This window comes from Mastigoproctus giganteus, chromosome 1 (genome assembly GCF_048544385.1).
Source record: "Mastigoproctus giganteus isolate SK-2022 chromosome 1, ASM4854438v1, whole genome shotgun sequence".
In the NCBI taxonomy this organism is placed as follows: Eukaryota; Metazoa; Arthropoda; class Arachnida; order Uropygi; family Thelyphonidae; genus Mastigoproctus; species Mastigoproctus giganteus.
In genome coordinates, this window is record NC_143575.1 from 21,670,223 (window position 1) to 21,782,232 (window position 112,010).

At 35.6% G+C, this 112,010-nt stretch overlaps 2 protein-coding genes across 2 annotated transcripts; one reads left to right on the forward strand and one right to left on the reverse strand.

Annotated features, from left to right (window-relative positions):
* The first annotated feature begins 17,670 nt into the window (after nucleotides 1-17,670).
* Nucleotides 17,671-49,797, forward strand: LOC150090624 (vesicle transport protein SFT2A). The gene is made up of 7 exons (XM_090379145.1): nucleotides 17,671-17,801; nucleotides 21,085-21,171; nucleotides 27,105-27,187; nucleotides 29,722-29,803; nucleotides 38,660-38,695; nucleotides 45,145-45,233; nucleotides 49,677-49,797. Exons 1-7 carry the CDS (start codon nucleotides 17,730-17,732, stop codon nucleotides 49,714-49,716), a joined length of 489 nt encoding a protein of 162 aa, XP_090235271.1. The 5' UTR covers nucleotides 17,671-17,729; the 3' UTR covers nucleotides 49,717-49,797.
* Nucleotides 49,798-57,054: 7,257 nt separating this feature from the next.
* On the reverse strand, nucleotides 57,055-103,478 carry OSCP1 (Organic solute carrier partner 1). Its single transcript, XM_090379158.1, has 10 exons — nucleotides 103,332-103,478; nucleotides 92,084-92,238; nucleotides 86,076-86,243; nucleotides 85,877-85,957; nucleotides 81,148-81,251; nucleotides 72,935-73,063; nucleotides 66,412-66,505; nucleotides 63,568-63,695; nucleotides 61,927-61,987; nucleotides 57,055-57,351 (listed from the first exon to the last, which is right to left on the reverse strand). Exons 1-10 carry the CDS (start codon nucleotides 103,441-103,443, stop codon nucleotides 57,247-57,249), a joined length of 1,137 nt encoding a protein of 378 aa, XP_090235284.1. The 5' UTR covers nucleotides 103,444-103,478; the 3' UTR covers nucleotides 57,055-57,246.
* Between the last annotated feature and the right edge of the window lie 8,532 nt (nucleotides 103,479-112,010).

Below are 112,010 nucleotides of genomic sequence, written 5' to 3' on the forward strand. Positions count from 1 at the left end.
AATTTAAGCAATGGTTTTCCATTTAGATGTATGGTCATCATAATCTGCAACGTGTTTAATTGTCAACATTATTCATTCATTCACTCAATATTATTCATTACACCAATTCTCGAACCCAAGCACGGTTCGAATACCTCTCGTGTTTGGGGTTTTCATAAAAAAAAAAAAAAAAAACGCTGCAGTTCGCTCAGCTTCAGCACTGGTTTCAAATCGCAATAGTTTCAAAGATATTTCTGGCTTTCTTAATTGAAAAGGAAATTTCACTCCTAAAATCGTTAATTTTTATTTCATATTTTTTTATCAGAAAACTCAAATTTCTCATTCAGTTTTCACCGTCTTGCCACCTAGACGAAAGTTCTTTCATATTCCACGATTTCGGGTAGCATACGTTTAAAATTCTTTCAGTTCCTTGTCGTCAATAGTATCATTATTTTCTTAATTTAATTTAAAACTATTCTGTTGCATCAATAACTTGTCAAGAGGTAATTTTTTAATTGTGTTCTTACTTTAGATTTTGATTCCTTCAAATTCTTTCCACTTCAACATGCCCTCAATTTTACCTTCATAATTTCCTTCAAAATTTTTCAAATTAGCAATAGCACTGACAGTTCCAATAATTAATTTATCTGCTTTATAGTGATTCTGTAAAGCTTCTGAAAGGTAAGAGAGCTCCTGCAGGATGTCGATCATTGGTGCTAAATCATTAAGAAATTCCAGATATAAAAGTCGATTTAATAATCCGTAATATTTCACAAAGCGGAATAATTCCTCCGACCGGCAATTTTTTTTTTTTTTTTTTTTTTTCCTTCTTAGTTGTTGGCGCATCAGCTTCTATGGCCATAATGCACCTCCCAAAGTTTTTTTGCATTTTACTGTGATCCAAGCCCAAGGCGGGAATCGAACCCGCGACCTTTGGGTTGCCAAGCAAGCACTTTACCTACCTGGCTAGCCCGGTCGGCCAACCCGCAATTGCGGTCCGCAAACTACAGGCTGCCCATCGTGGCCCGAACAATCTTTATAGTTTACACATCAAGTTCTTTAGCAATCATCCTTATTTCACACTAGATTTTTTGGAGATTGGTGATAGTTTTTTGTTTTTTTTTTAATTATTGCCTGTATGCCATTATATTTTAAAACATTTTGTGCACAGTGAAAGCCTCGACGAAGTTTCAAAATCTGCCAACATCTTCGTAAAGTATATGTAATATCTTGGTTGCCTCAATGCGCCCCCCCCCCCCCTACGTTGCTACTGTCACTAGTTCTTTGAATTCTGTGCAAAATGTCGGAATCACACGGAAATTCAGCTACTGTGACCATGTAAACTTAGACAGGATAAATTTACTGGAAGGCGTGGATCACTCACTTCTCCGAAAAACATATCTTGTTTGTCGGGGTAAAGAGGAACCAAAAAGCAGGTTGACCAGAGGCTATTACTCGTGTCGGGAATCTTCTTAATCCTCTGACTGGATGCGGAAAGCATATTGACTAGCGCGACTTCTTGATATGTGACTGCATATGTTTTAAGGACACCACAAACATTGTGAAACGGTAATCCTTTCACCCTTAATTCGAACTTTCCAATTGCCTAAAGGCCAGAGGTGAGAACAATGCATACAAAATTGTCTCTCCTAATCTGTTCGTAACATGGAAATTTTCTTTGTTCAACGGAAACTATTTAAATTAATTACTAAGAGGAATTTAAAAAAAAATGCTATAAAGAAGTTGGTTAAACAGAGAGTCCGACTGTAATAAAATCAAAAATGAAGCAATTTTAAAATACAACTGGTTGATTTCGCCATTAAAATGATGGGGATGGGGCCCAGCTCGCCCCATCCCCATCATTTTAATGGCGCTCTCGCGAGCCCACTATAGCTAACCACTGGATAAAGGTCGAACGTCATCCAGGAGTATCAGAATTTTGTATCAGATCTACTGCACCCTGCAATGTTACACTTTTATCCTGTAGGTGATAGCCACTTTATGGATGACAATGCAACAGCACATTGTGAAAACATGACAAAGAGTTCCGCCATCTTCCTCACCCCCTCCATTCATCTGATCTCAGTCCTGTCGAGAATGTGTGGGATAAGCTGGAGAGAGTTATTCGGTAATGAAGTCTTCCTTCACCTTTGTCGCAGCTGTGCGATATTTTGCTGGAATAATGGTTACAATTAGACCAAAATGCACTGAAACACCTTATACAATCCATGCGCGCTGCAAACTTGCTATTCGCAACAAAGGCGGCCCGTTTCGATATTGAGTAAAAGTTCGTATTTTTTTGGGCGATGTGCGTATACGGCATTTTTGTAGAATTGCTTGTTAAAAATACCTCCAGCCCAACACAACTTCCTGCGATTATCATATGATCAACTTACCGTCGAGTAGCCAGTAGCTTTCCGTGTTCGGGAATCCCCAATTTCGCCATCGGAGAGTGCGTGCTTGCTGTTTCGGTATTTGCGCCCAGGCAGTTAAGGCCTTGAGGCGTCGGTGTATTGTGCCCGCAAACTGCATGTATCCTATCGTCGGTTTGCTTGTTTATAAGTTGCAAACCCCGAGTTACTGAGAGAAAAAACTACGCAACCCTTGACCCGAACCGAATAACTCAACCATGAAGTAAAAATTCCTCTCATGCCAACCAGATTTTCACCCATCCCTGTACCACGCACACAAGGTGGGAAAACAGCGATCGTAATTGCTGTTAGCCATGGGAAGGGGGAGAGAAATGCACTTACTGTTATTTTGTATATTATGTCTGTACAAGTGTTATGTTTACGCACAGATTTGTACGTTGTGCGGTCTCAAAAACTCGGAATGGCTCACTGGAAAACTCCTTAGTCCTGAGGTCGCTTCTTCAATCGGCTAACTACAGTCCAATTGGAGAAGTCTTTAGAAATTCCTCCAGTCTATACAAGTGATAGTGTAACGCGTACACATAATTAGTGAACTAGAGTTAATAGAATAAAATTGGAAATGACGTCCCACGGATAATATTAAAATGTTAGTATAAGTATTTCTTTTTATGGAGATCGGGCGTAGTTTTTTTTTTTAAATTTCTCCTCCACAAACTCGCATTTCCGAACTCGGTTAGGTCTATTTCAATATTTTAATTTCTGATGATTTAAAATATTCAGTTGAAGAACGTTTTCAGTGCTTTGTTATGGATGGAAGCATGCTAACAAGCTTTTATTTTCAGGTTTTCGTGGACTACGACGCGTGTTTACTTTTGTAAACATGGACCATAACCTTAGTACCTTCATCAGCAAGCGGAGTTTAAAGTAATCGCATGTTTTCCTCTTTGAAAGCTCTTTGATGATTGTTTAACATTAGCCTCCAATGTACTAATTTCTATGATATCTATAATTTCCGATATCCGATACCCCATAATTTGCTCCAAAGGTTTCTAAGTTGAAAACCTGAAGTCCAACAAATTTTGACATATTCCTTCGTTTCAACAGATAATTAAAGTTTTAAAATAGTAGCGCTTATAAAAACAAAATCTATTATAATGGTATATAATATAAATATAATAGTATTATAATTATGATATTACAGTATATTATAAATTGTTATAATATGTAAACCCTGTATATTCGGTATTAATTACCGCACTAATCGAAGTATCTAAACTCGTTAAATATATATCCATGTGTCTCGAACCCATGTAAGTCGGGGACTTACTGTATTTAGAATATACAAATATTTTAAGTTAATTTTTTTCAGTATTTAATTAGCGAATCAGCCAAATTGCGATGACCAGACGACTCTATTCTGTTATGATCAAACAACTCAATGCAGTTGTGACCAAACGATCCTACGTTGCGATGACCAAATTGTGATAATCTGTTGACCCTGTGGGTCACAGGTTAAAGGCTACGTTTTGAACATAAGCACACATAAAGGTAGTGTTAAAATTCGTGTGCTTTGAAAATTGAATTAATTTAGCTGTCGATGATACAGCTGTAGTAATATTACAGTAAGTATTATTAAAGTATTTTAGCAATATCATTGCTAAAAGTAATATTACTTACAGTAATTACCTATAAATATTACTTACAGTAATTACCTATAAATATTACTTACAGTAATTACCTATAAATATTACTTACAGTAATTACCTATAAATATTACTTAGAGTAATTAATGTAAAGAAATTTCTTATAAATATTACTAACAGTAATATAGCTAATCCTTAAAAAATTAGAAATTTAAAGCAAAGATCTTTGCTTTTAATATATATCCCGACATTTATATTTTGTATGAGCTGTGGTTTCTTCCCTAAGAATCGCATGCCCTTTTAATATTCAGTTTACGCCCTGTGTGGGATGTGGCTAAAAAAAGTAATGTCTGAATCTAAGGAAGAGTGAGTTGCTACTTCCTTTCTGACGCCCATGGCGATTTATAGAATCTATCAAATAATTTCTGCTAAAGTTAGTATAACTAAAACAAGAAATATGTATAAGTGATAACGTTGAATGTTTCTCGCAGTTAAAATAAATAGGGAAATATAGAACACCTGTCGTTTATAATTTTACAGATAAATTTTTTATTTTTCTTTCATCAAGAATCTGCTCCTTTCTTCCCTGTATTTTTGCTGTCTTATGTGTTATCGTCCTCTGTAAAACGCTCCCCGAACAGAACCTCCCGGTGCCTCTTATATAACAAAAACAAGTCGCTGAGCAGGGTAATCAATTTATCGAGATTCACCAGTCATTGTGTATCAAATTTTGAAGCCAGAAGCAGCGTAAGAGGCCTTTTCACTCCTTAAGTGAACACAAGAGTTTTTTTCCTTCTTTAGCAAGACTACCTAGCAGTAGTTTTGTCAATACAGTGTAAAAGATATATTGTGGTAAAATATGAAAATATAGGTACGTATTTAAATAAGAAAGTTTAAAGTAAGAAAAAAGTAACAATTTTTTTGTGCTGAGTTTAAATGCTAGGTACCAAAATACCGACACCTTTGCGATTTATTTTTTAGACCAAATTATTGAATATGTACCATTGATTAAATGGTACATATTCAATAATTATATTCAGTAAATTGAATAATTATATTCAATAAAAAACTCCTTACATTTAAATTTTTATTAAAATTCCAGTAGAAAATGAGTAAACTATTACAAATGTTGAGTGAATACTACATTAGCATTAGTGGAGGCATATGATGCAAGAAAGCAAACTCATGCAGTATCAGCCAAAAAAAAAAAAAAAAAGAAAAAAAGAAAAAAAAACATTTTGTGTACAGCAAACAATTACTTATATATATTATTAGTTAATTAGTTCCACGATATACAGTATATTACTAATTAATTACTAATTCGGGAATTACTTTGTGGGAATTGAAATAGTATGAATATTCTGTTTTGTTTTAATTTTTTTTTTTTTTTTCTAATGTACAAAAAGTTCGCTTCCTTGCGTCATTCGACCTTACTATTTACTTTTCACTTCTATTAATCACAGAAAAATAGGAAAACATAATCACTTTAAGAAGGGTTCTTAATTTTTTTTTTTTTTTTTTTTTTGCCTTTTTATTTTTTCGAACGTGTATATGTATAGCTCCCGAGCTAACTAGAATAGCTCTGCAGCGCCGCTGAAGAAATTATAGGGGTGGAGAGGCACCCCTCACATAACACAAAGTGGTGTCTGCAGCTCCCTTTTTAGAATTTTAATTGAATGGAGCTTTTATTTTATTTGTACAACTAATTTTAAAGTTTTTTTAAGTGTGCAGTATTTATATTTAATTTAATTTTATTTATATTTTTGCATTTTATAGAACTTACGTGAATAATGTCCTACGGACATTAAAACCACTTTGAATACAGTGTGATCGGTGTATGATAAAACTGATATGTACCCTGTTCCGTCGTTAGAGGGTTCTTCAATTATGTCATAGTCCTCTGTTCCGAAATTCCGGGACTTAGAGCTGTGTGATCACTTCCTGTATTGTCAGTCCAATGATACCATCTGTTTCTACGATATGATCAAGTGTAGAATATTTTCACACTTATTATTTTCTATAACATGGTGATGCAAATTATAACCATCCGGTTAATTTAAACATTTCAAACCCGCTAATGAGTTTCCCTCCCACTTACTTCAATCAATAACGGGCAAATTGAAGTCACCCATATCCAAACATTCACGCTTGTTCCACCATTCCTTTCGCAGATGATGGCTCTCGTCACACTCTTCAAAATCTTCTGGCTTTTAACATATCCCACTCTCATTTTATCTTTGTTCCCACCACCTCACACCACACAGATTCGATGCATTTATAAGTTCTGAATTTAGTAAAGCATTTGTTGTAATCATGCTGCTTTTAATCAGAAGAATGACCCCATCCTCCGCTTTTATCCCACACCTATCCTTCCTAAATACATTAAATAAAAAAAAAAAAAAAAAACAGTAGTTGAAGCATATGATGCAAGAAAGCAATGCAAGAATACAGCATCAGTCAAAAAAAAAAAAAAAAAAACCCTTTCCATTTCTCCCATCCAGTCACTCCAAATAAAAAAAAAAAAAATACATAAATTTTCTGTTTATACTCCGGGACGACAAAACGGCCAGAGGAGTTCACAAGATAGCAACTTCCACAACAACACATGGAAGTCTGTTTGAGCAATCAACAGACCCGCTGGGCCGCCTCCGTAGCCAGGTGGGCAGGAGCAGCAGTGCGTAGCACACGCTTCTTGATTACACCGGGGTTCGAGCCCGTTCCCACCAAATACGCAGGATGCGGAAAGGTCATGTATGTATGTATGTTCCCTGTTTATGGTGGTCCCTAGGCATATGCCTATCTCCACCTATTGTCTCTGTGAGGAAATAATCCCTGTTCAATGGGCCTGACATAGTATTAACACACACTACAATCTTCACCCCTACTCTAACTAAATATGCATTTTATTCTATTTTATTTTTATTTATTTATTTTTTTATTGATTTTTTATTATTATTATTTTTTTTATTTATTTTTTATTTTTTTATTTTTTTTATTTATTTTATTTTTTTTTATTTATTTTTATTTTTTTATTTTATATATATATATATATATATTTATTTATTTATTTATTTATTTATTTTTTTATTATTTTTTATTTTATTTATTTATTATTATTTTTTTTATTTATTTATTTATTTTTTTTATTTTATTATTTTTTTTTAGGCCCTTGCCACTGAAATCTTAGGAAATTAGGTGGCAGGGCCTGCCAGAGTAATTACTTCTAATGCGATCCCTCTATGCCTGACCTGCCTCCTCGGGGTTAAGTGTGGGCAACGGGGGGGTCCCACTAGGGGCCCAACGGCTAAAAGGTCAGAGGAACAACACAACATGACACTACACAACATAAACATGTACCTTACACTTTTTAAAATCTCTGGCCTTCACAGTGTTCTGTGTTTCACAAACAGAGTACACAACACGGAGATGGGGGAAACCCCTTGGGCCGTTAGACAATGAACACTTTACACTTTACTTTACACTACAATACTGCAGTATGTGTTATCCATGTCAGGCCGTTTTGCCACCAGGAAGCAGCTGTCCCTGGACCTCCTGGACAGCCAATTCCCGGTGCACGTTCGACGTCATGTAAAGCCGGGCCTGTTCCAATAGTCTGTGCTATAGCACAAAGTCCCGCATCCACCGGCGGGTGTGCCATACCAGCGGAAAGGTAAAAAAAAAATCAAATTACTATATTAGGGTTACCCGTAAATGATTACATTAACCCGTATTCATGTCTGTAAATTGCGTGTGTTCTCTAGTCGATTTGTCTGTTTTGCTGGACGAAAAAACCCCAGTTTCTGAGGGAAAAAACCTTGCTATCTACGCCTGAGACCGACTAACTCAGCCACAGAGTGAAAAAAGCCCACTAAAGTTCCTCGCGTCATCGACGGGATTCGAACCCGGGCCTTTTCCACCCGGTGTGGGGACAGCGGAAAGGTCAAGGAATGACCACCGCATATCCCCCGAGCAATATGGCGTTAGTTGCTAATGCTCCTAAAAACCAAATAACAAACAACAACAAACCCGCTGGCTAAAGGCAAACTTCCACACATCTGTTCTACAACTGTCTTTCCTCAATTTGAAACTATGCCCCTTTAGGTTATTAATCTGAGCAAGCGGAAAAATCCCGTTAGTATTGAACCTGCTCAAACCATCCAAACCCCTCTTCAGATGGGTTTGGATGGTTTGAGAGGCAGAAATTAAGCCTCTCTTCGTAAGATCATCCCTTTGTTCACCTCACGAATTTTGCTACCATTCTCTGTACATGCTCAAGCAACTCTACATCCTTCCTAAAATGAGGCCTCCAGATCTGTCCGCAGTCCTTAAGGTGTGGCCTAGCCATTGCCTTATACAAAGGGATAATCGCCTCCTTATCTCTGCTAGCAAGATTCCAATATATCACTTACAAAACTCCATGACCTGCTCTGGCAGCCAGTCTGCACTGCTCACAGAACTTCATATCTGACTGCACAATTACCCTTAGGTCTTTTTAATTCTCAACCTCCCTGAGTGTAGTACCACACAGTTGGTACGTTTCTCTTGGGTTACTGCTACCCATATGCAGTACTTTGCATTTGTCAATGTTAAGCTTCAGTTTTCACTTCTCAGCCCATCTGCCTTACTTTTCTAGATCCTGTTGCAGTAGCATACTGTCTTTACTATCATTAACAACCCTGCCAACCGTTGTATCATCTGCAAACTTCGACACTAAGCCTGATATACCTTCATCGATGTCACTGATAATTACATAAAACAATTGGTCCAGCACTGAACCCTGAGGGACTTCACTAATAACATGAGTACACTTACAGCAGGTCCAGTTATTACCACTATCTGCCGTCTTCCGCCTTTATCCATTGCAAATTGCCTTTAATGCCACACTGCTCCAATCTGTACAGTAGTCTTCCGTGTGCAACAGTATCAAAAGCTTTGCTGAAATCCAAGTATATTTTTTTATATCCAGTTCCTTTGTGACCATCGTATTATCCAATCAAATTGATCAGATAAGACTTCCCCTTAACCAACCCATGAGTCGGAACTATTACTGCAATTATGTCTAGGTGATCCTGCATCACTTCTTTAACTAGTGACTCCATTATTTTTAGCATTAGCATTAGTAAAGGCACATATGTAAGAAAGCAAGCTTATATAGCATCAGCCAAAAAAAAACAAAAAAAAACAAAAAAAAAAAGCCTTCTCATTTCACACATCCACTCGCCCCAAATTGTTTATCTGGTTCTGCCTTGAATCTATTTAAACTATCAACTTCTACAACGACAGACGGAAGTTGGTTCCAGCAATCAACCACCCGCTGGCTAAAGGCAAACTTCCGCACATCTGTCCTACAACTGTCTTTCCTTAATTTGAATGTATGCTCTCTCAAGCGATTATTCTGAGCAAGAGGAAAAATCCCATCAGTATTGAGCATGCTCAAACCATTCAAGGCTTTATACACCTCAATCAGATCACCTCGCAGGTGCCTAGTCTCCAGACACTGTAATTTGCAAAAGTTAAGCTTTTCTTCGTAAGAGCAACAGTTTGTTACCTTCACTAATCTTGTTGCCCTTTTCTGTACTCGTTCCAGCAGCTCTACATCCTTCTTAAAGTGAGACCTCCAGACCTGTATACAGTACTCAAGGTGTGGCCTGACCATTGCCTTATACAAGGGGATAATCAAGTCTTTATCCCTGCTGGAAAAATTCCTGTACATCATTGACAAGATACCATGAGCTCCTCTCAGACCGTCTGCACTGCTTAGAAAACTTCATATCTGTCTGCACAATTACTCCCAGGTCCTTTTCAATCTCTACCACTGTCAGTGCAGTACCACACAGTTGATACGTTACTCTGGGGTTACTGCTTTCCATATGCAGTACTTTACATTTATTAATGTTAAACTTCAGTTGCCACCTTTCAGCCCATCTGCTCAATTTTTTTAGATTTTGCAACAGCATACTGTCATTAATGTCATTGCCTAAATTATGATAAGTTATATGCATTCCCTGCCGAACTTCGTGTCGGCTGCAAACTTGGACATTAAGCCTGATATACCATTATTAATTAATACAGAAAACAACAATGGGCCCAACCCTGAACCCTGGGGGAGTCCACTAATAACATTAGTCCACGAAGAGCAGTGTCCATTGATTACTAGTCTCTGTTTTCTTCCACTCAACCATCCCTTTATCCATAGCAGCAATTTGCCTCCAATGCCTCACTGCTCCAATTTGTGCAAGTTTTCCATGTGCAACAGTACCAAAAGCCTTTCTAAGATCCGAATATATGATATTAAAATTATTCTTTGCATCCAGTTCCTTTCTGACAACATCATAGTATCCAATCAAATTGGTCAGGCAAGACTTCCCCTTAACAAATCCATGCTGTGTCCGAGCTATAACTGAAGTCTTGTCTAGATAATCCTGCAGTGCTTCTTTAACCAGTGCTTCCATTAATTTCCCTGAAACATAAGTTAAACTAACAGGTTTGTAATTACTTGTATCGCCCTTTGATCCTCCTTTCTGAATTGGGGTCACATTTGCACATCTGCAGTCCATGTGTACCTCCCCTGAATCCAAGGAATCTCTCATAATTATGGCTAAGGGTTTGCTTACTTCCTTTGCTTTCTCCTTCTTTATAACTGGATGGATTCCATTTGCCCCAAGTGCCCTTTTCATATGTAACTTCAACAATTTCTCGCCCACTTTTCTCTCCGGTATTACAAAATCAGTTAGATCCCTGTTAGAGTTTAGTAAACTTCTGTCCTCCCCTTCCTTATAAAATCTCTCGTGTGTGAATGTAGATGGTAAATACTCATTCAGTTTGTCAGCTATCTGAGCATGATCATAAACAGTCGAATCATAAAAACAACATTAAGTGGATCAATCTGATTCATCCTTTTCCTTCTAGAGTTTACATAAGTAAAATTCTATTCTGTTATTTTTCTTTGCATCATTTGCCAAGTATTTCCCATAATTAGCCTTCTCTTGCCTAAATTCATTTGTGACTTGATTACAGACTAGCTTATATCTGCCGTAGGCTTCTGTGTCACCTGATAAGTTATATGCATTCCACGCATTTTTTTTCTCTATGTCACGAGCTTCATTAGTTCATCTGACATCCATTTAGGTCTTTTTTTTCATTCATTCATTTATTAATTACACACAATATAGTCTCAACATTATGTACATAAAAGTATATACATGATTTATATACAAGATATATTTACATATAATTATATGCTCTGACAAACATTAAACTCTCATGTGTGTGTGCAAGTGTGTTCTTATTCAGGGTAGCTCCCAGGCATAAGCCCAAATCTACCTTGAGAACTTTGGAATATATAGTCTTTACAAAGCAGTCCTTAAAAAGTATGTTAAATTACTTGAGTCTGATTTTACTGTAGCGCTATTCGCACTTGAAATCCCGCACCCACTGGAGGTAGTGCAATACCAGTGAGTGCCAGCAATCCCGCGCCCCGGGTTGGCCATACCAGGGAGCCAGCAGGGAAAAAAAAATAATAATAAAAAAAAAATATATATATATAATAAAACAACAATAATATTCAATAGTCTGGATGGCACAACTATAAACTTCAAAAATCACAGTTCGATTGAATATTTCCTCAGCTGCTGTTTCACATGCACTGGAACCTCCAAAACCAATAACGGTACTATCCAGCAATCTCCAACTGTACGCCATGGATAATAGACGCTTTAGACCACCAGACCCGACGCAATGAATCTGATCCAGCACGGCAGAATCCAGATTGGAGTATTCATGATTGCAGCACAAAAGACAACCAACCAGAGCACCAGACCCAACACCATGAATCAGGTCCAGCACCCCAGCCGCCAGCCAGATGCAGAAACCAATAGTGAAACTCCATGAAGACAATTAAGACACTAGGTTTGCCTCTGAAGAAAGGCTCTGAGAACAGTTCTTCTTGCAAAAACAGCAGCTGAAAACTCCTGAAATAAATTAAAACAGTCACGATTTGCAATAAGCAAATGCACTGTATCAAATGATAAGTCAGGAATATGCGCCATCAAAATCCGCCTTTGGTCTTTATACTCCCGACATAAAAAAATTACATGCATCCAAGTCTCCTGCTCGCCACATGTACAGAAAGGATCTGTCTCCAACCCTCTCTCATATAATTTGGCCCTAAGTGAGCCGTGTCCTGTTAACAAATAAGAAGTGTACATAGAAGGCGTAAACCAAGATGCCACGGTTTTTGCCAATGCATAGTTCACCTGGGGAATATATTTCCTCGTCACAGCTCCAACATCACCACTTTCCCATCTGGTCTGCCATAAATCCATTAATTTGTTCCATATTCGTTGTTTTTCTTCTTTAATATTATTCTCCAAATCAATTGTAATATCCAAAAACGTTACTGATGTACCCTTTTTCAATTTGTACAAAAACCCTCTGTAGACAATAAATAAATCCAATGGCATGGTACCAGCAATTACCTGTAGGGCGTTTGTAGACGCTGTTCTAGGTACTTTCAATAAAGTTAATAACATAGAGCGCTGAAGCGATAAAAGTTTCGATCGAATCCTAGTTTTAGTTACCACAGAAAACCAAACAACAGCCGCATATGCCACTATCTGGAGAAAAATAGTCTTATAATACAATGACAACACTCTCTTATTCAATCCCCACTCCTTACGAGAAATCCTAGCAATGGAGCTTGTAAAGTGTCTTACTTTTACATTTAGGTGTGAAACATGTGGGAAAAAGGAAAGTTTGTCATCTATGATTAATCCCAAATACTTAGTTTTAGCAACATAAGGAATTTGAACACCACCTAAAAGAACTCTTGGAGGCCTGCCGTAATCAAATTGTTTCTTAAAAACCATAAAACAGGTCTTACTTGCAGAGATCTTCAATTTGTTCAAATTGGCCCACTCCATTAAATCATCTAAAACTGACTGTATTTTTCTTTCCAATATAAGTCTGGAGCGCCCAGAAACTCCAATCACAAGGTCATCAGCATAAGCTATCTTAGCAACCTCTGTACTCTCCTTAACAAGCCACTGATCTAAAACTGCATTCCAAAAGAGAGGTCCCAAAACCGAACCTTGGTTTGAGGACAGCCTCTCGAGACACTGGCACTATATGACAGATGACGTGCACGCACAGTAATAAATCTGTCCTGAAAGTATGACCTTATAGTGTTAAATATGTAACTATTACACTCTGCAAGCACTAGAGATCGAAGGGCACTTTCCCACCATACCGAATCAAATGCTCCTTCGAAGTCTATAAAGACCATAAGAACATATTTCTCAGAAGAATCCTTAATGTACTTTAAAAGAGATGTTATGGCTTCCTCTGTAGAGTGCCCCTTCTTAAATCCATGCTGATCAGCAGAATACAGATGCTTATCCTCTAACATCGCAGAAATTCTGGGAGCAAGTAACCTTTCATAAACCTTACCCATGTTCGCCAAGAGAGAAATTGGTCTGTATGCTCTCGGATCAGTCCTGGGCTTACCAGGCTTATGCAATATCTTTAGCAGTGCCATCTTCCACGGTCTTGGAAAAGTACCTTCAGTGAAACATTTATTAAACAAATTTAACATAATTTGAGGAAAGTAATCATAAAACTTAATGATTACTTGATTTTCAATTAAGTCTAAACCTGGACATTTCTTAACGTTCAATTTAGCTACTGCTGCACCCAACTCCACCAAACTGAAGAGTTCAGCTTCAGCGTCACCTGCTCCTGTAAACTCAGAGTTCATCCGGCGTATCTCCGTTTGTTCAGGTGAATCATCTTGAGGAAGATCCTGAGGAAATAGTCTTCTAACAATCGTTTCCACAGTAGAAAACCAATCCAATGTCTCATCATTATTGTTCAATACAGTGTTGTATATTTCTCCACAAAGCAACTTATTACGAGAGATTTTATACACGAGACCCCAGGGATCTCTGTTACCAACTTCATTAACCAAATTTTGGCAACAAGTTCTCTTGCTCTCAGCAATAGCCGTATGAAAGGCCTTTCTTCTCTCTTTATAGGCATTTTTAAATGATTCCACATCAACACTAGAGAGATGTCTATTTCTTTGGTATACTTTCCTAGCCTGGCATACCTGAGACCTCAGAGAAGACAAAGCAGGAGTCCACCACGGCACAGACAACTTTTTAGTCCTTTTTCTCCTCGTAGAGTGCACACAAGCCTGGAAAATATGATACTGTACATAGTTTACATATTCATAAGCTGTCATACCATTTAAACTCTCTCCAGGTATCGCACAATTATCACTATCGAAAACTGTAGTCAAATAATTTTTAAAATTGTTCCAGTTAACACGGTCCATAGAAAATCTAGACAGATCACTCGTAGCGAAGCTCTTTTCCCTTACTTCGAAACAGAGATCAAATGAAATTGCACGGTGATCACTATTTACTAAACCAGAATTGACTTCCCAATTCAAAATAGAATCGCACATACGAAGAGATGTCACAGTTACGTCATTTAGGTCTTTATCCATTATCCATTTAGGTCTAAATCTTGAACAGTATTTCTTAGTTGGTATGAAAAGCCTAATAGCTTTCAAGATTAATTCCTTGAAGGCTTCCCATTTAGAAATCGCTGTTTTTAACATCATCAGTTAATCCCGGTTAATCCACTGTATAGAATTTAAAAACTGTCTGAGACCAGTGTAGCCACCTTTACGAAAACAAAAACGCTTCCCTTAACCCTCGATGGTAATTACATGTTTAAGTAAATGCCACATCAGTACTCTGTGATTACTGTCACCTAGTGGTTCCTTTATCTGTACATTTTAATCATGAATAATCACTGCTGATAATCAGATCAAGAGTATTACTTCCTCTGATTTTCAATCGAATGTTGCTGTAGGAAACAATCCTCCACAAAGTCTTGCTAGCGTGTAAGTGACCAACCGACAAGTTCCAGTTAATATCTGGCAAATTAAAATTCCCCATTATATGACATTCTGATTTACTGGCCCACTCTATTTCTTTGCATAATTGTTCGTGCAGAGAAATAGTTCCTGCATAACAAGACATTCACGCTTATTGAACCGTTCCATCTGTACATGAAGGCTCTCATTACACTCTTCAAAATATTCTGGCTTTTAGCATATCCCACTTTCATTTTATCTTTGCATTCAACTACCTCACACCGCACAGATTCGGTTCATCTATAAGTTCTGAATTTAGTAAAGCATTTGTTGCATTCATGCTGCTTTTCATCAGAAGAATGAAACCAACCGCCCCGCCTATACTTTCTAAATACATTATACATATCACACTTAGATTCATAATTCCCTATTTTTCTGGATAATACCACGTTTCAGTTAGCCTTATTAGGTCTATTGCTCTAATGAGGAGTTAAGATTCACTCGTTTTATTGACAACTCGTGACATTGCTGTAAATACAATGAAAACTGAGTGTTCTTGTATATTTTATTTCCTTACACACCATTTGACGTTATATAAGCTTATTTCCCTAGCATTAGCTGTCCTTTCTTTTGAAATATCACTATCCTCACCTTGATAATATCGGCTTTTGTGGTGCCAAAGAAATTTTGAGATGTGTGCAGACGTTGCCTTTGCCAATGGCATAAGTTAAACACCAGTCTATAATACCCCTCTTCACTGAACCCTTAAGACTCCACTGCGATATCAGCAAATGCGCTTGTACCACATTTGTTCAAATGGAATCTGGATGAAGATGGTGGTCTATAAAATAGATTCCTTCTGCCTACTATGGGAGATCACACTGATAAAGATTTCCCCTGAAATACCTTACAGGTTCCAAGCCTTCAGTTAATCCACAAGGCTTTTAGCATACTAAGAACCCTTAATTTCATCCTGTTATTGTTCCCGGACCGAACTGAAATAGCGCATCCATTTTAATATAACTGTCCTGTATCTATCCAACAAATCATCAGTTCGTGTACTCTCCAGATGAATAATTATCCTCTCTCTCTCTCTCTCTCTCTCTCTCTCTCTCTCTCTCTCTCTCTCTCTCTCTCTCTCTCTTATAGTAAGAGGTCGGGGCTCGAATACCGCCATTGACACAAGGAATTATTATGGACCTTTTTCAGCTAGTCCGTCAGGAGAGGAACAGCCATCGTTTCACTCGACTGTCTCGGGAGATTTCATCCGACAAAACAGATCACTGACCAGAAAAATGGCACAATTTACGGACATAATACGCATGTAAGGATGAGTTTGTTCTCTCGGGTAACTTTGATATTAAATATATATTTTTTTTTATGGTAGACTGCAGCGCTTACTATGCTCTGGAATCAGCTGAGGGCCACTAGAAAGCATCTCCAAAGAACCCGCGGAAGGGGCCTACTGGAACTTGCTGCAGCTCTCCAAGAGCAATTTAAAATGCACAGACCAGAAATATGTCAATGCTATTTACCATCAAAAAGATCTTGGAGGCTGCTGGTACAGAATGAAGGCAATAATCCTTGAGGACCTACCCACAAACTGGTTAGGCAAAGATTGAGCATCTTAACTCAATTGTTGAAGATGGATGATTGGAAACCACCAACTGGCAAGACACAGTAGAGCAAATACTGGACCAACTTATCATTATATTATATTAGGGTTACCCGTAATTTAATACATTAACCCGTATTTGTGTCTAAATTGCGTGTGTTCTCTGTCGATTTGCCTGTTTTGCTGTACGAAAAAATCCCAGTTTCTGGGGAAGAAAACCTTGCTATCTACGCCTGAGACCGACTAACTCAGCCACGGAGTGAAAAAAACCCACTAAAGTTCCTGGCGTCATCGACGGGATTCGAACCCGGGTCTTTTCCACCCGGTGTGGGGAAGACGGTGACGTTACCACTGTGCTACCCATGCAGACAATGACCAACTTATCATTGAGGACAATCCTGAGCAGAATACAATCAGCGATACCTCCCATTGGACATTGAGGATGGCTTCTCTCTGAAAGCAACTTATAGCGCCATACAAAAAATAAAGTATGGTAAAGCCCCCAGGGCTGGACTTGATTGAAGGAGAAGCCATGAAATGAATGTGGACTATTCCACATTCATTTCATGGATGTGGACTGTTGCACCCGGATATATTGAAAGATTAGTTTAACTCATGTCTCCGTGAAGGAGTCTTTCCGACATGGTGTTGGACAAGTGGCTACTTATCGAACACCATGTCGTTTTGACCCGTGCCGGGAACACAGAGTGGTCCTGTTGGTGAGTTTAGTTTTTAAAACGAAGCCTTGAAAACTTCTTAAACTTAAAAAAAAAAAAAAAAACAGTTAAAAAGTTTTCTAAACTATCCACATGATCAGAGGCCGATTATACGTTAAAAAAAAACATTTAAAAAGTTTTTTAAAATATCCACATGGGCGGAGGACGATTATAAGTTCGAGCATATTCATTAGCAATCATGACATCCGATTAGCGGAGCCAATGAGAAGTAGTATTTAATTTTTGCATGCGCATGATTAATTTTTTGCAAAAAATATATTTAATTTAGTTTTTATTACCAAATATTACTGCTACGATTGTTAATATTTTCCAGCTTGAGCACTGTGCTGCAAGTTTAAAGTGCATTCTGTGTTATCGATATATGACTGCGGACCTGCTTTGGGCTATTTTCTTCATTTATTTGATTTTGCGGTAGTACCAGGCACATCACATCTTAGGCGTCAAGACCAGTGGAGTACTGTAGTTTGTTTTCTTAATTTTGTTTTAATTTAATTTTATTTAATGAGTATGGACAAATTAAAACGAGCTTTAAGAGGACAAGACGAAGATGAAGAACAAGGAATAGTGACTCAGGTTGTGTTTTTATCACGAAGAGTTGCTTTATACTCTTATTATTTTTTTTTTTTAGTTCAGTAATTTGAAATTAAAACTCAGAAAACACGCTGTACTTACTCCAAAATTTATGTATACTACACATAAAAAGAAATGGTTAATCGAAAGATGCGATAAAATCATATAACTTGTAGAATAGCATTTCAAATGTCAGTAATGGATTTGGTTAAAGCCATTACTTGACGCCCCACGTGTCGTCGGTTGACAGAATTTTGTCTTTTTGCCATACGCGCATGACGATTAAAAGTTTCTAATATGTTTTCCTTTTTTCTTTTCTTTTTGTTTTTTTTTTTAGATACAAGAGAAATTCAGACACATATATAAGACTCTTCATCTGATTTTCCTTAAGTTACATAATCATTAGACATTTAGCTAAAGTATCCCATGATATTAATACACTCAGTATAGAAGATGAAATTACTTTATCTTATAAACCATATTGTCTTTTTCTAAGTTTTTCTGCTTTATTTTGAAATTTAATACGTATTAAAAATTAAGAATCATATGGACTCCTAATATTAATAAATCTATATAATTTTTTTCTTCATTTAGTTAACATAACTAATTAAATTTACAGGATTGTTTAATGTTCATCCCCCCATTTTTTTTATAACATGTTTGTGTTACACTTTGATACTTGCTTGTCAAAGACAAATTTAGGAAGCATGGAGCACCCAGTGCACATATATTTTATAGGCTTCAAAATAAGGTTATGAGGTGCTCTCTGACCAACTGCATTGTTCTTGGGATCCTGGAGCAACTATGTCACTGTACCTCAGTAAATCCAGTGTTGCTGTTTGTCTTGGACAGCCATGAAGGATCACTGGTAGTTTTACTAGAGGAATTTGTTCAGTTCTTAAACAACGTATTTCGGATGGCATTATAGGTTGTTCAGTGTTACATATTTTTTTTTGAGAAATTTGATATGTTGACAAGATATAATTGTAGCCAGATGTTTCTTCTTCACTACAACATTTGGTATTATCTCTTCATTATTTGTACTGTCTGCTCTGTTTAGTACTATTTATATATTACACTTGGATATATTTCTGAAGGAGTCCATATCCTCTCCAGTTTCCTTGATGTTTTTAAAAAGAATTTTTATGTGTGCAGTACTGCATATACACCCAATTAGTTTTCTGTTGCAGATAAAAAAAGGAAAACAGTCAATCAGAATTTGTTTATTGCCTAGTGTTTATTGAGTGATGGATGAAATACAACAAAACAGAGAATTTTCAGAAATAAAATTTGATTAAGGTAGCTGGGAGAAAAATTTACAGTATGAATACTTTATTTTATCGAAGTACTATACAGTATATTACCCAAGGTACATTAAAGTATGTGGATTAGATATACAGGGTGTTTCATTTAAAAGGTACCAGGGTCTATCTCACTTATTTTTAGGTTTAGGCTAAATGTTATCTGGACCTGCTTTATCATATATGGATGCAATTTTTGAATTTTATGTAAAATCTAAACATTATATTCAGTTCAATTTTAATGGCAAATTCAAAAATTTCAACTCAAAAATAATAAAAAAATAAATAAAGAAGGATAACAAATAGCATAAACCTAAAAATAAGTGACATAGAGCCCAGTGACTTTTAATTGAGACACCATATGAAATGTATAAAATAAGTGTCATGGAATCTGAAATAGCTGCTTACAAATGGAGTTTTTTTTTTTTTTTTTCCTGTATATCTAATCCGTTTTTTTTTTTTTTTTTTCTTCAAAACAATTTCTTGTAGAATATTATGGTATATCAGTTTTTTTTTTTAATGAAACTTATCATGTTAATCGGTAGATGAACTCACATATGCTCTTTCTCTGATGTAGTTAATGAGTTTTTATTTTCTCATAAAAGTTAAAGGATATGAGTGTGCATATCTGCTACAAATTGATGTGGTTGGATATTATTAAAGAATTTTCTTCTGAAGATGGATATGCTCAACTTATAGGGTATTTGTGAAAGTAAGGAGCCAGTGCTAAGGTATTTCTAGCAAGAAAATATCATAGCTAGGTATTTGCATTTTGTTGATCTAACTTAAGATAGCCTGTGCTAACTTCTGCATGAGAAAAGGTTACCATAAGTTACTTAACAGTTAAAGTAATGATTTCCTAATTATTTCCCTATTAACCAAGTAAACCAATTCAAGGTAAACAAATAAATATTAAGATTACAACAGATTACCATATGCTACTACTCAAAGTTCAAATGATATGAAAATAGACAACACAGACCTATTCCCAATAACTTATATATGAAATAATATTTTGCTAATTAGTAAGCCATGCTAGAGATTGCAACATACATATATTCTTCCAGATGGCAGAGTACATGTATGTTGTTGCCTACTGGCACACATGCAAGTGATACTATATAATGCAAATTGCCAAAAGGAATCATTCCATTATCATAAAAAAGCTTAACAAGATAAATTTATTTACAGATAATAAACTCATTGTAAGGTTTTAACATGATAATTTCAAACCGAAGTACAGGATGGCCCGTAATTCTTATTTGGTTTTAGTTAAGGTTATACAGACATTTGTAATTACAAAATGTATTATAAAAAGTTTTAACTGCCTCAAAAATATTTTTTCATTAGTAATTGATTGTCATTGTGAGTTCCAGTGAAGACCTGTGTGTTTATTATTATTAGAGAACACACAGATGCAAAATTGAGACTTATGGGAACTGCAAATTATAATTTTTACACTCTTGCATTACACATATTGATTACAACTTTTCATTTTATGAACAATATAATTTTATTATTTCCATATATATTTTACCTGATATTGTTCTGCCCCTTGTGGGTAGTGTAATAATGTCACTGCTTTTTCGTGTTGTTTAGTTCTATTCCTATTGCCAGCTGAAGTTGAGAAATACTTTCCATCAGGATTTTTAAGGGCTCTATATATACCACAGCTGAGTAGTCAGTACCTTGGGCAAGGGTTGTATGGTGTTGGTATTTTTTCTTCCTGTGACTGGATTTTTATCCATCAGAACAGGTAAACCTTCCATAGGATAAATATAGTTTACATACACAGTATATTGATGCTTCATGGCCTTAGTGACAAGATAATTTTTGAAATTCTGTAATCTGTTGAGGAATTTAATTCATCAATAGAATGAGAATGTTGCAGTGAATGCACCATGTATTTTGCTATCATAATCATCTGAACTTTAATTAGTATTTATTTTATTTTATCTTAAGTTAATGTTTTATGATTTGCATAGGTTTTAGATGCTTCTTCTCTCAGTTGGTCAACTCGTATTAAAGGTTTTGTGATCTGTTTTGTTCTAGGCTTTGCATTTTCCATTTTGGTAAGCTACTGCATACTTTTTTTTAAGTTTTTTTTTTATTTATTATTTGATAATTTATTTTTTTTTTTGTTATTTGATAATTTCTTAAAATAAAATTGTTTTAACTACTTATTTTTTTTCCCTCTGTACCTTGGAAAGTTGTCTGAATAGCCATATCAAGTTCTGATAATTAGTGTGGCTATCTAAAATAATGTCTATAGAAAAAAATATATATGCATTTTCTATTTACAATACAGGTAACATTTTATAGGAACCTAACTACTGTGTTATACTAGGGTTACCTGTATTGTAAATTCTACACAATACTATTGTGTTTCATCATTATATTAATGACAAATGTTTGTAGTTGGCTTTATATAAAAATAGTAGCAGTTTTCACCCTGTTAATTAGATATTTATAAAATAAAAAAAACAGACCCGAAAACAAGTACAGGCAGCTCCTGTATAACATGGTGCTTCTACAACACTGTTTCACTCTAACACAATTAAGTGTAACAATCCTCGCACAACATGGCATTTTTGAGCTTTTGTGCTAGGAAAAACTCTGCCATTATGTTGGATGTAATTTTTCAACATTTCCATTCTTTCTTGTGAATCCCCGCTTTTGGCTTGCTAATCGTTATGCAGAAGAAAACTATTGGGAAATTCCCATATTTTACTTTGTTGGGAAATCATCGTGTTAAGTTCTGTGGCATTGAACTTGTGGAAAAATCTAGATTTCAAGTTTTATCACTATTGGATAACGTGCCAAACATGGAAAAGATTTAAGTCATCCAAACATTGAAGTAATGTTCCTACCACCTAGTAAAACTTCTTTAATTAGATTGCGGCATTATATCTACCTTTGAAACTCATTACATCAGAAAATTGTTAAAATAGATTTTGGAGAAAATTGATTCCAAATTGAATTGATGGAAAACTGAAGTAATGGAGGCATGGAAACATTTTTCAATTGTGAACTGTATCAGAATCATAGCTTTATTGCTCAAAGAAGTAAAACAGTCAACATTAAATGCATGTTGGAAAAATGTATGGCCAGAGTCAGTTCATGGTTGAACCGGCAGAAAACAGAATCGATGCAATAGTAGAACCTGCTAAGTTGGTAGAATTGGAAGGTTTTGATGTTATGACTACTGAAGCCCTTGTGGGTAGCACAGTTAGTAGAATCGCCCTCCTCCCCACACTGGGGAGGAGGGCGATTCTGGGTGGAAAAGACCTGAGTTCGAATCCTGCCGATGATGGGAGGAATTTTTATGGGTATTTTTCACAACATGGCTGAATTAGTCGGTCTCAGGTAAGGGTAGCATAGCTTTTTCTCCCGGAAAATCGGGTTTTTTGTCCAGAAAAACAGAAAATTGACCTCAGAACACACAGAGCAGCATGGTCTTAGTCATTGATGCTCCTAAAAAAAAAAAAAAAAAAATATGATTACCAAAGACATTCAAGAATTACTGGTAGAAAAAGAGGCTGGCAAAGTGCATTTGTTTAAAATGGCATATTACAGTCTTATTTTTTTGAATTCATATTCTTCGACTGAAAGGATCCCAAAGTTCAAAAGGGAGCTTCAAAAATGCTTGGTTCCATACGATGAAATTTACAAAGATCTATCAAGCAAAAGCAAACAAACCCAGATTACTGATTTTTTAAAGAGAGCCGAAGATACATGAAATCTAGAATGGTGTATTTTTATTAGTTTTGTTAACATTTTGTTAACGAAATGGTGTATTTTTGTTAGCTCTTTGAACATAACCTCCCCTTTTTGTACTGGTTCTTAAGTCCCGTATAACACAGTTTCGCACTACACGAGATTTTATAGGAACCTAACTACTGTGTTATACGAGGGTTACCTGTATTGTAAATTCTACACAATACTATTGTTTCATCATTATATTAATGACAAATGTTTGTAGTTGGCTTTATATAAAAATAGTAGCAGTTTTCACCCTGTTAATTAGATATTTATAAATACATTGAACAGACTACCGTTTAATCCAACATCAGATATTTTACAGAATTGATCATTTGCTATCAGTGTAATCACTTGAATTGCAGTTTTTTTTTTTTTGTTAATACATAAAAACATAGTGAGTATGCTTAACCCATAACTGACATCCTTGGATCTGATTTTATTTTTTGATATACAAAGGGTACTAGGAAAGTTTTGCAATACAGCTTTGTTTATTTAATTTTTTCAAAGTAATTTCCTCTACATTCAATACACCTCTCCATCCTCCGAAACCAATCTTTAAACCAGTTCTGCCAAGTTTCACTAGGGAGTAAAGCACACTCCTTGTCCCAAGCCCGTAGAAGGTCCTCATCACTGGAAAACCGCCTCCCTTTTAGCTTCATTTTCACATGCGGGAACAGTGCAAAGTCGCAGGAAGCAAGGTCTGGACTGTAGGGAGGGTGCTCGAGAAGTTTCAGTCCTGTCGTGGTCAAATATTCGGTGCAGGCTTTGGCGCGGTGAGCTGAGCATTATCGTGATGGAGGTACCAGGTGTCCATTCTTGACTTTGGCCGCAGGTTCTTCATAGATCCAATGACTTTAGGCAGGCATTGTTCAGTATACCACTTAGCTGTGACTGTCTTCTGCGTGTCCAAACGACACGTTCCCCAATTCCACTCGATTTGAAAAATACAGCTATCATTTTCTTCTTTACAGATCGGGATTTTCTGACAATTACGGGTGTGTCGTCATCATCAAAGACCCAAACTTTGTTTTGAGCCTTGGTCGGCAGATCGTAATAGTACAGCCAAGTCTCGTCACCTGTCACGATGTTATTCACATACCGAGATTGTCCCTTATCAAACTTTTTTAACATCTCCCGGCACCAAGTCACACGTCGTGTCATCTGCTCTTCAGTCAGTTGATGCGGCACCCAGAGAGAACAAAGTTTCTTCACGTGCAAATGATCTTGCAGAATCGAACGAATTGCTGGTGCATTTAGGCCCAAAGTATCCTCTATCTGTTGGTAGGTCACTCGCCTGTTTTCGTCAAGCATTTTCCTCACAGCAGTAACGTTTTCCTCCGTAACTGACGTTCGTAGCCTTCCCGGCCTCTCCGAATCCTCCAGAGTGAAATTTCCCCTTTGGAATTCTCTATACCACCTGAATATCGTTGTACGATGTGGACAATCATCGTCTAGTGCAAGAGTCATTTCTTCTAAGCACTGGTCTATGGTTAAACCACGCACGAAATTATACCGCAAAACTGTCCTTATCTCATTTCGTGACCACGATGCCATCGCAAGCACCTTACACTCTCACTACTAATGAATACCTGAGCCCATCGACTTGGCGCGGCGGCTACTATGCACGTATGAACATGTCTCAACATGCAGCAACAAACAGCTTCCTGTGATTCATTGTTGCGTCATATTGCAAAACTTTCCTAGTACCCTTTGTATGTGTGTGTGTGTTGGGGAGGGACTTAGTGCTAGAAATTTTACAATTTTTTCCTATAGCTCTACGAAACAGTATTGGGCTGATAGTGGTCTGCCCAGTATACTGTTTCATGTAGCGTATCTGTTGGATTATTGTCCATTATAATACATCAGTATTAAACAGTGTTGAAATCCATTTCTGAAGTGTTTTATGTTATATTAAAAAAGAAAATTTAATATAATTTTCTTTTTTAATATAATCTGAAATACTATTATTATCTACATAAATTCTAAAATCGAGCAAAAATTCTAAAATTGATCATGTTTTGATATGTACACTAACAAGACTGCCCTGTGAGTAGCCTAAGTAATGTGGCTCATGTAACTGTATATCAAAGCAGCATAATCTAAGTACTGTGCACAAATGCATTTATTGTCTAGAGCTACAGGGGATAGACAAAATAATGGGAACATCTGAAAAGAAAGTAGTAGTTTTTGTAAATGGCTGTACAGCCATTACAAAAAAACTAATGACATTTATGAACATGCAGTGATTTTTTTTTTTTTTTTTTTTTTGTTGCAGGGTAGTACTGTGAAAGAAATATGATAAAAGCTGATTTCGAGGTGATATAAAAAAAGGTACATGAAAAACAATGACTGAACTGTCTGAATTCCAAAGAGGTCAAATTGTTGTTACTTGTTTAGCAGGGGCATTGGTGACTAAAACTTTGGATTTGTTTAATATATCCAGAGCAACTATATTGGAAGTTATGTCTGTCTTCATCAAGTATGGAAAAACAAATCTGATAAGGATGAATTGTGGCGGAAAATTGAAGCTGACTGAAAGAGAATGCCGGATGCTGAAAAGGATTGTAGCCCAAAAACATGAGGCTGCTGCTTCAAAAATAACTGTAGAACTTTGTGTCTCAGCAATCCAATTTTTAGCAAAACAGTTTGGCAAAATTTCATAAAGCTGAAATGATCCTACTAGAAAGAGAATGCAGTAGTGTAAGGAACACAAAAACTGGTCACTTTTTGAAAATATGACTGTCTGAAAATATGACATATTTCCAGACGAATTATCATTCACACTTTTCCAACATCAGGGAGTGTTTTACATTTGGCAAATGTCAAAGAAACCATATCATCCTGACTGTCTTCTAACCATCAAACATGGAGGAGGTCAATACCTTGTTATACTGTAGGTTCTATCATCACCTTGCATGGGCAAATTAACTGCCCCTGATGCTTACATGTGTCCATTCTTGTTTTGAGGAGCATAAAACTGAGACTAAGCACAATTGCCAGGTATATTTGGAGAGGAGAGTGAAAAGTAGATTTCCTCCACCTTCATCACTCATGGAACTTGAAATGTTCCTCCATGAAGAATGGTCTAGTGTTCATCTTATGACAGTTCAAGATTTATTTGAATCTAGCCCATATAAAATACAAACTATTTTAAAAGCAAGGGGTGGCTTAACTCCATATTAGTGCATACTTGTAACTCTTATCACAGTTGTTTCCATTATTTTGTCCACCCCTGGTGTATATGTGTTTATATAGATTAAGCAGTAGGTTTAACACATTGTGATATACAAATAGTGTGATTTGTTACGTTGATACTAATGTGAATTGGAATTACAATTTCTACATGGTGGTTGTGTACCATATGACAAATATATGTTTACCATTCACCCATTTTCATAACTTTATGCTGTGCTTTGTTGGTTCACCAAAAATAGTCCATGGTCCACCTTAAAACTACTATCTGTGTAGTTTGCTTACTCTTTCTTTGTGAATGTTCAGTTACCACGTGAACAAAAACTGAAATATCCAATGAAATGTGACTTATTTTATTCACATGTTCATTTCTATTTTTTAATACTTTTTAAAATTTTTGTTGTATAAGTATAAATTCTCAAAAAAAAAATTATGTATCTGTTATTTAGTTATTATGAATTTTAATAATACTAAATATAATAGTAGTCAAAGTTGAGTGTTTGATATCTTTATTCTCAGTTTCATTGAAATACATTTGGTAGACATGAAGTTATTGATGAATGAAAGTAGGCTCTTTTTTTCAAAACAAACAAAATGGGTTATCTTATTTTTTATTATGTTGCACTTTGGCTTTACCTAAAAGCTATACATCAGAATAATAAAGATATCTTTAAGAACTTATCATAATTATTATATAAATAATTTTAAATTTATAGATAGCTTCTATAAAAAGCTAAAAGCTATATAGTTACGTATGTCCCCTCTTCAGTAAATAAATAAATATATATGGATCCATGCACCCAGCTGTTTCTTGAATGTGACTACCTTAAGACATGTCAGTTATGGGTTAACAAAATAATAAAAACTGTAAAGAATGCTAAGGAATTAAAACATGAATAGGCTTAATAATCAACAATCTGGCTTGCAAGCAGTAAGTTGGTTTTATTTATTGATGATTTAATAGTTAAGCATATAAAGTGCTGGAAACTTGTAAAAATTAAAGTTTTTATGATTTTATATTAGCTTTCTTAACTTAGAGTTATATTTTTAGGGGTCAGCATGCTTATTTCTCCCTAGAGGTATGGTATTATTTGGTGTGTTTTATACCCTTGGAAATGTCACAGCATTAGCTAGGTAAGTATCAGGCAAATATGCAAAATTTGAAATATAGTGTCATTAAAAATTGCATATGTATTGTAAATTGCATTGCATTAAATTAAATTGCAAGTGAATTGCATATGTAGTGCATCATGCTTTTACATAAAAAAAAACAACAACTTATGTATGTATATACTCTTATGTATGTATGTATATACACACAGTGATTGAAAAATGAACTCAATATTTCATGAGGATTTCCTACTCAAAAATACAGACAAAACATTCTAAAAATTTCTATAGAATGGTTTGCCTATATTTTTGAGTAGAATATAATTCTACAACCTTGAACTTTTGATGTCATTTATGCTGAGGCATATGGATGCACTGTTACTAAAGTAGTTGATCTAAGAATCATCAAAACAGTCAACCAACCAGTGTGCACATCATTGCCCAATAATGTCACAACACATTCATTTTCATTTGGCCTGTGCATAAATATGTAAAATTAAGTACTGTATTTTGAAATGGTTGGTATACCCAACCATTGTCATCTTTCAAAGTTCTAAGTCAAATAACTCCATAAGGCACCTTAATTCCAAAATTAACTTTCAGTGGACTTTTGTATTTCTATTTTTATTGGAAACATCTTGATCTCCATTATTGGATCAATCTGTATACACATATTTCCATTCATTATAATTCCCTGAATACAAAAACTCTTCTAAAGCATAAATACAATTGCTTTTGATGGTATTTTTGTTGAATATTTGTTCACCTTCCAGATTTTTTATGGTCATTTATAAAGAATTATATTGTAATGAGAGTGTTCTCCCCAGGACATATTAAATGGGCACACTGCCCGGCTAAAATTTAAGCAATTCTCGCAGTACCGTATGGTACTGCTCACTGATCTCGATCAATATTAATTTGAACATACTATGTGATCGAGATCAATGTGACAGGAGCATATAATGTTAAATTATGCAACTAATTTTTGCTCTGGATCATTTGATATGCTGACAGAATAATAATTTTTTCACCTTTTGTTATGAAATAAAAACAAACGAAAGTCACATTTATAAATAACAGAAAATTTTATAATATTGCGAAGTATTACACTTCCCCATCCAGCTACTTCATGCCGACCGGGCTAGCCGAGTGGGTAAAGTACCTACCCGGCAACCCAAAGGTCGCGGGTTCGATTCCCGCCTCGGGCTTGGATCAAAGTACTGCAAAAACCTTGGGAGGTGCAATATGGCCACAGAAGCCGATGCGCCAACAACTACCAAATCAAAAAAAAAAAAAAAAAAAAAAAAAAAAAAGCTACTTCATAATGCCACCCGGCTGGCAAAATTTTCTGGGAAGAACATGGAATGATGTATTGACTCAGAAGCTTACTTATTCAAAAATTTTAAAAGTGAACTGAGTGGGTAGATATCCGTGTTATTGAGAGTTCTTGTATGATGATCATGAGAAGTAGTTCTTTTGTAATAGTGTCATTTAGAAGGAGAATTCATCACATGCTGATAGAAGTGAGGTTAGTTGCTTGAACTCGGTTAAATTTCTGAAAGTAGATCTAACATTTATAAGATCTATTTGTAATGTTTAGAAGTTTATGAAAGGTGGCTGTTGGTCTGGCCATAAATATGAGTGTAAGAAAAGTATTTTGATATATTAGAGACTAGTAGATACTTGTCTAAAATTTCAAAATATGCTGAAGAAGTGGAAGTCCAGAGACTAAATTGAGCCCAAGAAATGTGGACTTCAAATACTAGCTGACCAAAACGAATGTGCCTTGGGATGGTTTTGATCTCATCTTGCCATTAGATCCTAGAGAACATGAGGGCGAGCTGCAGTCCACCAGCTTTTGATGAAAAAAATCAATATATACCATTGATTGGCATATTTCAAGAGCTCTTGAACCCGAATTCTGATTCAATGAAAATCAGGCTGAAAGCACAGATAATTCTTGTTATCTGTGCTTTCAGCCTGATGAATATGTTTTAATATGGAGGATGATGGAAAACTCTTACTGCCTGAGTATATTGTCCTGGTTGTAATGAAGGTGTGGGGAGGCATAGCCTGGAAGTGTTTCTCATGGTTTGGAGTAGGTACACTGGTCACGTTTTGTGGATGAATGTGATCCTTACACCTTCAAACACGACAGTGCTCCATGTTGTGAAGCAAGAATTGCGAACACACAGTTGAGAATAAAATTGGAATATTGAAACAATAAGTGTAGAGCCCAACTCAGTTGAATATCTTTGGAACTGTAAATGAAGAATTAAGGCAAATGCAGAATAGAGCATAATAGCACCAGTTTTTTTTTTTTTTTTTTTTAATCAGAAGTTAGTAGAAAGGCTTCCATGATGGAATCAATTATAATTAAATGTGTGCTAACACTATTAATTTCTTTAATTAAGTGCATTATGTACATAACTACAAGTGCCCTATGATTTTTTTGTAGGATAGTATATAAGTAGAATTCTATGTATATGTAATTTTTCATTTGTGTGTGTGGAATTTTAAATTAAATATATATATTTATTTTTATTATATTTTTTAAGTACATGTTTCTTAATGGGACCTATAAGTCAACTGAAGAAAATGTTTGCTCCCACCCGAATAATTGCTACTGTTGCTGTTCTGGTAAGTTATCCTATCATTGCAGGCATGAAATTCTGAAAGAAACATAAGTGGGTATGGTATATATGTGGTGTGGCAATAAATTTCCCGGAATGGTGCAATAAAAAGAACACAAAGTTGAAGGAGCTCAAAAATGGTTTTATTTTTATTCAAAATAATTACCACTGATTGAATGCACTTATTACACTGTTCAAAATGTTTCTGAAAAGAGTGAGCAAAGGCCTCCAAAGAGATGACGTTCAGTTTGCAGTTACGTTTTTCTTTATGTCCTCAACATCCTGAAATCTCTTTCCTTTGAGGGCACTTTTCACCTTGGAAAAGAGGAAGAAGTTCGCTGGTGCTAGATTGGGAGAGTTGTTGTTGTTGTTATTTGGTTTTTAGGAGCATTAGCAACTAAGGCCATATTGCTCCGTGAATATGCAGTGGTCATTCCTGACCTTTCCGCATCCTCCGTATTTGGTGGTGACGGGTTCGAACCCCGGTCTAATCAAGAAGAGGGAGAGTAAGATGGATGAATGATCTGTAGAATGCCATGTTTCATCTGAAATGTTTTCATAATAAGTGTGTTATGGGCAGGGACATTTTCTTGCAACAAGAACCAGCTGCCTTTCTCAAAATTGTGGTCTCACCCAGGAAATGTCTTGCATTTGTATTTGTATGTCTTGCATTTGTATTTGAAAAGCATTTGTATGTAGTATTAAATTTGCAACATTGAATCTCTCCCCTTCAGGTATAAATTCCTTGTGAATTGCATACTTTTTGTTTGAAAAACACTATCATCATTGTCTTGATCCTGGACTTCTGGGCCTTGGAGATGATTTCGAAGTCAACTGCACGCTCTGATACTTTATCTCTGGGTCATTCTGAAACATGTAATACTCATCCCCAGTGAAAATGCAGTTGAGGAAATTAGGATTGTTTTGACAAATCTGAATGAAGTCTTTGCATGATTGACACTCTTTGTTGTAAAGCAGTGCAGCACAAATTTTGCAGAGACCCTCCTTTTCTCTAAATTTTTGTGCAGAATTTGACGAATCATCTCATTCATAACTCACTCATCAGCCATAGTTTAGAGGGTCAAACAACATTCACTTGCCACAATTTCCCAAATTTTTGCAACTCTGTCCTCATTTCAAGATGTTGGCAGATACCCACTTTTTGGGTCATTGCGAACATCCTTACATCTGTCTTTGAACCACCTGTACCATTCAAAAACACTGCTCTGATTAAATGTTTCATCACTATAAACAGTTGTTAACATTTCATACATTTGTGTTGCAGAATTTTGCAGCTAAAAGCAAAATTTGATATTCTTTGGTGTCCTATGGCAAAATCATTATAGAGAATATTAATATGACTAATGAAATTGGTTGTTATTTCCAACCTGTCAGCCTGCTGTACAGTCTCTGTACCACCATCTGCTGGAGGAGGTTTGAACTACAACATACCACTTCCATTTATTTTCAAACCCACCGTACACGACCACAGCAGCACCAGCCTGGGAACTTTATTGCCATACCCTGTATATGTATATTGTCTTCATGAATTTTAAAATGCTTTAACATAGACAGTGTTTGAATTTTATCATTGAAAAAATTTTTTTTTTGTTAATGCTTTGTTATATTAAAATAACTGATTTTGCTCTGTAACATAGCATTAAAATATTTCATCATAACAGCAGGAGTTCCCCCCCCCCCTCAACCTTATGTTCTAATTTTCAGTCACATATGGCAATTTATTCTATTTAAGTTCTTGATAATGCTGTGTCATTTTACATTCTTATTACTTTCAAATAAAATGAGCAGAACATATAAACAACATTTTCTATCAGAAATTGATTGTGGCAATTTATTCTATTTAAGTCCTTGAGAATGCTGTGTCATTTTACATTCTGATTACTTTCAAATAAAATGAGCAGAACATATAAACAACATTTTCTATCAAAAATTAAAAGGAAAATTAAATTCTGATAGTATCCAACTTTAGTGTTTCACTTCTGTTTGAATTCAAATTCCATATGGTTTTATCGGTTTTATCTTTTTTAATCCCTGTAAGTTTTTTTTTTTTTTTTTTTTTTTATGAAACCCCCAAACACGAAAGGTATTAGAACCTATAGTACAAGAGGTATTAGAACCTATAATACTTAGTACCGTGCATGGGTTGGAGGTTGAGAAGACAAAAGAAGATATTTGTTGACATTAGACTTCAACTTCTGTAGATTGTAATTTTCAGGAAATACGTATGAAGGAAGGTTTTTCCAGAAAACAGCAGTCAAATGAATAAACGAGGAAGATGAAAAGTTGGTTCTGTGAGTTTGAAGTTGGACAGTAAATGCATGTTGGCTGGTGGCGGCACGTGTTTGGACTGTTTTGAAAGAGAGAGAGCGGGAATTATAGAAGCCAATTCAGAAGAACAGTGCCCATGGAAGTATCTGTAGAAAAGGCATGCAGCAGAAACAGTACATCTATGAGACAGAGAGCGGAGAGACTGTGTTAGAGATGAGTCAATAATTAACCTAACTGCTCTCTTCTGAATGGAATCTAGAAGCCTGAGAGAGGTTTTGGGGGCACCGCCCAGGATGTGGGAACAATATTCCATGGTAGGGCAGATTTGCGATTTGTACACAGTGAACAGCTGTTTGGAAGAAAAGTAGTGCTGAGAACGAAAGGGAAAGCCAAGTTTTTTTTAGATCCAGAGGAAACAATATTTGTAATGTGCTTGTGCCAAGAGAGATTAGAAGTCAGGATAATCTGCAAAAGAGAAATATCATCTTGCCTAGAAATTGGAGTGTCACCAAAGATAAGCATAGGAGCAGAAGAATCCTTTTTGTGAGATATAAGGCAGGACTGAGTTTTAGAAGGATTGAAATTAACTAAGTTGTCTTTGCCCCACTGGAGAATTACCTGGAGATTGGCATTTAAGAAATTGGCAGTGGATATTCGAGAAGTTGAAGCTGATTGAGCAGGGCAAGCTTTCTCAAAATGGAAAGTAGAATGCAATGCCCTATCATCGGCAACAAAACTATGGATAGGATTTCTGGTCAATGGAAAAAGGTCATTAATATACAAGAGGAAAAGAGTGGGGGAAAGAACTGAAACTTGGGAGACACTGGCATTAGTGGAGAAGTTAGAAGACAGAGAGCCATCTACCATCACCCTCAGTGAGCGATCAGAGAGAAAACTAGATAACTAATTACTAAAAAAAGCTGGCAAACCAATAAGATGGAGGCTTGTTTAGAAGACCTTTATGCCAAACATGGCGAAACACAAGCAGTTGCTCTTCAGATGTCAAGAGCAACTGCTTGTGTTTCACCAAAATTTTCCATTGAATTTGTCCATAAATGGGTTACATAAACCAGAATATCACTAGTGGATTGACACTGACGGAATCCATACTGGCAATCGTTGATCAGATGGAAGGTTTCTAGGTAGTTTAAAAGTTGGCGGTTAATTGATTTCTCCATTATTTTGGAAAGAGTAGAAGTAATTGCAATGGACGATAATTGGATGGAAGGGATTTGTCATCCTTTTTAGGAACTGGCTGTATATGAACAAATTTCCAAGCAGAAGGAAAAACACCTTTGGATTAAGAAAGTGAAAAAAGGCAGCAAAGAACAGGAGTAAGGTCAAGAGCACAGGTTTTGAGAACAAGTGGAGAAATATCATCAGGATCTGGAGCTTTCTTAGAATCAAGATTTGTCAAAGTCCTTCTGATATCCTTTTGACCGAAGACCACAGGAGGCATTGAATGGAGTGTGTTAGAAATGGTGGCAGCTGCTTTGTTTGTTTTAGTTAGTTGTTGGTGCATCGGCTTCTGTGGCCATAATGCACCTCCCAAGGTTTTTGCAGTACTCTGATTGGAAGAAAAAAAGTTGGAAGAAAAATGGGATGCTAGCAGGTCAGCTTTATCCTTGGCTGAAGTGACGGTAGAACCATCTGATTTTGACAGAGGTGGGGAGCAGAGATGGGCAAAAGTTGGGGCCAATAGGTTTGGCAAGAGAACAGAATGCTCGGCTACCATTAGGGCAAGAAGCTAGTTTTGTACTCTCTTAGTCTGTTCAAAATCTAGTTTGGACTGATTAATAACTGCTTTACAATTGTTGCGAGCTTTGGTGTAGGCAGAAAATGAAACTGAAGAATTGGAAACAAGCCAATTACGATATGCAACATTCTTCTCTTAAGTGCCTCCGTAGCCAGGTGGGCAGGAGCGGCAATGCGTAGCACATGCTTCTTGATTAGACTGGGGTTCGAGCCCGTGACCACCAAATACGGAGGATGCGGAAAGGTCAGGGAATGACCACCTCATATCCCCGGAGCAATATGGCCTTAGTTGCTAATGCTCCTAAAAACCAAATAACAACAACAACATTCTTCTCTTGAACAGTCTTAGCACATTTATGGGAAAACCAAGGTTTAGATAAAGGACAAGATTTTCAAGTAGATTGTTGAATAAAGGATTCCATTCCTACAAGAATAATTTCACTGACACGATCTGAGCAAACGTTGACATCAGAAGTTTTGAAACAGTAATCCGACCAAGGAAAAGAAGAAGAGAAATATCGCAGGTCATCCCATTTTGCATTCTTGTAATGCCAAACAACACGAAGTTAGGAATAGCCATGAGATAAAGTTACCATTGGAGAAGAGACAATCACCAAGTTGTGATCTGAGGTGCCTAAAGGACCACCACTTCGACCGTGTACTTAGAAGGGTTTTTTTGTGAGAAAAATATCAAGAGTGTTGGCTGTATGGTTAGGATTGTCTGGTATTCTTGTAGGTAAATGAACAATCTGTGCAATATTATTAGTAATTGCAAAAGCCTCAGCACCTTGACCAGCTGGGTCTGTGTGACTGGAAAACGGAAGCCAGTTAGAGTTGTGAACATTAAAATCACCAAGGAAAATTACTCACTGTTAGGAAAGTTGGACTGGAGAAAGTCAAGTTACAAAGAGAGGAAGTCAAAGAGTTCCAAGTGATTAGTGGAGTTGGGAGAACGTAGAGACCACATATGAATTTTACAGAATGAGGTAGAGAGATTTAAAGCAGAGAAGATCGAAAAGAGATTTCAAGTTACCAAGTCTCTGACAGGAAATATCGAAATGGACATATGCACGAGTACCACCTTTGAGGCAAAAGGAATCATACAGCGAATAATTTGGGCAACTGAGATGAGCAGTGGTTGAATCAACCGATAACTGATATTCTGTCAGAAAAAGTACAGTAATTAGTCTTCTGTCCTGTAAGTAAACCAATGAAGATAATACATATGGGGTTTGGCAGACTGTAAGTGGAAATGGACATCATGAGATTAGAACTGAGGCCACATATATTTGTGAAATAACCTAGGAAGATTTTGGGAGGTTTAGATCTTTTCACAGATAAGTTTGCTCTATTTGTTTGACAGCTCATGGTGTAAATAGTAAGAAAAAGTGGGGGGGGGATACATGCTGTATGAAGTAATGAAATTTTTGGATATGGCGTACACGTGGTAATATACCCAGATTCTTAACATAACATGACCTCGACAATGCCCCCCCCCTGCATACACACTACTTGGACTCCCCCGGTCACTATCTGGCAGAGTAGAGGTATCAAGATTATATATACTTGCTGATCTGGAAGTCTCCTAGAGAGTTACCAATTGGTTCAGTCCAGTGTACTAACTAATGACCGGCTTGCGAACACCATTTTAGAGCTGTACCCTCGAAATGTAAGGAGGTTTGAATCTCGCCATGGTGTTCATCATAACTTCAAAATACATCAATCATACTGCATGATGGAAGAGATGGGGAAGGGTTGACCGGAACTTTGCTCTGGAGACTAAACATGGATTCCACCACTTCAAGCCTCCAATAAGCAAAATGGTGGTATTGCACCGGTTGATGAGTTGTCTACCACATAGTATTGCCTGGTAACACAGAGGGGGCAGCATTCCTCCATGTGGTGTGGGTACCACACCTCAACCCCTGCTTACGTTGGTCGCCCACAGTGTGCTTTGCACATGGAGGTTAGACCTGATCGAAGAAAGTAGGGAGCATAACTACCACAAATGATCCTCTGTATCAGGAAGCATAACTAAGACCATTCACAAAAAGTTCCACAAGTGAAAGCGAGTGTAATTTATGCAATGCATTACATTTCAGGAACATTCAATTTATAATTGTTCTTTTTCTGTGATTTTTAACCTTGTTACCAATTAATTACTAATTATTTAACTAATAATTTGTAATTATTTGTATAGTAATTAGTATTTTACTATCTCACTCCCATATTTCACAATATAATACTCACACAACATTTTGTGATACTTAACTATAAAGAAAAGATGAAGATGGTAGGCAGCCAGGATAGCCCACCTACGTTGTTGAGAGAGCTTCAGGTTAAATCAAAATGCTACTCCATAGTCCTTTTTGTTCTCTGCTGTCTTCATTTTACCACTGCCTGGTCAATAAGTTATACTAGGATTGCTGTATCCTTTTATTGCAAGTAAACCTTTGCATTTACTGGTGTTAAATTGTAGTTGCCAGTTTTCTGATTAAATCAATAATTAACCTGTCTCTCTTAAGGCAACATGCCTGAGATAATGTTGTTGATCAGTACCCACCATAATATCATCGACATATTTAGATATTAGCCTATTACCACAAAGAAGCTTTGTGGTTGAACTAGAATTACACAGCATTAATGACTTACTTATTATTTTGAAATTTTTTACCCCTAAAGACTTAATATCTCCAAACAATGATAAGCAGAAGGTGCTAAGTCTGGGATGAACATTTGTGGTGGTGGTGGTGGTGGGAGGACAGGACAGGACAGGACGAGGAAGAATCTCTCATTTCAGATCCCTCAGGGTATTCAATGCCATTGCAGCTCTGTGAGGTCTGATATTGGCTTGGTGGGAATAAATTCCTTTGAACTGTTAATATGTACAGTAATTTGTCTTCTGTCCTGTAAGTAAACCAATGAAGATAATACATATGGCATCCCTGCAAACACTAGCCATTAACTAGCCTGCAGAGGTCTTTAAGTCTGGTAAAATTTCATGTAGTTTTATGTTTTCATATGATAAGAACATTATAACAGAGTGCTGTTATACTCCACAGTACTTGGCACTTCCTTTCAAATGATACTATTCTGATTAAACTACACTTTACTATATTGCCAGTAAAGATATAGTCCATTGTCCTTTGACTTTTATGAGAAAAAGTATTGAAGTGATTAGCAGTGCCTTGGCAGTGGTCCAGTTCACTGCACTAATGATCATTTAAGTTCTGATGATGCATTAATTTTCTGATGAAAACTCTTAACTTCCTGATGATAAATATTTAGCTGTGTGTTTTCTTTTAGTGGCTATCAGTATTTTTAATCTTTTGCTTTTGTATAGATTGTTTATTGCAAATTTACAATTTTCACCACTTCATCTTCTTCAAAGAAGATCACACACACACACACACACACACACACACACACACACACACACACACACACACACACACACACACACACACACACACACACACACCTGCTAGTAGAATCAGCCAGTCAATTTCCAAGACATCACTTATAATGTGAAGGATCTGTTCTAGTATACCTCACTTAATAACGGGGTTAGTTTCCTTTAAAATGAGGTATTGAGGGAAGAACAAATTTTCCATATACTCGCATATTATGATAGAACCATTCCTTGAAAAAAAAAAATAAAAAAACAAAGTTTTAAACATAACAAAATATTTTAATTAGTATGACTAGAGTAGCTGGCTTGCCAAAAAATGTCCAAAACAGCAAATAAATTTCCGTCTTGATTACAGGACTTTTCTGTAATTTTTTAAATTTCAGGAATGAAATCATATCTCGCCATAAACCTTTTCCTGCCAATTTGATTTAGGCGATGATGCGGTATTTTCTGCCTTGATCTGCTTTTGTTTTGGCTTACAAGAGGTTTATTGTTTGTATGGCGTCTTAATAGTTACCATGTGAATTATTGCATATTATTGTTTTTGGATTAGCTGGGCAGTATAAACACCCCAGCAACTGTAATTTGTTGAATTATAGATATCTGCAAGAACAGCATTCTTTAATTTGACTTAATTATACCTGTAGTCGTTCGATATTTTATCCTTAAAATAGCCATTTTTCCCTCCCAGGGGAGTAGTAGCTGGACGAAAATTAGTGGTGGGGTTCCTAAAGTGTTCTAGATTATTGATCACAGATTATTGAACAGAGATGCTACAGTCATCAATAATGACTGTAGCATCTCTGTTATTATCACAATCATATAATATACATTCCAACAGATGTCTGTTTTGCCTCGCCTACTCTAACATGTTTCTGATAATTCTGATTTATTTCTTCGGTTCATGTAAACTTTGGTTGGTAAATGTAGCTGCATATGAATATTTTTCATAGTTATTTATATTTTCATGCAGATACTCTGAAAGGTTTCAGAGTGTCACCATTATGGTCTTCCAATGAAATGAAATGATACTTTTTCGAACAGTGAAACTTATGTTAGAAGCTATAAAAATATCATTGTGATCTTTGATCCAACCTCTCTACACTTGAATTCCACACCATTCAAAAGTTAGGAAAAAATTTAGTACATTTGAATACTGCTGCTGTGGGAAAGGTTAAAAGAAAGAAACTCAAAGTATTTTTTCACTAGTTGTGTCTGTGGAATGGGTAAATGCCAACATTCAGCAGATATTAACTGGGTTCTGTGGCTTAAACATTACCTTTGTTTGTTTTCTTATTTATCACAACAGTTAATTTTGACCTTTAATGGAGAATTTTGATTATTTAATTTATGTATGGCATACTTTTAATAATTTCTTATAGATTTATATTTGATTTCATCTTACAGGCTTTCATTGTTTTGGCACTGCTTGCTGCTTTTTGGGTAAGTGATATTTAAGGTAATCACATTCTGATTACCTTATTTTTATTATTCTTTTTGCCATATCATCTTTATTATAAAACAGAATAGGATACCTGCTAGAATAATTGCATTTGAATTGCAATTGATTTTACACATCATAGACATATTATGCCATGGTTCTTATTAATGAACAGAAATATGAAATGTAATTCCATTAGTTAATATGATGGGGTGATTATCAAACTCATTGGAGTTATATTATCTTAGACTTGCAGAAGTTTAATATAAATAATTCTGTTAAATCCTTCAAATGCTTATTATTTATTGTTAGTAAACTTTTAAATTTTATTCTCTTAAAAAATTTTTTAGCTTGTTGCTTTGTAGACCCTTTGGTCTACACAAAAGTTCTAATATGAAAATTGAAGGGCATAACTGAATTGTACAAGTACACTAAATAAAATAAGAGGAGATATTGCACTGCATGTAATTAACATGAATGTTATAAATTTTGAAATGTAAACTCACAAATGCATATTTTAAACAAAAACCATATTTTTTAATCTCTTCAAGATCAAAGAGATTGAAACGTATGATTTTGTTTAAAGTATCTACAGTAGACTCTCGATTTTCCGGGATAGATGGTAAAATAAAAATCCAGATAATCGATTTCCCAGTTAATCCAAAAATACAGTGTCCCCAACATACGTTCCAAGACTTAAGTAAGTTGAGTTTTACGTAACTTGGGCATGACTAATAAAATATTGCTCCTACATCCATGATATACCAAAATTACAAAAACCACACAATATCCTCAGAAGAATGAAGAAAAATAGTTATATATTTTTCAATTAGTTCAATTAAAAACTTTATCTGGGGACAGCAGTGAAGTTACTGGAGTGGCACATAAGAAAACATTAAAGGAAGAAATTGACAGTAAAAACTGATATATATTTCGTAGCCCTGGTTATCATAGTTGACTTTGTTGGTGCCGATCACTTCACTGCTTTCTGTCTTTCTCCTCTATTGCATTCACTGTTACCACTGACAAATCTGAATTCCGTGCGATATTTGTTAATGTTTGGCCATTTTCATACATCGTTATTATTTTAATTTTCTGATCCAACTCGATCGCTTTCCTTTTCTTGATAGATTTACTAGTACCACTGTCACTTATTCTCTTAGTTGGCACCGTGATAAGTCAAAATGAAAATTTCTGTAAAGAACTTCACAGGGTTAAGGTGAAAACTCACTATTATCACTCCACGGGAGCTCACATTTTACTAAAGCACATTTCTGGAGGTCACTGCCATAAAACAAAAACAATTTGCACATTCCGGGTTATTGGGCTTTTCTGTTGGTGCAATTAATTATAAACGGGTAGTTATGTTGTTATTTGGTTTTTAGGAGCATTAGCAACCAAGGCCATATTGCTCTGGGGATAAGCGGAGGTAATTCCTTGACTTTTCCGCATCCTCCGTATTTGGTGGTCACACGCTCGAACCCTGGTCTAATCAAGAAGTGTGTGCTTTGCACTGCTGCTCCTGCCCAGCTGGCTACAGAAGCGCTGATAAACTGGTAGTAAACTCGATCTTATTGCATTTGTGATAATACAGATAGCTGGAATTCTGTGGGTTTTTTATGTTATTGTAGTGAAATGTGTGTCTCCTTCACTGAAATCTTCAGTCATATAACAAAAAACCTAAATAAATTTTAAGAATCTTCTCTTCATTCCTATTTTTAAGCTTGTTACTCCATATCTCGCTTGTGCAATTTGTGCATGCCGTGATCGTCAGTATCGATTGGTTATTATTATTATTCTGTTTTAAATTTTACAGTTGTAAAAAAAATAAACGAAGTTAAAGTCGGGGACTTACTACGGTATATCCAAAAATGTTCAGCAACCTACGTAAAAAATATGGCGATAGATTAAAAACTATCACGCAATACTCGCATGTCCAATACGATGCTTCCCTTTATTTTTTTCGATGTCGATTTTAAATCTAATAGCCTCCCTTTATTTTGGTTTGGTCACCAACATTATAATGGTTCATTAAAGATTTAATGGATGCACCGTTTTCAAACTTTTAAATAATTTCAAGTTTTTGTTTAATTGAAAGCGCAATAAAAATTTTTCTCTTTCCAGTGTGATGGAACACAATCGAAACAACGCACTAAAACAAACTAAACATTTGTTCTCTCTGGTTTTTTTTTTTTTTTTGAGCATCAGGTGTGAAGACAGTGGGGGTCGCAAGATAATAATCTCCCAATGGCGACTTTATAACGCCCTGCTTTTCGCTTATTTACGACTTATTATTATTAGCCATATGGTGCAAGGAAGCCTGAGGCTAATGCTGTACCAGTCAAAAAAAAAAAATAGAATATATAAAACATCTGTTTATATATTCTAGTAATTACTTGAATTTTATGATTTCTGGTTGGGATTTTTTTTTATTTGGAGTCTTGAAGTGTCCCGGTTAATCTGCTTCCTGATAAATTGAAAGTCTGCTGTATTTTTGATTATGTAGGTTTCATAATTTAATAAATTTGAGTGAAGTGTTTCTCTTAAAAGTTGCTTATTTCTGAATTAAAAAGCATGAAGAAAATGTTTTTGAGGTTTCGGAGCTGACATTTCTCCAGAAAATTATTCTGCTTGGAGTGCATACTGATTTATCTGGTGTAAGTGAACTTAGGTCCTGGGAATAGGCCAGGTAATCAAAATGAAAATGCTCGTTAATCCAAAGTTACGTTTTCATATTAGAGAAACAATGAATAAAAAATATATTCATAAAGTGAGAAGCCATGAAATTGGGTCTTTCATTAATCATAAAGAATGATAATTTCATCTAACATGACCTGCAGAGCATCTTATATGGGTGTGACATTATTGGAAATAGTTAAAATACTATCCTGATCTCAGTGTTTAAAAAAAAAAAAAGAATTTTAATCATGAGAATATCAAAAAATAATTTATAAGTATGATAGCTCAGAAATTACTTGTTTCAAAACTTTCAACTTTTGAACTTGTTATCTATGAATAATAACCAAAAATATTTTTGACATACTGAGATTAAAAGTTCTCTCGTGTGGAGATTATAGTGTAGTGTTTCATTTCTTTTCATTAACAATAATAGATCAGCTATAGATACAATTCTAACCTACACATAAATCAACATTAGCATTAGTAGTCGTATATGATGCAAGAAAGCAAGCTTATACAGCATCAGCCAAAAAAAAAAAAGGTCTTTCAGTGCTTTTTTCTTTTTTCATAGTTAGTCCCATTCTTTTCTCAATCACACTCAGAAAATGATGATCTTCAGTACTAAAGAAACTTAAGTAGTGTTGACTGCAAAAATCACAATATATTAAAACTGTTTAATGTACAACACTTAATCCTACTGGGAGAAATGGAATAAAGTGTTGTACTTGTATTAGTGAGAAACAAGACAATATTTCTTATGCAAAAATATTCCTTTCATTTAACTTGTATGAAAACATTATGAACATCAACTACAGAGACTGTAAATGCATTGAAAATTGCAGTGGCTGTGATGAAATGTTAAAATAATAAGCCACTGGCTTAACACCTTTTCAGTAAAAGTAAACAGTTTCATGATAGTCTTATAACTAGATAGCACCTTGAAGTAGGATAATTATTTTATGGCAGCAAGTAAATTACATAATACAGGGTTCCCAGAAAGAGGGTGAGTAAGCTGTCCTGTCCTGTCTGTTCAGTAAGTGGCAGTTAAGAGCACCCACTGTATTTTTACTCTAATTTTTATTTTTTTTTTAAATAAATCACTTACTACTTATTGAAGTCAGGGGTATATATAGATTAGGTCCACCAATAATGTTTCTATGCTATATAAAAACAAATGTGTTTTTATATAAAAAATAGTTGCTGTTTCACAATGACCTACTTGCACATGAATTACCATAATAGATATTGTAGCCCATGTTGACTTTTTTTGAATTTCATAGTAGCTATTCGGTTTTTATCAGATTATAAGAAATGTTTGTGGTATATCTTAAAATGAGGAATTTTAAGAATTACTATTTCTACTTAATTGATATACTGCCACATTTAAATGTAAAATACATTAAATATTAATTTCAATTATTTATATATTGAAATAATTCTCCAGTTTTGTTCATATAACAGTGGTACAGTGTGGTCTCAGTCTGTGATGTACCCAATATCCTACAACAACATTTGCTTTGTATTTCCAATTAGCTTTATCATCCCAGTAATATAAATTTCAAACATAAAAAATACTCTGAATTATGCTGATAGGAATAATTTTATTATTTATTAATAATTTTATTATTATTTTATTAATATGTTTCTAAGTACAAAATATTATAAGATATATTCTGAGGTCCAAAATAAGGAGAGAGAAAAAAAAAGTCATATAAAGATGTGCCCAGTTCTAATTGTTTGCAGTGCTATGGCTGCTTAAATTTTAAAAATGGCTAGGAGTTTTGAATGGTTAAAAATAATTAGACTAATAAAAACATAAATAAGAATAAGCAGACATGTACCGAGTATGAGTTAACACATCTGCTTATTCTTATTATTTTATTATATTTTACCATTCAAACACCATAGCCATTTTATTTTAAATTTAAGCAGCCATAGTTCTGTAACCATTCATTGGACAAAAGTTTATATATATATATATATATATATTTATACACACACACACACTGGTTTTCAGAGAAAGTGCATCACCTAGGCATTTCACATTTCTAACCCTTTTTCGAAATGATATGTTACATTAATGACTAGCATCACAAATAGAAATATAAACAAAAGATATTTATTAATAGTTAAGGCAAAGCTAAGTAATATTTGACAGATGCTTTCAAAATATTCCAAAATGAGCATTTGCAACCTTTATACAACAGTTTTGGTAAACACAACAATTATGGCTGAAATGTTATCAGAAGCCCTCAATTTGCTTCAGTTTATCATTTTAAATGGAAAACAAAATTCAAAGTTCACCAGGTGCAGACTAATATTTAGTTGAATTGCCTCTGGCCCTGATGACAGCAGCACACCGTCAAGGCATCAACAAGATCAATTTCTGAAGATAATCAATTGATAATTCATGGTTCCAAACACGAATTATGGTTTCCTAAAGTTCACGAAGGGTCTTTGGTTTCTTTCTCACAACTTTAGATTCCACACGATGCCAACGGTTCTCTATAGGATTCATGTCCGGGCTGTTTCCTGGCCAGCTAAGAGTTGTAATGGACCATTCTTCCAACCATTTTTTCACCTGTAACAAATGTAAACACATTACTGTCAGACCTCTAATGCAGAAATGAAGCTAAAGTAACTACAGAAGTGCCTACTTACACTTTTCACCCGATGACAAGGAGCAGAGTCATCCTGAAAGATGCACTTACTTAATGGTTGGCAGCAATTTGCCTTCCAATATAGCCAGGTAATCCGTTGGCATTTACAGAACATTTTATGAACTGCAGGTGACCTACTCCGCGATACGAAATGCACCCCTATATCATATGGCTGGTAGGGAATTTCACTGTAGACACTATACAGTCTGGATGGTATTCTTCTCCATGTCTACGCTGACTCGTTTGTCTCCCATCAGAGCCATGCAGGTTGAATTTCTTCTCATCTGAGAAAATAACTTGACTTCCACTGCTCGGGAGGTCCATTTGACATGCGCCTTACACCAAATTAATCGGGCCTTTTTCATTTTTTGTATGAGGAGGGGCTTCTTCTTAGGATGATGGGCTACAAGTCCATTTTTGAAGAGGCGTCTTCTGACTGTTACTACACTTGCTACCACTCCTATATGTTCTTCCCATTCTCTTTTCAGCTCAGACGAAGAAGCTTTATAAGCCTAAGCTCTTCAAAGTGTGGTCCTGTTTTGGCGTAGAGACTAATTTGCATCCGGTTCCTTTTTTCCCATCAGCAGAACCAGTATTCTTCTTGAGTTTGGAACGAAATCTACTCACTGTCCACTGAATACAAGACACACTATAAGCAATATGTTGGGAAGAACATCCTTTCTCATGTAAAGCAACAATAGCACTCTTTCTTCTTGGCGTCAACTGCACGTAACTCGCCGTCCTGACACAAGCAAGAAATGATGCAACTCCTTGCAGAGTGTGCTTATACAGCTGAAAGTAACAGCTGATGCAATATTACATTATCATCTATGCGTGTCAGTCTTATCTGTAAGAAATATTGCCATATACTTATGTTATTCAGACGGCAATTACAATTTTAAGGGGTGATGCACTTTCTTTGAACACCAGTGTGTGTGTGTGTGTGTGTGTGTCTATATATATATATATATTTTTTTTTTTTTTTTTTTTCCATATTTTGGATCCTAGAATATATCACTGAATTTTTTTGTGATGCTGAATCTGCAGTTTATATATTAGTTTCAGATTTCTTAAACTACATTTTAAAAAAGAGTAATACTCTTTCATTACAGTGGAAAATCAAAGGTTTGGTTATCCTGTTTTGTATACTTCAGTTCATTGCAATGACTTGGTATTCGCTATCTTACATTCCATATGCAAGGTAAGCAATATTTATAATTCTGTTAGTTGTTCTTTGAATATAGATATACAAATTCAAGGGAGAAATTCTTTTACTGTGATTGAAGTAAATTTAGTGCTCAAATATCAGTAACACATATAGCTGATAAATATATTTATTGGGGAAAGAAGAAAGGATGGGATGAAAATAAAATAAAGAATTACATTAATATAAAGTTGATGTAAGCTTCTGGTCTAACAAAAAACAAGCTTGTTTCTAGGACAAATACATTATTCTTGAAGCTTTGGGACTGAAACAACCTCAACCTATTCTCAAACTTTAAATGGGTAAGAAGTCCGGCTTGCTTGACTTGAATCCTTGACAAAAGGATGCGAGTGTCCAGTGGGCCACTTTTGGCAAGCAGAACTGGCACTCTGGGATGAACCAAAAGCCAGGTTGTGTGGCCGGTGCGAGTTTTCAATTTTTGGAAAAAATTGAAAGTTGCCACTACTATGTATTCACCATAATGAACAAGTGTGCGAGGCGCCTCCGTAGCCAGGTGGGAAGGAGCAGCAGTGCATAGCACACGCTTCTTGATTAAACCGGGGTTCGAACCTGTCACCACCAAATACGGAGGATGTGGAAAGGTCAGGGAATGACCACCGCATATCCCGGAGCAATATGGCCTTGGTTGCTAATGCTCCTAAATAACAAAAACAAACAAACAAACAAGTGTGCAAAGTAAAAGTGACATTACAGTGGAATTGGAAATTAGCGTGAAGGTTTCAAAATATTTATTGTTATGCAAATGTTTTTTAAAATTTAAGGCATTCTGTGTGCCTTGATGAGACCTTTTCACAATATGAAGTTACTTTAAACTATGATAAATCTCACCAATAGTCACTTAATAAAATGACTATCATAACTGCAATATTTGAGGAGTTTTACAAACTGAGCATTTCTAAAAATATACAATCACAAGTACACAATTGCCAACTGTGGGTTTATGTCAGAGAATTGGCTATTTTGACTCAATTTGACTGTCTCATCAGTGTAACATAGTTTCTCTGTATTTTTGCAATAATAGTTTTACTCTGTCTTTTTCTTTTCACAGAAAAATAGTAAAGCTATGTTAAAATCATAATTTTTTAAAATTTCTGTGAATTTATTTTCATTAACAAATATGGCTGTGATAAACATAACCTTCTCTCAATTTAAAAAGCAATAAATATTAATAAAAGAATAAAGTTTATAAAAACTAATATCATTAAAGACTTATTTACAAAGAAAATAAATGCACTGAGTAGTAACTTCCCTAACTCACTTGCCAGTAGAGTCCAGGAATAGGAGCCTAAAGCTATCCTCACTGTCAATAAATTAGTAAAGGGCACCTTCCTTGCCAATCACAATTATAAGACTAATGAGAAATGAGATCAGAAACAGTATGTTGTACAGGATACGGATACAAAATCATTAAATTTTCTAAATTTCACGCTTACTCGGGACTCTAATAAAATCCAATTTAACATCTTTCGAAAACCTACAAACACCGGTATGCTTCTACATTATAACAGCTATCACCCGTTCGCCTACAAAAGATCGATTATCCTACAAATATTCAATGACTGAATCTACTTTGGGCTCAGAAATACAAATATTAACCAGCAGATTCTTAAACAGGGGTTATCCCCTTGCTACAATAAACCGAATTAGGGTACAAGCTAAGGATAGGATAAAAAATACTACACCAACCAACAATAGTAATATCAAAAAATACTTATTTCTGTCCCATATGTTGAACAGTGGCACAAACAGCTTAACAGATTCTTTAAGATACCGAATTTAAAATTGTGGCCAGGCCAATACGGAAATTACACACTATACTGAACAATCGCTCAGTCCTTTCCTCATTCGCAACACAAATTAATGACCTGGTATACAACATTTCTTGCGGTGATTGCGACTTGTCTTATCAGGGTTCGGTGTGTTTTCCTTTGAATATTCGTGTTAATCAACATGCAGCCCCAGGTCGGGCTTCTCGTTCAGCAGCATCAGAATTAGCCTTTCACAGCGTTAACGAAAAACATACTTTTTTAATTAATGAGGCCAAAATACTTAGTGTCCGACGTAATTATATGCGACTATTAATTGCAGAAACCATAGAAATTAAATTTACACGAAAATTCTGTTAATGTTCGTCGGCCATATCTCATCTCCGATTAATGGGCTTTTACGTGCATGTGCAAAGACAAATAATCCCTGTTTAAGTTTCATATTCGCCCCTATTCGGTAATTTTCATTCCTGTGATCACGACATACGGTAGAAAAGCGTTGTCAGCTTCAGGAAGGAAAATCGTTTTGCAATTTTTTTTTCATTCTTTCAATTAATTTTCTTATTTTTAATTGTGTTAAATTGATTTTTAATTATTTTTTTAAAACTATTTGCTACTCTACTGTAAATTTTTCATTTTAATTTCTGGAGAGTATCATATGGAAGTGTTCTATGTATTATATTGAGGTAAACTTCTCTTATTATTTTACAAATATGGTAAAATAAAAAAAGGTGTTAATGTCGTTCTATCATGTCATGCCATTAAAGTGATCTGTGTGCTGATATGATCCAATGAGTTGTTACAACTTCATTTATTTAATGCATTCATCAGAAGCTGTGTAACTTTGATTAAATTTGATAAACTGTGAACTCAGTTTGGCAGCACCAATAATTCTATCACAAATTCCTAAGACAAATGTGTGTTTCCTGACAACAGTTCAGAGTCCTGCTGGATCCATACAGAATTCATAGATTGCAAGTTGCCAGCAGAGTTTTTGGATGTGTTAAGTTAAATGTTACATAACACTTTCTTTTTTCATTTCAGTATACTATAATCTGTGGGAAATTTTTTGTTTGGTGCCTAATAGTAGTAGTGGTGGTATGTGATGCAAGAAAGCAAGTGTATGAGCTTATGCAGCATCAGCCAAAAAAAAAATCACACCATTCCCTCCAAATGCCTGTCCAGTTCATCCTTAAATTTATTTACCCTATCAACTTCCACAACGACAGATGGAAGTTTGTTCCAGCAATTAACCACCAGCTGGCTAAAGGCAAATTTCCACACATCTATTCTACATCTGTCTTTTCTTAATTTGAATTTATGCCCCCTTAGGCTCGTAATCTGAACAAGTGGAAGGATCCCATCAGAATTCAGTGTGCTCAACCCATTCAAGGCCTTATACACCTCAATCAGATCACCGTGCAGGTGCCTAGCCACTGCAATTTGCAGAACTTAAGCTTCTCTTGGTAAGAGGATCCCTTCATTCCCCTCACCAATCTTGTTGCCCTTCTCTGTACACGCTCAAGCAAATCTACATCCTCCCTAAAATGAGGCCTCCAGACCTGTACGTAGTACTTAAGGCATAGCCTGACCATTGCCTTATACAGAGGGACAATCACCTTTTCCCTGCTAGCAAAATTCCTATATATCATTGACAAAACCCCATGACCTGCCCTGGCAGCCTGTCTGCATTGCTCAGAAACTTCATATCTGACTGCACAATTACTCCCAGGTCTTTTTCATTTTCTACCACCTTAAGTGTAGTACCACACAGCTGGTACGTTTCTCTGGGGTTACTTCTACCCATATGCAGTACTTTGCATTTGTCAAGGTTAAACTTCAGTTGCCACTTCTTAGCCCATAGATCTGTTGCAGTAGCACACTGCCATTACTGTCATTAACAACCCTGCCAACCTTTGTATCATCTGAAAACTTTGACACTAAGCCATCATACCTCCATCAATATCATTGATAAATATACAAAACAACAGAGGATTCAACACCGAACCCTGTGGGACTCCACTAACAAACTGTTCTAAAACTCCATTCCACTTCTCACATGGTATCTGTGAGATGCCATTGAAATGGGTAATTTTACATGGTGCTTTGGTTTTGCAGAAATGAAATGCAAACAGCTATGCCATCTGTGTTGTATTAATTTGGAGGATGAGCAACCTTTAAAATTCTAAGGACATTTAAACATTATTATTGGTTTCTTTCATTTAGTTTTGTTTGATATTTTCTAATTGTGTTATAAATCACAATAAATAAAAAAATGATTTTTATAATAAAAAAACAATATCTGACAGATGCTACACTAGTGTATTTGTTGCATTAAAGGATATAAGTGATGGAGGGTTAAAAATCAGCTAAGATTCTTCCTAAAGTTAGCTTGTAAATGCACCATCACTTTAACTCAGATTGTAGGCTAATTAAATTGAACATTTTTATCAGTCTTTTTAAATATCATCCCAACTGTGCTTGAAAAATGTAGATGCAAATTTATATGTAAATTGTCCTAATTCAACTTCATAAAAATAGTAATTTTGTAACAGTAATTAAAGCATTAAGAATAATGGATAAAAATAGAGTAAATATAAAAACATTAATGCAAAAACTTGGAGTTTTCTTTCACCTTGTTTTTCATTTACAGGGATGCAGTTTTGAAGTTCTTTCAGTCTTGTTTAGGATGAAGTTCTGTTTAAGACTCCATTTAGAAAACTATTTCATGTTCCAAGAACTTATTCTGAAAATACATAAATTGAAGTATTTTTATGAATGTTGCCCTTGTGAAAAGATATTTTTGTAAAGGATTTGGATGTTATTAAGGACATTATTTTATACATATATATAAATTCAATTTTTGAATACTTGCAGATAAAATCATGCCTAATGTGAAGTTTCTACTGAATCCAAATACATTCTTTAGTTGTTTACAAGTTTTACTGTTAAAATATACCTACAAAGTAGTACCTGTGCCTTAAAATAATAACACTGTGATATTTGTAATTCTCTCCATATGAATAGAAATCGTCACATAACAACAGGTTTGAAAAATAAATACAAGAGCAAAACTTAGCAGTAAATATCTTTAATTTAGCCGTACATTCTGAATATTATACAATGGCTCCACTTGTAAATGGTGTGTGTGTGTCATCTAGTGATATTTGCATTTTCAGCAGCTATTCTGTCTGGAAAAAAAAAAATGATATTTTTCTAAAATTGCTTATCACATTATCAATGAATTGTTCCTATACAACAAGTTCACACTTATATTTGGCCTTAGTTTTTCAAAATATTAGATTTAGTGAAGATTTTGTACTGGTGAAAAAAAAGGCAATTTCCTTACATTGAATATACTGTACACAGCATCTACTAAGTCCTCAGTCAGAAATGGTGAATTTTATTTTATACCTTCTGTATCTCAAAAAATTGCAGGGCTTAACTGCTAAAGATATTTTTTAACATTACAGTATTTATTTAATTTAGCTTTCAGTTATAATCCAATAATTTAAAATTTTCACTATTCTAGTGGTTAAAAAAATGTGCAATAATTCCTTTTTCTTCTTCCCATCCCCACTTCATGTTAACAGAATTTGCATCATTTTTGAAGATATTTCTTATGCATGGTGGATGTGCAGTTTTGTCTTGTTTTTTTTTCTTTCTTTCCTATTTGTACTTCTGTTTGCTTTGCATGTAATTATCCAATCTGTGTAATAAACATTAGTTCAGGACCAGTTTAAGGTCATTATCAGGTACATATATTATCTGGTTTTATTTAATGTAATTATAAAAAGATGCATTGGTTTTTGTTTTTGGTGAAAAGAATGTCATCTTGAATGCTAGATTATACTTCATTTTGAAAAATATTTAAAAAATAACTGTAGATCACAAAACCCTGTTTATATATTAAAACTTTGATAATGTTGTACTTACTGTATATACTAATGGCACAATGATGTATCTTGTAGTTTTAAAATTGTGTTGCCTAAGAAATTGGTTTCTGTGAAGTTTTAAACTTGGAATGGGTAATTGGATGAATCTGTTAACTTTTTCTGTACATGTATATATATATATCATCCATGTTAATTAAAATTTTCAAACAAGGTTGTTTGATCGTAATTTTGGAGACTTGGTCTGTGATGTGTAATATCAAATCAACACTAATAAACCTGAGAATTCATATATTTCAGTATGATTTCAATAGATCGTTGCACTAGTTTAGAAATAAGAAACAAGCATTAAAAAAATTTATAAATTTTATATAATCAATTCCAGTTCGTGAGATCTCTTTGACTCCTGGTAAAGCCTTTTTTTTACTGACTTTTACTATTAAAAATGATAATTAACATAGTCTTGCTTGTTTCATGTTTACTCTAGTTTCCCATTGGGCATAATTTCATTGGTTATTGCAATTATACTACTTTTTCACTGATTGGTAGGGAATATATGAATTCAAGTGGATAAATTTACATCCACAGTGATAAAGTTAGTGTCTTTTTTTTTTTTTTTTTTTTTTCTTGCTGGTTCAGTTATTGGGGCTATGCAGGAGGCTATGGTTCATAGAAATTTGTACATTGGAGGGTTATTTGACTGTGATCAAAGCGGACTCAGAAGACATGTCACTTAGCACAGGATACCTCCATTGATTTGTTATTTATTTTTTTTTTTTAGGAGCATTAGCAACTAAGGCCATATTGCTCCGGGGATATGCGGTTGTCATTCCCTGACCTTTCTGCATCCTCCGTATTTGATGGTCACGGGCTCGAACCCCGGTCTAATCAAGAAGCATGTGCTACGCACTGCCCACAGAGGTGCCACTTCCATTGATGAAACTAATTACAGAGAACCTACTGTACTTTGCATTCAATTGGAATTGACATCCCTTCAGTGCCTATTTTTAGAGGCTCAAAAATATGGGAACTGTTGGGGGAAGAAAGCGGGCTGTAATGGGGGGATAAATACATCAACACCTTGTGATTTGAGTTAGTTTTGCTGCATATAGATGACCACTGACACAAAGCAGGATCATTACATTTGTGGGCTTGCATATTTGTCCTTAATGTTATGTAGATGTCTCAGCATTTCACCATAGTTGCCCAGACATCCTTAGTAATTGAAGGAGAAAGCACCCATTGTGTGTGAAATGCAGTGGAATATGTAAGACGCTATTACTAATTTCAAGTTTATTGATCAATTCTTATGTGATATCATTAAGAACTTATATCACATCTGATATATCACTCTGCTCAAAGATATAATACATTACGCCAGTAGTGGCAAACATTTTCCTACAGAATGCCACATATTATTTTGAAAATACCTCACATGCCATCAAAGGCAAATCCAGAAGCTACTACACACAATCAACTCTTTCCTGATCTACAGTGGCATGAAATTTTATTCTAAGCCTTGTTAAAAAAACAGTTTTAAGCTTGCAGAATTTAATACAGATGAACAAATCAATTCAATGGTTGTTCATACAGAAAACTGATGACATGAAGACTCACATAGCTCCCCTTCTTACCTAAACACACAGTAAATATGAACCAAATGTTCCAGTCATGTTGAAACCTGGGGTCATAATTTCTGGCAATAAAAGTGGAATTTAAACTATATGTTTATCTTCATTTCTGATTTTTAAAATCAGTTTTTTTTTTTTTTTTTTTTTCTGAAATCGATCAGCAGGCCCCTTGTGGCATGTATGACACAGTTGATCACCCCTGCATTATGCTATGTAATAAATTACCAAAACAAGTTTTATTTGCATTTGTTATTTATGAATTTGGGTATACAGATTCCAAATAAGATCTTGGCTTTTGCATAGTATCAGTGGTTTTCCCAAATGAAAGAAATATGCAATAATACTAAATGGGCTGCTCAATAAAGAATGATCATAATTTTTTTTTTCATAACATGCCTTTTATTAATCATCAATATTTTTAGTTCTTTTTAAAGTATTCCCCATTTGATGAAATGCATTTACTCCAATGTTTCTGCCATTCTTCAAAGGCCGACCGGGCTAGCCGAGTGGGTAAAGTACCTGCCCGGCAACCCAAAGGTCGCGGGTTCGATTCCCGCCTCGGGCTTGGATCAAAGTACTGTAAAAACCTTGGGAGGTGCAATATGGCCACAGAAGCCGATGTGCCAAAAACTACCAAATCTAAAAAAAAAAAAAAAAAAACCATTCTTCAAAAACGTGGTGGAAGCAATTTTTTGACATGTTTGACGATTGCCTCTGATGTCTTTGCAACTTCTGATGACTAGAAGTGTTTTTCCTTGCAGCTCTAACTTGGGGGGGGAGAAATGCAGGGACAAGGTCAAAGCTATAGGGCAGATGAGGAACACATTAGACATTAATGCTGGCTAAGTACTTGACAGTATGAGCAATGTTGTCTCATTGTTGTGATGCAGCGTCCACCCATCTGCATACAGTTGTGATGAACATGATACCACAAAGTGTGCAGTACAGTTCTGTAGTAAAGTCCCATAACAGTCATGATATGGTACAACATTCTGGTAAACCATTCCTTGAATGTCGAAAAAAGATGACCATAACGTTTCCTACAGAAGCCACAACTTTTGCTTTTTTTGGTGTTGGCAATGACAGACTTCCAAACAGAGTTTAGTTACTTAATCTCTGGGTCAAAATGAAGCCATGTCTTGTCCACCATTATCACCTTGTGAAGAACCTCACCATCTTCAGTAGCCATCTGTTGCAACCCTTGACAAACCTTTGTGTGAACTTGCTGTTGTGAGTAATCTTGGGATCTGGTGTGCACAAACACGTCATATGCAAATGGTCATGGAGAATACCACGTGTGCTTCCTACTGATATTCTCAGTATCTCTGTTATACAACAATCTTCTCATGATTACAGAAGCAGTTTTATGGTTTCTGTGGTGACAGCAGTGGTTGGAATTCCAAGACCACTGATTTTTGTAATTGAATCACATCCATCTTTACACATTCTAAACCACCTGTGAGTTGTCCTATATGAAAGCATGGATTCACCATAAGCCTCTTTTAACGTTTCACATGCTTCAGCTGTTTTTAGATGGAAACAAAATTTGAGAGCAACATACTGTTCCTTGCATGTCATGTCCATTGTTGCATAAGCAAAATTGACAGGCATAAACTTTACTGACTCCAAGGTCACACTGAGTGCACAAGTCAACTGTTTGCATTTTCTATGTTCTTAAATTCTGCAGTGCAGCTAGAAATAGCAAATAGTACAGTTAATGAAAAATTATGATCATTCTTTATTGAACAGCCCTTGTATGTTAGATTTATTAACAATGTTTAAATTCTGTATAAAAGAGTATTAATCTTTTTTGAGTAAAAATGCTAAAAAAAAAAAAAAAATGCAAATTGAAAAGGAGAGCATCCATAGGATTAATAAAAACACTTCCTTAAAAGTTTACATTTGAATGTTTTGCCTGCTGTGGTCAGTGTGATCATCATGAACTAAAAACCAGATAAGGCACCCATCAGTTTCGTCAAACCTTCCTCAGAACCTCTTTATCAATGCCTGTATGTCCTGGCAGAATCCCTCCTTATGCTCTCTTCATTAATATCACGGAGCAATATGGCCTTAGTTGCTAATGCTCCTAAAAACCAAAATAACAATAACAACTAATATCACATAATTTTGGTCTGAAAAGATCCAGGCGAGAGTGCAAGTAATGGAGCTCAACAGACATTCTGCATCCCATTTTCAGCAATATTCAATCAACTTAACTAGTCCTTTATAATTTTCACCTCTCATATTAAACAAGAAATTCATACAATGGTCTTTATGCTCTAATACCAGAAGCATACAATGATATAATTGGGAGCTAAATGATTTTATGATAACTGAGAAGAAAAACTTTGCCTTCACAACAAGTTGCCAATTGGTATTGCACTACTTTCAAATATTATAATACAGACAGTGGTACTGCACCAGGCAGGTTCTTGCATTTAGTAACTCTGGGAAAATTAAAAATTTCAAAAACTATGCCAAATAAAAATTTGCATATACAGTATTTAAAAGTACAAAAAACTGCAGATTTTTATCTTCAACAGCTCATGGAGGTTTGTTATTTTTAATAGTTCATGGAAGTTTATTATTTTTGAGATGAACCTCATAGGTGCAGCACCAACACTACAGGATTTTGTTTTGCTGATGTATAGCATATGTTGATGGGTATGTTTCAACTGTTGGTAATAGAAAGCACATGAAAGCAGCAACCAGTATTAACCTTGAAGATACAGTTTATAAGTGGTTTGAATGAAGGCATTTAACTGGTGTAGGTGGTGCTAAAGTGAGTTTAGCTAAGATGTACTGGGATTACCATTCCAGACTCTGTAGGTTCACCAGTATCTTAACTTCAACTTATTCACTCTGAATCTAAATACAGTTTTACCAGGCACCACTATATGACCACCTTCTACTGACAATGTATCAACCAATAAAGTCAAGGTAAATAAGCTTGTCTTTTATTGTTTAACTTTATTTCAGTGTTTCTAATACATACATGTATAAAAGTAACTATTCAAATTTTCACGTGAGGTACAAATGGTATTGGAAAAAACACTTTCAGAGTGCAACTTCACTTTAATGGATTTTAAATCTTTTGGTTAACATCAATTAAATCAAAAATATGCAATAATGGAAAACCCCCTTCCCCCATTAGTCTATAAAATTAAGAGTTTACTCTATTTTCACATTGCTGACTCAAATTGAAACTAAAAAGTTTAAGTATAAGAAAAGCAAGGATGGAGTACAATTATTTACAGACAACAAAAGTTTTTTGCAGTGCATCAATTTATTAACTATACATATATACATTAAGATAAAAAGGAAAAAATGTACACATTTCAGTAATCAGTACACTCATGTTTATTTGGGGTTTCAGTACATATTCTAGTTGTTAACAATCGTGATCACTGACCTTGTATATTATGATCTTGCTGTATTATTGTCCTTCGAAACTAACAGTGTAAAATATTAACCTAGTGATCCGTTAATATCCTATTCTCTAAGGAAGTATCAGCATTGTTTTTCTTGTATAAAAGGCTACTACAATTTTGCTCTTGCTCTTGTATTCAAATAGCAAGGAAGACCTAGACCAAATTAAAAGATTGATAGACAGGAAGAACTCGAACAAGTAAGGCAAGAGGAAAAACTGTTAAATATTCCTGAAAACTGCTCTGAAGATACATATGTAATTTTCTAAGTATCAAAGTAATGGACGGATACACACGAGCAACTATCACAATTTTCTGTATAGTCATTTGACTATATATTTGCATAGTTCAAACTTGCTCTGTGTTGGCCTGGACTGTTAATAATGCTATTGAGAAAATACATTTTTTTTTTTTTTTTTTTTTAGGAGCACCTTTTGTTTCCTTAAGTAGAAAAAAATAATTGCCTCCTGAGTCATTCTTTGTTTCCTTAATAACACAACTACTTGCATGACATTGATATTCGTTCTTAGAAACAACAAATATTAATAAAGCATTAATAAAACTTAAAAATAAAATCACACCATGTGCACATGATATCTGATAAAGTATATCTAATAAGGCATCAAGATATTTTCGGAAGATCTAATCCCAAAGTGTTTTTCAAGTGGAACAGGCCAACTCTGGTGCTTTTGACAAAACTGTGCATAACACACAGGATCTCACTAGATATCCTTAAGTTAGCAACTCTGAAATTTATTCTATTTAACATTGCATTACCAAGTTGTAAGGCCATAATAAAATTTTGGCAGGTATGAATTTTTCACTGTACTGCCTGATGTGAGAGCAGAGTGCTGCTGAGGCTCATAGTAATTGGCTCTAGCATTTGAAGACACTTACAGGTCTGAAATGCCATTTTTGAAAGGATGAGCTGAAGGAACCATGAAATTAATGTTTTATAATTCCTTACTCACATTTAACCATTAACTTGTACATAAAGGTTGTGGGAAGAAACTGCTACTACATCAAGGTTTTTTTTTTTTTATGAATTCTTAATCTATGAATTTGAATTATATAATTCTGCACAGGACTTGTTCAGTATGAAATGATTAATAAGAACCAGTAATTATTTTAAACTCAAATTCTCCATAATTGTTTTGTGTGGGTGATTTTAGCTATCAACAGGAGTTTATTTTTAGTATTGAAACAAAGTATTTTCAGTCATCCTTGTGTACGAATCAGATTACCATATTCAAATGCAATTCGTAAGCAGTTTATGCTGAAGCTGCATCCAACAAGTCTAGAAGGTCATCTGTTTGGTTCTCATTTTCCTCGATTGACAGATCTGAAATAACTTTACTTAGTTCCTGTTGGGATACCTAAATTAGAAAAATAACTTGACTATTCAGCACACTAAATTAAGAATACAACTTTGGTAATGAATACATTAATATTAACTTGGAGCTCTACAAAAGCATTACAGATGGTAGAAAATATAAAACTAAATTTTATACATACCCAAGATGATATAATGAAAGTTGGATAGAAATATAGTATGCCAAACTTCCAAAATCTGGTAATCTCAGGACCTGATCCTTGCATTCTTTGAATTTTACAGATTTCAGATGGTCATATTGTAGTCATAAGAAATGCCAAAAAAAAAAATATTTTGGTACTGCAACTTTTGCAGATAGCATTGTATACATGTGCCTTTTTAAAAAAAAAAATAGTGTACAGTAAATAAATATACAGTTCAGTAAAAATAATACTTTTCCCTTTCAAAAGAGGAAAAGTTTCACTTCACCAAAGTCCTGTGTCAAGTGTCCTTACAAATACAACCTTTTCTACCTCAGATATGGGCCTATTTTTGCATTTTGCAAGGTCTCAATCCTCTTAAAACTTGCCTAAAAGAAAAAATTTTCTTTTAGGCAGGTTTTGGGAAAGTACAAGTGGATGAAAAGTTGCTACATGAGTGTTTAAAAGCAACAATATAAAAGTTCTAAAAACATTCACTAAATAGTAAATTTAGTAAATCCTTACTTCAGTCTAATGCTTCATGTGTGAATTATGAAACTCATAATCCACACACATTGCTTATTATGGGTGTGAATTACAAAACTCATAATTCATAGATTACCCAAATAATTCTCACTCATAGTGATGGATTACTCAGTTTCTGAGTAATCCATTGCTCCACCAAATTTATCAATTTTGGAGCACAGTAAAAACTTATCTGAGCTGAAATTCCAAATCTGTACAAACAGCTCTAACGTTTCTTTGGTGAATATCCACTCCAAGAAACTTGCCAATTTTTAGATAGTTTGTTGGATTTGCCCATTTTCACAATCATGTTTGATAAATGAGTGATGCTAGATTTGGAAAGTTTGCTTGTAACAAATTTACCTAACCAGATGAACATTTAGGGCACTAATCAATCACAAGTTGAACTTTGATAACTTTGGATGGATAAAAAAATAACCTGCATATAAGTTGAAAAATAAGTTTTTGCTGCACAATTAAAAAAATAAATAAATAAAATTGTGTGTGTGATTCCTTCCTCATGTAACTATCCAGCTGATCTTTGAATTTCTTCAAGCTGTCAGCTTCAAACACTCACAAAGGCAACTTATTCTAATAACAATTGACTAAAAGGAAACTTCTTGCAATCCAGTCTAAATATCTTACTGTAATTTGAATTTATGGACCCTAGGTTTGGTATCATTAATAACTATGAAAAGTTTCACTCTTTCAGAGACTCGCAGACCACAAGAACCGTCTTAGGTGCTTAGTTATCGAGCTCTGTAACCTAGGTATTCAAAGACTTTCCTCATAATGTGTTTTCTTCATTTTACCAGTAAATTGATCTGCCTTTGGACACTTTTGAGAAGCTTAATTTTTATTTTTTTTAAGGTGCAGCCTCCATACTTGAACACGGTATTTCAAGTGAGGTCTTACAATTGTCTTGTAGAGTGAGATTATGGCATCCCTAATATCATCCCTACAAGCAGATGTTCAATAAATCATCAACAGAACATGGGTGGGCCTCCTTGCCATCTAATCTACATTGAACAGAGAGCCTCATGTCTGCCCATATTGTAACCTTCAAATCCCTTTTTTCGTGGTTTTTTTTTTTTTTTTTTTTTTTTTTTTATTCAACCATACCAATTTTGCTGTATTAAAACAGCTGCCACTTCTCTGATGCCTATCTAAGTCATCCTGAAGATGTGCTGCTTGGTGCTGATCAATAACTACTCTTACAATCTTTACATCACCTGAAAATGTTAATGCCCTTTTCTCACTTTGTTAATGTCATTTATGAAAATCAGAACCATCAGTGGTGCCAGTACCAATCCATAGGTAACACCACTTCTAAAATTGCAGGTAAGGTTCTTAGATGGATTGCCACCTGGAAATCCATCTAAGGTTTGATTGATTGATTGATTGAGTTTTTATTGGCGCATCAGCAACTATGGCTATAATGCGCCAAACCCTTTCCATCTAAGGACCTTACCTGCAATCTCAATATGTTCCAATTTATACAGTAATTTTTTGTGCAGGACAGGAAAATGTTTTGATAACATCCAAATAAACAACGTCAAAATTATTTCCTACTTCCAGCTCTTAAGTGACTCTGTAAAAATAGCTAACTAGGGTGGTTAAACATGGTTTTTTTTCTCTTTACAAAATCACATGAATTTGTAAAGAGGAAACAATTTTAATACAATAAAAATGATTATATTAAGAAATAAAGAGTAACTCCTTAAGTGGAAGAGGAGGAATTTTACAATAGAAAAAATCCAGAAGGATTAAGAAGTTCACATGCTGGTATAACCCATAAATTTTAAAAAAAATTCATAAAAAATTTTAATTTTGTGTTTCCATCCTATGTAATGATGAAGGGCTGAACCTTTTCAATAGTGTCTTGGAGAGTTGGGGGGGGGGGGGTCCACCATTGCAGAGCTTGGTTATTGTCCATCCAAATTATGGAAGTATAAGCTAATATGAATAATTCAAATCTATCAGTCTGCTATTAAAGTATTGGTAGCAGAAACCTCTACAGGTAAAACTAAATGTGCCAGAGGAAAACATAATATGAGTTAAGGAAAAAAAAAAAACCTCAGATGAACATCACAGCTCAATTTGGTATCAAAAATCCACAATACCCAGACAAAATAATACAAAAAAGATGTCACTATGAATAGGTTGATGGGTATAAACCAAAATAAACTTGTAGACATTGGATTTCATTTCCGCAGTTATAATTTTTAAAATTCTGAAAGTATGGGTGCATTTATGGCCCAAGAAATGTACTTTTTGAAACTTTTTAAAGAGAGATAAAACAATAATGTCCTTTGGAAACTCGGAATAACTTTATCTAGAAGGATGCAGAAGTCATGGAAGCACTCGTGTAAATAAAAGCGTAAAAAAGGAATGTAATCAAAATTTCAAGCTGTCCAAATATTTTGATTTTTCTCTAACAAATACATGTACCTTATTTAAATTTCATGAGAAATATTAAGATTAAATGAAATTTAGATTTCCTTGATTATATTTTTATGTCTGTCTTTGTATTCGTGGCTTTTGCTTCTTTGCTTCTAGATAAAACTACCTTCACTGCACTTTTAAAAAGATTTAAAATTTATCCTGTATTCAATTTTACTCCTAAATTTCGTGGACTACACACTCCTTCAGTCATGAATGGCAACAGCAAATAGGTCTTCAAAATTCTTAGTGATATTTTGAGGTCTCCACAAGCATTTTTTATATATTAAAAGTATTATTTTTAATTATTAAAAGAAAAGTATTATTCTTGCACAGCAGTGTAGCATACCGCATAACCTGCAAAGATTGTAACAGCTGCTACATAGGGGAGACCTCGAAACACCTTCAAGACCGCCTTTCAGAGCACAACAGATCGATTGGCCATGCTGAGACTGACCAATCCGCAGTCGCAGAACACTTCTGGTCAACCCACCATGACCTTAATCCCAAGCGTGACTATGAAGTGATTGACCAATCCCGACACTTTTGCCACAGACTCTGGCTAGAGTCACTTAATATATCATTAATTCAAGAACTATGAACCGCAGCAAGGGAATGAGACTACACCCTACCTTGGAGGCAACTGTTTTGAGACTAGATAAGCACTGGAAGCATAACCACACATGTTCATGCAGCAACAATGAACACCAATCTAGTAGTTGAATGGTCAACGTCGTGCTCATGCACGCCTCATTGCGTGCACAACTGTATCCTTTAAAATTTTGTCTCTAACGTCTCCATTTTGTTAGTATTTGCTGATGAAGAGGCCCGTCTAGCCTCAAAAGCTACAAACTGTAATTAAATGTGTATTAAAATTTTTTTACTGGATATATGTATTTATTTAAAGCAATGGATCCCAGTACTACAGGCCCATTTACTCTCATTATATTTTTATTTTCATACACATTACCTTCTAGTTTCTATGATAACCTAACAATTTGCTCAAGGGTGCTTTTAGCAGTATGAAACTCACATAAAACCACACACACACACAAAAAAACTTTAATGCAAGTTTACTTCAAAAATTACAATGAAAGAAATATAGAAAAAATAATGAATACAAATTAAATTTAATGTTCTGAGAAAGGAAAAAATGCTAAAATTCTCTTCTGACACTCTTTCAAGTTGTCTTTAACACAAAATAGCTATCATCAAGAACTGTGCTACTGGTAGTTGTTTGCTATATTATTATGCATTTTAATTTGTCCTACCTATAATGAGCAACACATTGAAGATATATAATTATGTTAGACAGCATAATGCTCAAGTTCTTATCATCTCCTAAACAAACCTGAGGAATAAGAGAATGACTGAACACGTGATTTTAGAAAGTTTCTTTTCTACTGTGAATAGAAGACTGTAACCATCTTGTATAATGCAAATTGATATTTATATAAAAATAAAATAAATACCTTTTGAACGTCTATAGTTACAATTTCTCCTTCTTCTTCTTCAAAATTTTTGTCACCGTCACTAGAAACAATTTAAAGACTGTATTAAGATTTTCAATAAAACTGTAGTTTAATTATAACACTAGGCAACAGTTTAAATAAGAATGATAAAATACTCTTGAGTTTGATACTATTTTCACTTGACTCATTGTTCTTAAAATCCTTTTAATGTATTGCCTCACCAATTAAAAAAAATTTATTTGGTGTCTCTAAATAGAAAATATTACTGGAACAGAGTACTATGAATAGGTTGATGGGTACAAAGCCAAAATAAATTTGTAGACATTGGACTTCATTTCTGCAGTTATAATTTTTTTCAGAAAATACACAGAAAGGAAGGCTAATCCAGAGAACAGAAGTAAAGAGAATAAATGAAGAAGCAGAATACAATAGAATCCCAGTTATCTGAAACAACTGGGACTGATTGTATTTTAGACTGCTGATTTTAAATGCACTGTCAACAGTATAAAAGGAAAGCAGGAAAAAAATTAATGAAAGAGAATTGCATTAATTTGCATTTATTATTCGAAATATGGCAGTCTTTATTTACTTATTTATTTTTTCTGCTGCAAGATTCTATTTTTTTTCACATGTAATTAGCTGGCACATAATCAGTTCTTGCAGTCCATCTGGTAACTGCTGGTTTTTGTGGTATATTCACTTTAATGTCCCTCTTCATTTCTGTCTGATATGGATTAGTGATGAAACTATGATTGTCAGAAAGTGATAACCTGGATCATTATGAAAATAGCCTACAGCAAATGCATAGTTTGTCTTATTTATAATGTTTTATATAACTGGAATTGTGATTTTATTATATTTATAGGATAGTTTTGTTTCTTACACAAAAATGTTAAGTGTCAATTACTTTGAGTGAAATTAGATAAAAATAAAGTGAAACATTTTTGAAAAAGAGAATTCTGGATAACTAGAATTCCACCAAACTCACCAGTTATTTTGCTGAGTTAGGAGCTGAATTGTGGGTGGATACTAATTACCTGATGTAAATATTTGGACTAGTTTAGAATAAAGTTGGATTTACAAATGCCAATTCAAAACAGTCCTATGGAAATATCTGTAAGGAAATAAAATGCAACAGAAATGGAACTGATTTTATCAATTACTTTTTTTCCCCAGTTTACAAGTAACTGGAAGTAATGACAGCAATTAAACAGAAGAGAAAAATTCAAAATTTTTTAAAAATTTGAAATGTATTGAGTAAAGAAATTAATTCAATAATAATTAATTATTTTACTAATAATGATAACTGGATTTGAATCAAACCTATCAAGTCAGTTTTCCTATAAACAGAGCTTTTCTTCTTCACAGTGTGTGGAGAAGAAAAACTGGGATATATATATATATATATATATATATATATATATATATATATATATATATATATATATATATATATATAGGACAACCAAATAACCAGGAGCTAGGAATTTGCAATACATATCTAGTTGGAATATGGAATTATAAAATATTACATTATATTAGGTTTTTTTAATACAAATTTTCATTTACCTTGTATATATTATGTATACACATGTATATTCTTAATGGGTTGATAAGGCAAATTCTCACTTAGATACTTACTCTTCTTTAGTGTAGGAGAACATGCTAAGTGAAAATTCCTGATGTTGAGGGCGTTCTTTTCTGCCAATCAAATGGGCTAACAATGACAATTCCTCTTTGGCATGGCTTCCTTGTTTTTCTTTTGGTTGCTTAAAAAATCAAGGACTCATTATGAAGTGTCTGAAGTTTCAATGAGGCATAAAAGCATTGTATAATGGAGAAAATATGAACATTATATTTTGTTCTTAAGATCAAAATAATTTTAAGTAATCATATAGTGCCTTGCTTTCTTCAACACATTGATGGAATAATCCAATATGAATTATTCTATCAATATAGATAATAAATAAGAAATAACTGGATAATAAATAAATAAATTTTCATTTATTTCTGTTAAAACCAAGGCCAGAAGAATTTACAAATTCAATGTGAATTAAGCATGACCAGATTTTCAGCATAACAGTTCACAATGTGTTGTGCATTTTTTGCTGTGCAGTATATAGATTCAAATCCACACCCTCCTTATTCATGGGCACACATGCTAACCATTGGACCCCAGCCGGCTGGGCAGGTCCAGTGGTTAGCACCTGTGCCAACTGCTTGTATCAACTAAACAGCTGAAACAGTCAGCCAAATTTATAAAACTTCCTATATAAAACTTAACAATAAAAGAAAATTTAATTACAGAATCACTGAACAACATAATATGTGAAATTATATGCGATATGAATATACAGGTACTTACTATAATATAGCTGATAATAAAGATTCACACAATATAATTTTTTATATAATTAATAAATGTCATGACATAAGTAAATGGCATATCAAGATGTGAAAATGGAGTAACAAACTGTATGTGAAAATAAAATGAAATTTAAGTGATGGTATATGTAAGATTAACAGTTTAACTTTAACAGAAAAATAAATTGGCAACAGCTACTAGTTGTAGCACTAACAGATGAAATGGCAAAATGAATACAGGGTAGTTGTCTCTCCAGAAGTATAATATTCATGTGTATCACTATAATTTAAACTAGTGGCAAGTATGCATACCCGTAAAGCATAGTAACAATTATATAATTTTACTATGTTTTACAGGTATGCATACTTGTAAGCAGCAGTTACTGCTATTAGTTTTTCTCCTTTTATGTGGGCTTTTGCTGTCCTTTCAGTGAAGAAAGAGAAAGGAGATTCTCTGGAAAGGTATACTTTTTTTTTTTAGCAGTTTCAGGTAATAAATTTCATTAACTTGATCCTTAACATTCTAGTCCTCGGGTTCATCACTGGTAAATTTAGCCTTCTTCTTCTTTGGAAATATGCAACCTCTGTTCATCTTGGCAATTCTACTGTTAATCCTACCACTGATAACTACTATCAATTAAATTTTATTTTATATTCATGTATAGTTTGTGTCATCCTTTTTTTAAATGTCATTATTCCTACTTGCATAAATACAAAAATAAAAATAAAAATTTGTTTCTTAAGTAAATAGTATATACATGTCAATGATATTTATCCACATATACAAATAAAGAATTTCTGCTTATTAAACAATTATTATTACTTTAAAGGATTTAAATATGAAGTCTATTCAAAAAGAATCTCAATTATGTTCATTATTTAAGGTTGAGATAACAATGCACTGTGACTAAGCATATAAGGCAATGGTCAGGCCACGCCTTGAGTACTGCGTACAGGTCTGGAGGCCTCATTTTAGGAAGGATGTAGATTTACTTGAGCGTGTACAGAGAAGGGCAACAAGATTGGTGAGGGGAATGAAGGGATCCTCTTACCAAGAGAGGCTTAAGTTCTGCAAATTACAGTGGCTGGAGACTAGGCACCTGCGCGGTGATCTGATTGAAGTGTATAAAGCCTTGAATGGGTTGAGCACGCTGAATTCTAATGGGATCCTTCCACTTGTTCAGATTACGAACTAAGGGGGCATAAATTCAAATTAAGAAAAGACAGATGTAGAATAGATGTACAGAAATTTGCCTTTAGCCAGCGGGTGGTTAATTGCTGGAACAAACTTCCATCTGTCGTTGTGGAAGTTGATAGGTTGAATAAATTTAAGGAGGAACTGGACAGGCATTTGGAGGGAATGGTGTAATTTTTTTTTTTTTTTTGGCTGATGCTGCATAAGCTCATACACTTGCTTTCTTGCATCACATGCCACTACTACTACTACTACTACTATAACACATTTAGACATGCTCATCCTTACTTCCATGCAGAGCAACATAAACACTGCTAGCAGTGTTTATGTTGCTCTGCATGGAGGTAAGGAAAGTAAGGTAAGGTTAATGAAACATATCATACTTACAGGTGAAATATGGCTTTACAGGTATAATTCACAAACAAAACAGCAGTCATTCCAGTAGACGATTCCTCCTTCTTCTCAACCCCAAAAAAAAGTGTCACAAGTGTGCAAAAAAATGAGAGCCACATCACTAGCGTACTTGATTGTTTTGCCACAATTCATAACAACCATTGTAAGGAGTGTTTTGGGTAAACATGGAATCACTCAAGTCCAGCAATTCCTGATTTACCAGATATGGCTCTCTGATTTTTTTGGATTCCTAGACTGAAAAAATTTGTAAAAAGATGTTGATTTAAATGGCATACAAACAATAAAGAGTAATACAATGGCTCAGCTTTCAGCAATTTCAAAATTGGCTTTTCAGAAGAGCTTCCAAGAGTGGCAAAATCAATGGGTAGGTGCATCACCTCAAAAGGACACTACTTGGAAGAGGATTAAGTCACCGACCCAGCACGTACGCTTATTGTCACTATATGTAGCACTTCAGATACTTTTGAGCAGACCTCATATTCTTGCTCTTCTATTTAAATATAACTACTTACAAAATGTTCCTGCTGATCACGAAAAGTACGTGGCATGAAAGGTGAAGCTGCAATTTCTTCATGTGTTGTTAAATCATTTTTACTAGACAGGTATCTGAAATATAGTTTTTAATTAGTAAGCAGCAGTTAATAAAATAACAGCAGAAATTCAAACAAATTAAGACAGTTCCAAATTTCATCCAAAATCTTCAATAACATTCACGTGATGATCAGTAGCAAATTATTCTTGTGATAATTTATATTACAACTGATATCATAAATATATGATGAGCATAATGCATAACCATGAGTATGCACACACACACATAGTATAAAATATTCATTAATTGTATTAAGATACCATTTAGAACAAACACATTTAATGAATAACAATGAAAATAGCAAAATACAAACCAAATCTTAAGTATACTTTACATAAGATTTACTTGTTTGAAAGATAAAAAATAAATTGATTGAAAATTAAAATCAGAGATTAAATTTTATTTATTATATACTTACTTTAGAATAATGTCATGTAGAGACTAAAATTTTCCCAATGGCATAGATTCAAGAGAAAAACTTTGTTTTTTATATATCCTCATGAAAAATATTCATTGATTGAGAATGGAGGAATTCTATAGTCATCCTAACCCACCACTATGGATTCAGCAAAAGCATTCTGTTAAATAATGATAGGAAAGTTCTCATGCAAAAGAGACAACATAATCATGACTGTGTGTGACCTCCCTCCATATTAAGACTGCAATTTCACATCAGGACTTGATATTCTGAATTCTGAGAGCAGTCAAAAGATAACACATATTTCATGTTTCTGCTGTGATTATAATAATAGCAATTCATAATTTATGTATCCAGTAAACTGATAACAAAAAATGAAATAATAAAAAAGCAACTACTTTATTTGCATGAACCAAGAATTCTTCTTTTCTGCACATTTGCCACATTGACGATTTATTTCTCCAATCAGTGCATGGAAATAAACAATATGCAGTGCTTCAGGTTCCAATATATGATATGTGGATAACCTATGTGATATGTACAAAAAATACAATAATTGTTGGAGTAACAGTTATCAAATTTCAGTGAAATTTGGGATGGCTTGACAAATCTTTATAAAAAAGCCAAATATAAAATTTTATGAAAATCTGTCCACTGGTTGTTGAGTTTATTACACACAAATGGACAGAGAGACAGATGGACATAGTGCAATAGATTCTATATGTATATTTATATGTTGAACAGAATAACAAGGAAGTGGAAACAAGAAGGCAGAAAAATGGAAAAAAAGTGGAAGTGGTCTAGTGCAGTCAATGGCAGAAAATGCTAAACCTATGCAGAGAATGGACAATAAAGTGAGAAAAAAAAAAAAATGAGGGAGATAGAGAGTGATAGAAGGTAACAAAATAATTACAAATTTGATAAAATAATTATAAAATTGACAAAATAAGGATGTTGCCACACAACTTACAAAACTGGTGTCAACAGCCAGGATTGCAAGCAAAATAGCAAGATGTATCTTCATTCCTGATGTAAACAAAAAAAAAATCCCTTTTGATCCTTGTAAAAATTTTTTTATTTTGTTCAGAAAATTTTATTTTCATTTATTTCATTAAAATAATTTTATTCTCATTTTTATTTACATTTATACTTTTATCCTTTGGCTTGTGGTTTCAGAAATGAAGCCACATGTTGCTATTCTGTTTGCAATCCTGGTCGTTGACACCTGACAAGAAGCCAATTTTGTAAGTTGTGTGGCAATATCCTTATTTTGTCAATTTTGTAATTATTTTATGAAATTTTATAATTATTTATCTCTTATTACACATATTTTTGTCTTTTTTGTTATCTTCTATCCCCCTTCTTTCACTCTCCATCTCCCTCTTTTTTTTTTTTTCTCTCACTTTAAATTTATATGAATGCACCTAAAAATGAAGGATACACAAGCAGATATATGAAATGCAACATTCAAATAAGAGCAAAAAAAAATAGAAGCAGTTTAGTAATATCTACTATCAAAAAATACTTTATGTTACTGCACAATAATTTCCTGTGGCTTGTATACCACTGGACAATTTTGATATTTATCAACAACCAAACATCATAAAAGTACCTTTTATGATAATTAATTCAATTCCAAAATCTTGGAAGTACAGTAAATCTTTACTGTTTGTTGCCCTATTGTTTGCCATTTCATTAATTTGTCACTACTTGTCTATCACGTGCACATCATAACCCTGGTCATAGTGCTGTTAAATTAATTGTGCTTTGTGTACTTATTGAGAATTTTTCAAAATCTTGAGTTACCAACCATTTTTCTCCTTAATAAAACTTCAGGATATTCCTCTTTTATATTAATTTCATTAATAATAGTAAGAAGTGAAGTGTATTATATCTGAAGGCATTTTCAGCATTTTTTAAATTATTCTTAAAAATATTTAAATAATTCAAAGTAGCATTAAAGTTGCAATGAAATTTATAAGAAATTTTGAGAAATTTCAAGCCACCAATTGTTTTTCCCCTTAGAAATATTTTTCTAGTTTACTATAAATGATAAATGAAATTTGAAAGTAAAGCCTCTGTTTTTAAACCACATAAATAAGTTTTTTTCGTTTTTTTTTTGCTTCCAAAACATATTTTTCATACAATATGAAAAATGCAAGTAAATAAATACAATGGCTGACTGGTTCCATTTTTCTGTTGTTAACCATGGTTCTAGGAACATAACCATGGCATACAGCAAGCATTTAATGTATATATATATATATATATATATATATATTTTTTTTTTTTTATGTAAACCCCAAACACAAGAGGTATTAGAACCTATAGTACTTGGTACTGTGCTTGGGTTGGAGGTTGAGAAGATATTTGTTGACATTGGACATGAACTTCTGTAGATTGTAATTTTCAGGAAATACGTATGAAGGAAGGTTGTTCCAGAAAACGGCAGTTGAATGAATAAACGAGGAAGATGAAAAGTTGGTTCTGTGAGTTTGAAGTTGGACAGTAAATGGATGTTGGCTGGTGGCGGCACGTGTTCGAACTGTTTTGAAAGAGAGAGAGCGGGCATTATAGAAGCCAATTCAGAAGAACAGCGCCCATGGAAATATCTGTAGAAGAGGCATGTAGCAGAAACAGTATGTCTATGAGACAGCGAGTACAGAGACTCTGTTAGAGACGAATCATTAATTAGCCTAACTGCCCTCTTCTAAATGGAATAAAGAAGCCTGAGAGAGGTTTTAGGGGCACCACCCCAGATGTGGGAACAATATTCCATGGTAGAGCAAATTTGTGATTTGTACAGAGTGAACAGCTGTTTGGAAGAAAAGTAACGCCGAGAGCGAAAAAGAAAACCAAGTTTTTTAGATGCGATGAGAAGAAAGTGAAAGAGAAACTGCTGAAACTAAAAGTAAATACAACCTGATGGAACCATCCAGTTATATTAAAATAAGCAGCAAAAGAGGTAAACAATTACTTTATCATAATTATGAGAGCATTTTTGATTTACAGGAGGTACATGCAGAATGGAGATATGCAAATGACTCTCCTATTCACAAAGGGGGAATTAAAGGGAAAAGTGAGTAACTAAGACCTGTAAGCTTTACTTTTATTCCAGAAAAAATAATAGAGTCAGTGGTTAAAAGAAGTAATGCAGGATTATTTTGATAGGAATGCAGTTATACAGAAATCACAGCATGGATTTGTAAATTTCATCCTCATTCATTTTACTTATGCTCTCAGAGCCATAAACACCTCAATCAAGTCTCCTCTAAGGTGCCTAGTTTCCAAGCTCTGCAACCCACATATTCAAAGACTTTCCTCATGTGGACACCCTTCTACCAATCTTACCAGGCGAGTTACCTGTCTTTGGACCCTTTCAAGAAGTACAATGTCTTTCTTTAGGTAATGGTTCCATACTTGAACACAGTATTCCAAGTGTGGTCTAACAATAGCCTTATATAATGGGATTATGATGTCCTTATTTATACTAGCAATTGTTCAATAAATCATCGATAAGACACCATGGGCCTTCCTTGCAACCTGTCTACAATGCTCAGAGAACTTCATGTCAGACTGTATCGTAACACCCGAGTCCCTTTTCTCCACTAACGACTTTAGTTCAACTCCACCAAGTGTATAAGTTATTTTGGGGTTACTGTTCCCCAGGTGCAATACCTTACACTTTGCTGGATTAAAACATAGCTGCCATTTTTCTGACCATCTCTGAAGTCTGTCTAGGTCACTTTGAAGAAACTCTGCTTGGCAGTGATCATTAGCTACTCTATGAATCTTTACATCATCTGCAAATTTAGATGTCACGCCTTCTATCCCTTCATCGATGTCATTTATGAAAATCAAAAACAACAGTGATCCTAATACTGATCCTTGGGGAACCCCACTTCTTACATCAACCCAATCTGAGGAATAACCATTTATCACAACCTTCTGCCTCCTGCCCTGAAGCCATTCAGCTATCCATCTAAGGATTTTCTCTTTGATTCCAACCTGTTCCGGTTTATAAAGTAACTGCTCATGTGGGACTGAGTCAAATGCTTTGCTGAAATCCAAATAAACTATGTCGAAATTATTCTCAAAGTCCAGCTCTTGAGTGACCATCAAAATAGCTAACCACATTAGTTAAACATAATTTTCCCTTTACAAAACCATGCTGAGTAGCCATCCAAATTCCATTTCTATCTAAATGATCCTGAATTCCACCCTTGATAATTGTCTCCACAATTTTCCTTACTACTGAAGTTACACTGAGCAGCCAGTAATTTCCCACTTCACCCTTAGAACCGCCCTTATGTATTGGAGATACATTGGCACGTTTCCAATCAAATGGAATTACACCCGAGTCCAGTGAGGCTCTCATAATTAGCCCTAATGGTTCAATGTACTCACTTGCCACCTCCCTTAAGATTACAGGGGTATATGCCATCGACCCCAGGAGCCTTACTGGCCTGTAGGCTTGAAAGTTTTTTCATTAAATGTACCAACTGGGTGGTGTTACACTCAGAGTAGTGGAGAATGAAAGAGACCTGGGGGTAATTGTGCAGTCAGATATGAAGTTTTCTGAGCAGTGCAGACAGGCTGCCAGAGTAGGTCATGGGGTCTTGTCAATGATATACAGGAGTTTTGCAAGTAGGGATAAGGAGGTGATTATCCCCTTGTATAAGGCAATGGTCAGGCCACACCTTGAGTACTGCATACAGATCTGGAAGCCTCATTTTAGGAAGGATGTAGAGTTGCTAGAGTGAGTACAGAGAAGGGCAACAAGACTGGTGAAGGGAACAAAGAGGTGCTCTTATGTAAAAAGGCTTAAGTTCTGCAAATTATAGCTTCTGGAGACTAGGCACCTGCGAGGTGATCTGATTGAGGTGTATAAGGCCTTGAATGGTTGAGTAGGCTCAATGCTGATAGGATTCTTCCTCTTGCTCAGATTACAAACCTGAGGGGGCATAGATTCAAACTGAGGAAAGACAGTTGTAGAACAGATGTGCGGATGTTTGCCTTTAGTCAGCAGGTAGTTGATTGCTGTAACAAACTTTCATCTATTCTTGTGTAAGTTGATAGCCTAAATAAATTCAAGGCAGAACTAGACAAACATTTGGAACGAATGGATCAGTGAAATGGGAAGGATTTTTTTTTTTTTGTGGCTGATGCTGTATAAGCTTGCTTTCTTGCATCATGTTCCTCTACTAATGCTACTGCTAAATAAGCATGTGAAATTTCAACATCATTAATTACATTTTTTTTCAACTTCACTCCCATAATATCTCATTATAGTAGATATGTTAAAACAAAAAAAAAAAAATTTATAATTAATCCTATCTGGATTAAAGGTATTACAATATGGATGGAGTTACACTAAAATAGGCACTACTCACTTTTCAACCTATTACAAGGATCAGCACAAATCCTTTTACACAAAATAAATGGATAAAAAATATAATATTTTCTTTTTTTCTAAATTTCTGCATTCCTTCTTTCTAAATTGCCAAAATTTCTTGTTTCCTACACCATGAACTTCATTCATTTAGTTAGTTTCTGATCGATGTGTGATACACCAAATTTTCACACATACAGCAAACTGTCATAGCCACCAATTGTCTTTTACTAAATTATCATACACCAAATTGTCACATAAATGTCGTTCACCAAATTATTGCATGCACCGAACTGTCACATACAAAATATACACTGAATTGTTGCATACAGTGAATGGTCATGCACTGAACTGTTGTGCAATGAACTGTCTTGCAACAAAATTGATAGACCCTGATAAATAAGTATATCATTTCTGAGTAAAAGTAGATGCTTCAAAATCAATTTCATCTCATACAGGCATGGAAAAGGTAAATCTTCAAACTGATGTGTAAAAAAATAAGAATCGGTGAGGACCCAATGATTTTCAGTTCAATTCATGTAATTCTGTGACAGAAGATATAGTATATCAAAATTTTAGTTGAATTTCAAACAGCTGTATTTCAATTTTTTAATACCTTACTTTAATACTTACATGTTTCTACCAAGTGCTGTTTTTCTGTCACCATTTAGTTGGAGTGATCCTGGAGGAAGTGCTGGAAGGTATTTAGTATCTAAGTGGAACTCAGTCTGGCATATAATATTTGTTCTTTTATCATATATTCTAGTTAAAAGAAAAAATTAAAGCACAGCTTAAAAAATTACTGCTTTCAAGTTTTAAATTTTATTTTTGTAATAGGACAGTCCACTTGGATTTTTAATGCAATAGCAAAAATGTTTAATTATATTTCTACAATACAAAATTTATTTAGAGATTAGTACCATGACAGTACTAGTACTAATCTAGTACTAGTAGATAAAGAAAGAATTACAAAAAAAAAAAAATCTTTTTTTTTTTATGAATTTGACATTATGAATGCTGAAATATCACATTCATAATGTCAATGACAATTTTAATTAATAACAACTTCTGTAATGTAACTTAAAAATGCTTCCATTTTTAAGTACTAAATTTAGGAACTTACCAAAGCAATTAACAGAGATTTCTTGAGCTGAAATTTTTCAATGGTCCAATGCACAATAAAGAAATATACTATAGTTAGAATGGAGAATAGTGAGAAATGAATCACTTCAACCTGTATAAAGTGTAATGTCTTTAATTTGTTAAAGGACAAGAGATTATTCTCAGACATTTCATAGCACTTCCTGCACCACAAAGCATCCTCAGATGTTTCACGGTACAGAAAACATTTACCAACATTTACTTGTATAAACAGTTAAATGTTGGTAACTAAATTACGCAGAGTTCTTTATTTAATTAATTTTAGGCTGTCTTCATCAATCTAACAGATAAGCTTTCTTACTTAATAGCTATACATTAACAGATTTGTAGTTAATTACTAGGCAATTATAATAGATAATTATAATATTATTATAATTATCAAGTTATTCATAAAATTATAATTGTAAATAATTTTATGTTGGTCAAGATTCATAGGTAAAACATTAATAAATAACTAAAAGGTAAATTAAATAATAACAATGAATACCCATATACTTGAAGTGGTGTTCATATTACACTGTCAGCTTCACACGCTAAGATATAGGTTAATAAATGAGCTGTATTTATTAAGATAAGGGATTAAATGTTCTTATATCCTATGACAATACTGGGCCTAATTCTAGGATGCCGTGTAATTAAGGGCTTAGAGGCTCGTATCATATGATTCTAGGGTATTAATGGAATATGGGGTCATACCTCTGTCTTGCTTTGTTGATTTTTTTTGATTTGGTAGTTGTTGGCGCATCGGCTTCTGTGGCCATATTGCACCTCCCAAGGTTTTTGCAGTACTTTGATCCAAGCCCGAGGCGGGAATCGAACCCGCGACCTTTGGGTTGCCGGGCAGGTACTTTACCCACTCGGCTAGCCCGGTCGGCCCTCTGTCTTGCTGCTATTCTTTGAGAATGTCTTAACTATGCAAGTGGATGTTAGAAGGGATAATGGGGAGGGATTCTTTATTTGAGTTATTGCCATTTTTGAACCTATTACTGTTATTTTTATTTTCTTATTTGTTCTAAAACTCTGCTTTCAAGATATGAATGTGGTTATTATCTAGCTTCATTCTTTTAGTCTGATTAATAATATTGATTATGCTTTATAAAGAAGCTTTCATGGACCTACAGGAAAGCATCTTTATAATTTTTTCCATATTTTTAAAAATTATTGTTCTTAAATATATGGAAAATTCTATTTTCTTCTTTTTTTGGGAACTTTGTCTCTACATAAATGGTAGGCTGAAGCTCTTAAGAATGCCTGTTTTTGTGTTCAGGAGATAATGGTAGAAGGGGAAAGCATATGTGTATACAAACTGAAGTGATACAATTATTCTCTCCTTTCTCTCTCTCTCCCCCCACCCCTTAATGGAGGGAGGGAGGGAGGGAGGGAGGGAGGGAGAGAGAGAGAGAGAGAGAGAGAGAGAGAGGTAAATCTCTCTATGTAGCTTGCATTCTGGAAGGTATATTATTGCTGTTGAGAAACACTATATGAATAGTTTAAAGCTATAGCAGTTTTTAACAGTGATTTTAGTTTCTATGTATACTTTATTCATTTATTTGTTTTACCAAGTTTATCATATATATATATCTTCATTATGTTATTTTATTTTATATTTTAAAATTTCACAGTGAATTTTATAAAGTTTTAAGTCATCAAAATTTAATGTTTATACTTTCAGTCTCTTGTTATCTTGCTATAACTACATACAGCTGTAATTCAAGAATGAGTGTAAGTTTTGAACATTTCTCATTAATATTTTTACTTTCTTATTCTAGTCAATACATTTATACACCATTCGTCAATGGTCCATACCCAGGTAACTCTGGTAATAGAGCACAGAAGTCACTGGAAGTGGCGCCTCTGTAGCCAGGTGGGCAGGAGCAGCAGTGCGTAGCACACACTTCTTGATGATACCGGGGTTCGAACCTGTGACCACCAAATACGGAGGATGCGGAAAGGTCAGGGAATGACCACCGCATATCCCCGGAGCAATATGGCCTTAGTTGCTAATGCTCCTAAAAACCAAATAACAAGTCACTGTATGTAAAATTAGCTATTTTTGGAAAATAAGAAAGCAGAAAGAAGTTGAGAAAATACACATTCCCACACACACAACACACTGGCAGCATCTTAGGCCATAGTCTGCCAGTGTACTATGTCTGTAGGAGTGCAAGTTCATGGACTGATTTTTGCATGTTTCAGAAGTAAAAAAAAATTCAGAATAATTAATTAGGGAAATTTCCTACTTCCTCTGCCTGAGATTGCCTATTTGCTCCACTTGGAGAAACCTGTAAGAATTCCTCCAGTCTCAGATGGGATTTTAACTTAGATGTCTTTGAAATAACGAGTAGCAACAAATGAATAATAAGAGGTGAAACCATTATATTGTCATGAAGGATGGTATTTGAGGAGAAGCACAGATTTATTAGTGGACTGCATAACAGTGGTTTTTTTGCAGTGGTTTTTTCCAAGAGGAAATGTGCTTATTTTGGAACATTATTTTGTATGCAAATCATTTCTATAATTCCACGAGTTATTCAGGAATAAAGATTCAAATAGACCTGATGATGACCTTGATGCACAGAGTTGCATCAAGCACCAGACAAAGAATGAATGCATCTGTATGAGTGCAATCACAACCTACAACATTCCACCATATTTTGAACACTTTTAGCATTAGCATTATGCTAAAACATCATGCAAGAAAGCAAGCTTATATAGCATCAGCCAAAAAAAAAAAAAAAAAAAAACATCCTCATTTCACCCATCCACGAACTCCAAATGGTTGTCTAGCTTAAATAGATTCAAGCTATCAACCACCCACTGGTTAAATGCAAACTTCTGCACAACTATCCTATAACTGTCTTTCCACAATTTGAATTTATGCCCTCTCAGGCAATTATTCTGAGCATTGAGAATCCCATCAGCATTGAGCATGCTCAAACCATTCATGGCATTATACACCTCAATCATATCACCCTGCAGGTGCCTAGTCTCCAGACACTGTAATTTGCGAAATGTAAGCCTTTCTTCATAAGAGCAACTGTTTGTTCCATTCACTAATCTTGTTACCCTTCTCTGTACTTGTTCCAGCAACTCTACATTCTTCTTAAAATGAGGCCTCCAGACTTGTATACAGTAATCAAGGGGTAGCCTAACCATTGCCTTATACAAGGGGATAATCACCTCCTTATCCCTGCTAGAAAAATTCCTGTATATCATTGACAAGGCACCATGAGCTACTCTTGCAGACTGTCTCTGCACTGCTCAGAAAATTTCATATCTGAGTGCACAATTACCTCCAGGTCCTTTTCGTTATCTACCAGCTTCAGCGTAGTACCACACAGTTGATCTGTTACTCTGGGGTTACTGCTTCCCATATGCAGTACTTTACATTTGAAAATGTTAAACTTCAGTTGCCACCTCTCAGCCCATCTGCTCAACTTTTCTAGACCCTGTTGGAGCAGCATACTGTCATTAGTTCATTAATAACCCCGCCAACCTTTGTATCAAATGCAAACTTTGACATTAAGCCTGATATACCATCATCAATATCATTAATAAATACAGAAAACAACAATGGATCAAACACTGAACCCTGGAAGACTCCACTAATAACATTAGTCCATGAAGAGCAGTGTCCATTGATTAACACTCTCTGTCTTCTTCCACTCAACCATCCCTTTATCCATAGCAGCAATTTGTCTCCAATGCCACACTGCTCCAATTTGTGCAGCAATCTTCCATGTGCAACAGTATCAAAAGCCTTCCTACGCCAGGGGCTCACATCTGGTGAGTATGGGCTTGGCACACCCAGGGTTCTGAGCTGGATATCATCATCATTCTTCTCTTTCTTGGTGATTCCTTTCTCTCTCTCACACAGGGTAACTCGGGATTTTTTTTTTTTTTTTTGGCTGGTGCGGCATAAGCCTCAGGTTTCCTTAAACCATATAGCTAATAATAATAATAAGATCCAAATATATGATATCAAAATTATTCATTGCATCCAGTTCCTTTGTGACCACATGATAGTATCCAATCAAATTGGTCAGACAAGACTTCCCCTTAACAAACCCATACTGTGTCCGAGCTATAACTGAAGTCTTGTCTAGATGATCCTGTAGTGCTTCTTTAACCAGTGCCTCCATTAATTTCCCTGAAACAGAAGTAAAACAAACAGGTCTGTAATTACTTGTCACCCTTTGATCCTCCCTTTGTGAATTGGGATCACAACTGCACATCTCCAGTCCATGGGTACCTCCCCTAAGTCGAAGGAAGCTCTCATAATTATGGCTAACGATTTGCTTACTTCCTTTGCTGCCTCCTTCAATATAACTGGATAGATCCCAACCACCCCAGGTGCCTTTCTTATGTTTATCTTCAACAATTTCTCCTCCACTTTGCTCTCAGTTATTACAAAATCACTTAGCTCCCTGTTAGAGTTTGATAAACCTCTAGCACTCCCCTCATTGAATAACTCCTGATGTGTGAATGTAGATGCAAAATACTCATTCAGTTTATCAACCATCTGAGCACGATCATCAATAGTCAACCCATCTATGTTAACTGGTCCAATCTGATCCATCCCTTTCATTTTAGAGTTTACATAAGTAAACAACTCTTTGCTGTTTTTCTTTGCATTCTTTGCCAAAGATTACTCGTAATCTGCCTTTGCCTGCCAAACCTCCTTTGTGACTTGGTTACAGACCAGCTTATATCTATCACAGACTTCCATGTCACCCATTAATTTATAGGTATCCCATGCATTTTTCTTCTCTGCCACATCTCTCATTAGTTCATCTGACACTTATTTAGGTCTAAACCTTGAACAACATTTCTTAGTTGGTATAAAAAGCCTAGTAGCTTCCAAGATTAATTCTTTGAATGCTTCCCATTTTGAATTTGCTGTTGGTAACATCATCAGTTGGTCCCACTGTATAGAATTTAAATACTGTCTCAGACCACCGTAGTCACCTTTACGAAAGCAAAAACCCTTGACTTTACCCCTTATGGTAGTTACCTCTTTGAGTAAATCCCACTTCAGCGCACTGTGACCGCTGGCACCTAGTGGTTCCTTTATCTGCAGATTCTTAATGCATGAAGAATCACTACTGATAATCAGATCAAGAGTATTACTCCCTCTAGTTGCCTCCCAAACATGCTGGTGTAGAAAACATTCATCCAATAAATCCACAAAAGCCTTGCTAGTGTGTGAGTGACCAACCCACAAATTCCAGTCAATATCTGGGAAAGTAAGATCCCCCATTATAAGACACTCTGATTTACTGGCCCATTCTATTTCTCTGTACAGTTGTTTATTATACTCATCAGACTCATTAGGCCTATTTGGCTTTCATTATTATTAAATAAGAAATTAATACCCTGCTAATTTCTTATGTGAAAGGGATATATGGGGATTTAATAAAAATTCAAGTTAAAATGTGCCTCTCACTACATGAACAGCAAAAAAAAAAAAAAAAATTGTTCGTTAGCTGGTTCTAAGTAATAATTAAAAAAAGAGGTCCAATTAACTCAATAAACCTGCACAATTATGAAAACATTTTGAACCCACTTAAGATTCATTTTCAAGTCTAAAAAGTTCAAGAAACAATTCCCCTCTGCAACAAGACACTCAAAATAGTGTCCAAGTTAATAACCACTTCTCCTGACATCAATATAAAAGCACCTTTGGTGGATGGGATCTATCCAGTTATATTAAAGGAGGTGGCAAAGCAACTAAGCAAACCCTTAGCCATAATTATGAGAGCATTCTTGGACTCAGAGGAGGTTCCCACAGACTGGAGATGTGCAAATGTATCCCCAATTCACAAAGGGGGATCAAAGGGTGACACGAGTAATTACAGACCAGTTAGTTTAACTTCTGTTCCGGGTAAAATAATGGAGTCACTGGTTAAAGATGCATTGCAGGATCATCTAGACAAGACTGCAGCAATAATTCAGACACAGCATGGGTTTGTTAAGGGAAAGTCTTATCTGACAAATTTGATTGGTTATTATTATGTGGTTACAAAGGAACTGGATGCAAAAAATAATTTTGATATCATATATTTGGATTTCAGGAAAGCTTTTGACACTGTTGCGCATGGAAGACTATTGTACAAATTGGAGCAGAATGGTATTAAGGGTAAGTTGCTACAATGGATAAAAGGATGGTTGAGTGGGAGAAGACAGAGGGTGGTAATCAATGGGTGCTGCTCTTCATGGACTAATGTTATTAGTGGAGTCCCACAGGGTTCGGTGTTGAGTCCACTGTTGTTTTGTATATTTATCAATGATATTGATGAAGGTATATCAGGCTTAGTGTCGAAGTTTGCAGATGATACAAAGGTTGGCAGGGTTGTTAATGACAGTAATGGCAGTGTGCTACTGCAACAGGTTCTAGATAATTTGGGCAGATGGGCTAAGAAGTGGCAACTGAAGTTTAACCTTGACAAATGCAAAGTACTGCATATGGGTAGAAGTAACCCGAGAGAAAAGTACCAACTGTGTGGTACTACACTTAAGGTGGTAGAAAATGAAAAAGACCTGGGAGTAATTGTGCAGTCAGATATGAAGTTTTCTGAGCAATGCAGACAGGCTGCCAGGACAGGTCATGGGGTTTTGTCAATGATATATAGGAAATTTGCTAGCATGGAAAAGGAGGTGATTGTCCCCCTGTATAAGACAATGGTCAGGCCACGCCTTGAGTACTGCGTACAGGTCTGTAGGCCTCATTTTAGGAAGGATGTCGATTTGCTTGAGCGTGTACAGAGAAGGGCAACAAGATTGGTGAGGGGGACGAAGGGATCCTCTTACCAAGAGAGGCTAAAGTTCTGCAAATTGTAGTGGCTGGAGACTAGGCACCTGCGCGGTGATCTGACTGAGGTGTATAAGGCCTTGAATGGGTTGAGCACGCTGAATTCTAATGGGATCCTTCCACTTGTTCAGATTACGAACCTAAGGGGGCATAAATTCAAATTAAGAAAAGACAGATGTAGAATAGATGTGCAGAAATTTGCCTTTAGCCAGCGGGTAGTTCATTGCTGGTACAAACTTCCATCTGTCGTTGTGGAAATTGATAGGTTGAATAAATTTAAGGAGGAACTGGACAGACATTTGGAGGGAATGGTGTGATTTTTTTTTTTGTTCTGTTTTTTTGGCTGATGCTGCATAAGCTCATACACTTGCTTTCTTGCATCACATGCCACTACTACTACTACTACTAATAATAATAATAATAATAAGAAGAAAAATTCTTCATTTATTAGTTCTAAGCAATAATTAACAAAACAGTATTGTAGATGTCTAGCTGTGGAGTGGAAGTGTTTCCTGAATTTTCTAGACTTGAAAACATATCTGAAAGTATGTTTGAAACATTATCATAATTGTGCAGGTTTGTTGAGTTATTTGAACATCTTTTATAATTATTACTTTAACCAATAATATAAAGAATTTTGTTCAATATTTATGAGGCAAGAAGTATTTACTTTTAACTCAAATTTATGTTACTAATCTAAAAGCAAAAGTTAAGCACAAGGCTCAAGTGCAGTGCATGGTAAGAGTGGATACATTATTATTACGATAATAATAATAAAAAATACTGAATAAATAAAAATTTCTTTTAAGTATGTATTGTGTTTTAAATGAAGATTGCTATACTGAAATCACAGAATTACTATCATATTTTTTACCTTATACTTCCTGGAACTTCAAAGCCATGTGGCACATGACCACCATTGTTTTGTACAAATCGGCCATTAGAATGCTGCCAGCCATTTTTAAGAAATACAGAAACCTGAAAAATTGTATCAATTTATTAGTAAACAATTTACTACTATTAATAATAATAATAATAAGGAAGTGCACAAACCTAAGATAGGAGATCAAAGAGATGTGGCATAGGCAACATGTAATGACCGATCATCATGTCAACCACCAGTATGGTGCCAAAGGCCCTATATAACAGCCTAGCAGCAATAGATCTCCCAGAGAACACCTACAAGGAACTCCAGAAAGTTGCAATCCTGAACACCTATAGGATAGTCAGACAGTTCCTTGACCAACAGTAACACCAAACATAACAACCACCCTGTGTACTTGGTAGCAATACCCATTACAGGGTGGAACCCTCCCCCCCAGTCAGGGAGAAATAACATAAAAAGAAAAAACAATAATAATACAATCTGTTATACATTATCAAAATCGTACTTGAATATATGTTTGTTCACAATATTGGCCTTGAGTTTTGCACTTACAAAGGTAAATCATATATTATTCAAAATGTCCCAACCAGGAATCAAGTTTATGATATTAGCCAAAATTTAATAAGTTAATTTTTAAATACAGAATTAAGTAATTGATCCACAAATGGCTAACTGACAATATAAATTTAGACATTAAATGCACAAAGATAGCAGATGAATCAGGAATGTAATGGATAAGAGAATCTCATACAAGTTTTTCTTTATATGTTACCAAATCCTGATGATGGTTTTTTTCCCCCCCTCCGAACTATTCCTTGATTCTTTTGACAGAAAAAGTGGATGACAAGAAATAGTATTTAGGAGAGATATAAATAAATAAAAAAATAAAAAAAGCATATCACAGGAAGGAATTTGCTCATTAAAATATAACCACTTAATTTTAAACTGGAACCTTATTTTTGACCTTTGTAACCAACTGCCATTCCATGGATCACAAATATTACAGACAAGTCTATCACAAATTGCAGCATAAATCTGGGTAAAATAAAATGACTATTTTGCATATGTGTTGTAGAAATATACTAAATGTGTGCCATATATTAACATTAATAACATGCATTCTTAAATATTTCTGACTTTTCAAAAATATTTATTACCCAATCACAAGGTAAAAGTAAAAAAGTAAAGTGCAGCCATTATCAACCCACTGCAGGATGGAAGCCTCCTCAACAATTCATGCTGAGGGAAATGGACCATAATCTGCCACGCTGGTCCAGTGCGGGTTGGCAGATCGACCGTATTCAGCAGTCAGGGGCTTGAACCCCGGTCTACTCAAAGAGCGTGTGCTACTGCACTCCCGCTCTTGCCCACTCGGCTACCTAGCAGTATGCCAAGTTAGGTTAACCTGTTACAATGTCATATAATTTTATTAATATTTTTAAATCAAGATAGCTTGTTAAGTGTAAATATCAACAAGTTTTTTTTTCAATATTAGCATAGCATAAGACATTAATATATAATATTAAGAAACAATAAAAACACCTGTGGTTCCTTCAAGAGAGGATTTTTTAATCAACAGAGGACAACAACAATTTTAAACAACAGAGTTCCTTAAAAAGAGGATTTTTTAATTAACAGAGAATATTAAAAATAAGTGATCATCACACTAATAATTTCACTGTGACACAAAATAATTTGGCCTAATTTAATTAAAATCGAAATTTAACATCTTTTTATAATAAAAAAAATTCATTCTTTCACCATATTTTAGTGGGGTAGAAATAGTATTTAGGATTTCTTAATTTAGAGCCGAAATTAAGAAATTTTATTTCTTAATTTAGAATCTCTTACTGATATATTAATTTCTTTAATCAGTGAAGTTTTCGACAAATAGGTTCATGTTTGATCAGGTAATAAAATCCAAGTACCTGTTTAAGTACTTAGTGTGAAAGTATGGAACATTATATCATTTAACTAATAGAGTGATTGGTGTTTCATCTCAAACTAGAATGTTTTCAGTTAGCCAGAGGGTAGTTGATTGCTGGAACAAACTTCTATCTGTTATTGTGAAAGTTGATAGCTTAAATAAATTCAAGGCAGAACTAGACAAATATTTGGAACAAATGGATGGGTGAAATGGGAAGGGTTTTTTTTTTGGTTTTTTTTTTTTTTTTTGGCTGATGCTGTATAAACTTACTTTCTTGCATCATATGCCTCTACTAATACTAATGTTAGTTACATGAGTGTGATGTCATACCAGTCACTTAACCACTGTTTAAATATTTTTTGTAATAAAAATTTAATCAACATCAACTCTGAAGATATAGCTTTAGCCCATATATTTAAAGTGTAATTTAGTCAAGTCTATTTGTTCAAAATAAAGTACTATCTTTGTGATTAGTGAAAATGCATTTCTGAAATAATAAAAATAAAAGAAGAAATCCAATCTGAAAATTAAATATTTAACATGCTTAAGCAAAGTCAATGCATGATGATCAATCCATAATCCTAAGTATTCATAAGATGATATTACTTCTACTAATTTGCAAGAACAGTTACTGTTTTTATTGGAGGAGACAAGCATGGGAATGTAATCTAATTATAGGAGAAACATATGTAACCAAAAGATGATTTTATTAAACATCTAACTGACATGTTGGTGTATTTAAGGCACCAAAAACAGTAAAATGTATGAAGTTAAATATCTATCAGAATCATATAAGTGTTAATTTTAGTATTAATCCAGTACAATATCCACTTTCATTCTCATCATTAATTATTTTGCAATTGGAAAAGTTCAGACATTAAAAAATATGTAAAAAAATAGTTTAGCCATAAAAAATATGGTCAAATAAGTAGTTTATTTTATTTTTTGGCTGGTGCAGAAAAAGCCTCAGGCTTCCTTACACCACCTGGCTAATACTAATACTATGTATTCGATTCACCTTGTAAATCAGCTAGCATCTGAATATAATTTCCATTTATTGTATACTAAATAATATCTCAGCACACATTTTAATGCTTTTTTTTATTTATTAGTATTAGTAGTTGCAAAAAAAGCACGCTTATACAGCAACAGCTACAAAAAAAAAAAAAAAAAAAATCCCAAATCACCTGTCCTTCCCCTCTAATAGTTTGTTCAGTTCTTCCTTAAATATATTCAAACTACCCACTTCCACAACACCAGATGGAAGTTTGTTCAAACAATGAAGGAAAACTTCTGCACATCTATTCTGCAACCAACCTTTCTCAATTTGAATTTATGCCCCTCATGAATTCAATCACATGAATTACAGAGATGATCATCACTTAAATAAACATTAAATAATACTGTTCCTGACTGTAACTTTTGCTTATTACATCAGTATTTACCATCAGTTTTCTATTATTTAAATAACTAATTAATAAATTAAGTGGTTTCTCCTCAGTCCAACCTTCAATAACTTGTTCTTTAATACAACTAAATCAATCAAATCTTGTCTTTGTCAGGTCCAAGAATATCAAAATAAACTTATAATGATTTTGATTAAAAGAATTAAACACCTCTAATAAAGATTATTTTATTTCTTGTTAGGCATATAAATCCTAATTCAGCATAGAATTTAGTTTAATATTAAAAATAGCAGCAGCTTCTTTTTAAGTAACTTGTCTCACTATTTATTTGTTTAAATGATCATAAAATGTATAGATGAAAGAATTTTAAACCTCAGTTTAAAAAATAACCTTATTCATTACTGTAGAAATAGGAAAAGTACTTTTTTTTAGAATTAACTCACTTTCAGTTACTATTTATGGGAGACCAACAGAATAGTGGTTTATGTACTATAAACCAGCTGTGAGAGGGGGTGGGTTGTAACCCTGCCATTGTTTCAATTTACTGTTTTTCAGTAATTTTTCTGGATGTGGGACACTTCAAGAAAGTCCCTTCTTTTTTGCTGGTGTGCAACATTCAGCACTTTGGGATCTGAGATGAAGAAAGCAATTCCAAAGCGCTGAATGTTTCATACCAGCAAATGAGAAGCAATTTGTACAGTTATTTTTTCTTTCTTTGACTAGGAATAATGGGCCAAATATTCCTTCCATGACAGGCTAGCTATGACTCTGTTCTAACAACACATTTGCAAGTAATGTAAATGGCCACAGAGTTGGTCTCCCTTACCCACCTTTCTTCATATTAATGCTTTCACTCTCATATATTTCTCATGACATCACTTCTGCTTACTTTAATCTGTGAGATATGCCAATTCATAGGCATTGGATATTCTCATAGTATTTATTAGATCAACAAAAACTGTTTAAGCAGTGAGTAATTTGTCCATTCTTTCATATATACAAAATGAAACTAGTTATTAATTTCATTCTGCTTATACACTTCTGCAGTTCCAAATTTTAAGATTACTTACATATTTATCTACGTTTATCTCACCCTATGATGTAAAATATAAAAATTATAAAAAAAATATACAAACCTTGCATTAGCATTAGTAGAGGCATATGATGCAAGAAAGCAAGCTTATGCAGCATCAGCCAAAAAAAAAAAAAAATGCTCCCATTTCACCCCTCCGTTCATTCCTTTGACTGTCATTTTCTGGACACAATAAGACAACTATACACTCAGAACTTTCTAATGCAAAATATCCTGTATCTGATCAAGGCATATAATTTTTTAACATTAGAAAAATCACAGATACTTCTTTATGTTTAGTTGTATACTTACTCTAACTTGTAAATCTTGAAAGAAACCAAGAATCGTTTGCCTAAGTAGCTGCATTTCAGCAAAAGTCATACTGTCGTGAAGCTAAAATAAACAAAGTTAATTTTAAAATTAGGCAATACTGCAAAGTGCCAAAATTACAAAGATGGGAAATTTTATAAATAAGTTTAAAAGTCATACAATAAAAAAATGCATATTTTACCTTTAAAAGCTGAGAATAGACATAGTCTACTTGAGTGAGAATAGTATTCGATGAGCTTACAAATTTATGGATGGCATCTAAATGATTCAGGGTAACAAGAAACAGTTCTTGAGGATGCGAACACATGTAAGCTTGGTATTTGAAAACCATAGTCATTAAGTCGTACAACTAAAAATCAGAAGATATTTATAATTTTTTCAGTTTATTATGAAAAAAGAAATATAGAATTATATTAACTCAAATAATTATGAAACAAAAATTGTTATTATATTATATATATCACTGCTATAACACTTCTTATCTAATAACAAAGGAACAATATACATTTTTTTAATGAAAATACAAAAGGTATTAGAATATATAGTGCTTAGTACTGTGCATGGCTTGAAGGTTGCGAGGATGAAAGAAGATACTTGTTGACACTGGACTTAAATTCCCATAGAATGTAATTTTCAGGATTTACACGTGAAGGGAGGTTTGTTCCATAAAACTGAAGTTGAAGGAATAAATGAGGAAGATGAAATGTTGGAGAGTAAATGGATGTTGACTGTTTGAGGCATGTTTTCAGACTGGATTAGAAGAGAGAGGGAATTATAAAAGTTAATTCAGCAGAACAGTGCCTGTGGAAGTATCTATAGAAAAGGCAGGCAACAGAAACAGAATGTCTGTGAGACAGAGAGCGGAGAGACTTTGTAAGAGATGGGGCATTGATTAACCTGTCTTATTTTGAATGGAATCTAGAATGCTCAGAGAAGTTATGGGGCACTACCACAGATGTGGGAACAATGTTTCATGGTAGAGAAGATTTCAGATTTGTACATAGTGAGTAGCTGTTTAGAAGAAAAGTAACATTAAAAGCAAAAGAGAAAACCAGGTTTTTATATGCAGAAGAAGCAATATTTGTGATGTGTTTATGCCAAGGGAGATCAGAAGTCAGGGCAATCCCTAACAGGGATATGTGATCTTGTCTAGAAATCTGTATGTCATCAAAGGTAAGCATAGGAGAAGCAGAAGAATCCTTTTTGTGAGATATAAGACAAGACTGAGTTTTAGCAGGATTGAAATTAAATAAGTTATTTTTGCCCCAGTGGAGAATTACATAGAGTTAAAGCTACTTGTGTATGGAAAGGTTTCTCAAGCTGCAAGGTGGAATGCGATGTACTATCACCAGCAAAACTATGGACAGAATTTCCAGTCAATGGAAGGTCATTAATATGCAATAGGAAAAGAATAGGAGAAAGGACTGAACCTTGGGGACTACTGGAATTAGTGGAAAGGTTAGAAGACAGGGCCATTTACCATTAACCACAGCAAGAGGTCAGAGAGAAAACTGGATACCCAATTACAAAAAACAGTCAGCAAAACATAAGATGAAAGCTTATTTAGAAGACCTTTATAGCAAACATAATAAAAAGTCTTTGAAATCCCAAGGCAACTGCATGAGTTTCACCAAACGTTTCTAGTAAATTTGTCCACAGATGTGTGACAAAAGTCAGGATAACACCATTGGATCAACACTAACGGAAACTGGCAATTGCTGATCTGATGGAAGATGGTTTTCAAGATATTTCAGGAATTGGCAATTAATGGATTTCTCTTTTATACTGGATGGGAGGAACTTATCACCCTTTTTAGGAGCTAGCTGTATATGAGCTAATTTCCAAGCAGAAGGAAAAAAACACCAGTGGAATAAGAAAGCATAAAAAGGCAACACAGAACAGGAGTAAGTTCAGGAGAACAAGTTCTGAGAACAAGTGAGGAAATACCATCAGGACCTGGAGCTTTCTTGGCATTAAGATTGTTCAAAATTCCTCTAACATTCTTTTTATGTAAGACCACAGGAAGAATTGAGTCAGGTATACTGGGAATGACAGGAGGTGATTTACAAAGATTGTCAGTAAAATAATAAGAGGAGTTTACCTCAATATAGTACGTAGAACACTTCTATGTGTTCTACGTACTATATTGAGGTAAACTCCTCTTATTATTTTACTAATATTATTATCAACGTAGAACATATTGAGTAGTACAGATCTGATTCATACTATCTAAAGATTGTCAGTAAAAGAGTTAGAAGAAATGTAAGATGCTAGTAAGTCAGCATTATCTTTAGCTGAAGTGAGCAATAGAACCATCAAGTTTTAACATGGTTGGGGGGGGGGGGGAAGTACTGATGGGTAAAAGTTGTGGCCAATAGCTTTGGCAAGAAACCAGAATGATTGACTACTGTTTGAACAAGAAGCAAGTTTTCTACTCTTCACTGTTCAAAATCTAGTTTAGACTGACTAATAACTGTTTTACAATTGCTGTGAGCTTTGTTGTAGGCAGAAAATAAACCTGGAGATTTGGACACAAGTTTCGATATGCAACATTCTTATACTGAACAGTCTTAGCACATTTATTGGAAATCCAAGGTGGAGTGGGGAATAAAGGATTTCATCCCTATAAGAATAATATAACTGACACGATTTGAGCAAACACTGACATCAGAAGATTTAAAACAGTAATCCGATCAAGGAAAAGAAAAACAGAAATCTTGTAGATCATCCCATTTCACTTTCTTGTAATGCCAAACAACATGAGGCTGAGAATGGCCACAAGGAAAAGGCTTCATTGGAGAAGTGACCATCACTAAGTTGTAATCTAAGGTGTCCAGAGGACCACTCACCTCGACTGTCTAATTGGAAGGGTTGTTGGGGAGAAAAAGATCAAGAGTGTTGGATGTGCGGTTAGGATTGCCTGGTATTCTGGTAGGTAAAAACAATCTGTGTGAAGTAGTAGTAGTAGTGGCATGTGATGCAAGAAAGCAAATGTATGAGCTTATGCAGCATCAGCCAACAAAAAAAAAAAACAAAAAAAAATCACACCATTCTCTCCAAATGCCAGTCCAGTTCCTCCTTAAATTTATTCAACCTATCAACTTCCACAACGACAGATGGAAGTTTGTTCCAGCAATTAACCACCCGCTGGCAAAAGGCAAATTTCCGCACATCTATTCTACATCTGTCTTTTCTTAATTTGAATTTATGCCCCCTTAGGTTCGTAATCTGAACAAGTGGAAGGATCCCATCAGAATTCAGCGTGCTCAACCCATTCAAGGCCTTATACACCTCAATCAGATCACCGCGCAGGTGCCTAGTCTCCAGCCACTGCAATTTGCAGAACTTAAGCCTCTCTTGGTAAGAGGATCCCTTCATTCCCCTCACCAATCTTGTTGCCCTTCTCTGTACACGCTCAAGTAAATCTACATCCTTCCTAAAATGAGGCCTCCAGACCTGTACGCAGTACTCAAGGCGTGGCCTGACCATTGCCTTATACAGAGGGATAATCATCTCCTTTTCCCTGCTAGCAAAATTCCTATATATCATTGACAAAACCCCATGACCTGTCCTGGCAGCCTGTCTGCATTGCTCAGAAAACTTCATATCTGACTGCACAATTACTCCCAGGTCTTTTTCATTTTCTACCACCTTAAGTGTAGTACCACACAGTTGGTACGTTTCTCTGGGGTTACTTCTACCCATATGCAGTACTTTGCATTTGTCAAGGTTAAACTTCAGTTGCCACTTCTTAGCCCATCTGCCCAAATGATCTAGATCCTGTTGCAGTAGCACACTGCCATTACTGTCATTAACAACCCTGCCAACCTTTGTATCATCTGCAAACTTCAAGATTAAGCCTGATATACCTTCATCAATATCATTGATAAATATACAAAACAACAGTGGACTTAACACCGAACCCTGTGGGACTCCACTAATAACATTAGTCCAAGAAGAGCAGCACCCATTGATTACCACCCTCTGTCTTCTCGCACTTAACCATCCTTTTATCCATTGTAGCAACTTACCCTTAATACCATTCTGCTCCAATTTGTACAATAGTCTTCCATGCGCAACAGTGTCAAAAGCTTTCCTGAAATCCAAATATATGATATCAAAATTATTTTTTGCATCCAGTTCCTTTGTAACCACATCATAATATCCTATCAAATTTGTCAGACAAGACTTTCCCTTAACAAACCCATGCTGTGTCTGAATTATTGCTGCAGTCTTGTCTAGATGATCCTGCAATGCATCTTTAACCAGCGACTCCATTATTTTACCCGGAACAGATGTTAATAATTGAAAAAACCTCGGCATCTCAACCAGCTGGGTCTGTGTGACTAGAAAATTGAAGCCAGCTGGAGTTATGAACATTGAAATTGCCAAGGAAAATTATGCCACTGTTAGGAAAATAGGATTGGAGAAAGTAAAATTTCAAAGAAAGGAAGTCAGAGTTCCAAGTGATTAGTGGAAATGGGAGATCAATAGATGCAATAGATGAATTTGACAGACTAGGATAGAGAGAGAGATTTTAAGCCAGCGAAGATCAAAAAGAGGAGATTCTAAATTACTAGGTCTCTGATAGAGAATATCAGAGCAGACATGCACAAGTACCACCTTCAAAGCAAAAAGAATTGTACAATGAATAATTAGAAAACTGAGATGAGCAATAGATGAACCAACTGATAATTGAGATTCTGTCAGAAAAAAGTGAGTGGGGCTTGGCAGACTAAGTGGAAATGGACATCACTGAGATTGAAACTGAGACCACGTTTATTTATGAAATGAATGAAAAATCATTTTGGAGGTTTAAATATTTTCACAAATAAGATTGTTCTATTAGTTTGACTATTTGTTATGTATTCAGTAGTAAATAAAAGGAAGGGGGGAGATGTATGAAATAATGAAATTTTTGCATATGGTGTATACACAGCAAGAATACCATATACATACCCAACTCTTTTATATAACATGGACTCAACAATGCCTGCATACACACTACTCACACACCCTCCGGTCACTATGTGGCAGAATAAAGGCAGTGAAATTAGATACTAGCTGATCCTGATGCTTCCTACAGGGTTACCACTAGGTATGGTCCAGTGGATTATCTAGTAGCTGGCTTGTGAACACTGTTTTAGAGATTGAAATGTAAGGAAGATGATCACCGCGATGCCCATCATATCCTCAAAAGACATTAATCATACTGCATGGTGAAGAGATAAGGGAGTTGCCAGAACTTTGCTCTGGAGACTAACCATGTGTTCATCACTTCAGGCCTCTAATAAGCAAAGTTGTGGTATTGTGCCAGTTGATGAGAGTCATCTACCACTAGAATTGCCTGTTGACACAGCCACGCAACATTGCTGTGTGGTGTGGACGCCACACTTCAACCTGTTTCATTGATTCACTCATGGGTGGTCACCTCCAGTATACTAGGTGCAGTATTTCAGGACTTGCATACAGGAGTTACACTTGGGATTACTAACAGTTCCACCATTGTGAAGGTGCAAGCAGAGGATTTGGTTGTTGCAGAATGACTGGACATCACCAAAATTCAGTACACTTAACTCAAGTGTCATCTGAATATCAGTTCAACTGGTGTTTTACGAGGGGCGATCATTTAATTCATGGACTGGTGAAGGATTTTAGGAGCGAACTTTCCACAACTGCTGCTAGAGGCACTTTCCCTGATCGTTACTGATCAGACTCGTGTGTGCATGCCAGTACTTGTCAAACTAGTGTTGCACGAAGCAAGTTTTTTCAGGTACATGTTACTGACGAGTGTTTTGAAGTCGAACATACAGATTGAGAACATGTCGGACATATAGATTGAGAACAACAATATGTGATTCATTATTGTATCAGATGGGGCTTGAATGCATCGGAAACAGTTAAAAAGGTGAATGAAGTGTATGATAATGAGTGTCTTGGTAGGATGACCATATTCTGGAGTGACCGAACTTTCCAGTGTGAAGTGGTTTCTCCATTAAGATACTGCCAGGCCCCACTTATCTAATGCCAACTCTGTCTATTCATATAGAATAAAGATTTAAATTTTCAAATTTTTAATTAAGCTATATGAGGAGGTTGGGTGGTGGTGGGGGAGGAATGAACAGAACAATAATATTTGTTCCAATATTTTTATCATATTCAAACTATTATTATGAACAGTATGCTTACCTTATCCATACTAGCAGAATTTAGCCGCATAATTGATGCATGAGCCAGTTTCTCAAAAAGTGATCGAAGTGCTCGTTTTGAATATAATTCCTGTGGTTTAAAGAGTTCATCCACAAACTGCTGATCAAACATTGTTGAAACAATGTCATATATCACTGAAAGCAAAAATCACTATTAATAATAAATACATGTACAATGAAAATTATATGTAAATATACATGGGCAATACAAATTGATAAAACTGTTGTTTTTAAATTATGTGCAATTTTTTATGGGTTTTTTCCTCCAGATAACATAACACATTTTATTCCTTAATGTTTATATACATTAATGTTGGCATATATATTGATATGCCAACATGGGAAAGTTAATAATAATAACCTCCTTAACAAAACACGACCTCAATATCAGAACATAATTACCCCTCCACCAGTGGATAAGGGGAAGCTATAAATTACAAAACATCAAGTACTGGACTGCACAAAGTTAATGAAGAACAAAAAATCTCCAGGCCCTGGGAACATAGCGATTAGCATTAGCATTAGTAGAGGCATATGATGCAAGAAAGCAAGCTTATTCAGCATCAGCCAAAAAAAAACAAAAAAAAAAAAAAACACTACTCCCATTTCACCCCTCCGTTCGTTCGAAATACCTGTCCAGCTGAGCCTTAAATTTATTTAGGCTATCAACTTCAACAACAAGCGATGGGAGTCTATTCCACAAACCAACTGCCCGCTGGCTAAAGGCAAATTTCCGCACATCTATCCGACATCCGTCCTTCCTCAATTTGAATTTATGCCCTCTCAGGTGATTATTCTGAGCAAGAGGAAGAATCCCATCGGCATTGAGCATGCTCAAGCCATTCAAAGCCTTATACATACACCTCTATCAGATCACCTCGCCGATGCCTAGTTTCCAGGCTCTGTAATTTGAAAAACTTAAGCCTTTCTTCGTAAGAGCAACCCTTTGTTCCATTCACTAATCTTGTTGCCCTTCTCTGTACACGTTCGAGCAGCTCTACATCCTTCTTGAAATGAGGCCTCCAGACCTGTATACAGTACTCAAGGTGTGGCCTGACCAATGCCTTATACAAGGGAATAATCACATCCTTATCCCTGCTAGAAAAATTCCTGTATATCATTGACAAGACACCATGAGCTACTCTTGCAGCTCGTCTGCACTGCTCAGAGAACTTCATATCTGCCTGCACAATTACCCCCAGGTCCTTTTCATTCTCTACCACTGCCAGCGTAGTACCACAGAGTTGATACGTTGATCTGGGGTTACCGTTTCCCATATGTAGTACTTTACATTTGTCAATGTTAAACTTCATTTGCCACCTCTCAGCCCATCTGCTCAACCTTTCCAGATCCTGTTGCAGCAGCATAGTATCAGTAGTGTCCTTAACAACCCTGCCAACCTTGGTATCATCTGCAAACTTGGACATTAAGCCTGATACTCCATCATCAATATCATTTATAAATACAGAAAACAACAATGGACCCAACACTGAACCCTGAGGAACTCCACTAATAACATTAGTCCACGTTGAGCAGTGTCCATTGATTACCACTCTCTGTCTTCTACCACTCAACCATCCCTTTATCCATAGCAGCAATTTGCCTCCAATGCCACACTTCTCCAATTTGTGCAGCAGTCTTCCATGCGCAACAGTATCAAAAGCCTTTCTAAGATCCAAATGTATAATATCAAAGTTATTCCCTGCATCCAGTTCTTTTGTGACTACATCATAGTATCCAATCAAATTGGTCAGACAAGACCTGCCCTTAACAAAACCATGCTGTGTCTGAGCTATAACTGAATTCTTGTCCAGATGATCCTGCAGTGCTTCTTTAACCAGTGCCTCCATTAATTTTCCTGGAACCGAAGTTAAACTAACAGGTCTGTAATTACTTGTGTCAGCCTTTGATCCTCCTTTGTGAATTGGGGTTACATTTGCACATCTCCAGTCCATGGGTACCTCCCCTGAGTCCAAAGAAGCTCTCATAATTATGGCTAGGGGTTTGCTTACTTCCTTTGCTGCCTCCTTTAATATAACTGGATAGATCCCATCCACCTCTGGCGCCTTTTTTATGTTTATCCTCAGCAATTTCTCCTCCACTTTCCCCTCAGTTATTATAAAATAATCTAGCTCACTGCCAATGTTTACTTCACCTACGACATTCCCCTTCCTGAATAACTCCTCATGTGTGAATGTAGATGCAAAATACTCGTTTAGATTGTTAGCCACCTGAGCAGGATCCTCAACTGTTGAACCATCAACATCCAGTGGACCAATCTGATTCATCCCTTTCCATCTTGAGTTTAAATAGGTAAAGAACTCTTTTCTGTTTTTCTTTGCGTCCTTTGCCAAGGATTTCTCATAATCTGCCTTTGCCTGCCTAATCTCCTTTGTGACTTGGTTACAGACCAACTTATATCTATCATAGGCTTCCATGTCACCCATTAATTTGTATGTATCCCATGCATTTTTCTTCTCTTCCATATGTCTCATTAGTTCATCTGACAACCATTTAGTCCTGAACCTGTTTGTTTGTTTGTTTGTTTCGGGATTTATTGGGCGCATCGGCAACTATGACCATAGTGCGCCAAGTCCTGAACCTTGAACAATATTTCTTGGTTGGTATGTAAAGCCTGGTAGCTTCCAAGATTAGTTCCTTGAATTATTCCCATTTTGAATTTGCTGTTGGTAACATCATCAGTTGGTCCCACTGTATAGAATTTAAATACTGTCTCAGACCATCATAGTCGCCTTTACGAAAGCAAAAACCCTTCCCTTTCCCTCTGATGGTAGTTACCTCCTTGAGTAAATCCCACTTCAGCACACTGTGATCACTGCCACCCAGTGGTTCCTTTATCTGCAGATTCCTAATGCATGAAGAATCACTACTGATAATCAGATCAAGAGTATTACTCCCTCTAGTTGCCTCCCGAACATGCTGGTGTAGAAAACAATCATCCAATAAATCCACAAAAGCCCTGCTAGTGTGTGAGTGACCAACCCACAAATTCCAGTCAATATCTGGGAAATTAAAATCCCCCATTATAAGACTCTCTGATTTACTGGCCCATTCTATTTCCCTGTACAGTATCTTATTATACTCATCAGAGTCATTAGGCCTATAGCACACTCCTACTCTCAATTTTGATTTACCTATGCTTATGTCACACCAAACTGACTCGACACTGCCCTGTCCATCAATGTCGACTGGCTTCACTTCCTTGGATTTTATGTGTTTTTTAACTAATAGCATAACCCCTCCTCCCCTCCTGTCCTGTCTATCCTTTCTATACACATTGTACTCCCCAAATTCCAGTTCTGCATTCCTTATATCTGTGTGACACCACGTCTCTGATATCCCAACAATATCTGCCTTTGATGTTTTGAGCAATACCTCAAATTCATCAAATTTATTTACTAAACTCCTAGCATTGGTGTACATGCAAGTATACCTGCACTTGTTTCTATTCTTAGCTACCCTAACACAACCCATGTGTTTACTTGTATCACAATGACTTCCAGCAGTCTCTGAAATATCCTGCATCTTGTTTTTCAGGCCTCTGCTCATTCCAATAGAAGCAGTGCAAGAATCTCTTTCACCTCTGCCAGTGGCTACTGTTAATCCATTAGTCTTTGTCTCCCCCCAAGCTAGCAGTTTTCCGACCCACCTAACACTGCCTCGATAGCATCAGCAAATATTCTTGCACCCTTTCTATTTAAGTGTATCCCATCCCTGTAGAAGCAATCTCTCCTGTTAACAAGTACATTCCAGGCTGAAAAAAATTCTACCCCTTGAGCCTTGCACAATCTTTCCAGGGCCGAATTGATCAACAAGGCTCTCATCATATACTCCCTCCTATCGTGTCTGGGCAGAATTGCAGACACTTTCAAATTTAACCCTACTTCACGGCTTTTTTTCAACAGTGACCTATACTTGTTAAGTAATTCCGCTGGTCTCCTACTCTTAATGTCATTAGTGCCAACGTGTACAACTATATCACCTTTTGTGCCCTTAAAAGATGATATCTGCTCTACAACGTCATCAACCCTTGCCCCTGGCAGACATACCCTGGTCCTGTTCCACCTATCCTTTTTACAAAGCATGTTTCCCGTTTCCCTGACAATAGAGTCACCAACAACTGAACTTATTAAATATGGACCACCAAGTTTAACTGATCTGATTGCACAGCTGTTCAACAGATGTGTACAGCTAAGAAAAACACTGAAGGAATGGAAAATTAGCTATATATCATCCATTTATAAAAAAGGAAATAGGGTAGGATCCTGGGAACTATAGAGGCCTAAATTGCACTATGTCCAGATTGTACTCTAAGGTGCTTCAGTTAAAATTGCAAGGAGGTAAAATATAAGTTTAGTGAAGAATAAAGTGGATTTAGGTCCAGTCGCTCATGTGTGGACAATTTGTTTATTCTGCAGCAACTAGTGGAGAAAAGAAGAGCAAGGAATAAAGTTCCTACTTTGCCTTCATCGATCTAGAAAAGGCTTATGACTCTATTCCAAGAAAGAAATTATGGAAAGCCCTACAACAGATGTGTGGACTCATGTGTGGACAATTTGTTTATTTTTCAGCAACTAGTGGAGAAAAGAAGACTGTTTGTTTGTTTGTTATTTTGGTTTTTAGGGGCATTAGCAACTAAGGCCATATAGCTCCGGGGATATGCGGCGGTCTTTCCCTGACCTTTCCGTATCCTCCGTATTTGGTGGTAAGGGCTCGAACCCCGGTCTAATCAAAAAGCATGTGCTACGCACTGCTGCTCCTGCCCACCTGGCTATGGAAGCATCGCGACAAAAGAGCAAGAAATAAAGATACCTACTTTGCCTTCATCAATCTAGAAAAGGCTTATGACTCTATTCCAAGAAAGGAATTATGGAAAGCCCTACAACAGATGTCAATTGATCCAGAACTTGTTGAACTGATTAGGGAATTATACGATATTAATGTGGTATTTATTAAAGTTGGAAAGTCTCTATGTTGTTGTTGTTGTTATTTGGTTTTTAGGAGCATTAGCAACTAAGGCCATATTGCTCCGGGATATGTGGTGGTCATTCCCTGACCTTTCCACATCCTCCGTATTTGGTGGTGATGGGCTCGAACCCCGGTCTAATCAAGAAGCGTGTGCTACGCACTGCTGCTCCTTCCCACCTGGCTACGGAGGCGCCGCAATCTATCCAACAAAGGGGTGAGGCAAGGATGTAGTTTATCACCTTTATTGTTTAATGTTTTCTTGGAATGTGCCATGCAAGAATAGAAAAAAAGTTGTTGTGGAATGGGAATACCAATTAATGACAGCTATTTATGGAATCTCAATTTTTCTGAAGATCAAGTCATCATAGCACAAGAAGTTTATGATTTGGAATATGTTAAGAAAACTGCATCTTACATATAACCAATAGGGCCTCAATATCAATTTCACAAAAAAAGAATTTCTAAGCACAGCAGAGCATCAAGACAAATTGGAAGTTACACAATCTATACATCTAAAACCCGTTGAATTATTCACGTATCTTAGCTATATTTAACTAAGGAAAGACTGGGGGAAAGAGGAAGTTAGCACACAAATTCATTAAAGTAGGAAGATTCTTTGTACCCTCAATACTCTCTGGTGGGACAACAACATCTCGGACAATCGCTAGTGGAATCGGTACTTTGCTACGGATATGAGTTTGTTGTTGTTGTTGTTGTTATTATTTGATTTTTAGGAGCATTAGCAACTAAGGCCATATTGCTCCAGAATACGCGGTGGTCATTCCTTGACCTTTCCGCATCCTCCGTATTTGGTGGTGACGCGGATATGAGGTGTGGACACTGAAAGAGGCTGACATAAAGAAGCTTAGGGCCCTAGAGATGGACTACCTTTGTCAAAGTGCTAGAGTTTCCAAGATTGACAGGGTTACGAACGAAGAAATTAGAAAGCGTTTGCATGCAGATGATGATATTATAGAGGGAATTGAAAATAGGAGGCTGAGATGGTTTGGACATCTTCTATGCATGAATGAAAAGAGATGGCCTAAAATTTTATGAGCGAATACCACAAGGGAAGAGAAGACAAGGATTCCCAAGAAAATCATGAAAGGAGAGTGCAACAGCAGCTACGAGAGAAAGAAATATGAAAGTTGAAGGTTTCCAAGTCTGGTGACTTTGGAAAATGGGAACAAGGCGACAAGCTGTCGTATATAGTTGAAAGTAGTATATAGTTGTATACTACTACAACTACAACTATATACAAGCTGTCGTATATAGTTGTAGTTGTGTCGTATATAGTTGTAGTTGTGTCGTATATAGTTGAAAGTTTATATACATATTAGATATTTTAAAAGAAAGAGAATGGACAGTTTAAACAACACAGAAGTTTGGAGCAAAAACAATTGGTATATTTCTCAGCATGTATCTGCTAATTCACAGATTAGCAGTTTTTGTATGGGTCATTTTAATCCTATTCAATGAAAAATTCTTAAATTTTTAGAAAAGACTCAGAAAAATCTTATCTAGAAAGGTGTCACCACTTACTGCAAAGTAGACAGACTAAACACAAAATTTCAAATATAATAGAGCTTAAAAATGGGGAGCTTAAAATACTTTCAATTTAATTTTGCCTATGTCTATTTTTCTGATTTGATCTAATGAATCTTAATGACAAGCTCAAAAATCTCATTTGCACCAACTCCAGGTTGATGACTGTTTACTGGAATACATATTTTCTATATCAGAATACTAATTTTAATGTAATCTTTTTCTTCTTCCTTACAAGTATTAGGCCTAGGTGACTTGCTACTGACTCATTCCTTATCTCTTTCAGGGTCTTCCTACCAATCTCTTACCAAAGCCAAATTTAACAAGACACAGTAGTGCAGTTGCTCTAGGTCCCAAGGTTACGTGAACCCAGAAAAATGCAATCAATGCTGGTTTGGGAGACCCCTGAAATCTTATTTTTAGCACCTTTAAAAATATGTGTGACAGGACCCCAGACTACCTAAATCTGACATTGCTCTTATTACCTCGATTATACACTGAGTGGACAGAAATCATGGGCTACCTACCTAGTAACGGGCAGGCCCACCATTCCCCCGAATAAGGGCAGTCACGTGGCAAGGCATTGAGTCCACTAGTTCACAAAATCATTCCACAGGTATTTCCATCCGTGCTTGCTGCACTGCTGTCCATAATTCCGTTGCATTCCTGGGAGGAAGATCCAAAGCTCGAACGGACCTTTTTACAGCATCCCAAAGATGCTCCACAAGGTTCATGTCTGGTGAATGGGGAGGTCATTCCATGGTGGTAAAATCTGCAGAATGCTCTTCAAACCATGTTCTAGTCACCACGGCTCTGTTGGAGGTGCATTGTCTTATTGGAAGAGTTCATTGCCCCGTGGGTGCACGAGGACCATGAAGGGATGCAGATGGTCTGCAAGGATGGACACGTAACCTGGAACATTCAGAAATGCATCTAGACATACCAGCAGTTCCAACGTGTGCCAGTTGGACATGCCCTAGACTATTACTGACCGTCCACCTGCCTGAACAGTTCCTTGTTGACATGACAGGTGTATAGCTTTGTGCGGTTTCCACCAAATATGCACCCACCCGTCCGCTTGAAATAACTGGAAACGGGACTCATCGCACCAAGAGACCCATCTCCAATCAACCAAGATCCAGTGCCAATGTTCTTTCTCCCAGTTGAGGCATAGAGTCCCGTGTCGCAGTGTTAGCAATGGGACTCTGGTGGGTCGGTGGCTCCCAATTGTCTGATGGTCTTGGTGGAGACATTTCTGGCACCTTGCTCGTTGAAGTCGGTGGTGATTTGTGCCACTGTTGCTCTTTGGTTGGCTGAAACAATGTGAGACAGATGTCAATGGGAATGTTCATCCACCACCTTTCTCTGCCCACAGCGCTGTCCGTGATGAGATGTTATTTCGGAAATGGCGTATTCCTGATACACTCTTGATACTGTCAAATGGGAATAGTGCAATTTCTGTACCACCTCCGTGATAGACTGGCCCATGCCGGGCACCCACTATCATCCCTCTTTCAAAGTCGGTTAACTCACGACATTTATCCATACTGATATCGAATTACCATCTACGTGAATGCAGTGTACCTATATACCTGCCAAGCGGCGAGTTCTTACACTAGTGAGAGGGGTAACGTCACGTTGACCAGGAACCAGGTATCCCATGAATTCTGTCCTTTCAGTGTACATCAACAATCTCTTTGTTATTCTTCTTTTTCTTTTTTTTTTTGTATTCTTCTTCATGCACTCTTTCTATATTCTCTTTCCAGTTCATTTGATAGGGTTTAATTTGATCAAGGATAGGCTGTTCAGTTCTTGCATATTTCTCTTTTTAATTAGAAGAGCATATCCGTATCTCCAGCAGTCCTTTTCATTTATATCTCATTTCCTTATAGTCCATGTCTCACTTCCATATGATATGGATCTTGCTAAAGTTTTATATACTTTTATTCTAACATGTCTTTGTAGTAATGAAAGTCTTAATACTTGATTTATTATTCCTAAAGTTTTATTAAAATTTATTAACTTATAATTTATATATTTTTTTTTTTATCTTGATATGTTAAATGGTAGCCTAACCCAAGTATTTAAAATAATTAACTTGCTTTGAAATTTTACTTTCTAAACACATTTTACTCCATTTCATCTCATTTCCTTTATTTCCAACCTGAAAGTGTGGCAACTATGCAAAGTGAAAGCTGTAAGTTATTTTATCTCTGAGCAACTAAAACGTCATCATCAGCAAACAAAATATCAATGTTTTCTCCTTTACCTAATGGTATGGCATTAAGAATTGTCATTCTCCAGTGCTTATTAATGAATCTATATATATTATGAAGAATTATAATTATTATTATTATTAGCCATATGGTGCAAGGAAGTCTGAGGCTTATGCTGCACCAGCCAAAAATATCCCCGAGTTACCCTGAGAGAGAGAGAGAGAGAGAAAGAAGTAGAAAGGAATCACCAAGAAAGAGAAGAACAATGATATCCAGCTCAGGACCCTGGGTGTGCCAAGCCCATACTCACCAGATGTGAGCACCTGGGGTATAATAATGGAGAAAGGCTGCAACCTTGTTTTACTCAAGTATTAACAGGCATCAAATCTGAAATTTCAGAATTTATATTAATAAAAATACTATTTTTATTGTATATGTTATAGTAATTAGTTGGTTAGGTATCCCATCCTTCACTAAAATTCCCATCAATTTATTTCTATTTACATGATCAAAAGCTCATGTATAATCTATAAATGCCATACATGTTTCTGTGTTATGCTCTCTGTTTTTCCATTAATATTTTAAGTAACGATCTGCATATTATTTTCCCTTTTGAAAACCATTCTGTTCTTTTCCTACTCTATTACTATATAATACAATTTATTTTTTAATATTTTTGCATACATTGTGTAATCTGAATTTAAAAGACTTATGATTCTATAATTACTACATCCATTAATATTTCCCTTTTTATGTATTGGAATAACTGTTACTTTCCTTCATAATTCTGAATTCTTCATTCTGCAATATTCAATTATGTAAGTAATCTTTCCTAGAAAAAAAAAAGATCCATATTTAACCTGTCTTCTCCTGGATGAAGTATAAATATATGTCTTTCTAACCTTACCAAACTCATCCCAAGATTTGATTTGATCATTAGCTATGACTCTCTGTCTTTTTTTTTTTTTTATTCTAAAGATTTGTTTCTCAAGCTTAAAGTACAATTGTAACGTCACAGATTTGTAATAACAGAGGAAATTATTCAGAACGTGACAGAGGAACTATTAGCAATTCCAGAAATGCATAAGGAATGCTTCCAGAAGCATTAAAATCAGTGTATAGAATATAAAGGAAACTATTTTGAAATAAATACATCCAAAGAGACAGCAAGCTTCATCATTTCCCAAATATTAGTTTCCAAGAACTGTTTGATTACACCTTATGTGTTTTTTCGCTGCTATTAATAATAACTGTTGATACAGTGGCAAAACCACCATAGTGCCAGGTCTGTCACCATGGTGAGTGGGTTGGTTTGGATTGGTTGTTAAAGAGCAGAGGGGGGGTTCTATTCATGACTCTCACTGGGGGGGGAGGGCAGAATCTGTAATTTTGCTACTGTGCAGATAGCATTCAAATTAATGAGCATTTAGATTTACTTGACTTATTTTGGCAAAAATCTTTTGCTTTCACCAAATTAACTTGGTGTTTATGTAAAATAACTCATACAGTGGTAACCATTGCATTAATAAGTGTTACAGTTTGTGGATAATTTCATACTCTCAAACTACCTGCAATCAAATTGTGTAAAATCTACTTTTACTGAATGGAGATTCATAGTTTTCAGCAATATTTTTATGAGAAATTTATCTTACAAGTATATGGAATGTTATTAATTCTGGTGGTGATAACATCTCCAACACATCCCTTAAATTCAATATTGTGTTGTAATATTATCATCTAACTGTATTTTGGTACAGATGTTTTCATAATTCACCGATTTTTTTAAAATACATCCTTTTAACCCTTCTTCTTGTTATGTCGACTGCACCAAAGAAATAAATATGCCAGTAAAAAATTTTATTCTTTTTATCTATGCATTCTGGCAGGCAATCTGGGTCAATCAGATCTGTAGAGCTGATCTCACAAAGAAGGTGGTCTAGTACTGTAATATGGGGGTCACCTACAATGTTTTTTCTTATTATTTTGATTGTACTGCCATTTTAAATACCATGTTACATCAAGACACATGAAACCACTATAATAAAGGAGCATTTTCATTCACACCATAAACCAGCAGTTTACTCAATATATAATAATCAATGTGCAAGTACCAGAAAGTTAATCCTCAAATTTGATACAAATAAAAACATAATCGTGGGACGATGTGTTTTATTTGGTGTTAAGTCCAGTGTCTCTCCCATAAAGTAAAAGGCATTTAGTAATGAAAAAAGATATGTTGTATAAAATCCAAATATTATTACGTTCTTTCCTAATAAAGCTCTTGAACATGCAAAATCACAAGCTGTTAGCCTTGTCACATGCTTCAGTAGCTGGAAGAAGCGCAGCTGGAAGAAGTTTCAACCGAAACTTCTTCCAGCTGCGCCCCCCCCCCCCCCAACGTTACTTGGAACCTGTTTTCACGATAAGAAAGATGATAAAAATGCTTTGTAACAGTATCGTACTGTGAGCAATAATTACCCTTTTCTGCTTTGTCTGCAGTAATATTCTGTGCTTTCAACCTCTGATCCAAAATATACATCATTTCACCACTTAAGTTAATGAACACAATTGGCAACACTCTAATAGACATATTTGTCCACTGATACTAACTACAAAAAAATATTTTCAAATCTTGCACATTAAGAGAGATACGCCTAAGGAATATTTCTCTGCAATCATTCTACTGCATAATCAATAACACCGATTTTTTATGTTACTAATTCAGACATCCACTGCGAGCGGCAGTCAAACGAATATTATTGACCAATCTCCGTCTTCAACTGAATGAAGAATGTAAAGCAAATGTCAAATGTCGGCACCATTTTTTTATCGACTGTACCAAAACCCCCTTTTTTGTTTCCTTCACGAATTCTGGGAACACAAAAGAGTGAAACCCATAGTAAGTTTAATAAATAAAAATAATAATACGATTTTGGTGGTAACGGCGGCGGGAATTACGAAATTATGAGACGGGGAAGAGTGAGACAATTTTAACTTAAAAAAATGGTTAGTTTTATAATCTGGTACCTCTTCCGATCGATCATTACGAATAGCAGTGATTTACGTGACTAGCCGGCTCTGGTTAGTCTTAGTTAGGGTGCTTATCCCCCCCTTGCCGCTATTTTAAAATAGGTTATCCAGTTCCCGATTTTAAAACAGCGGGGTCTGGATAACCGATTAAAAAACAGCGGCGGAAGGGGGGGATAAACACCCTAGGCAAGTCAGTCACTGCTACTCGCAACAATCAATGGGAAAGGGTACCAGATTGTAAAGACAGCCGAAAAAAGAAAGTCCGTTTCCTACTCCACTGTAACTCCCAAGCAGGGGCGTATTCAGGGGTGGACAGAAGGGGCATATTCTTCCCTTAACCAAAATTTTGAAATTAAAGAAAAAGAACACAGGAAGCGTTCTAAAAAAACACTCAAAAGCATGGTCGCCATGCCCACCCCCCTTACAATGATACCTGGATGCGCCACTGCCCCCAGGGGCTCACATCTGGTGAGTATGGCTTGGCACACCTAGGGTTCTGAGCTGGATATCATCATTCTCCTCTTTCTTGGTGATTCCCGTCTACTTTTACTCTTGTTCCTCTCTGTCTCTAAGGATAACGCAGAATTTTTTTTTTTTTTTTTTCGGGTGGTGTAGCAAAAGCCTCAGGCTTCCTTGCACCATACGGCTAAATATAATAACAATAATCCACAAGGAAATTCATTCAAAATGCTTTGTTGCAACCATCCTTTAATTTACAGACAGTAAATACAGAGCAATATGTCCTTAGTCGCTGATGCTTCTAAAACCCTATAACAACAACAACAAAAACAACCGGGTGGAAAAGACCTGAGTTCCAATCCCATCAATGACAAGAGGAATTTTTATTGGCCTTTTTGTTGAAACATGACTGGTATCTCTTTGCTTTCAGTAAGTAAAAATGGTATACATTTTGCTCATCACGAGTTTAAGCGAATCCTTATTTCGCGGTTAAGTTCCATTAAGAGATAACTACAATTAAAGATACTGATACTCAGCAATAATTACCTGTATAAAGAGAATCACGTTCTGGGACACATACACATCCCTTGATCACATGCATGACTCTTCTTGGTGGTCTGGGTGTCCAGGCAAGTAAGTGTCTGCGCGAGTAGCACATTGGTATCGTCACCATCCTCCCCACATCGGGTGGAAAAGGCCCGGGTCGAATCCCGCCGATGACGCGAGGAATTTTAATGGGCTTTTTCACTCCGTGGCCGAGTTAGTCGATCTCAGGGGTAGATAGCATGGCTTCCCCCCCACAAATTGGGGTTTTTTCGTCCAGAAAAACAGACAAATCGACCATAGAACACAGGCAATTAACAGACATAAGATACACAGCACGCCAGATGAATTTCATTATTCGGGTGGCCTAAAAATAATAGTTTGGTTTTTTTTTTTTTTTTTGTCCAGGCAAGTAAGAGGACGACTTCTCCCTTCTCTTACTTGCCTGTAATTCTGACCTGAGAGGAATTTCCAAGTAACCATTGGATCAGTATAGACATGTCCTACTGGAGTCCTAGTAGCAGGGGAGTTCCTATGGAATGTGACGTCTGGGTGCAAATCGCAATTTGGTGGCCCCCCCTTTAAAATTTTCTTCATATGTGTCTGTAATTTTGGTTTTCAGACGCCCTCTTGAACGTTGGAGCCCGGACACAGTGCGCCCTTTGCAACCTCGGAACGGCCCGCTTCTGCCTAGTAGGCTATAATTTAGGTCTCGGAACGTCAACTTCTTTATACAGGTAATGATGGCAAAGTAACAGCGTTTTCAATTGTAGTTATCGCTTAGTGGTATGCATTTCTCTGAATGCATTTCTATGCATTTCATGAAGTTCTCTGAGCAGTGCAGACGAGCTGCAAGAGTAGCTCATGGTGTCTTGTCAATGATATACAGGAATTTTTCTAGCAGGGACAGGGATGTGATTATTCCCTTGTATAAGGCATTGGTCAGGCCACACCTTGAGTACTGTATACAGGTCTGGAGGCCTCATTTCAAGAAGGATGTAGAGCTGCTGGAACGAGAACAGAGAAGGGCAACAAGATTAGTGAGTGGAACAAAGGGTTGCTATTACGAAGAAAGGCTTAAGTTTTGCAAATTACAGAGCCTGGAGACTAGGCATCGGCGAGGTGATCTGATAGAGGTGTATAAGGCTTTGAATGGCTTGAGCATGCTCAATGCCGATGGGATTCTTCCTCTTGCTCAGAATAATCACCTGAGAGGGCATAAATTCAAATTGAGGAAGGACGGATGTCGGATAGATATGCGGAAATTTGCCTTTAGCCAGCGGGCAGTTGGTTTGTGGAATAGACTTCCATCGCTTGTTGTTGAAGTTGATAGCCTAAACAAATTTAAGGCTCAGCTGGACAGGTATTTCGAACGAATGGAGGGGTGAAATGGGAGTAGTGGTTGTTTTTTTTTTTTTTTTTTTTTTTCTGGCTGATGCTGAATAAGCTTGCTTTCTTGCATCATATGCCTCTACTAATGCGAATGCTAATGCTAATTTTCTTTTTAATATTTTTATTGCTAAAATTAATTTTTAGTGAATTATCATTTAGATAAATAATTTCTAAGGGGTTTGATTTCAACTACGAAACGTTGCTGTATCGTGGTCAAGCTGGGTTGTCAACTGAAAACTGGAATTTAGATATACATTATATTGCTATTTACATTATTTACATTATTAAGTCAATCAAATCGGCACCCTAAAGAATCCTACAACTTATCCAATTGCTATTTACACTATGTACGACTACGACAGCCATCGTACTGTAGCGCATAAACCTGTATTTGAACAATTTGAAGGAGCTCATTGTCTTTTTTCGGATGAGGTCACGATACTTGAACACAATACATTATTCCAAATGTGGTCTTACAATTACCTTATATAGTGGGATTATAACCATCCATTTATACGGGATAATATTAAAAAATAATCGACAAGACACCATGGGCATTTCTCGCTGACCACACTGATCTGTGGACGGTTTCCTGTTTTTCTCGACAAAAAACTGAGTTTCCGGGAGAAAAACCCATGCTACTCACGCTGAGACCGACTAACTCTACCACGTTGTACAAAAGCCCACAAAAATTCCTCGCTTCATTGATGGGACTAGAACTCAGGTCTTTTCCACTCGACGTGAGGACCGTGATTATATGTAACAACTGTGTTACCCACGAAGGCATTATCCAGTGGTGAGCTGTGAATATTTTAACAATGGGCTCGCAGTTTTTCCGACTTTCTACCGAGTAAATTTGATCGGTCACGGAAGTGACGTCATCCGCGGCTTCCACTAGAGGCGCTTCCCACGCTCGCACTACCAGTACTGTGATTATAGCGCGTGATGCATTTTTCGTGACGGGTATGATATCTGTAGTCAGGGGTAAATTTAGGGGGGGGCGGACAGATGCGGCTTATTACCCCCTTAACCATGCGTATAAGTGAATGTGTAAAAAGTTCCTAGGTCTATCTAAAAAAAACTTAAAAATCTGGTCGTCATGCCCCGCCTTACGATGATAACTGGATACGACGGTGTCTGGAGTTCTTTTTAGATTTATTGAATAGTATGACGTCACAATCATGCTTCCTGAAGTTACTACTGCAGTAAGTATGATTTCAACAATACAAATATTTGTCAACAATTTCTTTTTTTCGTCTCGCATTTTCGTTACATTCCATTGTTAGGTACCCCTAACAGTTGCGTATGTCGCTTCAACTACAAGATCGGTACATCAATCGGTGCTATTTATACACGTAATCGATATATACAAATCAAAATGCCTAAAAGAAACGCAAAGGACGTTTCGCATAAACCATCTACCGCGCGTGCTCAGCATACCCGCAACTTTTTTTTTAACAACTAGGGAAATATAATGGATACATGTTTTTTTCATGATAAAATTTTAATAGTGCGAATAAAAAATAACACGAAATATTTCCCATATCACAAATAACATAAAAACTATCACAAACCATTCCACAATATAAAAACAAATATTACATAAAAAACATTCTAGAAAAAGTACACAAAAAATCACACATTACATGAAAAAAAATGATTTCACAAATATTCAAGAAAAATTTATTCTAAAAATTGCCAATTTACTTCTTTATTAACATTTCTTGTCGATCTTTTGCTTTGCTCAATAGCTGAGCGATGATTACAGAGGAATGATTTGACGTAACGATCCAGATCAAATTGAAGCAAAGGTTTTCCATTTAGATGTATGGTCATCATAATCTGCAACGTGTTTATTTGTCAACATTATTCATTCATTCACACAATATTATTCATTACGCTGAAAGCTCGCTCAGCTTCTGCACTGCTAATGGCAATGGTTTCAAAGATATTTCTGACTTTCTTAATTGAAAAGGAAATTTCACTCGATTTTAAATATAAACTGTCTTCGACAAAATCTCTAAAATCATTAATTTTTATTTCACATATTATCAGAAAACTTAAATTTCTTATTCGGTTTTCACTGTCTTGCCACCGAGACGAAAGTTCTTTCAAATTCACGATTTCGGGTAGCATATGTTTAAAATTTCTTTCAATGGTATCGTTATTTTCTTTATTTAATTTAAAATCACCCTGTTCCATTAATAATTTATCCTTTAAGGATAAAACAATGCATTTAATAACTTGTCACGATGTAATTTTTTTACTTTTGATTCCTTCAAATTCTTTCCACTTCAACATGCTCTCAATTTTAGCTTCATAATTTCCTTCAGAATTTTTCAAATTAGCAATAGCACTGATAGTTCGAAGAATTAATTTATCTGCTTTTACCATAGTGATTCTGTAAAGCTTCTGAAAGGTAAGAGGCATACACATTTGTCTCTCCTAATCCGTTCGTTACATGGAAATTTTCTTTGTTCAATGGAAACTATTTTATGTAATTTTTAAGGGGAATCAAAAATATTCACTATAAAGAAGTTCGTTAAACAGAGTTCCGACTGTAATTAAATTAAAAATGAAGCAATTTTAAAATACATAACCGATCGACTGCGCCATTAAAATGCTGGGAATGGGGTCCCGCTCGCCCCACCGTAGTTTCGGTTCTGGATACTCAATAATTGCATTCAGGATTTTATTTGTAAAATAAATCCGAACAATGGGCTCGCAAATTAAAAAAAAAAAAAGATCGACTCAACAACGGGCTCTCAAATTTAAAAAAAAAATAACAATGGGTTCTCGCGAGCCCACTATAGCTCACCACTGCCTATATCTCATGAATTTTTATTCAGTGCTTAAAGTCTAAACAGTTCTTTGACATCCATTTAGGTGCTAGCCGCCCCCGTGGGTAGCACGACTAGTATAATCACCAGCCACCCCACAGCGGATGGTAAAGACTCAGTTCGAGCCCTGACGATGACATAAATAATTTTTATGGGCTTTTTCCACAAGGTAGCTCAGTTGAAAACCATGGTACCCTCATACGTGAGGGTAGCATGGTTTTTCTACGGAAACTCGTGTTTTTCGTACAGCAAACACAAAATCGACAACAGAACACACGCAATTTAAAGACAGTATATACGGAGCAATATAATCTTAGTCGCTGATGCTCCTAAAACCCTACAACAACAACAACAACAACAAAAACAACCGGGTGGAAAAGACCTGAGTTCTAATCCCATCAATGACAAGAGGAAATTTATTGCCTTTATCATAACGTGGCTAATTTAATCGGTCTCAAGCGAAGGTAGCATGGTTTTCCTCCAAAAACTAGGGAGAAAAAACCATGTACGTCCAGCAAACAGCAAATCAACCACAGAATATATGCAATTTACAGATTAGCATTAGTAAAGGCATATGATGCAAGAAACCAAGCTTATACAGCATCAGTCAAAAAAAAAAAAAAAAATCTCGTTTCACTCATCCACTAGGTCCAAATGTTTGTCTACTTCTGCCTTGAATCTATTTAAGCTATTAACTTCTACAACGACAGATAGAAGGCTGTCCCAGCAATCAACCACCCGCTGGCTAAAGGCAAACTTCCGCACATCTATCCTACAACCGTCTTTCCTCAATTTGAATTTATGCCCTCTCAGGCGATTATTCTGAGCAAGAGGAAGAACCCATCAGCATTGAGTATGCTCAAACAATTCAAGGCCTTATAAGCCTCAATCAGATCACCTTGCAGGTGCCTAGTCTCCAGACACTGTAATTTGCACAACTTAGCCTTTCTTCGTAAGAGAACCCTTTGTTCTATTCACTATTCTTGTTGCCCTCTCTACTCGTTTCAGCAGCTCTACATCCTTCTTAAAATGAGGAACTTCAGACCTGTATACAGTACTCCATATGTGGCCTGACCATTGCCTTAGACAGGTGAATAATCACCTACTTATGCCTGCTAGAAAGATTCCTGTATAGCATTGACAAGACACCATGAGCTACTCTTGCAGATCGTCTGCACTGCTCAGAAAATTTCATATTTCAGTGCACAATTACCTCCAGGTCCTTTTCATTATCCACCACTGTCAGTGTAGTACCACACAGTTGGCCCGTTATTCTGGCAAATCAGCTACATTGTGAAAAGAGCCAATTGAATGGTTTCCCATTGAGATAGAATTTGAACCAATGAATTTACCACATAGTGGAGAAAAAAGTACGATTGTCACCACTGACTAATCACGAGGGCAAACAACCCAATACTTTATGGCACATCACATTCTAGCAATTTGCTTCCCGCAGTGCTTCCAAGAATGGATATTTCATTACTTCATAGGTTTCTTTTGTAAAATTATTGGTTTCAGTGGATGTAAACTTTATTAAGCATAAAAAGATAATAGGTTTGAAATATCCCTTATATAACCCCAGGAGCTCGCATTCTGTGAGTATGGGCTTGACAAAATTAACAGAACAAGTTGCTTTCATAAATATTTTATTCTGAACAGTATTACTAAAGGCGAATATTTGATATACCTAATAGGCATCATGGCATGCAAATTCGATTTACCACCATAAAGAGCTGCAAATTATTTATGCCTATAAAACACCGGTTGTGACCCAATCACTTCATTCCCATTTTTCGACTTCCTCAGTGGGACAGTTGTGTCTCTAGTATTCAGGATTGCAAGTCATCGTCACTTAAATGATTCTTTGAAATGATAAGGAACGTTGGACGAATTGAAGCCGGGCAGTCGCAGGCGGAGGGGTAGAGTGTAGAGTGTGTTTAGTGTCAAACGGCACCAGGGGTTTCCCACATCTCTGCGTACTATACACTGTGGGTTTGAAACAGAACACTGTCGATGCCAGAGGTTTAAAGGAATATGGATTTTGTATATGTGATGTTTAGAGTGTTCCCATAAACTACGGATTCTACTTTGGATGATCAATTCCCTGGACTGTGACGACCATTTCAGTGAATGCAGCATCGCTTCCTCTACCTGCAGGTAAAATTTTATTATTTTATTTGATGTGGGAAGGCCATTTTACAAGTAAGTGAATATATCGTCTTGTTTTCTCTATGGAAACCCACGTGGTCGCGGTAGCGATAGCGTCACAGAGGCAGTGAAACCTGTAAACTGTGAAACTGCTGGGAGCGGAGTTCTCCCAGGAAACGGAAACTTTTAAACTGGTCACCTCACATACAACGTCTTTATTTTAGATCCTAGCAGTTTATTTTACCTTTTACCATGTTTTTCGCCAATCTCCTTTGTTCGCCACTATCATCATCATCAGCCATTTTCAATCCACTGCAGGATGAAGGTCTCTCCAGCAACTTTCCAGTTCCTTCTGTTTTCAACACTGGCCATCCATTTACTACCCACAAACTCATGAATTCATCTATCCATCTCCGCCTTTGTCTTCCATGTTTTCTTCTAGCTCCTCTTGGGTACCATTCTGTTATTTTCTTAGTCCATCTATCATCATGTCTTCGAGCTATGTGTCCTGCCCAAGACCATTTTAGTTCTTTAGTTTTGATAAGAATGTCCATCAGCCATTATCAGTATTCCAGACCTACCTCTTCCATCGCTCAGTAACTGCTCAAACAAATTTTCAGAAAACTTACCGACCAGTTGTTAGAGGTTGTCCACAGGGCTCAGTTCTTGGGCCCTACTTTTGGAACTTAATGCTAGATGAATTTCTTCTTGTGGATCTAGGTCCTGTGGACTGCATGGCCTATGC

Excerpts from the sequence above, each read along its gene's own strand:
- OSCP1 (XM_090379158.1), bottom strand. The coding sequence starts at position 103,443 with ATGTCTATTAGAGTGTTGCCAATTGTGTTCATTAACTTAAGTGGTGAA. Across the intron at positions 73,064-81,147 it reads GAAGTTCCAGGAAGTATAAG|AATATATGATAAAAGAACAA; the intron begins GTAAAAAATATG and ends TCTTTTAACTAG. Across the intron at positions 61,988-63,567 it reads TTCTCCTACACTAAAGAAGA|TGACGGTGACAAAAATTTTG; the intron begins GTAAGTATCTAA and ends AATTGTTTCTAG.
- LOC150090624 (XM_090379145.1), top strand. The coding sequence starts at position 17,730 with ATGAGTATGGACAAATTAAAACGAGCTTTAAGAGGACAAGACGAAGAT. Across the intron at positions 27,188-29,721 it reads AATGTCACAGCATTAGCTAG|TACATGTTTCTTAATGGGAC; the intron begins GTAAGTATCAGG and ends ATATTTTTTAAG. Across the intron at positions 45,234-49,676 it reads TCTTACATTCCATATGCAAG|GGATGCAGTTTTGAAGTTCT; the intron begins GTAAGCAATATT and ends TTTCATTTACAG.